The 144,179-nt window shown below is 39.5% G+C and overlaps 2 protein-coding genes across 5 annotated transcripts; one reads left to right on the forward strand and one right to left on the reverse strand.

Moving 5' to 3' along the window:
- Positions 1-1,380: 1,380 nt before the first annotated feature.
- PDHX (pyruvate dehydrogenase complex component X) lies at positions 1,381-74,439 on the reverse strand. 2 transcript variants are annotated; one of them, XM_044929268.1, is made up of 11 exons: positions 74,305-74,439; positions 53,950-54,030; positions 38,658-38,758; positions 27,915-28,114; positions 26,287-26,385; positions 18,165-18,339; positions 16,443-16,590; positions 11,652-11,710; positions 10,152-10,310; positions 5,041-5,105; positions 1,381-2,444 (listed from the first exon to the last, which is right to left on the reverse strand). In XM_044929268.1, exons 2-11 carry the CDS (start codon positions 54,008-54,010, stop codon positions 2,186-2,188), a joined length of 1,326 nt encoding a protein of 441 aa, XP_044785203.1. In that variant the 5' UTR covers positions 54,011-54,030; positions 74,305-74,439; the 3' UTR covers positions 1,381-2,185. The 2 variants fall into 2 exon arrangements, with proteins under 2 accessions (XP_044785203.1, XP_006062433.2); XM_006062371.3 differs by lacking the exon at positions 74,305-74,439 and adding an exon at positions 74,002-74,211.
- Positions 74,435-100,409, forward strand: LOC102407564 (APAF1 interacting protein). 3 transcript variants are annotated; one of them, XM_006062373.4, is made up of 7 exons: positions 74,435-74,569; positions 86,381-86,481; positions 92,014-92,062; positions 94,767-94,884; positions 96,560-96,695; positions 99,383-99,550; positions 100,106-100,409. In XM_006062373.4, the coding sequence occupies exons 1-7, from the start codon at positions 74,513-74,515 to the stop codon at positions 100,203-100,205; spliced, it is 729 nt and encodes a 242-aa protein (XP_006062435.2). In that variant the 5' UTR covers positions 74,435-74,512; the 3' UTR covers positions 100,206-100,409. The 3 variants fall into 3 exon arrangements, with proteins under 3 accessions (XP_006062435.2, XP_006062436.2, XP_006062437.2); XM_006062374.4 differs by having other exon boundaries at positions 96,563-96,695; XM_006062375.4 differs by having other exon boundaries at positions 96,623-96,695.
- The last annotated feature ends 43,770 nt before the right edge of the window (positions 100,410-144,179 follow it).

The raw sequence follows: 144,179 nt of genomic DNA on the forward strand, positions 1-144,179 counted from the left end.
TTCCAGGCAAGAGTACTGGAGTGGGGTGCCACTGCCTTCTCTGCAAGGACACCATACCTCTTTCTCAAATCAGTGCTATTTCTCTGACCCTTCCATACACCTAGGCAGTATACATATATTAGGGAAAACACTGTTAGTCAGAATGAACGAGCATCTGTATCAACAGCTGAGAACTCAAGCCATGAGAAGCCAAGTGATTACAGGAAAAGCTTGGCTGTGATGTCCATGAAGAATTAAAATGTCTTGAATTAATGGAGCATCTCTCCTGTGGAAGGCAGGACAGCTCTGAAAGGCAGGCGGGGCCAAGTATCATCACCCACTTCACCTACCAGGAAACAGATGTGACTACAGATCAGTGTAGTGACTACTGATCAGACGTGCCTACAGAAGAGTGTTAGTCCATTGCAAAGCAAAACTCCAGGCCAAGGGTGACTTATGGCTGCTTTGTGCTCTATTCCTCAGATATAAAAATTAGAAGAAAAAAAATTTTTTTCAGTTAAAATAAACTGAAAATAATGTGACTTATGAAAGTTATTTTGAAAATGGCATTTGGTTACAATTTTTAGTATAACTGTTAACATGACAAAAGTTTTGAAGACTATTTTTAAGGAATGGCTGAGTAACTGGATTAAGCATCTTAGCAATTGATACACCGGGGCTCTAATTATTTTAGAAAGCTCTTTTGTTATAGCATAAGTAGTTCATCACGTCATAGCATACAACTTATACCACAAGTAACTGGTAGTCACTGGTAAATTAAATCCATCCAATTCCAGTTATAGTTAATCTGTCAACTGTAGCAGAGTTGTTAAAAGAAGTTCTTCTAACCTTTACAAGTAGTCAAACTTTCGTATTACCAATGGAATAAAAAGGATAGTTCTCACCTGCTTGACAGGTCTTCTCTTCTACTCCTTCTGAAGTTTTACATTCTACATCCATTATTTTCCTAATGTCATATTACAGGTGACCTCGGAACAACATGAGTTTGAACTGTGCACGTCCACTTAACACATGGAATTTTTTCATTAAGTACCTACTATAACCCAATCCCCATTTGGTTGAATTCCCGGATGCAGAATCAGGGATATGAGGATCGACTGTAAACTTAAACACAGATTTTCAACTACATGGGCCACCATTACCTACCTTGAGTTGTTCAAGGGTTAACTGTAATCTTAAATTCCTTCTCTCCTTCTGTAGGATCTCATTGAAGCTGTTCCAGGGAAATTACTAATCTATTTCAAGGTACTAAACTTCTGTGCCCTAATGTTTAAAATACAATAGAAATTTTTATATTTTCTTATAGTTTATTGCACAATATAAACTTGATTAAAATGTATTAACAATACATTGTGTTCAAATCAACACTAAATTAAGATGTTTGGCAGGAAATTGCATGATTTATTTTAATATATTCCAACTCAGTATGAAGGTAAGCGAGCAGTTTATTTCTAAAGTTTTAGATATTTTAACTATAATTCATTATCAAAACAAATATTTTGGTCTCTTTTTTCTTCTTTAATTTTTTTAAAAATTCTTCTTCTTTAAGTTCACAGTGTCATGGAAGTGTAAAATAAGACTGATAAAAACCACTTTAAAACATATGGCTTTATATACATAAAAAATTCAATAATGTTGCCACAACCCCTAATGCAGTGTGATTCTTATTTATTTACTAGTATCCAGAATAAACTTCTGTACATATTAAACTGTTCAAGTATATCTAGAGCAGTGCTTGTAAAAGTGAGGTCCCACTGCTACAATAACGGGTATCTCTTTGAAGACCACTTCTAATTCCAACACAATTAAGGTAGAGTTCTAAAATTTTTTGATTTTACAGTTTATCATACATCCTCGAATATCCTAAAATACTCCACTGAGTCAAACATCTAATTTAATTTACATCTAGTTTAACATCCTTTAGTACAGCACCAGTGGTTAAACTAAAAATGCATCTGACTAACCAAACGTTTTCATTCTTCTATTAGCTACAGTTTATTATCTACTTCCACAACATCAAACCCAAATGAAAAGGAAGACAACTCAGGTCAAACTCTTTCACCTTAAATAAATACACATTTCACCCACTTCATACTTAAATACCTAATTGTTCTCCTATAGTGTATGTTTCTCAGTAACAGCAATACAATTAACTAATCAAAGACCAACTTCTTATCTTTGAGGATCAGGCAAGTCGGAGAGGATTCTCCAGGTTTGCTTTAAAACTTTCCAGAAACCTGGTGGCCAGTTCATCGTCTACCACCCGGCTGTCACTGGACATGGTGACCGTTATGAGCTGACGCTGCTGCAGCTGGGCATTCCCCTCTTCATCCTGAGTGAGCTTCAGCACAGGTCGGAATCTCCCTACCGCCAAAATGCAGGCCTGAGGAGGGTTGATCACGGCAGTAAATTCATCGATGCCAAACATCCCCAAGTTGGAAATACTAGGGGAAAACAAAAAGCTCTGTAGGTGGTATGTCTTTAACCAAAGAACCCTTTCCCTGAGTCATACATTTTTACTTTACTGAAAAACTGTGCCTAGTTACTCAAAGACCAAAGACAAAGAATACCATTTACTATAGAATCAAAAAGAAACCAAGTAACAACACACAAATATTGTATCTAATATAAACATATATTCAGCATTGAACTGTAAACCCCAGGCAGAGAAATATGGCAAGAAAAAGAAACAGAAAAAAAAAAAAGAACTAGAAGAGTATAAGGGTTAGAAAAAAGAAATAAAACTTTGTTTGAACATGAACTGACTGTGTACAAAGAAAATTTAAGCATCTACAGATAAACAAGTAACATAAGTGAATTTAGCTAAACCATTAGATAAGTCAATGTAAAAATGTGTATCTATATACAAGTTGCTTTCATTAGAAAAAATTAAAATAATACCATTTATAATAGTATAAAAAAATCTAAATCTAATAAAACTTATTATCTGATCCCTAAACAAAAAATTACAAAATACAGCTGAAAGAAATCAGAGAACTAAGTAAACACTGGTTTATACCATGTTCATTCACTAGAAGACTCAATGCTATAAGGATGTCAATTCTCCTTAACCTTAAATCAATCAAACAATTCAATGTAATCCCAACAAAAATCCCAGCAAGATCACTGCATGTGTGTATGAAAAAGACAAGCTGATTTAAAATTTTATTTGGAAATACAAAGCCAGGAAAGACAAGCTTGATGGTGAACAAAACTGGAAGACTTTCACTGTCACAGATCGAAAATTACAGTTAGCTTGTATTAAGCAAGCAAAGGACAAACAGACCAACTGAAAAGGAGAGAGAAATCAGAAAAGAACCAAACATGGTTACCTTCTCAATGCTACAGAGTAGTAATGGTTTCAATAACTGACATTTTGTCAATTAATTATCCACAAGGGCAAAAAAAGAGAACTTTGACCTTTACCTCCATATCACAGACAAAATCTGATTTCAGATAGATAGTAATCTAAATGCGAGAAATTATAAAGCTCACATAGAAGAATAAAACTTCATGACTCTGGGATAGACAATAATTCCTAGCAGGGAAAAAAAAAAAAAAAAAAAAAAAGAGTACTAACAACAAAGAAAAATACTGATAAACAGGATTTTATTAACTCAGAACTTGTGTTCATTAAAAAACTCCATCAGGAAAGTTTCAAAGGCAAGGTACAAAGTGGGAAAAGTATTTGAAATAATATATATCCTAAAAAGTCTGTGTATCGGGAAAAAGAAACTCCTATAAAACATTTTAAAAAACAGACACAAACTTTAGCAGGCGTTTTACCTGATAAGTAACCAGATACCCAAATGGCTGACAGATAAATGAAGACAGTATTCAACATCATTAATTTTCATTTCCCTTGGGCTTCCCAGGTGGTATCAGTGGTAAAGAACTTGCCTGCCAAAGCAGATGTATGAGACACAGGTTTGATCCCTGGGTCGAGAAGATTCCCTGGAGGAGGGCATGGCAACCCACTCCAGTATTCTTGCCTGGAGAATGCCTTGGACAGAGGAGCCTGGTGAGCTACAACCCCAAGACTCACTAAAACCTAATAATACCAAGAGTTAACAAGACTATGAAGCAACAGAAATTCTCATACACTGTTGATGGAAGCAAAAAATGGTAGAACCATTTTGAAAAGCTATCTGGCAGAATCTATTAAAGATATAAACCCAGCAATTCTACTTTCAGGTTTATACAAAAAAAATACATACATATAGTCACCATAAGGCACTGACAAGAATGTTCATGGCATCAGCATTTGTAAGAGCACTAATTGTAAACAACACAAATGCCCACCAATAGTGAAATGGACACTAGCATATTTATACAGAATACTACAAAATGCTACAGTGCAATAATAAATGACTTTCACACAACATAGTTCATCTCACAGACATTAATGCTGAATGACAGAAGTCAGACACTGAAGAATATGTATTTATATAAAGATCAAAGTTGGCAAAACAAAAACGTTGGTAATAACTTTCAGAATTGTGGTTACCCTCTAGGGGGTCAGAATTAGGAGGGATAAAGGGAGGCTTATGACATGGAGGTAATGTTCATAATCTTGCTTTGGTCGGTTATACAGATTTCTTCACTTTGTAAAACATTCCAGCTACATTCAGTATACTTTACTGTATGTAAGTTACACTTAAACAAGAATAGAGCTGATGATAACTCAAGAGTCAGTGTTAATATTTTACCCCAAGGGACCTAACCCCAAGGAACCTTAAAATAAATCACAAGTAGAAAAAAAATAGTTGAGATTTATAAACCTACTTACTATATGTCAGAACCCGAATGTCATTCTATGAACATCTGAATGGGCTAACCAGCTAACCCTAATGGCTTTCTACTAGCTTTGATACGAAAGCCTAACTAGTCTGAAGAACATTTGCACACATTCTCTTGCCTAAAGTAAGATATTTAGCTTAAATTTTAAAACAAAGTTTCAGAAAATAAAACAGGTTGACAAGTACATTATAAATCTTATGTCTGTTTCATGCTACCAATAATTAAGAGTTTAAATTTTACCTAAAAGATCCTCCTTGATATTCTTCAGGTAACAATTTTCCATCTCTGGCTTTCTTTGATAGAGCCTGAGAAAAATATAAACAGAGCGTGATAACCAACATTACATTATATAGCTGATTTTGTCACTTTAAATATTTTTATAGGGTACACTCTCATCTTTGATAGGCCTTGACTTTATAAGAGAGTATACATACATATGCATGTACATATACATTTTAAAATTATATATATAATTTTCTCTAACACACTTAAAAATGAGTAAGTTAGAACACAGTTAATCCAAGAAGCTATAAATCTGTGAATCAAAACTCTAGAAAAACCATTTCCCTTTAAAAACTGTTCAAATATTGGAATTATCTTATATACTATGCAGAATGTTTCAGTGTTTTTTATATATACAATGCAATTTTCTGCTTTGCCTATAAACTTTTTTTCTTGCAAGACAAAGTATGAGAAGAGCCCTTTTTGTTAATCAAGTACCTTTTAAATAAATTATTCAATGGCAACAATCTCACAACCAGCACATCAATTTTCATCTTTCAGCATTTGCTTCTCTTACCCATAACAGACTAATTTCAAATAGTTGTTAAAAAAAACAAAATTTTATATTTACTTCACAATATTATAAGCAGCTTCAGTGTAGTCACTCTTTATAACTGATTTTTTTAATGTCTGTTTAACATTCTAAAGATTGCATCTGCCACAATTCAGTCATTTTCCTAGTGGTGTACTTTGGTTAATTTGTTTCTTTTGAATTATTTCACATGATTTCTCAGAAGTGGAATTACAAAGCCCTAGAAAATGGACTTTTTGTTGTTGTTTTTGATCCTATAGCTAAAGCATTTCCTGAATGAGCTAGTCTACGCTGCTACAAGGGATGTAAAAATGTAGTCATTTCATATCACCCTAAAGCTGACGTCTAAAAACTTACAGAGGGAAAGACAGATAATAGTCTGAAAGCGAAAAGCAGTTGAATTTTTCTCTACTTGTACTTGCAATTAACCATACTTCTCTTAATTTTTATTTTTCAATGCTTCAAAAGCAAGGGAACAGAGATTGAATCATTACATATGAATAATAAAGAATTATTTTAGAGAGTAGGGATAAATGAAGCTATTGTCATTGGGTAGATGATACAAATCTAAGACTTATTCAATATGATGTGTTATATAGATAATAAAGATACATTTACAATTACCACTGGTAGCTATTTAATTTTAAATCATAGATGATTCAATTTTTGAAAAATAAAACATTCTTTAAAAATCTAAAAATGATCTCAACACATCATTGTGATTTACTGCCAAATGCATCAATTACAGATTTATATTATTAGTATACAGTTACTTAAAAAACTATATAGATCTGGAATGAAAAATTAAGAGATGAATTTAGACTTGTACTTGGAATATCACGCATAGAACAATCAACAAATGCATTTTTTTCCTGCCTTAAGCAATATAACTTCACATGATCTGAACAACAAGCACATATCATATGAACTTTAAAAGCTTTTCTCTAAAGGCAGATGATCACAACACATCCTGCTAAGTTACCAGGCTAAAAGAAATAAAAAACATTTATTATTAAAAAAAAAAAACCAACAGACTGCAAGCATACATAATATACTTTTTAAAAATCTCTATAAATCCAAAACATATCAGTAGGATATTCACGTCAATGAACTCAAGAGAGCATAGAGTAAGGATAGATTTTGATGAGTATCACTGCTTCTAAAAGTAACTAATCCTCATTGGTATTTCCTGGTAATGTGAACTTAAAAATCAAAGCACGTGTTCCTTGAACCATCCAGTTGACAGGACGTAATACAAGCTAACTAGCAACTATTTCTAAAATTACCTCGTGCGCGCATGCTAATTTGCTTCAGTCATGTCCGATTCTTTGTGACCCTATGGATCGTAGACCACCAGGCTCCTCTGTCCATGCGGATTCTCCTGGCAAGCATACTGGAATGGGTTGCCATGCCCTCCTTCAGGGGATCTTCCCAACTCAGGGATTGAGCCCGTGTCTCCTGCATTGCAGGTGGATTCTTTACTGCTAAGCCACCAGGGAAGCCCAAAATATATCACATGCCTTACTAATTCATTCAAAAAATTTACTGGCTATTAATGAGGTAAACTTTGCTTCAGTCTCTTAAAACCTACTGTAATTAATGAAGAATAGCATGGAATTTAAAGCTTGTTACTGTATTACTTTATTTAGGAAATATAAACCTGAACTTTGCTGAGGCACGCCTTTAGTCCCACACACTGACAACCTTGTGATTCTTAAGCGTCAAGAAGTACTCAGAGCAGGCGTTCTTAACTTGGAGTCCATGGATAGATAGTCACAGTCTAACAAATTCCTTGAAAAACTACTTCCAACAGAATAGTTTTTATTGAAACCTTTCTTTTAAATAAATTCAACTATTTGAATATAGTTTAATTAAATAAATTCAACTAGTTGAATATATAAATTCAACTATTCAACTGAGCAACTATTATCTTCTAAGCACCATCCAGAATTAGATATATGGCAATGAACAAGACAGTCAACATCAGAGTGTCAGAAACATAGAGGGGTCGACAAATAAATAAACAAGGTAAATTCAAAGATTTATAAACCATACGAAGACAATAAACAGGGTAATTGTTTATTCAGGAACTACTTTAGCTATGGAAGCCACAGAAGGCCTAAGAAAGTGGCATTTGAACTGAGAAATGCCTGGGTTTAAACAAACAACTTCTAGTGCTTTCTAGATGCAACACTGTGGCAAATTTCTTAAAAGTGCTAAATCTCAGTTTCTTCAATTTGAAGTTAAGGTTCCAACTATGATATAAAGCTATTAAGATTGAGTGAAGCGCTTAGCCTACTGCCTGGTACATTATAAGATAAGATAAGGAAGCGAAAGTCGCTCAGTTGTGTCCAACTCTTAGAGACCCCACAGACTATACAGTCCATGGAATTCTCCAGGCCAGAATACTGGAGTGGGTAGCCTATCCCTTCTCCAGGGGATATTCCCAACCCAGGTATCAAACCAGGGTCTCCTGCACTGCAGGCGTATTCTTTACCAACGGAGCTATGAGAGAAGCCCTGCTGCTGCTGCTGCTATGTCGCTTCAGTCGTGTCCGACTCTGTACGACCCCATAGACGGCAGCCCTGCTGCTGCTGCTGCTATGTCGCTTCAGTCCTGTCCGACTCTGTGCGACCCCATAGACGGCAGCCCTAGTGGAATGTTAATCACCAATCTTGAAGCGCGAGAGAGGCAGGCAGAATGGGAAGCTCAGACAAGTAGCCAGAGCGAACAGACCCAGGAGCTGCTGGGAGTTACAGGAAATGCTCAAGGACCACCAGAGGCCCTGGGACATTACCAAGGGCTGGGAGGGCCCTTCCCACTGCTGGCAGGCGGGTGACACTGCTTCCTCACCACCTCAACTTAGGTTCTTTTAGGATAAGGAACAGCGAATGCTGACATAGCTGCCTTAAGAATCATATTATAGGACTAAAATGGATAAACTGGTTAGAATCAAAGAAATCTCCCTGTAACAGTTAATTTTTACCTCTATAGTTAAAGGAAATTCTAGCGCTACTGTTTAATCTAATCTCATATGAATGTCATAAAAACACTAAAATTACATGCATTTTTCACTGCTGCTGAAAACTGTTCATGAAAAAAAGGTGTGCAGCATCTGAGTAATCCAACCTTTATTACTTTAACTTTTGAATACCACCCTTCAATTTTAAAAAAAGCTCCTTTTTTATATATAAAAACACTCTGCAAACCTTTCCAAAGAGGAGGGAAGAAAGATCTACGTACGCAAATTCCACTAAGGTCACTTTAATTATATTTAACTCTAAGATCCAAGACTATGCATTTTAAATTAAATTACCTTCCATTCACTGGAGCTTCACTGGTAGCTCAACTGGTCAAGAATCCACCTGCAATGCAGGAGACCCTCGTTCAAGTCCTGGGTTGGGACGATCTTCTAGAGACGGGATAGGCTACCCACTCCAGTATTCTTGGGCTTCCCTGGTGGCTCAGCTGGTAAAGAATCTGTCTGCAGTGCAGGAGACCTGGGTTCCATCCCTGGGTTGGGAAGATCCCCTGGATAAGGGAAAGGCTACCCACTCTGGCCTGTATTCTGGCCTGGAGAATTCCATGGACTGTATAGTCCATGGGGTTGCAAAGAGTTGGACATGACTGAGCAACTTACACTTTCCATTCATTTATTTATCTGGGGTAAGTAGGTCTACATATTTATACAGCTCCATAAAGAAGTCTTATATTCTACTTTTTAATCCCCCTTATAACTTGTTTTACACACACACAGAGACACACACACACACATATATATATATGTATCTCAGGTCATTGATAAATGGAAAAAGAATCACTTATCTAAATGAATCTGAAATTTTCAAAGGTAACACTTCAAAACCTGGGATACTTCTGCCAAAAATTACCCTTGGATATTAATCGAGGCTGTCAAAGCTGACCTATTGTGTATGTTCCTTGCCTATTCAATGCAGTAATTTTGGTGAGAGCTGATTCTTCCATATTAGAGCCCAGGGTAAAAAACAAAAATTTTGCTTCTGGAATACTAAGGACTTTCAGTGGTCTCAACCCTAGAGAAGAAATGAATAAACTTTTAACAATAAAGTCCTGTGAAAAGTGAGCACTTTAATAAAAATATAGTTTCAGCTTTAACTTTAAAATCTGTCTAAAATATTATATTTAGGGTCAAATTATGGACTTTGGGAAATAAAGGAGTCATCTGTAGCTTGAATGCAGCTAGCCCTAAATATGCATGTTATTTCTGAAAGTTTGAATGCAAAATAATCTTAGAATGGGTTGTATCTGGATCAAAACGTAAAACTATGTATACATAATTGATAATCATTTCAAAATACCAAAAATCTCTCTCTTTCTCTCTCTCTCTCTCTCTCTCTCACACACACACACACACACACACACATCTATCTCACAGTGTGACTGGATCATGTCAAGTCTCCACACACACATCTATCTCACAGTGTGACCAGATCATGTCAACTCTTTCCCAGAAAGTAAATTTCAACATTTTGCAAGTATAGTATTGCTTAAGACCTACCTTAACAGAGTCAGCAATCTCCTGCAGACCCTTAGCAGCAGCATCTTTTATGACTGGTGTAATTAGACCTCTATCTGTTGCCACAGCCACTGAAATGTCAATAGAGGGCAGTTGCTTTGCACCCTCTCCGTCCCAGCTTGCATTAACATTAGGCATTTGCTAGAAAGCACAAGTAGAAAAAAACATGTTATTAGAGAAGGAGCTTTAGACTAAGGTTATTAGAGAAAAATAATTAATGTCATGCATTTTTGAAAGTGAATATAGCTAGAATAAAGGAAAGAAAAATTTGATTTGAAAAAAGTGGTTTGTACCTCTATATTAAATAACTTTTATGTTTGGGAAGAATAAACACACTATCTTTTTTGAAGCAAGCTTAAGGAAATTCTGATGATACATACATGTTTTGATCTCTTTATATCATGGTTAAGAAAAAGGCTTTTTTTCTTAAATCTAATTGCTAGGGAATATTTAATGTTTGTGAGCCTTCTTGCCTCATATGATGACTGACATGACTTTGAGGAGAAGAGAAGAGAAGAGGGTAGAGGGGTATTGACATTCAACCACATTATTCCTGTGGCATAAGGGAACCTGACTTCTTAGTGTAGCCCCTGGGAGATATTAGCAGACCCTTAATAAATGACTTCCCTATTTAAGAGAGATTTCCTAGGCTTCATTAACATACGCTATATACTATATATGGGGCTTCGCTGGTGGCTCAGTGGTAAAGAATCTGCTTGCTAATGCAGGAGACATGGGTTTGATCCCTGGGTTGGGAAGATCCCCTGGAGAAGGAAATGGTAATGTGGCAACCCACTCCAGAATTCTTGCCTGGGAAATCCCATGGACAGAGGAGTCTGGCAGGCTACAGTCCATTGGGTCGCAAAGAGCCAGACATGACTTAGCAACTAAAACAGCAACATATACTACATATGAGCATGTACATATTTAATATACATACAACTACACTGAGGATGAAAAAAATGGAAGAAATTACCAAATGCCTGGAAACAGTGTGTATTGATAATGTTGTCAACTATCACAAGAGAAAATGATGCTGAAAAATGGAAATCAACAACTAATTTCTTTTCAAAAAATTCATTGCTTTCTGCCAAGTTAGATCCAGGCCTCCTAGCATGTCATTTAAGCACAGCAATCCACAATTTGATTCCACCCAATCTCTCTAATTTTACTCCTGACCACTCTCTTAAGATGAATTTTCACTTAGGTTTCTCACAGTTATGCTACACTGATTTCCATTTCATCACTGTTCAACTACTCATTTCACTTCTCCATCTTTCAAGGCTCAACTCTTTTATTCAATGATGCCACTATGTCCAAATAATAAAGCCCCAACCTCCAGAGGATTTTAAATTCTTCATAGATAATAATGAAATGAAAGAAGAAAATAAATCAAAACAAATCCTCACAAATGAAGAATGTCTGGCCCAAAAAATTAGAGACTACTTTAGAAGCCAAAATTATCTGGGCTTTACTACTTACTTTAAGTGTAACAGCTGCTGCCTTGATGATAAAATCGTTTACTGATACTTTAATGTCTTCTGAAAGAAAAATAAGCATATGATGGTTAATATTCAAAATAAAATTTTAAAATGAACAATTATGATTTCAAATTTAAACTATGAACTGTACTGAAAACAATGGTAAAAAAAATATACAGGTTTTTGTTTTCTTAGTCATAAGATTTCCTTGAGTAGAAAAATTTGCGTTATATGAGGTCTTGGATAAATAATATTAACCGTGAATGTAAATGTTTACTCCTAGTCCTGATTACAATTTTTTTAAATTGCTCAGATATCATACACAAGTACTTGAAAGATACATGACAACCATAATCAGAAAAAAAAAAGAATCAAGTCCTGTGTCTCTAAAAAGACAAATGGTCTGTCCACAGCATGTATAGTCAGGAAGTTTACAAGACGATTCATTTTCTTCCAAATCCTTTTCAAGTCCATATCCTGTGTACTCTTTATAATACACTGATTATATTAGAACAATCACCTTAAAAAAACAAGCATATATATACATACTCATATACACACACACAAACACACGTGGGCGGGGGGGGGGGGGGGGGCAGGATTTTCAGAAATTTCTTTTTACTAACAAGGCATGCAATGAAAAAATTTTAAATTACTACATTAAATATGAGCTGGTTTTTAATTTAACCAAACAGGATATAGTAAATGCCAAAGATGAAGCAATGTTGGCATGGATCCTAATGCAATGAATGATATGAGGTCTCTCACTAGTTTTATGGAGAATTCATTTAAATCAATGTTCTTCCAGTATTCATAATGATTTTAAGATAAAGCTGGGGTCCCCTCCCTTCCCAAAGGGCTGATCATAACAAAAGCATTGGGTTTATACCTCTGCTTTACCAGTGCATATGAAAGTGTTGGAAAATGGAAACTATATTTGATTCTTTATTGCATGGGCTTCTAGAAAAAAGACTTTAAGATCAATATCTAGTCATGGTATGTGGAGGATACACAAATTCAGTTACTATAGTCTCATGGAATTTTACAGGAACAACAGTTCATTCCAAAGGCATGCTAAGATTGCAGAAAGGGATTAAATGTATTACCATAAACCGAAATACTGCCAAACGGTCACAATAACTGTCAGCTGCTTTTCTAATACACAGCTCTTATAATTCAGATTTCCAGAAAAACAGACATCTTTGTTTAAAACTCCTTTAGGAGCAGAAAAATAAATGGATTTCCAGTGCCGAGAGACTTTTATCAACTCACTGTGCTTATCTCTCATGTATCTATCTCAGCATCCTTCTCACTTTACCTACTATTCATAGGTGTCCCCGGAGAAGGCAGTGGCACCTCACTCCAGTACTTTTGCCTGGAAAATCCTATGGACGGAGGAGCCTGGTAGGCTGCAGTCCATGGGGTCGCGAAGAGTCAGACATGACAGAGCAACTTCACTTTCACTTTTCACTTTCATGCATTGGAGAAGGAAATGGCAACCCACTCCAGTATTCTTGCCTGGAGAATCCCAGGGACAGGGGAGCCTAGTGGGCTGCTGTCTATGGGGTCGCAGAGTCGGACACAACTGAAGCGACTTAGCAGCAGCAGCAGCAGCATAGGTGTCCTGAGTGAAGACTTCCCAAATCACCTACCAGCTGATGATTTCCAAATCGAGGGCCCTAGTGGGCAGTCCTCACCTGATTTCCACCATCATCATACTCCTACATTTGACTACTTTCTTCATCTTGAAACACATTCTCTTTCTGCTATCTGTGTTACAGACTCTCCTCGTTTTATTCCACAATCTGCTCACTCTTTCAGTCAGATACCATTTATATGACAATGATTCCTTCAAATTCTATCTTAAATTCTTCTGTATCTGGAGTTTCAGTCTCAAACACACACTTTCTCACATGACATTTTCACTTATATTTCTGATAGGCATCCCAAATCTATGTGGAAAGAAGATGTTTTCCCCAAATTCCTTTCAAACATATAGAAAGGATACCATTGCTAACATTTTATTAAGAACAGAGTAGGACCTAACTGTGGAAAATTCTTAGAGAGATGGGAATATCACACCACCTGACCTGCCTCTTGAGAAATCTGTACGCAGGTCAAGAAACAACAGTTAGAACTGGACATGGAACAACAGACTGGTTCCAAATTGGGAAAGGAGTATGTCAATGCTGTATACTGTCACCCAGCTTATTTAACTTGTTTGCTGAGTACATCATGTGAAATGCCAGATGTTTGAAACAAAATGGAATCAAGATTGCCAGGAGAAATATCAATAACCTCAGATATGCAGATGACACCACCCTTAGGGCAGAAAGTGAAGAACTAAAGAGCCTCTTGATGAAAGTGCAAGAAGAGAGTGAAAAAGTTGGCTTAAAACTCAACATTCAGAAAACGAAGATCATGGAATCTGGTCCCATCACTTCATGGCAAATAGATAAGGCAAAAATGGAAACAGCGAGAGACTTCATTTTGGGGGGGCTCCAAAATCACTGCAGACGGTGACTGCAGCCATGAAATTAAGACACTTGCTTCTTGGAAGAAAAGCTATGACCAACCTAAACAGCATATTAAAAAGCAGAGCCATTACTTTGCCAATAAACATCCGTCTAGTCAAAGCTATGGTTTTTCCAGTAATCATCTATGGATGTGAGAGTTGGACTATAAAGAAAGCTGAGCACCAAAGAAATGATGCTTTTGAACTGCAGTGTTGGAGAAGACTCTTGAGAGTCCCTTGGACTGCGAGGAGATCGAACCAGTCCATTCTACAAGAAATCAGTCCTGAATATTCATTGGAAGGACTGATGCTGAAGCTGAAACTCCAATACTTTGGCCACCTGATGTGAAGAACTGACACATTGGAAAAGACCCTGATGCTGGGAAAGACTGAAGGCAGGAGAAGGGGAAGACAGAGGATGAGATGGTTGGATGGCATCACCGACTCAATGAACATGAGTTTGCGTAAACTCCGGGAGGTGGTGATGGACAGGGAAGCCTGACGTGCTGTGGTTCATGGGGTCACAAAGAGTCGGATCCTACTGAGCAACTGAACTGAACTGAACTGAGTAGGACATACACTGTGCTGCTAAGTCACTTCAGTCGTGTCCGACTCTGTGCGACCCCATAGACGGCAGCCCACTAGGCTCCTCTGTCCCTGGGATTCTCCAGGCAAGAATACTGGAGTGGATTGCCATTTCCTTCTCCAATGCATGAAAGTGAAAAGTGAAAGTGAAGACGCTCAGTCGTGTCCGACTCTTAGCGACCCCATGGACTGGAGCCTACCAGGCTCCTCCGTCCATGGGATTTTCCAGGCAAGAGTACTGGAGTGGGGTGCCATTGCTTTCTCCGAGGACATACACTGTGAGGGAATATCAAATACTCTCATTTGCATACTGTTAACAAAACAAAGTGTGAAACTTGCTTACAGAATGTTATAGATTATAACCTCATATAAGAAAGAGGAGTGGAGATGCATGGATAATGTGGGCTCTTTGAAGACTTAACAGAAAATCCCTAATTAAAAGGACAAGCCAAATCTGGGCAATGCAGATGCTATATGAATCCATACCTCCACTGAAACAGTACTGCTTCCTGTCTCATGAGAGGAAGGAACTAGGAAAATTATTTCCAGAATAACCTCTACGTCATACAAAACTAAGCAAGTTTGATTTGAGACCAAGGGGAGCTTCCAGGGTTAACTTTCTGACTATTGATCACTCTGTCTAAAATACCTTTCCATTTGGTTCCTTGGACTGTTAGAATCTGTCAGGTTTGAAAGTCTATACCTAAACATATTTACCAGGCCTGCTTTCCTTTAGGATGGAGAAAGCTGTGCCTATCTGAATAGGGTGAGAGGAAAAGCAAGATAAACTATAAAATCTCAACTTTCTTGAGCCCATTAATGAACTGAGGTTATATCTAAGCTTTAGAATTATGTCTAATATTTATAATTAGAGCTCAAAGGAGAAAAAAATACAACGCAGAAGATATAGTTATAAATAAGTGTATCTAGAAGTTTTCAAAATTAATTAAAGACACAAATCACAAAACAGATAAGCTAAGAGAAACCCAGACAGGATAAATGCAAAAGGTCAAAAAACAAAAAGGGAAATAAAAAGCTTTAAGCACATAACAGTCATACTGCTAAAACATCATAGGAGAACAAAGAAAAAGAATGGCAGCCAATATTCTGTAAGTCAGAAGATAATGGAATGATACCTTTAAAATTACTGAAAAAACAAAATTAAAAAAAAAAACCATACCTGTTTACTTAAAATTTCTACACCAAGCAAAAATATCTTTCAAAAAGAAGAAGATACACCCATGAGAATGACTGCTATCAAAAACACAGAAAATAACATTAGTTTATACTAAAAAGTTTATGTCTTTCAGCAACCTTAGTTTTAGTTGATTGGGGAGAGGAACGATACAAATTTAATACCATGAAAGTACATTTTAAATATGAACTAATAATTAACATGTATAAAGAAGAGTGATATCTTAAGATATCTTTAAAATATTAAATCAGTTTTGGATATTTTTATGTTCTAAAATGTTAAGAATTGCTTCTTCAGATATCGTTCCAAAAAGTATGATGTATTCAATACTATGGAATCAATTTATTTCTTATAGGAAAAGAGAATTCTTTTCTAATACTAAAATACGCCCAGATGATGAAACTGAACTAAGAAGATACACAATGTACATTTTATAAACAAAGGATACCGTAACCGTTTAGCATGTGTATGACATTAAATGAACTCAGTTCACTCACCTCTGACCAGATCCTGTCTAGCCGTTAGGACAGCTCCAAGGTCACAGTCAGTAGTCGCGTACGCATGAGGTATGGTGCTTTTAGATTCGGTCAATCTCTTGGCAATAACCCTTCTAATATTGCTAGCTGGGATTTCAGTGAATGTGCCCTGCAAAGAATGATAACGTGTCCATTAAATCATAAACAGAACTGAAAAAAACAAGCAAATAAACTGTATAACTGAAATCCGGTCTCAATGACCTCACTTAAGAAAATAAAGTTTAATACAGGAAAGCCGGTGCGCCACAACAGAGAGCCCTTGAGCTGCGGTGAAGTCACAGCACAGCCAAAAGTGGCTGTCAGGAATAAAGGCCACACTTTCTTACAAAAAAAAAAAAAAGGAAACATACCAAATCATAAATAATCCCCTAATGGGTGTGTTTACTGAGATATTACCTATAAGTCTGTAAGTAGCTTTTGTTACAAACGTCACTTCTTAAAACTCAACGCAATCAACACACATATCAACAACACAACTACAGGGAATTCTTACTTATTAAAATGGCATACATGAGAAAAAGATAATCCAAAATACTAGATAATCTCCCAAATTATTTCTATTTTGGTTTGTAATTAAGAATAAAACAAATCACATGAGATCTTATTTTCATAAACTCATAAAGTATGAATGAGATAAGAAGGTCTTCCTTTAACTTTACTGTTACTTTTCAATTCTGTTCCTTGAACCTCTAATGAAAACAGGATGGACCCTAAATTATGGCTAATTCCTTTTTTGTCCTTCATTCAGGGGCAGGATTACAATCACTTAGAATAATAAAAAAAAGTCAAAAAGTATAGCTGACTTTTTTTTACAAATGCTTTCTAAGAGAATCAAACATTTTATGCTAGCAAAACACTTGATAAAATAAATGATGTTTATATACTGAAAGAATTTTAAAGTTTATCTGCCAAATTTGAATAACTTATTTTTTAAAGAAATAAGATCTGATTACTCATAAACTGTTTTGTATGTAGACATGAATCATTAACATACATTTCAAAAATCTGTTTCTCATGAAACTTGTAATGTTTTTAATTTTTTCACAATATATTGTGAAATATATTCCTCTTTGAATATGTTTCTCCATCAGAAAAGACACTGTAGCTTTATTTTTTTTAGTGCCCATTCAACTTTAAACAAACATGATTATCCTGCATTTCTTCTGATGGGAAGCAAATGACATAAAAAGTACTAAGAAAGGGAGACAGAGAGGTAAAACGGAGTAATTTGAAAACAAAAAAGGGCATGTATCCAAGAGGGAGAGAATGATTAGCTATACAATCCCTACAGGTTTTTCACTGAAAGACTATCAACACTGTTAGTCAAAAATAAAACATATCCACAAAAGGGAGCTGGTGTCAGCTATTAATAACTAGTAGCACACCCAAGGAAAAAAGACATGGAAAGTATCATTATTATAGGGCAGATACATGGCACGTACACTGTGGAACCTGTGGCAAATTTAAATTGAATCATAATTCTATTTGGAAGTTAGCACTATATAAACAAATTTTGTTTGCTGAAATGTGCAAAACAGAGTATTTCTGTCTTGATCACTGAGCTACCACTAGCAGCTCATAATGGACTAGTAAAAGAGCCCATAAAACCTAAGAGTGATGCTTCTGTTTTTTTCTCTCAGTTAAATCTGAAAAATAAAAATCGGTTCAGATGACAGACATTACCTCTACATTAGGTTGTCCGGGAGTGGATACAGGAGGGATCATTGGCCTGGGATAAGATGGTGTGGCTGCAGCCTGTGGGGGCAAAGGTGCTGCGGGGGTGGTTGGCAGGGCTGGGGTAGGTCTGGGTTCAGTGATCTTGCCCGTCTGTTTCAACTGGACCAGTTTGAGAGCATCCCTGGAGATAAGGGAGTCAGATAACCATGATTAGCAACCAGGAATCCAAGAAAGTTCAGAAAATGGAGGCTACATGTGAAGGGAAGATAAAGGAAATGAGTATTTTTTTCAGGAGGGAGGTGTCTTTTGGCAGATAAGCAATTCATAAAGTAAGCCATACCCTCGTTCTTAGTACTTGTGAAATAATTTTCACATAGCATTCACAGAGTGTTAAGCTTACTGTACATATGACTTTCATTAGGATATTTACTAAAGCACTGGAGCAAATTTGACTGTTTACGGCCAGGAAATCATACCACTTAAAATTATGCCCAAATGTTATCAGCACAATCTAATGTAATAAGCCTAACCCATACAAGCATTTAGAATGAAAAATAACTAAACAAGTAACAGACTTGCTTTTGCATTATTCTGCAAAACAAAGGTGTCTTTGTTTATTAAAAGGATATATAATTAGACTACCATGTCAAGCTCTCAATCCATTCTAAATTATAGTGGCATAAAGTCATGTACTTCCTTATACAAAACAGCTTTTTTGAAAATTTTAATCTGACAATTCAATAGTACTTAAAAATGTCTTACATTAAAAATGTTTTAAACCTAATTTTTTTAAATAAAAAAGATTTTACATAATCTAAAAATGACTTCAGGGTGACACAAATCCAAAGGCAAACTGTATTTCTGAAATTTCTTAAATGCAGTTAGTGATCTGGTATTATCACATGGTAGGAAGAGTGTTAACTCTGAGACAGCCCAATATTGCTGTTCCTGGTGTATACACCCCACATCATCTCTGAGTGTAGCTGGGCCTGTGAACATGATGGATGTCACTCCCATGATTAGGCTGCCTTTGAGGACAAAGTGATGGATTTTGTAGACATATCCATTAAGGCCCTAAATCAGTGACACTGAGTTAATCAAAAGGCAACCTATCCACGGTTCAGACATTATCAGGTAAATTCTTTAAAAGGAAGAGAAAATTCCTAAAAGAAGAAATCTGAATGGAGAAAAATTCTTTTACTTGCCTTGGAGAAACAAATAGGCATTTTAGGAACTGTCTATGGAGATGACCACATGGAAAAGATCTAAAGCAGGCCTCCAAGAGGTGAGAGCAGTCTCTGGATGAGAGCTAGCAAATAAACAAGGGTAAGAGTTCTACTACTCAAGGACCTGAATCCTGCTAACCATGTGAGCCTGGAAGAGGGCTCCAACCTGCAGATGAGACCCTACGCCTGGCTGACACCTTGATTTCAGTCTTGTGAGACCATGGGTCGGAACTCCAGTCATGCTGGGCCAGGATTTCTGATCCATAGCACCGTAAGACAGTAAGTGGGTGTTGTTTTAAACAGCTATTAAGTTTGTTGCAATCTGTCATGCAGCAATAGAAAAGTGACACAGACAGGAATGCTCCAGCCTGGGGGACATCACGGAAGGGATCTCCCAAAGTGTACACGCACATTTTTAAGGAAGGAGAATCCATGCTTTTTATATCAGGTCCAGAAAGGGGTACATGAACTTAATATTAAGTGCAAGTAACTTACTTGCTTCAAAGTTAAAGAGTTGACATTTAAGATAAGAGGTCAGACTGATAAAGAAGTTTCAAATCATCCTCGACCTTTAGGTTAGGAAAGAGGGAATCAAAGTGGAAAAATGAGACTCCTGTGTACATATTGTGGTTATGTTAATTACGTAATCTTACACCACCCATGTGAGAGGATATTACTCCCTCCCTTATTTATAAATAAGTAAGTAGGTTCAAAGAGAACAGGGAACTCTACTGTAATGGACTACGTGGGAGAGGAGTCTCAACAAGATTAGATATATGTATATGTCTAACTGATTCACCCTGCTGCACACCCGAAACTAACACAACGTTGTAAATCCACTATACTCCAATAAAAGCTAAAATAAAAGAACAAACAGGTTCCATTCCATTTCTAAGTTAGTACTTGTCAAGCACCTACTATTATCCTAGGTGTTGAAAATACATGGACACGTCCCATCAAGGAGTGTTATTCTATAGGAGAGTCAGCACATTAATCAAGTAAACAAACGAACAGATAGCAAGTGAAGAAAATAAAGCAGAGTAATGAGGTTGAAAGTCATGGGTGAGAAGAGATGTTATTTTAAAACAGGGTGGTCAGGGAAGGCCTGAAGACATATTATTTCTGTGAAGGACGTGAAGGAAGTCTCAAGAAGAGCTGGGAAAAGCATGTTACGAGGCAGAGAACAGCCAAGTGCAAAGGCAGGGAAATTAGGGCAGAAGAACAAAGCCCAGTGTAGAAGGAGTGCAACGGACACAGCAGAGAGGCTTTACAGATGAAGCTGAAGAGGCAGGCAGCTAGAAGCTGCCAGGGCTGGGACCAAACCTTGGTTTGACCAACTCCAAAGCCTCCGTATTTTCTACTACTTTTCTAATACCTATGCAGAGTATGTCAACTAAACTAAGGCAGAGTCAGAACAAATTCTTCTCATAAGAAAAGACTAGAATTAAATGAAATAAGCCTACCTCAGACTGACAGCAATTCTGGAACTGAGGAGCCTGCGGGCTACAGACCATAGGGTCGTAAACAGTCAGACACGACTGAGTGAGCATGCATGTGTGCTGGGACTGAATGAAGAAATGTTTTATCTACCTCATCTGTATATGGAGCTAAAAGTAGGACCTCCTGACAAAGGCCCTCATCCGTCACACAAAATTAACAGGAACATAACTGAAGGCAATGCTGCTGCTCCGAGGCTGAGCCACACCATGGTGGTGATGACAGAAAGACTGAGTGTCCCAGGGAATGAGCTTATGCTATGTACTCTTAGGGCTTTTGACCACAAGCTTACTCCTGTTTAGAAGTTAACTGTTCATTTACCCTGATAGTTCAGTTGGTAAAGAATCCGCCTGCAATGCAGGAGACTCTGGGTCAGGAAGATCCACTGGAGAAGGGATAGGCTACCCACTCTAGTATTCTTGGGCTGCCCTCATGGCTCAGCTGGTAAAGAATCTGCCTGCAATGTGGGAGACCTGGGATCCATCCCTGGGTTGGGAAGATCCCCTGGAGAAAGAAACAGCTACCCACTCCAGTATTCTGGCCTGGAAAATTCCACAGACTGTATAGTCCATGGGGTCGCAAAGAGTCGGATACGACTAAACGACTTTCACTCATTTTAACTTACTTATGGTATTTATAACCGGAAGTGCCATTTTTCCAGTTAATTGTGACAATTTATATATGAAATAAATGACTGCCCTATATTCGCTAGGGATATGTCGTGAGTCAAAACTTTGGCCACATAGATACAAGTGTGGGCACTGATATAAAATAAGACCTTTTATTGATTTAAAAAAATGCCTTTAACAAAAGATATTTTGCTTTTAAGAGTTCTTACAAGTCACAGTCTAACATTACTAGTCCCCTTTCATCACCTAAGGTAATTAAATATGTCTAACAAAATCTATTAATCTGGGTATTAAACTAAAGTTCAGCATCAGAACAGCACATACAAAACACGTTGATTTTCTCGTTCACGGATCACTAGTGCACCCTCGGTAATCGGTTAAAAACAAACAAAGCAACAACAACAACAACAACAACAAAAATGAATACTCGAGGAAACAAAAAAAAATCTAAAATAACGCCTAAATACATCTACTTAAAAAAAAAAGTTGGTCAGACTAAATAGACATATTTTTATTTCACTATCGGCATAACTATTACTATTTTCATCAAGAAAAGGCAGTTTAGGTTCATCTCTAAGAGTCATTAATCATAAACAAGTAGCAGAAAATCAATTCTGGCCACAGGCTCACAGTAAACTTTTGTTGCTAAGTTTATACTTATATACCTCATAAAGTATGAATGTTAATCATTGGTTAATAACAGCCAATAATTCAGTTTCTGCCATGCAGAGAATTACTTTAATGCTTTCTGTCCATTAAATAATCAGTCTAAGCTTGAAGAATTAGGTGGACATTAAAAAAATTAAGAGAAAAACTGATACATCACCCACTTCTGCAGAAAGGCAGAGGAAGCTATGGGCATTCACTTAGGGTAGAACCTTCTCTACCAGATCCCTTCATTCATCTGGGTGTGCTAAGAATTAGTTCTAAAAAGAAATATTACTGAAACCATACGACATGACTGTCATGCCTACTATACTGTATGTGTGACACTGTGACATGAATACAAGCATTAGCTACAACTATGATTTAAGACACAGATACACCAAAGAAGCTAGGCTGCAGGCCAAGAATGTACGTGTGTTCTGCCTCCAACAGCGTCCTTGGCACTTGTTTTGTTAAAATGATGGTACACGAACAGGCAAAGTCAAGTCTATGTGCTTGTGCACAATATATATTCCGAGCAATATGTCTGCTTAATGCAACATTAAAATAGCAACCATGACACTTTGATTTTCTTCATAAACACAATGGATCAGAAGTAACTCCCTCTTTTCTCTTCTACTTGAATTTTTAGTTGACAACGTAAGGAGAAGGGATGAGCCTCACTATTTCAACAATGTGTACTATGGTATTTGGGGGCAGCTTATGCCAAAGCCTGCAATTTCTCAGTCTTACCAGAAGTAAACCTTTCTGTAGATGACATGAAGACAAAATTTTTTCCAAAGCTCACCTCAGTGTTTAACTCAAAACATAGGCATCGTTAGTGGTATACAAGCATGCTTTAAGGATCCATTTTTCTCATAAAATCTTTTGTAATATGTCACAGTTTGAAGACTGAAGGTTTTGACTCTCTTATGGTAGAGATTTAAAGAATAAGGGCAGGGAAAGGATCAGGTAACAAGACAAAGATGGCAAAAATATCAAAAACATAACTCTGTAATAGTGCTTCCTCTAGGGTACCCAATAAGATAACACCATTCTTTCCTCCTTAGGAAATGTCAGACCTACTATGATGACTTTCAACTTGGGTTTAAAAAAGATCTTTATTCATCATTTATGTATTAAGCACATATGGAGAGAAGGGAAAGAGGAAGAAAATTCGAATTCTTTATCCCATTGCTCTCACACCACTGATCTGCCCTCTAAAAGGTCACTAATCACCAACTTCAAGAGCCTTTTTTCAGATCCCTTCCTCCTTGACTCACATACATCTCCTAGGTATCCTCCAACACAGAAATTTGTGCCTTTTAAAATGTTTCCCTATTTATTATCTCGGTTATAACTTTATCACTTTATTATCAAACTTACATCTCTAGTTCTGAACTGTCTCCCGAGACACATCCTCACCTCAATGACCCTGATATCTGCAATCTGGCTTGTCGGCACTGACAATAAGCTTCAAACCAAACACATTATTCATCAGTTAACCCATCAAGACAAGTGGTTCCGCCAATCCCTTATTTCAATTTATGGGGCCAAGACATCACCTGGCCCAGGATCCTAAGCACACACCTTGAGCCGCTGCTCTCCTGCTCCATTCTCAACAGATTTCTGGCTTTTCTCCTTATAATGCTGTCTCCATCATTTACATTCTCATCCGTGTTCAGGTACTCATTCTCTCCTACCTGGACTACTTCATGAGCCTCTTAACTTTTCTCCTTACCTCAAATCTCCATCTGCTTCAATGTATCTTTTACAAACTTGCAAAATCGATTTTTCTATGGTACACCTATTATTATTTGGCATTTCATCAAATCTTCAACAATTAATGAATTACATATAGACTCTTTATCTTCTTCAGATATACAAGTAAGTGTATCATGTTATAAAGAAAGCTGTTTTGACCCATTTTTACAGAGACTTTTTACTAAGGTACAGGTTGGTAGAAGATTAACAAAATTAACATACAAGTAGTTGATATTAAATAAGGATTGATGTGGGCAAAAACCTAGGCTTAACTACCTATCAGGATTCTTTATTTTAATTTTTAATGGTTAAGTGAAACTTGTAAGTTGTTTAACTACTGATTGACTGTTGCCTTTCAGCCGGGGTCAGAATAGCTGATTTCCAACTCATGTGAGTATGGCACAAACTTCACATTATGTGCTTAAGAAACAAGTCAGTAAGGCTGAAGTACAGATAACAGGATATCTGAAAATTAAAGCTATACTGCTTTCATTAAAAGAAATATTCATCAATAAACCAACACTTTAATGAAGAGTAAAATAATCCAATGAAAAGAAAGAAAAGTCACCTGGTCAGGCATTGCCACTTAATAATGTAATACCTTTGCTCTATCTCAACTTGTAAAAATTTTAGCCAACATTACTGATCACGTCTTATCAACATTAGATAAACTGGGAAGAGTTTATTGCTTCAAAATGCTAACTCAATTTGAAAATTTAACATTACTCTAATAGGAATGTGCATACACTACTACAGCAATTTCACATTAGTTCATATGCCTATTTGATTAATCTCTGTCTGCCTCACTAGACTAACTTTTGGTAGAGCAGGTGCCATCTATTTTAATATGTTCTTGAAAGACACAAAACTTAAAATTAATTTAAAATATGATATAGTCCCAATAAAAATATCATAGTCTTCCTGCCTAACCCCACCAGTGGGGCTAGATAAATTATTTAAAAACCATTTGGAAGAAAAAAAAACAAGAAAACTGGTTTATTGAAAAGTAAGAGAAAAGATAGCGCTATCAGATTTTATTTAACTTATATGCAGAGTACATCATGTGAAATGCTGTGCTGGATGAAGCACAAGCTGGAATCAAGACTGCCGGGAGAAATATTAATAATCTCAGATATGCAGATGACACCACCCTTATGGCAGAAAGTGAAGAAGAACTAAAGAGCCTCTTGATGAAAGTGAAAGAGTGAAAAAGTTGGCTTAAAACTTAACATTCAGAAAATGAAGATCATGGCATCCGGTCCCATCACTTCATGGCAAACAGAATGGGGAAACAATGGAAACAGTGAAAGACTTTATTTTGGGGGGCTCCAAAATCACTGCATACATATGGTGACTACAGCCATGAAATTAAAAAGACACTTGCTCCTTGGGAAAAAAGCTATGACCAACCTAGATAGCATATTAAAAAGCAGACATGACGTTACCAACAAAGGTGTGTCTAGTCAAAGTTATGGTTTTTCTAGTAGTCATGTATGGATGTGAGAGTTCGACTATAAAGAAAGCTGGATGCCAAAGAATTGATGCTTTTGAACCATGGTGCTGGAGAAGACTCTTGAGAGTCCCTTGGACAGCAAGGAGATCCAACCAGTCCATCCTAAAGGAAATCAGTCCTGAATATTCATCGGAAGGACTGATGCTGAAGCTGAAACTCCAATACTTTGGCTACCTGATGCAAAGAACTGACTCCTTGGAAAAGATCTCGAAGCTAGGAAAGATTGAAGGCAGGAGGAGAAGGGGACGACAGAGGATGAGATGGTTGGATGGCTTCACCGACTCAATGGACATGAGTTTGAGCAAGCTCCAGGAGTTGGTAATGGACAGGGAAGCCTGGTGTGCTGCAGTCCTTGGGGTCACAAAGAGTCAGAGACAACTGAACTGATCAGATTTTAAAGCTTACTGTAAAATATTTCTTATTAGGAGTGTGATTAAAAAAAATATATGAGGTACTAATTCATGGATAGACTGATTGATGGAATAGAAAAGAAAACCTAAAATGAGATGGAAATTGCTTTGATCATACACATGTGATTGCATCATTAGCTCATATGAACTTAAAACAATGCAAAGATTCACCACTCTGCACACTAATTTTATCCATTTATCATCATTTCTAAGGTTCTGGCTTAGTTATCAAATTAGAACTGTTCTTCAGTAATGCTGCAATTATTCAAAAAACAACCCTTGCATAAAATACAATTTTATGCTGACAAAAGCAATTAAAAGTACAAAAGAGCAGTGAATTTCCTTTTAAATCTTACACTGAATAAGTCCTTCTTTTAAACACTTTCAGAAATAGATGGTCGTGATAAACACTGGATCTGGGTATTACAAAAAGCACACACATACTCTTTAGTGAATATCCCCCGAGGGCCAGTGGCTGTGCCCTGGTTAGCATCCAGCGCGTGCTTTTCCAGAATATTGCGGGCAGCTGGACTTAAACGGAACCTAAGAAGGAAATATAAAATTAAAGAAACCAATTAACACTTACATTTGATTCTAAATGTCAACAATTTTGCTGATAATTAGAAAAATAAAAATGTATAATGAAGCTAAAACAACTCCTACAGATAGTGACAGTCAAATAAGTTAATCTGTACTAATCTGGTTTATTTTACTAAGACATTTTCATACAAATTTAATTACTATTCTAAAATATTATACGAAACTATATTGTTCCTTCATGTAGTTTTTATTACAGTAAGATATGTGTAAAATTTACCATTTGAAGCATTTTTAGGCGTTTTTATTGAGTGGATTAAGTACAGTAACAACACTCTGCAGCCATCACCACCATCCACCTCCAGAACTTCATCATCCTCCCAAAATGAAACTCCACACCAATTAATAACTCTCCATTCCTTCCTCCCACCAGCCCCTGGCAACCATCACGTTACTCTCTGTCTTTACTAATTTGACTACTCTAGGTAACTTGTAAGTGAAATCATTCATTATTTGTCTTTTTGTGATTGGTTTATTTTACCTACATATCTTCAAGATTCATCCATATTATGTGTCATATTATGTTTCTTCCCTTGTTAAGACTAACATTCCATTGTGTGTATATATATGTGTGTACTATATATATACACATATATATTGTATATCGAGCTCTAATACTTGTCAGAAACTCAAATACAGGGTAGTTAGAAATGTGTGTTAAAATTCTAATTCCATTTTATATCAGTTATACATTTGAAATTGGAATTCACATTACAGTTATTAGGATTCCATAAATAGGAACACAATATGAAGTTTGGTACACTGAATTCCATTCTGGAATCTTAAAACCTAACAGGAATTCAATGCAGACACTAAATATTTGCTTTGCTCTCCACAGGATGTATAGGGCCTTCACAGTACTTGGAATATTAAGGTATTCAATACTATTTGTCTGTGGAATAAACGATGATGGTAAAATAATCATTCCTAGACTTCAGTTTCCTAAGAGAAGAAAGGGAAGGTCAACAACTTCTTACTTAATCCACAAAGATGTTTTAAATAGGATAATGGTTAAAATATTCCAAAAGTTGCACAGTCTTTAAAAAAAAAACCAAACACAAACATTATTCAAATAAGTGTCCCTTGTGGCTCAGATGGTAAAAAATCTACCTGCAATGTAGGAGACCTGGGTTCAATCCCTGAGTCAGGAAGATTCCGTGGAGAAGGAAATGGCTACTCACTCCAGTATTCTTACCTGGAGAATTCCATAGACAGAGTAGCCTGGTGGGCTACAGTCCAGGTGTCACAGAGTCAGACACGACTGAGCAACTAATACTTACCATGTTCACATTTAGATCCGAAAATAGATTTAAGAATGTGCCATTTTGGAGAAGGGCATGGCAACCCACTCCAGTATTCTTGCCTGGAGAATTCCATGGACAGAGGAGCATGGCAGGCTACAGTCTACGGGGTCTCAAAGAGTTGGACACGACTGAGTGAATTTCACTGTCAATTATTCAGATAAACATACTCACTGCACTTTTCCTGGTGGGTGTTCCTTCTTGACAGGGGTAGCAATCTGTGGTTCTGCTGAGGGGGGAGGCACTGATGGTTTTGCAGCTGGTGGTGGAGGACCTGTATCTTTAGGAATTTCAACATGTTTCCAATCTTCTCCTTCTTCAACTAGCAAACCAATCAGTGAACCCAACCGTATATTTTTAGATCCTTCTGCCACCTATATTTAAAACAGAAAATAATTGCAGAGAAAGATTCATGATTTCGTGAAGTAGTTTATTCTTTGGATAATTCTGTACCTGTTAGAAATCTCTCTTAAAATGAGCTAAAATCTACATCTGAGCTAGCCTACCTCCTCCCTTCCACTCACCATGTTCCTTGCCTAAGTTCCCTCACTTATCCCTTCCTTCACCACTCTCCTCCTTCGTTACTAATGCTAACTCCTGAAATTAAAAAAAAGAGAATCTCTCCTCTTTCTGACAGGCTTCAAATACGTAAGAGCTACCATTACCATCTTCCTTTTGATGTCATTCAGTACAAATCTAAAATAAGAGTTGTAGTACATATCTTAACTATTTGTCCTTCCCAGATAGTTTCCACAATGGCTTAGGAATTCCAACACCTCATAAGGGATTAACTCCTTCAAGTAAGTCATATGCAGTAAAATTAAAGTAAAATCTTTTCAGTAAACTTAGTCTCTGGAAAAAATGTCCCATTGCATGGATGGAATTGGTTAATTACTTTGGTTAACAATAAGTGTGTGTGTGTGTGTGTGTGTGTGTGTGCGTGCGTGCGTGTGCGCTTAGTCTCTCAGTTGAGCCCAAGTCTCTGCGACCCCGTGGACTGTAGCCCATCAGGCTTCTCTGTCCATGGGATTCTCCAGGCCAGAATACTGGAGTGGGTAGCCATTCCCTCTCCAGCGGATCTTCCCAACCCAGGGATCGAACCTAGGTCTCCTGCATTGCAGGCAGATTCTTTATCATCTGAGCCACCAGGGAAGTCCATAGTAAGTGTCCTTTCCACATTTCTTTTTCCCTTGTATGTATAATTACAAAATCTAAGACATAAAGTAAAACCTCATGAATTTTCTGTCAGTATATGAGAAACATGGTAGTGTCTTAGCTAACCATTCTTTTACAGATAATGTCAATTAAATGCATAAAGGCAAGATGATTTTTTAATGCAAATATATTTTAAGCATTTTGGCAGGGTTAATTTACAAAGAAAAGGTTGATCTTATTTAATTATTAAAAGAAGTCCCTGGAGAACCTTCAGATGATATTATAAGTTCAGTACTGGAAGAAAATGTCATTCCTTTAAAATTTTCTATTATTCTCTTTCAATTACTTTAAATAAGGTTCATTAGAGACATACTTTAATGAATAATATACTGTAGGATGTTCACTAATTCAGTAATTATAAGTAAAAGTGTGACAGAATGGGGTTGACATTTCTAAGTAACACTAATTTTCATGCTTATTAGTATGTGCACTATTAAAATAATAAGTTTTGAGAGTTAGGAAGCTTTCTAAATTTACTAACTACTGATGGAGCAAAATACATATAAAAAACTGGTATATAAAACTAAATAAAGATGTTTAATGAATAGCAGCTGAGGAAAAACGACAAACAATCCAAGAACAATTTGTCTGTCGCTTACTAAAAAAGTTTTACTTCTTTGGACTGCTCATTTTTTTTTAACTATGTCAAAAAGATGAGTTAAGATTATTAATAGGTTAACATTTTTTTCTTCTTTTAAAATGTCTGTTTGCTTGCTTATGAACTGCTAACTCAAAATCACAAAGTAAAATGACCAATTTTCTTAAAAAATTGATAGAAGAAAGTATTAAGTGATATGAAGTCCATTCGACATTAATTCCTATCAAAACTGAACCAGAAACAGGATCAATATCCAAGTTCAAAGAACAGCACTCAAATAAAAAGCATGTTTAAAAAAAAGGAAGGTTTATCCTAGAGATATCAACAGGTTTCTGAAATCAGATATTATACTGAATCTGAAACTGACACCTCACCTTCTGTTTCATTTATTGCAATAAATCGTATAAATGATTCCGTATATACCCTACCTATTGATATCTTCAGAAGTAGGCAATAATGAGCATTTAGTATCATTTTCCTTTTCACCATATCTAAGTATTAAGTAAATTTTATTTTTAACTATTCATATTTCTCCATTAAAAAAATGACACGATGGAACATGAAACCCAAATGCAATGAACAGTGGTATACTACCACACAACTTGAATATATTAATGGAAAATAAAATAAAACAATGTCCATTATAGTTCCATTTAAAGCCACACTAAAGTCACTATACAAACTTAAAGATCACTTCTCTTTTTCTATTCCCTTAGTGCCGTAAGAGATGTTTTAAGGTGTGCTGGTTTCCTGTAGGTATTTGCTTATGTTGTAGTCAGCAAATATTTAACATTGATGAAGACTTAGTAACAACAGAATAAATTATGCTCTTTTCAAAGCTGTGTTGAGAAACCAAACGGGCCTCTGTTACTGCTCCGAGTTAGGACTGTGAATGCGCTCTGCTCTGTGACAGTATCTGGAGCTTAACGACACCTCAGAGGCCCAGGTCTTTTCCCAGGCACTTGACTTACTTGATCAAAACTCTCCTTCTCTTGTGTCACTGATTTCTTAATACTAAAAGAAAGAGTTTTACACTTAGTTCTGCTAAAACAGCTCAATAATGCTCAAACATTGGATCTAGACTCTGTCATTTAAATTAACAGGCTCCCCTCCCAATTTTTTACAGGGTCTTTGGGTTTCGGTGCAGGCTCTGCTACTGACTAGTTATGTGACCTTGGTGAGGTTTATCTCACCCTGCCTGCTTCTTCATCTGTAAAATGGAAATAATAATAGTAACTACTTCATGGAGTTATTATATGAAATAAATGAGTTATAAGACACTTAGAATAGTACCAGACATCTAGGAAATGCTACATAGATGGGAAAGATGCTATCATTATGATTACAGTGGTGTCTTTCTCCAAGTTATTATTTTTTTTGTATGACATATATATACATATGTATTTATTTAAATTCATACCTTATGTACATATAGATGGACGTATTTATTTATTTCTCTCCTTCATTTTTTTTTTTCAACTTTTTGCCCTCAAGGTCTATCCGTGTTGTTACAAATGGCAAGATTTCATTCTTAGTATTCCACTGTGTATTTATACTCCAAGTGTCTTTATCCATTCACTCACTGATGGACACTTGGGTAGTTTCTGTATCTTGGCTGTTGTAAATACTCCTGGAGTAAACATGGGAGTGCAGATACCTTTTTGAGTTAGTGTTTCCTTTTTCTTTGGGTAAATATCAGAAGTGGAATTGCTGGATCATATGGGAACCTCCATACTGCTTCCCACAGTGGCTGCACCACCAACAGCTTACATTCCCACCAAGAGTATACAGGAGTTCTCTTTTCTCCACATCCTCACCAACACTTGCTTCTTATCTTTTTGGTAACAGCTATTCTAACAGTTGTGAGGTAATACCTCATTGTGGTTAGGTTTGCATTTCTCTGATGATTAATGATGTTGAGCATCTTTTCATGTAACTGTTGGCCATCTGCATGTCTTCTCTGGAAAAATGTCTATCCAGATCTTCTGCCCATTTTTAAATTGGATTGCTTTTTTTTTTTTTTTCTATTGAGTTGTATGACTTTTTTATGTATTTTGGATATCAGCCCCTTATCAGATATATGACTTACATATATTTTCTCCCATTCTGTAGGTTGCCTTTGCATTTTGCTGATGGTTTCCTTTGCTGTAGAGACCTTTTCTGTTTGATGAAGTCCCACTTGTTTATTTTTGTGTCAAAAAATCATAGCTGAGACTTATATTAAGGACCTTACCAAGTTAGGGTTAGGATTAGGGTTATTTTTAAAACAAAAAATATACTCAACGTGGATCAAGCAGGAACGACAAGGAAGTGCCCCTCATTGCTAAAGGTTGACAATTCATACAAAAAGGCCCAGCCACGAGGCTGGCAGCACTAGAGTGTAAATAGCAGCATGCGAGACACTGAGGTGGTGCGGCCTACGACAAACTATTTCTTGATATACACATACACACAGAGTCTGACTTCTATCCGTAGGCCCAGACCCTTAGTATTAGTTCTCTTTACCAGAGACATCCCCACAAGCTGAAATATATTATCTGCAAAAGTGCTAAAAGACAGCCCCTCTAATAAGCTCACCAGTCTACCCAAGGATATGAGATACTGAAGACACGAAATGTCTACAGCAGTACTTCCTAGGAGAGAAACTGTTTGAGGGGGTTCATTCCATTAAAGGTGCTCATAAATACTGTCTGTTTTGATTCTGACATTAAAAAATAATCAGTAAGTTAAGAAATTATTTAAATAGTTTTCTTCTTTAAAACAGAACAGCTTGCGAGTTGCTAAGTGAGGACTGAAGGAGCACACACAATGGTTAGTGGCAATGAGCTGAGTCACACGACTGACTTAAAAGCTGGTTCAAAACCAGTCCAGATTTTCCGATCATAGTTTGAAATTTTTGTTCTTTAATGTATATATATTTAACTTATATGCACATGGAAAAGTGGTTTAAAAGGAAGATACGTAAGAAGCAATGAAGCAGAAAACAAATCAAGGACAAGCTAAAATGCAAAGGGGAGAAGAAACACTTAGGTCCTTGAATACCGGTTTGCCTTCCACTCAAGTGCTGGGCACTGTTCCTGCACAGTATTAACTCATTTAATTCTCTTAAAAACCTTTTGAAGTGCTATTATTATTCCCACATATAGAAAAGGAAACTGAGGCTGAGAAGGAAAGGCTAAATAACTTGCTCAAAATCACAGGGCTAGTAAGTCAGGAGTCAAACGCAGTGTGACACTAGAGACAACATTCAGCATCATCAGTACTGTGTCCGTAAATTATATTGACATGATCAAAACGATCACACAGCACCTCAAGACACTGCTATTTTTACAAGGAAGCTTAAAAAGGAAGAGCAGATGATAAATGATTTAGTTTTTAGTTCATGGGAAACACAGACTCATTTACTACTTTAATGTCATTTATCTATTTCAGTATTAAAAAATTTAGAACTGAGACTATTTCCCACTTAGTAGAATTTGCTCTGAGCTTTGAGAGGATATTTTCTCAATTAAAAATACTGTCTATGAAGAAGAATCAACTGCAAGGTTTCACAACTTCAAATTTCAACCGATGATTTTCAAACTACAAAAGGTAATTTTGAAGAAGACTGCAAGCAATTTAATGAAAAATAAGGGAGGGTAAGAGGGAACCTAACAATAAAATAAAACCACAGTGAAAAAATCCATTCTTTAGAAAACACCAGTGACACAGTACTGGAGTGAGATATAGTGCAGTAATTGATTGAATCAGAGGAACACTACCAAAAATAATTATGATCTGTTGCTTTTGTAATAGGTTTCTCAGGTGGTTCGAGTGTAAAGAATCCACCTGCCAATGCAGGAGATGCAAGAGACACAGGTTCAGTCTCTGGGTCGGGAAGATCCCCTGCAGCAGGAAATGGCAACCTGCTCCAGTACTCTTGCCTGGGAAATGCCAAGGACAAGAGAAGCCTGGCAGGCCACACAGTCCATAGGGCCACAGAGAGTTGGACATGACTGAGCACTACTTTTTGCAATATTCAGATGATCAATAAAGGAATTTTTAAAATCTGTTTTAATATATATAGATGTTAAAATTTAGAAAAACTTCTATTTTTGAAAATTGTTTTGAAGAGTAACAGCCTACCCCAAAATAAAAATCAATGACTGTATTGCCAGTCAATAAACTAAAATTTTAAAAAATTATGTTTAAATATATCCTAACAGCTTACATTCTCTTCACCCTCAAAAGCATCCTGACTTGTATGACAAATTATATAGTAACCCTAAATATATTTGAAGCCAATCTTAAACTCTTCAGAAAAAGTCATCTTAATATTCTATTTTATTCTTATTTAATCATTAAGTCATGTTCAACTCTTCGCGACCCCATAGACTGTAGCCCTCCAGGCTCCTCTGTCCATGGGATTTCCTAGGCAAGAATACTGGAGTGGGTTGCCATTTCCTTCTCCAGGGAAACTTTCCAACCCAGGGATCGAACCTGTGTCTCCTGCATTAGCAGGCAGATTCTTTACCAATGAGCCACCAGGGAATCCCCTCCATTTTATTACCTTATCACTTAAAACATGCTGGAGAAGGAAATAGCAACCCACTCCAGTACTCCATTTCCTTCTCCAGGATGTTTTAAGTGGTAAGGTAATAAAATGGAGGGGATTCCCTGGTGGCTCATTGGTCTTGCTTGGAAAATCCCATGGACGGAGGAGCCTGGTGGGCTACAGTCCATGGGATCGCAAAGAGTCGGACACGACGGAGCGACTTCACTTCACTTAAAACATCTGCTATCTAATTTGCTGAATAATAAATTTAAGACTAAACTTATGAACTGATACATGTGTAACAGTTTAATGTTTTTACATGACAATTTACTAGTGTGATTAAATGAGACTTTAACAACTCTCCCATTAACTTAATTGGAAATAAATCATAAAATTATCTATACTGGCAGCAGTTATTCTTTATTAATATTATTAAGAATGTCTAAGCTTTTTTTCTGGTTCTAAATGAGCCACCAGGACTTCCCTGGTGTCTCAGACAGTAAAGCATCTGCTTACAATGCAGGAGACCTGGGTTCAATCCCTGGGTTGGGAAGATCTCCTGGAGAAGGAAATGGCAACCCATTTCCCATCAAGAATAAGAACCCAGTATTCTTGCCTGGAAAATCCCATGGACGAAGGAGCCTAGTAGGCTACAGTCCATGGGGTTGCAAAGAGTTGGACACAACTGAGCAACTTCACTTTTCAAGTTTTTTTCCTGCCTCTAAATGAAATACAATAATTAATATTTTATATTTAAAATGGAACTCAGATGTAAAAATTATGATTACTAAGAAAGGAATAAAATCAGGGTGGGGGAGAAAATAAAATAAACTCTATAAGACTATGGAAATAAATCCCTATGAAGAGCAAAACAGGTTATAATTCTTAATCTTTCAAACATGGGCAAACTAAAAACTGGAGTTTTATATCATCACCTACCTTTTAATAAGCTCAATTAACCAACTCCTTGATTCTGAGAGTAAGATTCTCTTACATGTATTCCTATAAAAATCATTTTATTATGGGTGTTAATATGAGAATTATTCCAGAATGAAAGACAAAGGTGTAACTTGCGAATGGGAAGGTTAAGAATGGAGGAGGGGTAAAAGGCTTTAAAAATATCAGTGAGTGAGTGAGTGAAGTAGCTCAGTCGTGTCCAACTCATTGCGACCCCATGGACTGTAGCCTACAAGGCTCCTCTGTCCATGGAATTTTCCAGGCAAGAGTACTGGAGTGGGTTGCCATTTCCTTCTCCAGGGGATCTTCCAGACCCAGGGATCGAACCCAAGTCTCCCACATTGCAGGCAGACGCTCCTTAATCTCCCCTCCATTTTCCCCCTATAAAATTGCACACACTGTGATATGAATATACTCCCATTCCTATTATCCAAAATGCATGTGGAATAATAATAAAGCCACAGGGCTCTAAAGCACATACATACAGCCTTTGGCAAGGAAATAGCTATTTGTACAACTAAAGCTGTTATCAATCATACCACCTCACACCACCTTTTCAGAGCTTTGGGGCCCAGATGAATAGGTACTCCTGACCTAAGACATCATTATTAATTTGAAATGTATTACCAAGCACCTGAGTGAAAAATGCTATCAATTCTGGAAGACTTTCATAGCCAAACAATCCAGAACTGAGGCCAAAGACACAGCCTGCCAAAAGCACACACAGTGGGCTTATTACATGTGCTAATTCAAACAACGTTTCTCCTTTTCAAAATGCTGCATAAATTAGTAAAAGAAACTATTTTTGGTAAGAACATTTACTTTTTTCTAGTTATAAAGGTACAGAACTTTTAGTCTTCCATTCATATTTCCTCCTAGGAAGTATTTTCAACAATGTGTTTTAACATGGCTATCAATAGGGAAGATGACAATTGAAAGGAATTTTGACAAATTAGAATGCAAAAAATAAAATATTAAGTATGACATTCCAAAGTACAGTCTCTGGATAGAATGTACAAAAGAAGGCATTATATCCATGGTCAAAGTGGAGGTGAGCTGGTGGCTCAGGAGTGAGACCACATCAAGTGACTACTAAGAGATGTGCAGCATGTCTGTACAAATCACGCTACAGAGGCCTGAATGGACACTTAATGTCTAGTCACAAAAACCAACACAAATTACGAGATAAATATGCAGGCTGAAATAGGGGTATGGTCACCAAGACTGAATGAATAAGTGTAATAATAATGGGAACAGTGATGTTTACCAACACTTGGTGGGTGATAGACCTTGTAATGAGCATATATGCATTATCTCAATCTCTACTATTACCCCATAACCTAGGGTATTACAGCTACCTCCACTTTACTAGGAACACTGAAGAATTTGCCAATCATGGCATAACTAATAACTGGCAGAATTGATCATCTATATGAATCAGGTAACAGTGTGATTCCAGAGCCTACAATCTTAGCTGCTATACCACATTATCCAATAACTGTCCTAGAAGGTAAGAAACAAACACACTCTATCAGTGAGTATACCATGTAACGGCAGACAGGCTTCATGCATTTTATTTCACTTACTTTTCATATAAACTCTAATATTCCATTATAAAAAAATGCCTATTATAGAAAATTAAGAATATAGAGAAAAACAGAAAAAAAGAGCAGAATCATTTAGTTCTACTACCCAAAGACAAACCTCAAATTTTTATAACACTTCATTCTAATCTTGTCTATATTTATATTTTTATTTAAAGTTCTGTAAGACTGTAATCCGGAGAAGGCGATGGCACCCCACTCCAGTACTTTTGCCTAGAAAATCCCATGGACGGAGGAGCCTGGTAGGCTGCAGTCCATGGGGTCGCTAGAGTCAGACACGACTGAGCAACTTCATTTTCACTTTTCACTTTCATGCATTGGAGAAGGAAATGGCAACCCACTCCAGTGTTCTTGCCTGGAGAATGCCAGGGATGGGGAAGCCTGGTGGGCTGCTGTCTATGGGGTCGGACATGACTGGAGCTACTTAGCAAGACTGTAATCACCATCTATATATAATTATAAAAGCGTTTTCCTAAATTTTTTGAATTTTTGTTAACTTATAATGAAATCACATTTTTTCCTAGGAATTACTTTTTATTGGCTACATGATATTTCCTTCTGTTAATTAAGTAACCTCTCTTGTATTGCTACACATTTTTGTTGAAGGGTTACACTAACTTCAGCATATAATAATACAACTAAAGTTTTCCAAGTAACAGCTTCATATTTTTAATTAGTTATAAAGCAAAGACTGTTGAGAGAAGTTTTCAAAACTACTACAGTATATTAAAACTTAGATCTAAAAGGAAATGACTTTGGTTTTACTAGACCCACAGCATATTTTCTTTTGCTCATGTAACAGAAAAATATGCTATCAAAAGATATGACTGTCAACAACATGCAAGAATGTGAAATATTCCACATAAATATCTTTTTAGGGCTTCCCAGGTAGCGCAGTGGTAAAGAATCTACCTGCCCATGCAGGAGAGACATGGGTTTGATCCCTAGGTCAGGGAAATCCCCTGGAAGAGGAAATGCCAACCCATTCCAGTATTCTTGCCTGGGAAATCCCATGGACAGAGGAGCCTGGCAGATTATAGTCCATGGGGTCACAAAGAGTCAGACACGACTGAGCACATAATCACAGATACATTTTTATGCAATTATATTTTAAATAATTGTAAAAATATAAAGGATGAATAAAACTGTAAGGATGAGGAAGTATCAGGAAACTTAGTGTAGCTATGAAACCCACATGCAAGACTCTGCACAGGACAACTTCAAATAATCTTGTCTACTGAAAGGAGGTGAGCTGACTTTATACACCTTTCAGGCCTGGGAGTCCTGAGGATAGATGAAGATAAGATTTCTCGTTTTCATGAGATTACAGTGAAACATTTCTTTAAAAAAAAAATTTACCAACTACAAACTTGGAAACTGCAAGCTCAAGCTTTAACTATTGTTCTCTTTGTCTTTAAATTTCACATTGAATACTTTTCTCCTCCCTCAATTCAGAATGCTCCTCATTTTCCACTGCTGCTGCTGCTACCTCGCTTCAGTTGTGTCCGACTCTGTGCAACCCCATAGACGGCAGCCCACCAGACTTCCCCGTCCCTGGGATTCTCCAGGCAAGAACACTGGAGTGGGCTGCCATTTCCTTCTCCAATGCATGAAAGTGAAAAGTGAAAGGGAAGTCGCTCAGTCGTGTCCGACTCTTAGCGACCCCATGGACTGCAGCCTACCAGGCTCCTCCATCCATGGGATTTTCCAGGCGAGAGTACTAGAGTGGGTTGCCACTGCCTTCTCTGCATTTTCCACTAGAGAACCCAAAATACTGAGCATCTTTATCATAGTTGAAATAGTTCTATGTTGTCTGATCATCACTGATTATTATTAGACCTAACACTGAAATATTTTAAACATCTGAATTTAAAATGTATTATGTAGATATAATACAATACACAACCACAACAACACAAAGAGGTACAAATAAACACTAACTCAATTTTAAAGAACTTGACAGTTAAGAAACCTTCATCCTGTTGAAGATAATCAAAATAAAAACTTACCACTATTTTGGCCAAGATGCCATCATCACTCGCATCTAAGGTAACCACAGCTTTGTCAGTCTCTATTTCACATAAGGCATCTCCAGCACTCACAGCTTCACCTACAAAACAAGACTGGGTTTGTTTTGTTTTTTAAATATGAATATTAGTTATGTGAGTTGGTGGGTATAAAGTGTTTAAACATGATATTAAGTATCAAAATACTCAACAGCTGTTTCTGGGCTGTGGAATGACAAGTAATTCTCATACTGTGTGTATGTTTCTGTGTGTTTCTGTTTATGTGTATATGTATGCTTTGTCACATTTTCCAAAAGCCCAATAATGACATAAGTTATATCTCTTATAATAAAGAAGTGATTACAGAAATTGTTGAGCAAATATTAAATCACATTTTATGGAGAATAGTAGGGGATGCATATCCTCCTCTGAACAAATCAATTCCAGACTCCACAGTCCTTTCTTTTGAATATATTTTGACTATTATTCCTTAAGAAAACAGTTTTACAATAAATACCACCTCTTTAACATCTTAAGCGAGTTCAGAAACCCTGCTGGCACAGAGCAAAAATGAATAAAAACATATGAAGCATGATGAGAGAAAATCAAAGACACAGCTAAGGTCAAATAAGAAATGTTTCTGTGCAACAGAAATGGTATGGATATTCAAAAATGCAGAGCAGAACCTGACCTGCTGGCTTCTGGATCTAAAAGCAGGTGGTACACAGGAAGGGTGATGCATAGTGGTTTTCTCTGGCGCAAAGGGAACTAAAAGCAGGGAACTACTCACATCGATTAAGGTTAGGGCTGGATCATGGCTCTACTTATAACAGGAGACTGATAAAATAAGGAACCCAAACCTCTGACTAGGACTATGACTTTAAATCAGAAGTGTGGGTGTAATAAGGTACTAATAAGGGAACAAAAACTACCTGAAGACCAGGAACAGAGCCAAGCCACCCTCTGGTTCCATTAGTGCATCTGCCAGTATACCAAGTATCAACAAGCTCTAGCAACATCCCTAGACTGAGGGGCGGGGAAGGGGAGACTCAGGAACAGGTGGGAAGACATTGAAACTAAAACAAAAACATTCCCCTCAAAAGTAAATGGCAAAACAAAGTTCCAAAACATTAAGAAATTTAATGCCAAGAAAGAAAACCACAGAAATCAGGAATCGACTCAGAAATTCATTTCAGATGCAACTTGTTTAATGCAACCCACCAAAGATTTTAAAATAAGTATCTTAAGGATGTTCAGGAACAAACAAAGATAAAAGATCCATCACAAGAACAAGAGATTGAAAAAGAAAAATAATGTACAGAAACAAAACATTATCAAGTTGAAAGGGAAAAAAAAAACTAAACTGGAAATTTTAGAAATGAAAAATACAGTGAATGAAATTTTATAAAAAAAAAAGTCAATGGATATGTTCTACAGGTGAGGTAGTGAAAGAATGATTTAGTAAATTAAAGATAGCTTCAGTGAACTACCTGGAACTTAATATGAGCAGACAAAAAGTTAAGTAGAAAAGAGCAGCTAGGACATAAATTGAGGCTGCAACATTTGTCCAAAGGAGTTCCAAGGGAAGAGATGGGAGAGAATAGTGGAGAAACAGTAACTGAAGAGATAATTGCTGAGAATTTCCTAGAGCTGAAAAGAGATATGTATCTTCAAAATGAAAGAGTACTAAATGAGTTTACAGTGTGGTGATCTATGATGTATCGACTAGGAGGGGATATAGGGAGTCTTGGAACTTGCTGGAAATATTCTGCATTGTGACATGGTGTTAGTAACCTGGATACATGTGCATATAAAAATTAACTGAGCTTACACTTTGTGCAGGTAATATCTTGATAAAAAGAATTACTGCATACACGTGACTCCACATTGTAGATACACCGTATAGAAGTTGCATACAGTCAACAACAGAAACACAATCTTAAAAGCTATCAGAGGGAAAAAAAATAGATTACCTCACTGGAATGACAGACTGAGAGCACACTTCTCAGCAGCTGCAATAGAGTCAGAAGACAATGCAGTAGTATCTTCAAAAAGCTGGGGAAAAATAACTGTCTAGAATTTTATATGCAGCCAAACCACCATTCAAGAATGAAGGAAAAGTATTCTTTAAATACATAAAAGCTAAGAAAATGTACCACTTATTGATGAGCTACTACAAAATGCAGTTTATTAAACAGAAAAGCAGACAGAGGGGCCACATGGCCGACGCAACACAAGCTAGCACAGGAAACAAGGACGCGCTAACTAGTGATCATTTACAAGGAAATGTCCGAGGGGCTAAAAAAGTTTACAACACAAACACTAAAAAAATAGCAAGATGGGCAAAGTTATTTTTGGCTTGATAAAACATACAGAACTTTGATATAGACAGGAGAAAAAAAATACTGGATACTTCTACATTCCACTGGCAAAATATAATTAAATATGTATCCTAAAAACTTAATGGTATATGCCAAAAAATATAAAAATGGAAATACAACCTACAGCATTCATAAAAGCAGGAAATATAGAAAATAACAAAATGTATTATCTAATTAAAGGCAGATGCATGAAAAGAAAAAAGCAAAGAATAAAAATAGAAAACACAAAAATGGCAGAAGTTCAAACATACCAGTAACTGCAATTAATATAAATGGATTAAAACCACCTACTATAAGAGATTATCAAAACAAATAAAAAAAATAAAATCTGGGTAAATGTTGCTTATAAGAAACAGACCTAAAACAAAGTAGAATAAAAAGAGAAAGAAAAATACAAAACACAGAAACACACCCCCTTGCATACCCACCAAAAATAGCTGGCATAGCAATATGAATAGACATACTCAATAAAAGAACATACAGGAAAATCTAAAACGCAGAAATAACAAATATGCTCTAGAAGTTCACTGTACTAAAACTCCTTCACTGAATACCAAGATTTTCACATAGATGGCTATAATATACCTCAGTTAAAATAGTTCAGAACAACCAATACAAACTATTTTAATGAAATAAAGTATCTGTTAGATATTTACTGAACACCTAATAGGCTCTCTCTGTCTAACCCCAGAGAGATTTTCCTACTTAACCAATATTTATTGAAAATATATTATGGCACTGAGTATTCAACAGTGAGGGAAAAACAAAAAACAAAACAGTTAAGATTTCTGACCTTATGAAACTTCATTACTATCTTGTGACAAATTAAGTGGAAATTACAGTGGGATTAGGTGAAATCAGGATGCTATGGCAACATTCAAGAGGGGCATCTAATTCAGTTTTTGGTAGATGAGAGAAGGCTTTCTTAAAAAAAAGAAAAATCTGAACCTGAAAAGATGAGGAGGAGGCAATCTAGTAAAGGGGCAAGTGATCCAGGCAGAAAGCACAGCATACCCAAAGCCCCCCGAGGCAAAAGAGGAACAGGGACCTTCAAAGGATCTGGCCAATAGTACCTGAGAGAAGCTATGAGAGATTAGGCTAGTGAAGTAAGCACGAATCAGACCCAAAAAGGAATCCTGTCTGTCACTCAGAGAAAGCTGCTGTGCCAGAGTACACAATCTCACATTACTTCTTTATCTGACACATTTCAGGGTAGTTAGGACAGGCTACATTACAAATGGAAAGGAATCACATCCTAATACGTTTCTGTTGTAACCGTGGAAAAAATAACTGAAAGAGGCAACCTGGCACTTAAATCCTTCTTTTAGACACCCAGGAAAGAAATTCTGCCCAAAGGAAAACTGTAAAATAGTGTTTTGTCATTTGTGCTTGCCTGTTTCAAATTCCAAACACCCTTTGAAAATCGTTCACAAATTGTATCTCAGCCATAGATCAACCTAGATCATTTTGCTCCTATTCCTAAATCCCTAGAGTAGTTGTAATTAATCACAAGTTGCACTATGAAATGTTACACTCCTGCTATTAATTATTTTTTAAAAATGGGTTTTCCTCTATTTACCAAACTATGAACTTCACAATAGGAATAGGACGCACCTCAGGTGTTTCATACTATGCCTCATTCCCCAGGACTCCAGGCAGTGCCTCATACATAATGAGTGTGAGATGAAAACATTTCAGGGAAAAACTGAAGTAATATCACAACTCCTCATTTCCTTATAAGGTATACATCAAACTGTCCTTTAAACAAAGCTGAACCGTTTCTTTCAGTTCTACATTTGATTTGTAGCATGTTTCTGACATTTAAAAACTCATGTATCCTGTCTCCTTTTTATTTTAATTAAATGTACACCCATTCACAAAAAACAGACATATATATTAGCTATATGAGAGTCCTGAGAGGGAGATAAAATGTAAAGAAACAGAGAGAGGCGTCTAATTATGTGGTGAACTTTCCCCAGGAACCACAGCAAGGTTTAAAACATTGTATTATTATGTAAGGCACATTACCCCTAATATCACACAACTAAGGTTCTACATACACATCAATAATCAAAGATAAAGTGAACGCCAAAGAAGAATTTTGAGCCATGAGGATTCCAAATATACTCAGTTTCAGCCTTGGTCTACAATTTAGCGCTATAACTTGGAGAGCCTGCAAGGCACAGGAGTTACAAAGAGCTCTTCCAACACAGACACAGGTTTATTCCAAGCCCTGACACTTACTGGTTGGTAATTTTGACCAAGTTACTTATTAATCTCTCTCTAACTCTAAGGAAGATTTTGAATGTACAGCCATTAGGAAAAAAAAAGTCATGAAACTGCCAATGTTAACTCTTCACATACCTCTTCAAAAAGCACAACATCTTTAGATTAAGAAGTTAGATATGTTATGAATGACCATTGAGAACCAAGATTCATTCTAGTTCCCTACTGCGTGCGTACTCATCATTTCAGACAGATCATTCAACACTCGTTTAGTACATAAGGCATTCATCAGTAAGCACGGGTGTAGACCCAACAGTAAGATGTGGCTCTGTGCACAACGAGTTCAGTCTAGAGGAGAAGCCCGAGAGGCTGGTACAGAGCACCAGGGCCGGCGCGAGGCGACAGACGGCTCCTCCGCGGCCGCGAGGAGGAGGGCTGACTGGCTGTAGAAGGAGCCGGCGGCCTCGCCGTGTTCCTGCGCCATCGCCTCGCGGTGCGGGTCAGCAGCCGAGGTGGAGCGGGCCCGGAGCGAGAGTGCGGGCCCCAGGAGGGGCCAGAGCAGAGGCCCGCCCGGGGGCCGCTCCCCAGCACCGAAGCCAGCATCGTCATCATGCTGAGCCTTTGTCCCGGTGGGCGGCTGAGGACTGGAGTACGCGCAGGCAGGCGTCCCTTTCTCTTTCAGATTCTGGGTGTGTCCAGACCAGACAGTTAGTGGTGATCTGTATCAACTAAGCACATTCTATGACTTTGGCAAAATAATTCTGTTCTGCCGAATGTGAAGAATCCAAGTCTTTACTTAAAAGGTGTGTGTGGTGGTAGCGGCGGGAGACCAAGCAAGTCACCTCTACATGAACATTAAAGAAAACACCTCGTCTTAGTGTTAAATTGAACCATGATGACAACTATGATGAGAGACAAAAATAACTGTTTATCAACACAAATATTTACTAGCTGCCCCTATGTGAATGACACTGCGCAAGGCCCGATGGTAAATAATAATAAAATAGACCTGCTTCAAGAAGTTTCTAGTCTGACTGAGGAAGAAGACTAACAAGCAGGCCAAGAAGTCCCATCCAGTCAGTGCCCAGGCAGCCGTAGGATAGAGAAGGGGCCCCTAGTCAGGATTTGCCAACTCTTTCCACCACACATGAAAAGATACCATTTGTACGCCCCATGGCCCCGGCAACTCAACTCCTAGGCCATCTGAAGTCCTACTCTGAGGGCTGAAGGCATGAGTAGTTGTTTGAGAAGGAAGCTGCTAGGCAAAGTTAACCTCCCTACATCCCTCTGCTCTTACATTTTATTACTGCAATGCCCATCACACGTGTGGCTAATGCCTATTACACTGGACACTGCAGACACAGAACACTTCCATCACCACAGAAAGCTCTGCTGAATAACATAATCTGTAATTCCACTCACCAACTCTAGAATCCTGACATAATACAAATATTAACAATAAATCTGAAATGCTATTCATAGTGATGAAATGTGATTCAGCAATAAAAGGAATGAATTGCTGATACATTCTACAACATGGATGAACTGCAAGATCACGCTAAATCAAAGAAGCCAGTCACAAAAGGCTTCATAAAACATGATTCTATTTACATTAAATGCCCAGAGAAGGCAAATTTTTAGAGACAAAAGCAGATCAAGATAGTGATAAGAGAAAGAAGTGACTGTTATCAAGCATTAGGGATTTTTTGGAGGGTGATAGAAATGTTCTAAAACTGGATTTTGATGACGGTTTCAGAACTCTATATATTCACTAAAAAATCACTGAATTGTGCATTTAAAATAGGTGAAGACTACAGTGTGTATATTATACCTCAAAAGCTGTTAAAATAGTAGTATACTGAAACAACATTGAAGTTATGTGTGAAACACACATTTAAAAATTTTTCCATTTTAGCATCCAAACATGTATACAAATCCCCAGAAAAAAACAGTAACCGAAGCCACCTACAATAAAAGCCAGAGACCCATTTAACTTTCCAGTAGCACCTGGTTATAACAATTCAGTGATCAACTCATCCAAGACAGTTTTATTTCTGAATTCTATACACTATATTAGTTAGGTATAGTCTAAGGTTTGCTCAAAAATTGTTTGAAATATTCAAGATTCCCAGTCACATGACAGAAGCAAAGCCCACATGCAATGACAGTTTCTGACAGATAAAAAACACCAAGCGCGGCAGCAGTAACATGGCTGTAAAGCAAGTTCTACGTGGGTTCCAGATGTGGCCAAGTATCACACAAAACTGTTAGTATCTCAGCCTAGACTTGTTCCAGTGTTTCAGGATATGCTCTTAAATAGTTCAAGAAAGAAAACAATGTTTTTCATACTCTTAAATATGCTCTCACAATACGAGGGAACAAAAATATTTTCTTCCTTTTTGTTGTTTTAACAGATTTGACCTTCCAGTTTAGTTCCATTCAGTCACTCAGTCATGTCCAACTCTTTGCGACCCCATGATTTGACCTTTAAATTGATGAAAAAATAATCTATATACACTTTAAATAAAAATATCTGATGCACACTTCCCCCATCAAATAACAAACTTGAAATAAAAATGTGGAATTGCAGTACAATTCACCTTTCAACAGATTTGGAAATTGTACATTTTTGAACTGTTTCCTCTACTAACTTAATGATGCATATTCTTTACTTAATCCTCAGACTGAAATTAAGTATCATAATATTCATTATGAAACTACTTTTCTAACACTCATTAGATCAACAAAGATGGGAATAATTTATATGCGGTATCATTACATGTTTCCATGTGATGATAATGGTTATCAGGAGGCTGTGACCACTTGGCTGTACAAGAGCGAATGGAAGTCCCTCACCCACTCCCTGTCTGTGAAATGTGCACTCTGTTTGCCTTCCCAGCCCTAGAAGCTGTCCATGAACATAGCCATGAGATAGAATTCTGGTGCTGAGATCACCTGGACAGTGTATGTGACTGAGCCCAGTGTAGGCCTCTGTATACTTTTAAGATTCTTGCTGGTGGTGTGCGGTTCAACCCAGCCTGTGGCCTCTCATGAAAGTCCCCTTGCTTATTAAACTTGGCACGTTATCAAACTGGAGCCTCCTTCTTCCATTTCTCCCTACCCTCCATGAATGAGGCAGATTTCATATGACACTCATGAGACTCCTGAGGAGGTTATGAAACACTATGACTTCAAAAAAGAGAAGGAAACTGAGTTATCACAGAATTCTGAAGTCAAGGATTTATCTTATATATCATCTAGTTAAACTCACTTCCAGATATTTCATGGCAGAGTGGGAACCCCAAAGGACAAATCCAGGCCAGAGTTTTTTACACAGCACTCTTAGTGCCTTGGCTTACCACACACACACGTAACAGTTGTGAATTACAGTCTCCCATTTTCAAGAAATGTTAGTTTGTAAGACCCAACCGCCATCCACCATCAGATCATTAGCCTTAGCTTAAAAATAAATTAGATTCAAAATTAGACACATTATTCTTTTTCATGAAAAAAATTTCAATCCTCTTAAATGTCTGAAAGTTTAAACTCAGTGTTTTAAACAGTAACCATACAATAAAGATCTCAAGATAAAAATTTTTTTAAAATGTAGCTAGTGAGATAAAAATTATATAAAAAGTTTTCTTACAGAATATAAATGTTTTTAACACATAATGATAGAACCAAGTTGTGTATCAAGCACTAAACACACTAAGCCATATATAATCCTACCCATGTGTACAATACATAAAGAACTAAATTATGCTCACACACACCAAAAAAAATTCATAAAGGTGATGAACTTAAAAAAAGAAGCCAGTGAATTATGGAGAATCAAGGATTTAGACTTCTCTCTATTACTTATGTGTACTGGTAAACATTTCTCCTCAGCTGGTAGAACACAGAATTTTAAAAGCAACCATCAAGGAAACAGCCTCCAAGGGCTTCAAGTACATCCTGGCTTGTCCTATATGAAAACAGCACATGTAATCAAAATTAAAAAAGAACAGAATAATGAAACCATTTGTCTCCTGGCTCTTCATCATACTCACCATATTCTAATGGCTGTGAATAACTTATCAGACTGCCAGTGAGCTGAAAGATCAAGAGATAAATGTGGTCCAAAGAACCCTCTTATCTATTAATACTTGCCCCTCAGGTCTCAAAGTGTGAAGAAATTTAACCTTTTTATAATAATCTTAAAAGGCTGGTCTGTGTCTGAATCATTATTTAATGACACCAACACTCTGTCATGCTGAATATGGAAACAGCCAAAGCTCTGTAATTCATCAGGAAAAAAGAAACTTAAAAATAGATTCCAACTGACTGCATTATTAATAAAGGTGGAACTTTCTTAGATACTGATAATTACTTTAAAAGGTGGCAGCAACCCTGCAGAGCCAATGGCTCAAAATGCTTCCTAATGAAGCACTGTTTCTTTCATTTACATGACATTTGTCTTTCTCAAATTCTAGAAAAGTCTCTGTCAGGTTTTTTTTTTTGGTTATTACCTCTTCCTCATTCTCTCTTTTTGTCCTTGTGGAATTCTTCCTATTGGGTTAGTAGAGGATTCTCATTCTATTCTCCATGTCTCAGCTTCTCTTTTATATTTTCTACTGCTTTATCTCACTGCTGCATGCAGACTAATCTCAGGTTGGACTTCACAAAAACTTTGTCAGTCACGTCTACACTTTAACCCAAACCTGAGTTTTACATTTTCTAATTTTGGAGACAATATTTTTCATTCCTAGAAGTTCTACTTGTCCTTTTCAAATCTGTCTGGATTGTGTTTGTCTTTTTTCATAGTTTCAATTCCTTCTCTTACAAGTTTTATCATTTCAAACATATGTTTTGATATATGCAGTAATTCCAATTAACTGAAGTTTTTGGAGGTCTAATTCTGCTGCTTGTTATGTCTAATGACTTTGGCTCCTAAAAGGGAGCTTCTATGTCAATTACTAAATTTGGAATTGTGAATTTGTGGTTAAAGTGGGACTTTATCTGGGAATCTTGTGTGAACTGGCTTAGAGACTATGTTTTCCAGAACAATGGCATCTGCCAAGTAATCCAGGAAGATTATCAGCCCAGGACTGCTTCACCTCTACTTGTGGGTTTCCAGAAAAGGCAACTACTACAAATCTGAACCCCCAAAGCCTCATGAGAAGAGGCCTATGAGAGAACATTTTCAACAGAGTAGGCATTTTAAATTCCAAGTCAAACAAATATATTTGTCTGTTAGCATATGGCTTTAGAGAGCTCCCCAGGTGGCTCGGTGGTAAGGATTTTGCCTGCAATGCAGGAGACCTGGGTTCTATTGCTGGGCTGGGAAGATGCCCTCAAGAAGGAACTGGCAATCCACTCCAGTAGGCTTGCATGGGAAATCTCACAGACAGTGGAGCCTAGCAGGCTACAGTCCACGGGGTCACAAAAGAGCCTTCTTGTGTCATTCCTCTCATCTCCTGTACTGGCCCAGCCCACAGATCCAAACTCCCGCTGCAAGGCCCATTCTATCATTTGTCTCATTGCCTTTCGAGCACCCCAGTCCTGCCCCTTACCCACAAGAACTGGGCACTTTTCTCTCATACTTCCAAGCTTGTACTTCCACTTGCAGCCTTCTTCCCAGCCCCAACACTTTTGTCACTGCCATGAATGGCTCATTTCCTAGAACCACAGCACAGCCCCGTCATACTCTGAACTCCTGCCCACTGCCTAAACCCTCTCTATACCACTTCATAAGCACTAGAGTGGACCATTCAATACCAGCATTTGTCTGGATGACATCTGTGCCCACTGAATCACACAGAGACCCCAGAAGTCCTTTCAGGGCTACCCGCTGGGGTCAGTCCTCCCAGACCATGTCCTTCATTCTCAGCTCACTCTTTCCTCTTCCCTTTACATGCTTAATGCCTGGTTTATCATTTCTCAATCTGAGGCATAATAATGGCTACGGGGAACTCATATGGTCAATATCGCTATACATCTGTTCAACAAACCCTAATGGAAATTCAACTGTCCAAAAGTTTAATATGTTGTAGGAGGAGTAAAGTACAGGGAGATGGCTAAAGAAGCCATCCCACAGCCAATACCTGGTACATGGCAATGACAACAGAAACAAAAGAGGAAAAGAAACCAGCTGCCAGAAAAATAAAACGTCTCCTTCTCCAGCTTCCTCCACAGTAATTTTTCCTCTGTTCTTTTGTACCATGAGCACTGTAGCATCCTCATCTCTTTGGCCTCCATATACTTAGTCTTATTTTTTTAAGCACCATACTAAGTATTTAAAATCTGGCAAAATAATTATTTACAAGAATTACTGTAATACTTAAGTTGTATAAAAACAACTTATGTGATCATCAACAGATAAATGGATAATGATGTGAAATATATACATAAATACATTATTTAATGGAATACTACTCAGTCATAAAAAAGATGAAAATTTTGCCATTTGCAACAGCATGGATGGACCTTGAGGGTATTATGCTAAATGAAATAATGCAAAGAAAGATAAATATGATTTCACTCATACAAAGAATATAACAAACAAAACAAATAAATCAAACAAACACAGAGCCACAGACAACAGAATAGTGGTTACCTAGTAATCAGGGGAAAGGGGAGGGGAAGGCAGAGAGGACAAAATGGGTAAAGAGGATCAGCCACATGGTGATAGATGGAGACTTAAGGTTTTGGTGGTGAGCATACTGCAGCATAGAGAGAAGAAATATGAGTCTGTACACATAAAATACACAATGCTATAAACCAATGTTACTTCAGTAAACACATTCTAAAAAATCTGGTAAAATGGTTTCTATATAAGTAAGAGACTAATACAGCTTAGGTACTATTATAACAAATATTCTCTTACTAACAAGATTCAAAATTCACATTGAGCTTATAAAAAGCTGAGGAAAGAGTAGTTTCTCACTCCAAGTTATATCCCAAAGGCTACAGACTGTACAACTTTAGAAAAGATTAGCAGAAAAATCTCAGAAGTGATGAAGAGAGTTAATAAACCAACTCAGAAACTTTTACAACTGTCAGCTGACTCATGAACAACTTTGCTCATCCTCCCACCAGAGGTATTTTGAAGTTTATGCCAGACATACTGTCATTTCATACGTAAGTATTTCAACTCATATCTCTTAGAGATAAAATTTTTAAAATGATTATCACAGTACCATTAAACCTCTAAAATGATTAATGCCTTAATCTCATTAAACATGTAATTTTCAAATGTGCCCAAATGTTTTAGTTACTTGAATCATAAACAAAATAAGGTCCCTACACTGGAACTGGATTATGCTGATATACTCCTCATGGTGTCACTGAATACATCCTCTATATCTCCTGGAAACTGGTGTTAGAACTATAAGCTTGACCACATTTGGCTCAAGTTTCTGGCAAGACAATCTTATAGCTGGTGGGGTGTGCTAGCTGGTTTTCTCTCTTTTTGTGATAATAGCACACCACTGATGATCACTGGCAATATCCCCTAATTCATCAGCGTCTGCAAAATTGCGACACAGTGCCATTCCATCATTCCTCCATCTTTTACGAACTGGGAAATATGCCACTAATTAGAAATTTCTTTGCACGTGGTTATTCTGAGCTACAATTCGTAGAAGAAAGGCAAGGACAATACTTGAGTCTTTCCACTTATCGTCAGTTTTCAAAATGAGTTACTTTACTGACATTCCCTAAAGGAGAATTTTTGAAAGCTCTGAATTCAAATATATTTAATGTGTTTCAAAATACACCATAGATACCACTCTTACTGATCCTCAAATTGGCCCATTTTTGAGTCCTGAGTCCATTAAGATGCCCTCAGGAGTTTTGGGGGAACTTAGCTTGAAAGGTTTTTCCAGTGGCTCAGACAGTAAAGAGTCTGTCTGCAGTGTAGGAGAACCAGGTTCGATCCCTGGTCGGGAAGATCCTCTGAAGAAGGAAATTGCAACCCACTCCAGTATTCTTCCCTGAAAATCCCATGGACAGAGGAGCCTGGTAGGTTACAGTCCATGGGGTCGCAAAGAGTCAGAGACGACTGAGTGACTTCACTTTCAGGAGTTTTTGATAACTGCTTTGCTTTCTAAATTGACAATATGTTCAAGCAGGAAACCCCAGTTCGATTCCTGGGTAGGGAAGATTCACTGGAGAAGGGATAGGCTACCCACTCCAGCATTCCTAGGCTTTCCTGGTAGCTCAGCTGGTAAAGAATCTGTCTGCCACGCGGGAGACCTGGGTTCAATTCCTGGGTTGGGAAGATCCCCTGGAAAACAGAACTCTAGTATTCTGGCCTGGAGAATTCCATGGACTGTACAGTCCATGGGGGTCACAAGAGTCAGATATGACTGAGCGACTTTCACGTTCCATCTTGTACACTGCCTGCCACAGACCTGGAAGCAGCTATTTTCCAAGAAGCTCTGGTTAACTTCAGCAGGAAATGGCATTTAGCGAGTATAGTCTCATTGTTAGGGGTGCTCATCGCTAGCAGGCTTGGCGTTTTTCCAGGCCCTGCCACGGAAAAGAGCTAGAAAATTAATCAGCACAGGATCTTTCCTTAACCGTAGCCATCTTTCATATGTTTTCCTTTAAAACACACCCAAAGGCTGGGTTCCCAATAATATCAGCTTAATCACTCATCTGCTTTATCCCATAAAACACATTTTAAAAAAATCTTAGAGTAACAAAGACAACCAACATAACCACTATAATACAATTACTCTAAACAGTTTATATTTTTAGAGATGTCACTGTCTTTCAGTTACAATTTAGCAGGTATATACAGTCAAGTTTACTGACATTTGAAATAGCCCCTCTCTGCATGGTTGTTGTATCAGTTAGTCAGCATACAATTAGGCCCTTCTGCTTCATCTGGTTTCCACGGTTAGGAGTCTTTTAAAATTAAATTGTGTTAAAATTATGCAAAATATGTGTATGTTCTAAAGTTAAGGAGACAAACAAGATACATTCAGAGAAATCTAGCGTCTACTCTCTCCACTCACCACACTGTTTCCTCAACTGCACTACAGATAACCACTTTTTTTTGTTAATTTTTTTTGTTTTAAAATTTCCATATATTAGTACTCCTATCTCTTTTTTTCGTGAATGATACATACTGTATCTACCAGTTTCCACCTTGGTTTTCTGCCCTGAAGGTCACGCTACAATAGTATACAGTTACTCTTCATTCCTTTTATAGCTGTGGGTATAGTCTATGCTATTCATCAAACTCTGCTGACCACAGCTGGACTGTTTCTACCTTTTGCTATTACAAACACTGCTGTAATAAATAGCCTCACATGTGTATCTTTTCTTATTTTTGCCTTGAGATAGGATCCCTAGAAATAGAACTGCCTGGCCAAAGGGTAAATATAAATGTAATTTTTCTAGGTATTGACAAATTTTCTTCCCTAGCATCATCGACTTAATGGACATGAGTTTGAGCAAACTCCAGGAGACACAGAAGGACAGGAAAGCCTGGTGTGCTGCAGTCCATGGGGGTTGCAAAGAGTCAGATATGACTGAGCAACTGAACAAGGGCTTACACCATTTTGCATTTCCCCCAGCAGTGTTTGAGAGTGCCTGTTTCCTCCCATTCCCTCTAGTCTCATCAACAGGATAACTTATCAAACTTTTAAATTTCTATTAAAGTGATTGGTAAGAAATAATAAATCAGTGTAGTATTAGTTTGTGTATTTATTAGTACAAAATATTACTTTTCATGTGTTTAAAGGCAATTTGTAGTTCTTTTTCTGCAAATCTTCTACTCCTATATCTTGCCCAGCTGATAGTTTTCTTATTCTGTACTTTTTAGAAATATTAACCCTCTGTGGTTAAAAACTGCAACACCCTTCTCCAATTTGTCACTTTTTTACTCTATTTATTATGTTTTCAGCTATACTCAAGTTATTATTTTTACTATCAAATTATCTGTAGCTCCTTTATTGCATCTGGAGTTTGAGTTGTAGTTAGGGTAATTATCTACTTCCAGAGGAATTCACCAGCTTTTTTTCCCTAGTACTTGTCCGGTTTCATTTTTGTACATTACGTGACTGAGTCATTTGTAATTTATCCCTGGCACAGCACAAGGACTAAATCTAGTATCATCTTCCTTCACTATTTAAACTCTAAATAATGGTGTGCATCTGTGTCTATTTCCTTATTTTCTACTCAGTTCTAGTAGTATGTCTTTCTATGCACCAATACCACAGTTTTAATTACAAAGGCTTAATAACATGTTTCAACATCTTAGTAACATGTTTCTACAACTCTCCTTCGCTGCTCTTCTATAAGTTTTTTTAGTATTTTTTTATGTGTTCTTTCCAGTGAAGTTTATAATCAGATTGCCTAGTTACAGGAAAACACACATACACAGAGTCATTATAAAGTAACAAACTAACTTTAGGGAATTGACAGTTTTATGATGCTGAAACTAAAGGAAGTGTTAAGAACTAAAACTTGCAAAAAAACCTTAAAATAGCTGATCATTCTCTGCTTGTGAAAGCAGAGATACAGGCTAACCCCATAAAACCTTTGCTACATTACCACAAGAAATTTTTATTTAAACAATAAAGGTTAACAAGCATAAGAACCGATCACTTCATGTATATCATGTATTGTGTAAACCAGCAGATTAGGAAAAAACAAAAATGATCAAATAACACAGGTGTTAGTAATGCACTACTCACCCTCCTTTTTCAGCCATTTCACAATGTTCCCTTCTTCCATTGTAGGAGACAGTGATGGCATTAGTATCTTAATAGGATCAGCTGAAATTGGAAAAAGGCAAGATTAAACACAATAAGTAATACACCTCACGAGGCATCAACAAAAAGTTCAAGTAAATTAATATGAAATTCAATCTGAGGAAAAAAATATTCCAGTCTGAAAGACAGCCAACTGGTCAAACTAAGTGTTCAGTAATCTTTTCCAGAATATTTTCAATTCCTTTTTCATCATTCCCCCAAGTCCTCTATGCATATTTTCAAGCCAGGTGCTTACAAGATTAAAAAAAAAAAAAAAAAAAGTTGACTTATGTTTCATCTTTTTCTCCTTCCCCTTTTGTCACTAGAAAAAAAATATTTACAGGTAAAACAACCAAAGGAAAAGGCAAATAAAAAGAAAATAAACTGGTTTCTGATAACCTACAACACAATAATTAAGATTAGATTTACAACAGAATAATCAAGATTAAACCTCAAGAAACTGGTTGTGTTTTTACTTTCATCTAATATTACATACTATTCAAGAATCATGGGTTCTTGCTGCTAAGTGTGAAAAGGAGAGGTCTGCCTTGTTGCGGATGATCTGGCAAGAGAACTTATGTAATTAAATTAATCTGAGATTGTGTTCCATACCAGAATTCGATTAAGGATCCAAAAAGACAGACTCAAGTCAGCGTGACCTCTCAATAAAGCAGGGCTACTTTTCCGTCAAGTATCAAAAAAGAAGACACTTCATATATTTGCCAGATGTGCTTCCAAGAGTTCCACCTTCCAGGACCAGAGCACACAGTTGTTACATTACAATCTACAGGAAGGTTATACTAATAAATATTAGCCACTCCGGTGCTGCTTTAGCAGCAGCCACAGTAACAAACTACATTCCCTGAAATCCTCTACAAAACTTATTCTCTTCTTAGATTATTCAACTCTCTGACATAAAAAAGCAAAACATATCACATCTAGCATATTTCAAATGTGGAAAAGAGTAGAACAGGACTTTTTTTCCCCATTGATGTTTTGGGGTTGGAAATAAGGAAATTTAATACTAATGTTAAATAAAGTTAAACATTTCCTTTGGGAAACAAATAATTTTTATGTAATTTCAAATGGGGAGTTCCTATGGCTTCATGGTAAAGAAGTTCCATCTCTGAAATACCTGGAAGGAAGCTTCTGTCCTCCCTGCACTTTTCATTCACTCCCCTCTAAAGGACTGGGAAAAGGACCCGAACAAATACACCTGCCTCAGTCTTCTCCTCATTGTAAGACCTGTCTGCCTATAGGGAGCCTGCATTTTCTCTTCCCTTCTTCTATGCAGTAGGCATAAATGGACCTGCCCTTCACAGCAGAGAGCAAGTCCAACTCTCTCTGTTCCTGCCAGCAGGCCCCAGTGGGTGCTGGGAAGTTACTCAGGATGTGTAGTTTATATACACAAACTCTCTCTCTCAAACAAAAGGCCAAAGTCTACATAGGGGTTGTACTCAGGAGTCCAACTGTAGAAGGCCACAGACTTAAGTCACATTTTCCAACTGAACAAAATCATCAGCGTTAAAACTGTTACTCTGATTTCTACCCAACTAACTTTTTGCCTCTTTCTCAACTGGTACTAAACTATAAGGATACAAATGTAGAATCATCACTCTCAATAATACCCCAACAATGATAGAGCCCAAGCCAAATTCTAAGTCAACACACCCATTTCATATATGAGAAAAATATAGCCCCTGATCGAGGGATCTGAATTCTGCCTAACTCCCAAGGCTGTACTCTCCTACACTCTATTACCACTCATCAATAATTGATAATCCTTACCAATATGGACCATCAATTAATTAGTCATTGGTTATTTATAACCTATTCACTCAGAAATTCAAATGTGAGTATTCTTCATGTGTCTAATCAAATAGCCTAACAATCCCTCTCTATTAATAAAGTTCAAGCCTGACATTATGAGATGGAATACTTCACAACCACGTACGTAGAGTTTCAATACAAGGAGGCAAACTAAATGAGCAGCAATGATTCTACGTCCAGATTCTGATGTATGACAAACACAGATTCGATTTTCTCAAAACAAAGTCTCTCTTCAATATTTTTATACCTTGGATCTAGGTGCCATGATACAACTAATATTTATTTTATGATTCTCTCCTATTATAATCTTTCACCTATGAGACTATCACATTTTCCATTATTTCTGACATTAAGTACTTTATTATGAAAATTTCACATTATTTTATGAATTCCCACATCAAGAACCACAAAAATTTTCATATTTTAAAAATAAAAACGTCATTCCTCATATAGCCACCCTTCATGGGTGAACTGGAATTGCTTCTCTGAATAATGACAATAAAACATAAAAATTCTGTAATAGATCATTATCCTTCTTTGAAATGAAGGTGACAAAAAAACAAAGACGTTCTGGACATTTCCATTATTCAGTACTATCTCCTGACTGATTATACTGACTTATGGAGAGTAAAATGTGGAATGTGTTTTCTGATTAATCTGACCAATCTATCCTCAGACTCTCATGCTAGAAAATCATTTTTAAAAGGAAGTATTAATTTATTAATGAAAATGAATATTTCATTCTAGTATATCCTCATTCTCCCTGAATACTATACACATCTTTTCCAAATATATTTTTTTCAGTGGGAAGGTAATTACATAATCATAATACCAGTTTTGAATGAAGGGCTGCACATAACTAATATCTGATGGCTGCCATCAATTCTTTTGAAGATAGTATGGGCTTTTCTAGACTCCTTGAATTTTAACCTGTACATAACACTGCTTAATTCCATTAGAAGTTATATAGCACTTCCCTTCTCATTTCAATAAGCAGTACATTCTATCTTTCTCCTAGCAAACTGAGGAGGCCTTGAAATGGGCACCAACTATAGTTCCGATTCATATTCATATCACTATAATAAAGGAAATGTGGTTTTTTATTCCCCCAGTCATACAGGTTATTTCATTTAGTACTCAAAAATACCCCATACTGTGTTAAGACTTTAACCCTCTTGTAGTCATTTTAGTGTTTCTTTTTATCAAGCTAAAAAGTATATCTATTGGCTGATAAGTCTGTCCTGCTGTAGCAGTTAAAGACAATATTTAAAATATTTTAAGGTAACTAAAGTAATGTACATTTCCAGCTTACATTTAAATATACTGATTTTAGAGTCTCATCAATCCATCACAACTGTTTTAACCTCATTTTCTGCCTCAACAGAATGGCACTGTCATTTTTTAGTATATATTTTATATTTTTAGAACACGTTTTTCCTTAGTGTATTGCTGCTTTACCTTCTTCATCAGTCATTTGAGCATATGAGCAATCAATCACTCACTGAATCTATAGCAGTTTTTCTAAACAATTCCTAATTTCTTCACATCTGATGTTCCGATCTTTCTAAAGCATAATTCAGTTTTCAACTGCAAATATAGTGCATTAATCTAATTTCTTATTCTCTAAAGCATGTCTTTAATTTTAAAACACTCATAGATCAGCAAAACCTATTAAAAAAGTTTTAAATTGAAGATCTACACAACAATTCTAAAAGGTCTCTAGATTTTTTTTTTTTTTTTAAAGATTAATATAAGCAAACTCTTAAAATACAAAGGCAGAACAAGTAGCTTGGTGGCTAATATGAAGCAGATCTAAGCTCCATTACTCTAACAATTAAGGACATTCCACAATTTACATAGGGTCATGCTCTGTTCCATAATGCGACTATAATCCAAACACAGAAATCATGAAGTGAGGATAGACAAATCGAAGAAATAAATTACCCAGAACTTTTATTAGCACAGCTCTCTGTTCTTTAATTTGCTTATTTCCTAATAGAGAGAAAGCTTTTCATTTAATCACTTCTCTTTCTAACACAAGAACTCATTAAATAAAATTGACCTTTAAAATTTCTGCTTAGATAAAGCAATTCTGCCACCTGCAGGCTGGATGAAAAAAGGCCATATGAAGTACAAGGAATTTCAAAATCAGTACCAGGGCACAAAGTAATATTAACACTGCAGTACTGAATAAAGAAAGGTAAAGATGTCACACCGGTCTTTGTTCAAATACTTATTTTGATATAAGAATAGATTGAAAATGTCAATGAGCAACAACAGAAAACATGCATAATAGTTTGTCTGAATATAGTATTTAAAGTAACAAACATCATGAAAGATGTCCCTCAAACAGTATACATGACCTAAGTAAAGGACAGGGAAGCAGCGTGGCAGCCCATGGGGTTGCAAAGAGTCGGACACAACTTAGCGCCGCGCACACACACACCCACACCCACACGGCATAATCCAATTTCTACCTATTTAGCTTGTATGTACACAAAGACCAAATGGATTTACTCCAAAATGACAACAGTACCTGTCTCTAGTTGATGGCTTTATTATATATGCTTTTTGTTTCCTGTTACTTTTAGACATAAACTCACAAGAACAGGGAGAGAAGAAAGAACAATAGAACAACACTTCTGGAAGCAGAAAAGTGAATAACGTAGATAGTAAGACAAATGATTGACTAAGAAAGTCTAAGAAAGCTGAATGCTAAACCAGAAGTGGAAAAACCTGAGATAATCAATCTGGTTTATTTGAGAATTTCCCAAAGGTCCAAGAACTGGCAGTACTGAGACCTTTGGAAATACTGGCCCTTTGAAGACTTGGGTGAATGCTATTTAAGTGCTGAGTAACACCACCATCCTTCAACAGAAGACTGGAGGTTGTCTCCTCTGTAGAGGTAAAAGACAAGACCTTTGGGAGACAGGTTGAACCTACACATCTAGAGAAATACAGAGACTACAAAAGTACATTAACTGAGAAATCGGCTGATGTGACTGACAATACCAGAAACTGTGCTAAGTAAGTATTAGATGGTGTGGGACAAATAGGCAAGTTAAAAACAAAAACTAAAGAAAAAAGTTTAAAGGGAAAGATATTTTAAAAAAGCAGAAAAGCTCAGCTCAGTTCAGTAGCTCAGTAGTGTCCAACTCTTTGTGACCCCATGGAATGCAGCACGCCAGGCCTCCCTGTCCATCACCAACTCCCAGAGCTCACGCAAACTCATATCCATCGAGTTAGTGATGCCATCTAACCATCTCATCCTCTATTGTCCCCTTCTCTTCCTGCCTTCAATCTTTCCCAGCATCAAGGTCTTTTCAAATGAGTCAGTTCTTCGCATCAGGTGGCCAAAGTATTGGAGTTTCAGCTTCAGCATCAACCCTTCCAATGAATATTCAGGACTGACTTCCTTTAGGATTGACTGGTTGGATCTCCTTGCAGTCCAAGGGACTCTCAAGAGTCTCTCCAACACCACAGTTCAAAAGCATCAATTCTTCAGTGTTCAGCTTTCTTTATAGTCCAATTCTCACATCCACACATGACTACTGGAAAAACCACAGCTTTGACTAGACAGACCTTTGTCAGCAAAGTAATGTCTCTGCTTTTTAATATGCTGTCTAGGTTGGTCATAGCTTTTCTTCCAAGGAACAAGGATCTTTAAGTTTCAGGGCTGCAGTCACCATCTGCAGTGATTTTGGAGCCCAAGAAAGTAAAATCTCTCACTATTTCCACTGTTACCCCATCTATTTCCCATGAAGTGATGGGACTGGATGCCATGATCTTAGTTTTCTGAATATTGAGTTTTAAGCCAACTTTTTCACTCTCCTCTTTCACATTCATCAAGAGGTTCTTTAGTTCCTCTTCACTTTCTGCCATAAGGGTGGTGTCATCTACATATCTGAGGTTATTGATATTTCTCCCAGCAACCTTGATTCCAGCTTGTGCTTTATCCGGCCCAGCATTTTGCATGATGTACTCTGCATATAAGTTAAATAAGCAGGGTGACAATATACAGCCTTTATGTACTCCTTCCCTGATTTGGAACCAGTCTGTTCTTCCATGTCCAGTTCTAGCTGTTGTTTCTGGACCTGCATACAAATTTCTCAGGAGGCAGGTCAGGTGGTCTAGTATTCCCATCTCTTTAAGAATTTTCCAGTTTGTTGTGATCCACTCAGCCAAAGGCTTTGGCATAGTCAATAAACCAGAAGTAGATGTTTTTCTGGAACTCTTGCTTTTTCAATGACCCAAGGGATGTTGGGAATTTGATCTCTGGTTCCCCTGCCTTTTCTAAATCCAGCTTGAACATCTGGAAGGTCACAGTTCATGTACTGTTGAAGCCTGGCTTGGAGAATTTTGAGCATTACTTTGCTAGCTCAATAGCTTTGAAACAGCTCAATAGCTATTGAATAGCATTGCAATAACTCCAACCAGGAATGCAAGAAGCTGAAGTTGAACAGTTCTATGAACACCTACAAGACCTTCTAGAACTAACACCCAAAAAAGATGCCCTTTTCATTATAGGGGAGTCAAATGCAAAAGCAGGAGGTCAAAAGATACCTGGAGTAACAGGTAAATCTGGCCTTGGAGTACAAAACGAAGCAGCTCGAAGGCTAACAGTTTTGCCAAGAGAACGCACTGGTCATAGCAAACACCTTCTTCCAACAACACAAGAGAAGTCTCCATACATGGACATCACCAGATGGTCAATACTGAAATCAGAGTGATTATATTCTGTGCAGCCAAAGATGGTGAAGATCTATATAGTGAGCAAAAACAAGACTGGGAGCTGACTGTGGCTCAGATCATGAACTCCGTATTGCCAAATTCAGACTTATATTGAACAAAGTAGGGAAAACCACTAGACCATTCAGGTATGACCTAAATCAAATCCCTATGATTATACAGTGGAAATGGCAAATAGATTCAAGGGATTAGATCTGACAGACAAGAGTGCCTGAAGAACTATGGAAGGAGGAGTTTCATGACATTGTACAAGAGGCAGTGATCAAGAACAACCCCAAGAAAAAGAAATGCAAAAAGGCAAACCGGTCTGAGGAGACCTTACAAATAGCTGAGAAAAGAAGAGAAGCTAAAGGCAAAGGAGAAAAGGAAAGATACACCCATTTGAAAGGAGAGTTCCAAAGAATAGCAAGGAGAGATAAGAAAGCCTTCCTCAGAGATCAAGGCAAAGAAATAGAGGAAAACCAATAGAATGGGAAAGACTAGAGATCTCTTCAAGAAAATTAGAGATACCAAGGGAACATTTCATGCACAGAGGGGCACAATAAAGGACAGAAATGGTATGGACCTAACAAAAGTAGAAGATATTAAGAAGAGGTGGCAAGAATACACAGAAGAACTATACAAAAAAGATCTTCATGACCCAGATAACCACGATGATGTGATCACTCACCTAGAGCCAGACATCCTGGAATGCGAAGCCAAGTGGGCCTTGGGAAGCATCACTACAAACAAAGTTAGTGGCGGTGATGGAATTCCAGTTGAGCTATTTCAAATCCTAAAAGATGATGCTGTGAAAGTGCTGTACTCAATATGGAAGCAAATTTGGAAAACTCAGCAGTGATCACAGGGCTGGAAAAGGTTAGTTTTCATTCCAATCCCAAAGAAAAGCAATGCCAAAGAATGGTCAAACTACCACACAATTGCACTCATCTCACACGCTAGCCAAGTAAGAAAGGTAACAGTCATAATATGGGCTGATACATGACAATTCTCAGTTAAGCATACTTGGTTTGTGTCAACACTAAATATAGATTTAATTAAGAATTGAAAAATAACTACACTGGGAGAACAGGAGAGAGAAAACAGGGGGATGACTGATCAGAAGTCATCCATAGATAATATATAACATAGAGAGATGAGCAAATGCCACAGGACAGTTAGGAGACAAAACCTGTTGCTTCTGAGGAGGAAGATGGCTGCGAGAGTAGGAAAAGATGGGTCAGAGATCCACTGTGTTGCCATAAGCCTTTTAGTACCATTTGCCTATTTAAACTATACACATGCACTACTGTGTTAAAATAAGCTATTATTTAATAAAATAGGTCTAAATGAGGTTACACATGTCAACTCACTACAGTGAGGCCTGGCAAAAAGTTAAGTCTCAAAAAATGTTAGCAGTTAATAGGCAGCACAGAGATGGTTAAGAGGATGAACTCTGAAGGCATGCAGTTGGCTAGATATATGATGATGTCCTGGGCTTCATAGTTGGTTAGTGGTAAAGAATCTGCCTGCCAATGCAGAGACACAAGAGCCATGGGTTTGATCTCTGGGTTGGGAAGATCCTCTGGAGGAGGGCATGGCAATCCACTCCAGTATTCTTGCCTGGAGAGTCCCATGGACAGAGGAGCCTGGTGGTCTACAGTCCATAGGGTCGTAAAGAGTTGGACATTGACTGAAGTGACCCCCGCCCACCCACACACACATGACAATATCTTACTTCACAATTCAGGTAAGGAGAGACAGATTCACAGGTTCCTCTCACCTTCCCAACCTAAACTTGAAGGTTCCCTTTCTACTCTTTACTTTAGCCAGCCTTGTCCTCATTGCTAAAGTACACTAACTCAAACTCTTTAATTGTACTGCACATTTGAAAACCTAATTCTCATTAATGCCACTGGTAAATGTTGTGCCTCCTGTGGTGCTGTCATAATGCTGCTGCTGCTCAGTCGCTTCAGTCGTGTCCGACTCTGTGCGACCCCACAGACGGCAGCCCCCCAGGCTCCCCTGTCCCTGGGATTCTCCAGGCAAGAACACTGGAGTGGGTTGCCATTTCCTTCTCCAATGCATGAAAGTGAAAAGTCAAAGTGAAGTTGCCCAGTCATGCCCGACTCTTAGTGACCTCATGGACTGCAGCCCACCAGGCTCCTCCGTCCATGGGATTTTCCAGGCAAGAGTACTGGAGTGGGTGCCATTGCCTTCTCCCATAGTAGCCTGTCATAATACTGCCTACTAAAGCGAAAGGACAAACGAGGCACTCAACAAACGCTTACAGAGCTCCTGCTGTCCTAGCCCTCAACCCATAGACCAGAATACTAACCTCAAAGGATTATAGTTTAAATGGGATGTCAAGACAAACATGCAAGCGCTAGAGGGTAGTAGGTAACCGTGCTGTCAGAATGCCAAAGGGCTGAGACGAGACTCTAGCTGATCAGGAAAGGAAATCTTGATTTGTGTGCTAGTACCGCTTCCTCTTCATTAAAATGGCTATTATCAAAAACGCAGAAAACAAGTGTTGGCAAGATGTGGAGAAATTAAGAGCCCTTGTGCACTACCGGAGGGAAAGCAAAACAAGTAAAACAATGCAGCTTCTGTGTAAACACCACCCAATGATTCCTCAAAGCATTAAACATTGAATGATCATTTATTTGATGAGGCAATCTCACTTCTGGCGATATACCCAAAAGCAAGGGAGGACTATTTTCCTGGTTCATCAGAGAAGCCTTCCTCTGACAAAGTGAGCAGAACTGAATGGAGGAAGCCATGCAAATCTCTGATGGAAGGGCCTTCTGAACAGAGGAAAGCGCAAGCACGAGAATGAGCTGAGAGCATACTTGGTATGTTCAGAGTTCACCAAGGGAGCCGGGGTGCTAGAGTGGACTCAGTGTGAGGAGAGGCACGGTCAGAGCTCAAGTCATAGAGGTGGAGGGTTTGTATCATACTGGGCCTTGTAAGCCACAGTCAGGACTTCAGATTTTCTTCTGAGATTAATGAGAAGCTCTTGGAGGGTTTTCAGCAGAAGAGTAACATGATCTGGTTTATAATTTAAAAGTGACACTCTGAAAGCTGCAGGGAGAACAGTCTGTACCGGGCCAAGGGTGTGGAAGGGACATCTACTGGGACGCCCCTGCAATAAACTGGAATAGAGGTGGTGGTAGCCTGGCCAGGCTCGTTGGTAGAACAAGTGGTGAGGACTGGGCAGATTACATTTAAAAGGTGGAGCCAATGAGAATTTCTGGTAGTTGAGATGTGGCATGGGAAAGTCAGGAATCAAGGATGACTTGATTTAGGAGTACCAGTTTAAAAGCAAAACAAAACAGAAATCCAAATTAAATGCCTCTGCTCCAAAAACAACATTCTTCTTCCTATAAAAAGTGCCCTAAAAGCCTACATAGCCTTGATTCCTATTCAGCTATTCAAATGTAGACAGAAAAATCCTATTAAAAATCAGGTCAGTTATGAAGAGCCTGTGCTTGCTTTTGGCAAAGCATTGGCCCAGCGATACAGGTCCAAGGAAACCTCGTTTGGTTCTTCCAAGTGTAAAATCTACACTCACTCTCTTCCCCTCTTAGCATGAGAACTGCCATACACATACACATGAGCCAGTACTTGATGGCATCAGTGTTAAACCTGAGGTGTAAAGCGTAATGACTAACGGGTTAAGTCAGGTGGGCCTGCAAGGTGCCTCCCATCTGCCCTTACAGATCTACTCGTCAACCCTCCCCAACACTACTAAACAGGCTACACTAACAGGCTTCCTTGCTTTGGCCTCCAGTTGGGTTCCACCAATAGGCAGCATAAAGACACTGAAAAGGAGAGAGGAGAGTGAGGTCAGGTTATTTCCTCAGCTCCCTCCTTGTGGGGTTGCCTGACCTGGCTGGATCCTTTAACTGAAAGGCACAGCTCCATCAGAGATCACAAAGGCTCCCCACTTCCCAGTTCAGGAAGTGCTCCTTTGTCCATGCCTCTTCAAGCCGAGGGTGATCACAGCACCTTACTCAAAAAGCCCTTTAGTACCGTGCCATCTCTATACCCTAAGTTCACAAAAATGGTCACTTATTAAACTCCACTCAAATTACCCATTTTTGGAGTGTCATCCATTCCCTGACAGGACTGTATAAGAAGCTTTAGGAGGGTGGGGCATTAAGTAACAAGAAAAATTTCAAACCACAGGCAGGTCACTCCATTTGAACGAACAGTATGAGCAGAGAGGGGCTTTCCTGGTAGCTCAGCTGGTAAAGAATCTGCCTGCAATGCAGGAGACCGCGGTTTGATTCCTGGATTGGGAAGATGCCCCGGAGAAGGGATAGGCTACCCACTCCAATGTTCTTGGGTTTCCATGGGGGCTCAGTCAGTAAATAATCAGCATGCAATGCCGGGGACCTGGGTTCCATCACTGGGTCATGAAGATGTCCAGGAGGAGGGCATGGCAACCAACTCCAATATTCTTGCCTGCCACCTTTCTTGTTCTCAGATATGGCAAATACCCTTGCAAAGCAGCACAATTATTTTCTATAGGAAATAACCAAAATGTTCATGGTAACAGGTTGGAGACCAGGTGGCATTATAGATAAATTACAGGGAGATCTACAAGTTCCCTGGAATCACATACAAAATTTTGCATTTTTCTGAAGAAGTGATAAGAGTTTTTCAGTTTTCAAATAGATTTATGCCCCTCTAAAAAAATCAATGCCAACAGATTCCCAAGGAAATGCTCCTGAATTATAAATTCACCAACCTTAATTCTTCCCTAGAAATGTTTTGCTAATACAAGAAAGACCGTGATTTCAGGAAAATATCCAATAGACCACCAGCCACAGTAAATGGACTGCTTACCAAGTACAAAAAATAAAGAGGCATGATACATTCCACTTTGTTTACAGAACCTGTTGATTCCTTCATACACTTAGTACCCACCCAATGATTTGAAGGTATGTCAGCATGGCTGAAGAACCATTTCCTGAGTGAAATAAACCAAACACTTCAGAAGAGGTTTCAGCTTGCAGCACTGGTCTCCTGGTATTAAACTAGAAAATTTAAATTCTACATGAATCCTAGTTAATTTTCAATCTTGGAACAAAGGCAAAAAGAAATCACCACTCCAGAGTGTAGTGGAAGAATGAACATATGACTAATAATTCGGGAATTTACACATTTTGTCATAAAGGCAAATTGATGCTCAAGACAACAATAAGGTATATATTCAACAGTGCGTCATCTTCGAAACTTACAGAGAGGACACTGACATATACTTTTTAACTCTTGAATGGTCCTAATATCCTTTATACACAGTCTAGAATGTTAGTATCTTAAGTTATTTAAAATAACTTAAGACATCACAACTGTTGCTGATATAACATTTCACAATGTAGATACTACTCAAATGCCTCACGTATAAAAAAAAAAAAGCAGGTGTTCGCTAAAACATAGAGTGAACAAAACTTCAGCATGTTGACACTGTTCTGCTGACATCTACAGTCATTACTTGGCACTGAAGAAGGCTGTGGTTAGCGAAAGAACCAGCTTCGGTGTCAGGCAGCCTGTGTTGAAACTAGATTTCTATCACCAGAGCACAGCATTAGCTGTCATAAGTACTGAGTGAATTCACATAAAGGGCTGAGAAAGGGGAATGGTACATGGAAAGAACAGACTGGTTCCAAATAGGAAAAGGAGTATGTCAAGGCTATATACTGTCACCCTGCTTATTTAACTTAGATGCAGAGTACATCATGAGAAACACTGGGCTGGAAGAAGCACAAGCTGGAATCAAGATTGCCAGGATAAATATCAAGAACCTCAGATATGCAGATGACACCACCCTTATGGCAGAAAGTGCTGTTGCTGCTGCTAAGTCGCTTCAGTCGTGTCCGACTCTGTGCGACCCCATAGACAGCAGCCCACCAGGCTTCCCCGTCCCTGGGATTCTCCAGGCAAGAACACTGGAGTGGGTTGCCATTTCCTTCTCCAATGCATGAAAGTGAAAAGTCAAAGTGAAGTTGCTCAGTCGTGTCCGACTCTTGGCGACCCCATGGACTGTAGCCCACCAGGCTCCTCCATCCATGGGATTTTCCAGGCAAGAGTACTGGAGTGGGGTGCCATTGCCTTCTCTGATGGCAGAAAGTGAAGAGGAACTAAAAAGCCTCTTGATGAAGGTGAAAGAGGAGAGTGAAAAAGTTGGCTTAAAACTCAACATTCAGAAAACGAAGATCATGGCATCTGGTCCCATCACTTCATAGGAAATAGATGGGGAAACAGTGGAAACAGTGTCAGACTTTAATTTTTTGGGCTCCAAAATCACTGCAGATGGTGACTGCAGCCATGAAATTAGAAGACGCTTACTCCTTGGAAGTAAAGTTATAACCAACCTAGATAGCATATTCAAAAGCAGAGACATTACTTTGCCAACAAAGGTCCGTCTAGTCAAGGCTATGGTTTTTCCAGTAGTCATGTATGGATGTGAGAGTTGGACTGTAAAGAAAGCTGAGTGCCGAAGAATTGATGCTTTTGAACTGTGGTGTTGGAGGAGATGCTTGAGAGTCCCTTGGACTGCAAGGAGAGCCAACCAGTTCATTCTAAAGGAGATCAGTCCTGGGTGTTCTTTGGAAGGAATGATGCTGAAGCTGAAACTCCAATACTTTGGCCACCTCATGTGAAGTTGAATCAGTGGAAAAGACTCTGATGCTGGGAGGGGTTGGGGGCAGGAGGAGAAGGGGACAACAGAGGATGAGATGGCTGGATAGCATCACCATGTGTTTGAGTGAACTCCGGGAGTTAGTGATGGACAGGGAGGCCTGGCGTGCTGTAATTTATGGGGTTGCAAAGAGTCGGACACGACTAAGCGACTGAACTGAACTGAATTGAAGCTCTCGATAAATGCTACGTATTATTCCCAAACCCACTTTTCCAACTCTTTTCTGGCTGGCAGAGACCCGATTCTGTTCAACTGTAACCCTTTCTTATGAACACATGCCCTGAGTTGATGAGCCCACTGCCCTGTGCCCTAGTCCATTCGGACTGCTATGAGAAAATACCTGAGGCTGGTGGCTTATAAACAACATTTATTTCTCACGATTCTGGAGACTCCAAGATCATGATGCTGGCCATTTTGGTATGGTGGCTGATGAGGACCCACTTTCTGGTTCACAGAGAGCATCTTCTTGTGGTGTCTTCACATGGTGGAAGGGGTGAGGCAGCTCTTTGGAGTCTCTTTGATAAGGGCACTAAATCCCATTCATGAGGGCTCCTCTCACTTTGACCCAGGCCCCTGCCAAAGGCCCCCACCTCCTAATACCCTCTCATTGCCCATTAGGTTACAATGTATGAATTTGGGGAAGACACAAATATTCAGTTCCCAACTTCATGATTAGTCAGTCTACTCCAAGATATCCAAAAGCAAGGACCTCTTTTCTTCCTCTGTATATTATCACGTGCATAGTTCCAAAGCAGTCATTCACTTACTAACCTTGGACAAACCACTAAACCTCACGGACTATCTCTTCACCCATAAAACACAACTAACCTTTGCATGGGTCGGTAAAGAATCTTTTTTTTTTTCAGGCCGCACTGTGTGGCCTGTAGGATCCTAGTTCTCCAACCAGGGATCGAACCTGTGCTCCCTGCATTGGTGTGCAGAGTGTTAACCACCAAACCACCAGGGAAGTTCGAAAGAGTCTAAAATGAAGCCCGGCAAATAGTGCATGTTCAGTATGTAATGGCTCCTTGGAATATCCCACTTTAATATCGTGAATTGAAAGTTTTAAAGCAATGCGTACTAAGTACTTTCTGATAATCCAAATCTTACCAGATTCTCCTGCTGCTGCCTCTACTAAGATCTCATTCATCCCCTTTCTATTTCCCTTAGATGACCACAGATCTCAACTACTGAGTAGCCTATTCTGCCTTGTTTAATTGATCATCCATTTTCTCTAGTCAATACTTAACCCCAAAACAATTAAAATGAAGGACTTCACTACTCTACTCTAATCACGTGGTCAGAATAACAGACATCACTGATTCCCAACTCACACTTCCCATTTAAAGGAAATGTCCGAACTGCAGTCTTTGATGGAATCAACCCTGTGTTCTATACTACAACTGACCTACATTGGGTCATCAGCTTCTCTGCCCAGGGAATCTGGAATTAGATCACAAAAATGGTGGTGTGTGCTTGAACTAAACTGAAAGAGCAACGGATGTAAGGAGCTGCATCAGCATTAAGGCAAGGCAAGCTGACATGCTAGAATAAGAAAAACCACAAGTAAGTAGATTGGGAACTCTGAGGAGAAAACCAACGTAAATCAGAGAAAGAGAGCAGACAATGGGAGCCCTACAAGAAACGGATATGGCCCAGCCACTCTGGTGGTGTACCCTTCTAAGAAATCCTATCTTTATTTCAGCAAGTTTGTATGTGTCTGTTTCCATGCTTAAAGAACTCAAAGAACAGTAACAGTCTCATCAATATCAGTGCAGAAAGATTTCATTAGAGCCAGGCCTAAAACAGTATTTATGCTTTGGCAAAAATAACTGTAAAAATTAATAAACAGAAACTTCAGTGAAATAGAGCTGGGAGACCAGAAGGGGGACGTCTCACACCCTGTGATAACTGCAAAGCCCAAAAGGAAGAAGACTGATTCCTCTTCTTTCCTGGCAAGGACTCAGCCAATTAAAAGCCGTGGACTCTTTGCTTACTGTAGCCTCCCACCTTCCTCTGCCCCTCTGTATTAAGTGTTCTTCTTCCTGAGCTTGTGGGGATTAGCATGTGGCTCCCCATGGTTGCAGACTCCAAACTGCTCTTCTCCGCAGATCCCAAATAAACCCATCTTTGCTCAAGAAATGTCTGGTAGTCTATTATAGGTCAACATGCCACACCACTGACTCTTAACAAAGAAGTCCTCTCCTTGTTATAGAACCACCATCAAAAACTCAGATGCTTAGAGGAAACAGAAGAAAGAAGTGGGTTATCAGTACCTTGGGCTTCCCTCAGCTCAGTTGGTAAAGAATCTGCCTGCAACGCAGGAGACCCGGGTTCGATTCCTGGGTTGGGAAGATCCCCTGGAGAAGGAAATGGCAACCCATTCCAGTATTCATGCCTGGAGAATCCCACGGACAGAGGAGCCTGGCAGGCTACAGTCCACGGGGTCGCAAGAGTCGGACACGACTTGGCCACTAAACTACTACTAGCTTTTTCAGCTCCAGTCATGCTTCATTTTCATATTAAATCTATAATAAATTTCCTTCTTTATACACATCCACACACACACTGCTCTCTCCCATTTTCCTAACCTCTCTCTCGTTCTCTGCTTTCCATAGAGATAAGAGTACAAGAAAAGAACAACAACTGGAGGTGATGACAAATTTCAAAGGACATTCAGTCTTGCCGGCTGAGAGGTAACGGAGAAGAGAAAATGGTCAACTAGAAAGTATGCAATTTCCTACCTGAAGAGGACAGTCATTACTCAGTCTCAACCGTCTGTCACCATATAGGTCCTAACTTTAAATTTTCAAAGGAAGACAAAAATTTAGAATGTTTATCTGAAGTTCCTAGTTTTTAAATGTTGTCAATAAATTTAATTTTCTCCTAAAATGACACGGACTGGTTCACTAGCTGCAAATGTGCAATACGGTAGAGCCGGTTTTTTTTTAATATAACTTCCGAGATTTTTAGCTTCCCCAGGTATGTCTATTTAACATCTATATATGCAAGGCCTATAGTCAGATATTGGGCAAAGCACTACAAAGACTGAAGCTCATTTATTTTCCTCCTCTCATGTTATTTTACATTCAACATATTATTCCTCAGAGACAACTTAAAACCAACAATATTAACATCTTATTATTAATTAATTCCAAACTAAGCCATTTTCTCTGAAAGGGCAGCAATGGAAACTCTTCAAAGTTAAATGCCTAGGGTGTGATGAAAAATGGTTTACAAATGCTTTGCCATGTCTGTAAATATCACAGCTAGCCTTTGGGCCTTTATGTCTGCTACTCTTTCAGCCTGGAAGGGCTGACACCTCCAGGAAGCCTTCTTATGTTCTCCCTTATCATCCTGAACTTTAGCCCCTCTACGCTCACTACACACACTTCTGAAACCATGCCGCTGTTGTTTACCTCCCCATACTTTAAGGATAAAGCCTATACAGAACACAGGATTCCATCTCCAGAAGCATGACTAGATGGGCCATGTGCCTGAATACACAGAAGCTGTTCCTTCAGCAGGGCAACTACTTTCTTAGCAGCTACCTTGCAACTAGGGCTCATTTCTGCACTCAATAATAGTATGGTGAGTAAGTCTCTGCCCTCTCAGTACACACTGCAGTTCAGAGAATGAAACAGTTAAGGATTTGTTAAACACAGAGTAAAAAAATACATGGCTCCTTTTCAGGTCATCACCAGTACAGGTGCGTGGCTTTGGGAGTACCACTGAATTTCTCTGAGCCTTAGTCTCTTCTGCCCAATAAAAATGCAAATAATGCCAACTTTACTAGGTGGTTGTGAGAAGTGAATAAGGAATTCTAAGAAGGGCTAAGCACACCGCATATGCTATAGTTCATAAATATGCTACCAACAAACACCTTTTAAAGAAACCAAAACTCCAAGTGACTTCGCAACCAACTGATTTTTAAATCCTTGACAGTTAAGTGAAAGAGGAAATAATTCAATAATTGCTATACAGACTACCAAATAGTCGTTTAGTTTTACGAAACTATAATTTCTACCAAGCTCGAGAAAAACCAACAAACACCTCATAATCCATGTTCTGTAAAACAAATAGTTCAAGGATTGTCATGTATATTTATCGTGGCAAAACAAAAACCTGTATGTGAAAAGTCAGGAGACAAATTCTGACTTAGCATTAGGAAAAAAAATCTAAGATTTCCAAATAACCTACAGCTATCCAATAACATACAGTAATCAGCTTTCGTGTAGACAGACTAATGCCTGTGCCCCACCACCCCCAAGACGTCCTAACCCCAGAACCTGTGAATATGTTATGTTACATGGCAAGTGGGAATTAAGGTTGAAAAAGAGACTAGAATTGCTAAACAGCTGACCTTTTTTCAAAAAAATTTAAATGACTTTGGCCTATTTTTTTATTCATTTTTTGGCCACACTACACAGCATGTGGGATCTTAGTTCCCTGACCAGGGATCGAACCCACACCCAGTGCAGTGGAAGCATGGTCTAAACCACTGGTGAGTGTGCGTGTGTGGATGCTAAGTTGCTTCAGTCGTGTCCAACTCTTTGTGACCCTATGGACTGTAGCCCACTAGGCTCCTCTATCCATGGGATTCTCCAGGCAAGAATACTGGAATGGGTTGCCATGACCTCTTCCAGAGGATCTTCCAGACCCAGGGATCGAATCTGTCTTCTGCAGCTCCTGCACTGCAGGTGGATTCTTTACCGCTGAGCCATGGGGAAGTCCTTTAGCCACTGGCTCAGCAGGTGAACACCTAAGGACCACCACTGAACAGCTGATCTTGAAATAGGGAAAGAATCCTAGATCACTGAGGTGGGCCCTGTATACATCAAAGAGGGAGGCACAAGGAAGCTAACACAGCTTTCCTAGGATTCTTTACAGATGAAGTTCAAGTAGATAGACAAGTTGTTTGCAGTGTGTTTCGGGGTAGGTAAAATGTCATGATGCCTCAGATAAGGACTGTCAAGTTGGGTCTAAGCAAAATCCCTGAAACGGCATGCACATTTTTGAGTATGCAACACTTGCCCCCTTTCTCAGTAGAGAGTTTAAAATGTTCAAAGATTCTCAAAAGGATCTGTTTAATAAGAACATTCTCAGTTATTTCCTAACAGTGAGCTTTTAACGTTCCACGGTTTTCTAAGAGAGCAAATCTCAAAGTGTAGCCCATCAAACACCAAACGTTGATGTTTTGTACATGAAAATTCACCAAAGGTTGTTTGTAAAATGTAGATTGCTGACTTCCACCCCAGAAAGAATCTCTGGCAGCTGTAGGAAAGTTCATTATTTAAAAAACTGGAGGGAGAGAAGACAGGGAATGCTAAAACACAGTTTAAAAAAGCCACTGCTACAAGAGGGATTTTATGAAACACTAAGCTGAAGTTTAATTGTTCCCTTAAATCTTAAAGTCTCAGTACACTCACGATGCCATTAACTTCATGTAACATTTTTTTTTTTTTTTTTTCTGGGCCTCAAGTAGCTCAGAATATGCAGGCAAATGCCTACGCCAAATTTTTTATATTACAATTCATGGTATGGAGGGACTGAATGATCGGCAGGTAATAATCATACATCAGGCTCAATATGCACTAGCCCCTTTTGTAAAGAAAAATAATGCCTGGCACACTACATTGCAAACTATTAAATACCAGGAGAATTGTGTTTTGTTTAATGACAACTTTCTATAATAAATTTAAGGAATTTCAACGACTACCCAGTTCCACAAGGGTTAATTCACAACTCACTGCAGTTGCCCAGCAACAGTGAGACCTGAGAGGAATTCAAGATGAAGCACTCTGCTTTGGATAAACAGGCTCTAGGATAGTTCAAAGCACATCTCAGGAAGAATTTAAATAATCCTAGATTCTTACATCTCCCCATCCATAGAAAAACACTAAGATAATAAATATTAAAATCATTAACATGACATATCTGTTATGATCGGCAGTAATCTTTGCTAAGCTATACGCTTGACTGCATGCATTTCCTAGCCAAAAAAATTAATATGCAATCTGGCTTACCCGCCTCCCGCGCCCCCCCCTCCTCCCCCCCCCCCCCCCCCCCCCCCCCCCCCCCTGCAGAGTAGTTCCTCAGAGCTGAGTGGCTGTCTCCCGGGCTATAAAACTCAGTAAGACCTCGAATAAAACTTAAACTCACAACTCTTACGTTCTGTCTTTAAGTCGACACCTTCGTAAGATTCCCCTCCTAAATTTTCACTCTTTCTAGCTCAGGTTTTGCTTAAAACATTCTTCCGGACCTATGTCTGATGATGTCTAGACATTTACAAACAGCGTCCTTCACCAGTGCTGGCGTAGAGCAATCCCAGGGGCCTCGAAGGTCTCCTAACTGAGACGGGTCAGGAGAATGAATAAAGGCAGCTAACGATGACGTCTGAATGTCAGCAAACTTGGGCAATTAGCCAACTCTAAAGACACCTGAAATATGACTGGGAAGGGGCCTGAGTCAGGCCTCAGAACCCAAATTCCAAGGCAAGGTCACGAAGAAGCCAGGCGGCCAGGGATGGAGTCAAGTTCTCCTAGCTTCCAAAAAAGCCCTTTGCGGCATGCACTAGACCACGTCAGCAGACCCTCTCCCAGAAAAAAGGATTAGGGAACGGTGAGCTCCGGGTGCCTCCACACCCAGTGCAGGCCCTCGATCAAAAAGCCACTGCCCCAGGCCCACTGCTCAGGTACAGAGAAGCTGAGCAAGCCCCGGCCACTCACCCCGCAGCCACTGCGTACTGTGAAACCATCTCCAACTAGCTCCACGGCCGACAGACCACCTAGCAGCCCCCTTAACCAGCTCTGGGCTTCTGCGACTGCCAAAGCCCAGAAGGCAACGCAGCAGCCGCGGGTCACAGCCTAGCCTCCAGGAGGCCGCCATCTTCCCGGCCTTCTCCTGGGCTGCCCTCAGCACAGCCTGATCGCCCAGTCATCAAGGCCCGCCCATGCCCCGCCTCCCACCCGGGGACACGACCCCCCAGAGGCCAGCGCGCCTCTGAGTCGAGCTCTAGCCCCGCCTCCAACCTGGTTGGCCCCCGCCTCCCGGCAAGGCGGCTGCGCGGTTGGGCCAGAGAGGCCCTCTCAGACCTGCCTTTCATCTTGTCCGCCCCGCCCCCAGGCTGCCCTCAGAGCCGCCTGATTTTAGTTTGGGCCTCGTTGCGTTGGCCCAGGCGAAGCGCCAGGAGCAGAGCCGTGCGAAGGTGGCGAGGCGCGGGTACTGCTAGTCCCGGCCATGTCTGGCTCTCACGCTCCAGAGGGAGACTGTTGCTTACGGCAGTGCCGCGCGCAGGTAGGGGCGGGGCCGTCGGTGCCCTCTATTCCCAGGAGGCGAGGCGGCGGCGGAAGCGAGGCGCCGGGCGGGTGGGGCTTTGCGCCGGACCGGACGCGACCACCGTGTGCCGCCGCCTGCTCCCCGCGTGTGGACTTGAGGCCCCGGCCTACGCGGCGAGCTGTGCTTTTAGCCCTGGGATTTTTCGGCCGCGAGGGCTGGGCACCAAACGTTGAAAAGGGAAAAATAACTGAGGGGGAGCATTGGGCGTCTTTAATGTGTGTCTCAAAACCATTTAACATAAAGACAGACCTTCGGGGAAACTCGAAGCTCTGGAGTGGAATGGGAGCTAAGACTGTGCTCTGCAGCTGTTTTCCTGCGCCCTTCGTTTGCCGCTCAGCAGGCAGTGGGAAAACGTCCGCAGAGCCATCTCTTCGGACTGTTGCCAGCACTTTTACTCTGCGCAGTTGCTCTTTGACTACCTCGGTTTAGATTGATTATGGAATGATCTTAAAAAGGATTTTTCCTTAAGCAGAAGAGGAAAATCCACCCTTAGGCTGCGCATACCTTTTCATTCTGGAACACCCACGTGCTCAGGGTGATGATTAAGGGCTAGGCCTTGGGTATGGAGGAAATCTAGAGGAATAAACAATTAAAACGTGAGAAGCCTTGCTTAATTAAGAGGCAGGGAGGGAAAGCGCTCCCCCCCCGCACCCCGAAACTCGCTCCTTTATTTCTCCTGTTATTATCTCTTGGGGCTGAAGGTCCCAATTAAAAAGTAGTAACGTGGGTCACAGCCTAGCAGGTTTTATTGGTAAATTCTTGGCAACCACTATTCTTGTGTGAATAAGTAACTAACACAGATTAGCAAAATCTCTTATTTGTTTTCTTCTTCCCACGTACTACAGTTTGTTTATTCTTCATTTCACTGCCATTTAAAAAGTCCACTGTCTGCTTCTACAAGGGTTAGGTCAGTACCTGCTGGAGTTAACTGACTTTCAACACACCCTGAAAGGAGTAGAGAAAGGAGATCAGGAATGAGATACTGTAGGAAAACCTGGCAGAGCAGGCTGTCAGACAGTTGTTTTCAAGAGAGCATTTTATAAGTATTAATTTCTTGCATTTTTATCTTATCTAGAAAAGCACTAAAATAATTGAGACATCTGTTCCTCGTGACTAGCGTCAACCTTCTGGTGATTAACATCAACCCTTGGCCAAAATGTGGGCTTGATTCCGTGTAACTCCCCTTCACTAAAATAATCTTTCAACTGACCTCCCTTCTCACCACTTTGGATCAGTTCCTCAGAACTGAGAGGCTGTCTCCCTGCCTATAGTCCTCATTTTACCCCCAATTAAACTTAACTTTATGCTAAGCTGGGAAGGATTGAGGGCAGGAGGAGAAGGGGACGACAGAGGATGAGATGGTTGGTGGATGGCATCACCGACTCAATGGACATGGGTTTGGGTAGACTCCGGCAGTTGGTGATGGATAGGGAGGTCTGGTGTGCTACGGTTCATGGGGTTGCAGACAGGACTGAGTGGCTGAACTGAACTGAAACTTAACTTGGAGGTTGTACCTTTTTTTTTTTTTTTTTTTCAGCCAATATAGCTTTTTAAAAACTATCCCCTGGAGTATAAATTCCATTAATGCAGAGACTCTGTTTTGTTCAGGGCTGAATTCCCAGAAGTGCTACCTGTGTGGTACTTAAGGAACACTTAAAACTGGTATTACTATCCACTTAGCAACTTGGCCAACTGAAAACTTAGACTTCCTTGAAGCCTTTTTTTTTTTAGGTTTTCTTACCCAAAGCCTATCCTTTTTAACTTCTTTATCTTCCGAATCCATCTCCACCATCACACATTAAAATTTCTTTTTGAAACTATTTCGCACAGCCTTCTGGTCTGGTCTGGTCTTTTGCTTCCTTGGTCATCCTTCAGCCTTTCTTCTGTACTACCCCTATAGAAATGTTTCAAAAACAAGATGTGATCCAATCATCTTCTACTTAAAATGACTCAGCAGCTATCAGCCATCTGTAACATAAAGTCCAAACCCCAGTGCATGGCATGAAAGATCCTTACAGTCTTTATCCCTACCTGCCTCCATCCCACAGAACCTAATTCTGGTTGCAGGTGCTTAAGAGTTCTCTCTGACTGAAATGCTCTTTCTCCTCTTCACATACCTGCATACTCCGCCACATCCTTTATTAAAACCTAGCTCAGCATCCCTTCCTCTCTGGTCTTTCCCAACTCCTGCTTCCTCCCAGAAGTAGCTTCTACTCTGATAATGCCCTGGACCATCTTGTTTTATATGTTGTTTTGTGATTTTACAACTTTTACTAGAGTTTGAGCCCTCAAGGGTAAGGATTTCATCTTACTCATATTTATTTCTTTGGGGCCTTCAGTAAAGTTTTGTTAAGTAAATGAATGAGAGGGCTACTCAATAGGTACACAAAAAAGGTACAAAGGGCAATTGCCATGACACAGAGTTTGAGGAAGGATCACTTCTGCCTGAGAAGATGAGAGAAGGAATCATAGGGGAAGTGGGTATGAAGGCTGATAAGAATTTGACAGCTAGAGTTGGGATAATTGGAGATCCAGCATGAGCAATAACAGTGCAAAGAGAAAACGATGTATTCTTGGCTGTCAAGATAATGTGTCTTAAGTCATCTATTGCTGCATAGCAATTATCCCAAAACTTAGGCGTAACACACAATCATTGTCTCACACAGTTTCTGACAATTAGGAATACAAGAGAATTTAGCTCAGTGTTCTGGCTTAAAGTTTCTCATGAGATGGCAGTCAAGTTGTCAGCTAGAGCTACAGGCGTTCAAACCTTGGCTGCAGCCGGGATGTGCTTCCAGGCTCACAAAGTTACTGGCAGGCCTCTGTTCCCCCCATTTTATTGGACCAAGCATCAGTTCTTCCCTGTATGGTCTTCTGCATAGGTAGTACCCTATAACATGGCAGCTGCTGATCCAAAGGAGAGCACAGAAGACAGAAGCTGTAGTCTTCAGTAACCTGATATCAGAAGTGACAGACTATCACTTCTCAGTCGGTCTTCACACAGACCAGCCCCATACAATTTGGGATGGAACTCTACACCAGGAAGTGGAAACCAGGGAACTGGGATCATCATTAAGGGCCACCCTGGAGGTTGATTACTATGTAGGTGGACTAGAACTGAGAGATTTATGTAAAAAAAAAAAAAAAATGAAAACATTTGAAAGTTAAATTGGAGCAAGAAAGCAGAAGGACTTAAATAACAGACCTAAGACATGGTATCTGATCATTAAATGATTTGAGGAAGGGAGTTTAAGTGATCAAAGTAGTGTATTATATTAGTACTAAAAATAGAGTGAAGGGTAACCTGGAGGGAAATGGAGAAGTTGTAGGCAAAGAGGCCGAATAAGAAAAAATAACCTTCATCCTGGCCAAATATGAGTCCATGAGAGCTTTACACTCTAGTATTTTAAAGTAAGAAAAGCTAAGATGATGTGAAAGTGAATTCCACAAAATTAACTGCATTCAATTTAAAGGACTAGCTTTTATTCTGACATTATCCTTCCTACTCTTTTTATGTTAAACATGCACTTTCTTTTTTGAAGAATGTGATAATGATTAAATATAACTAACGTTGTAACTTGACAATCTTAGGTCAGTCCCTGAAATTTAAAGAACAACAGCAACGAAAGCTATTGGTTTTGAAATTCAGAAGTCTAGGAATCACTCATCCAGATTATTAATATAAGGAACTCGATACCCAGAGAGAGTCACTGACTTACATAGGGCACTCAGCTAGTGGATATCAGAGTTAAAGCCGGGCTCCTTGTGTTAGCATGTTCAAGCTCACTCTGTTCGCTGCACAATAGGCCATTGAATTGAGAGACAAGGTGTTGAGGCAAAGAAGAGACTTTAATTCGGGAGCCGGCAGCCTGAGAAGATAGCATGCTAGTATCTCAAAATAACCATCTTATTGGGGTCTGGATGCCAGGTTCTTTTATAGTTTAGAGAGAAACAAGGAGAAACTAAGGTCCTAAAGTCAAAAGGCAGAATGGAGAGGGAGATGCAGTGGGGAAGTAAAGTGAACGGGTCTTCAGTCTTGGAAAAATCTCCAGGGGAATGTCCAGCCTTCAGAAGGAGTGTGTTAATCTCTTCAATGAGACGCTTCAACAGTAAGCGAACTGATAACTTCCGGATGTTCAAGCTGGATTTAGAAAAGGCAGAGGAACGCGAGATCAAATTGCCAACATCTGTTGGATGGTGAAAAAGGCAAGAGAGTTCCAGAAAAGCATCTACTTCTTTATTGAATATGTCAAAGCATTTGACTGTGTGGATCACAACAAACTGCAGAAAATTCTTCAAGAGATGGAAATACCAGACAGCCTTACCTGCCTCCTGAGAAATCTGTATGCAAGTCAAGAAGCAACAGTTAGAACCAGACATGAAACAGTGGACTGGCTTCAAATTGGGAAAGGAGTAGGTCAAGGCTATATATTGTCACCTTGCTTATTTAACTTATACTTAGAGTACATCATGCAAAATGCCAGGCTGGATGAAGCACAAGCTGGAATCAAGATTGCCAGGAGAAATATCAATAACCTCAGATATGCATATGATACCACCCTTATGGCAGAAAGTGAAGAGGAACTAAAGAACCTCTTGATGAAAGTGAAAGAGAGTGAAAAAGTTGGCTTAAAACTCAGTATTCAGAAAACGAAGATCATGGCATCCAGTCCCATCACTTCATGGGAAATAGATAGGGAAACAGTGGAAACAGTGTCAGACTTTATTTTTGGGGCTCCAGAATCACTGCAGATGGTGACTGCAGCCATGAAATTAAAAGACGCTTGCTCCTTGGAAGAAAAGTTATGACCAACCTAGACAGCATATTAAAAAGCAGAGACATTACTTTGCTGACAAAGATCCATCTGGTCAGCACTATGGTTTTTCCAGTGGTCGTGTATGGATGTAAGAGCTGGACCATAAAGAAGGCTGACCACTGAAGAATTGATACTTTTGAACTGTGGTGTTGGAGAAGACTCTTGAGAGTCCCTTGGACTGCAAGGAGATCCAACCAGTCCATCCTGAAGGAAATCAGTCCTGAATATTCATTGGAAGGACTGATGCTGAAGCTGAAACTCCAATACTTTGGCCACGATGTGAAGAACTGACTCATTTGAAAAGACCCTGATGCTGGGAAAGATTGAAGGCGGGAGGAGAAGGGGATGATAGAGGATGAGATGGTTGGATGGCATCACCAGCTCAATGGACGTGAGTTTGAGTAAGCTCTAGGAGTTGGTGATGGACAGGGAGGCCTGGCATGCTGCAGTCCATGGGGTCGCAAAGAGTAGGACACAACTGAGCGACTGAACTGAACTGATAGATATTCAACTTATTGCTGTAGTGGATATTGTCCAGTTTCTCTTTATTATTTATTTGTAAATCCAGGATTCCTGTTTATTTTCAGGTGTATGTGTTTTGAATTCTCTTTGGTACACACAGTTGTACCATCTTTTTGATTCCCTCATTAGTTGATGGGCTAAAATGCGTTTGACAGGTGTTCGTTTTATGATTGTAGGAGAGTCCCTCCCAGGAAAACCTCTGAGAAATACATGCCTCTGTTATGCTTAAATTGAAAGAAAAGGTGGAGGAGAGTAGAGCCACGGCTGGCTGTGAGCAGGTACCTCAATGACATTCGAGGCTGAATCCTTAAAGTAACCGTCATGGTCCGAGCTCGGGTTGGAAAAGAATTTCCAGACATGAGACAACATGAGAGCTAAATAAAGTTTATTAGAGTGGGAGACACTCTTAGAACAGCGGGCCAGCTCAAGGGAGAACCGATGTTGAACAAGGTCCTTAGTCCACTTTTATACCCAGGGTACAAGGAGTGGGATAGGGGACTTGTGGGTCATTTGCTGGTTGGATGAGGCACTTATACTGGGTGGGGTGAAAAGTAAGGCAAATACCTTCTTCCTATGGGGTTGGGGGGGACAGGTTATACTGCTCAGGAGGACCTGAAATCCATTAACAGGGGAGGGAAGGATGATAAGGATCTGGCTTTTCTGTTCCTGCATTCCAAGACCCTCCATGGTTTTATCTGCTCTTTAGTTCTTGGGTCACAACAATAACTAGATTTAAAAATTGGGGATATGAAATATTGATTCAAAAACTGTTTAGGCCTTAGTTTTTAATATATATAAAACAACCCAGATGGATGGGGTGGGGAGGGAGGTGAGAGGGGAGTTTAGGACTGGGGGACACATGTATACCCATGGCTGATTCATACAATATGGAAAAAACCACCACAATATTGTAAAATAATTAGCCTCCAATTAAATAAATTAATTTAAAACATATATATATACACTAAATACTGTTAAATGTTGCCCCGTAACTGTATGGAACCTCTACTATAAGAAGTTGATTGCAACCTATCTTTAGATATAGCTTTTAAAACCCTTATTCTAAGTGAAAAATCAGACTTAATAACAAACAAGATACTATTGACATTCAGGGGAAAGCTAAATACTAACTAAATCTTTTCTTTCTTATCAATTCTTATTAAAATATGTATTCTGATTTTTCTTTTCTCACCATTCTGCGGAACTTAAATGACTGCATTTTTTAGTAAATATACCTCTCTTGGTTCCTGCTGCTAAGTGATTATTTTTTTGAAATTGTAATTTTGTGGATTTGAATGAAACCTTACTAACAACAGCTGCTGTATCATTGTTAAACTCCTGTAGCAGGAAGCTGGCTAATGGTTCTAATACCTCAGTACTGGAAAGACAAAAGGGAAACGGGGTAGGGGGTGAGGGTGCGGGGAGCGGGGCTTAAGAACAGTCTATTTCCTATAATGTTTGCAACTTGCTGTGCAAATTGATGGTTTTAAGGATTGAAAACTGCAGGAGTCTTCTCATTGGCTGCATTTTAATATGTAATTAAAATATCATTTATATTCCTAAAAAAGGAAATAGCAAATTATACAAGGCATCAGTAATTTTGGCTAGATTTAAAAAGGAAAAAATAAGAAAAACCAACATAGCTTTATTATTCATTTTAATTCAGAAATTTTTCATTGATTAAAGTGGAAAGGAAATGAACATCGTAACATACATTGTGCTGCCTGCTTTATGTCTATTATCAGTTCAGTTCAGTTCAGTCAGTCAGTCGTGTCCAACACTTTGCGACCCCATGGACTGCTGCATGCCAGGCCTCCCTGTCCATCACCCACTCCCGGAGTTCACTCACACTCATGTCCATAGAGTCGGTGATGACATCCAGCCACCTCATCCTCTGTTGTCCCCTTCTCCTCCTGCCCCCAATCCCTCCCAGCATCAGGGTCTTTTCCAATAAGTCAACTCTTCGCATGAGGTGGCCAAAGTATTAGTGTTTCAGCTTCAACATCAGTCCTTCCAAAGAACACCCAGGACTGATCTCCTTTAGGATGGACTGGTTGAATCTCCTTGCAGTCCAAGGGACTCTCAAGAGTCTTCTCCAACACCACAGTTCAAAAGCATCAATTTTCAGCGCTCAGCTTTCTTCACAGTCCAACTCTCACATCCATACATGACTACTGAAAAAATCATAGCTTTGATAGCTTATGGTGAATGATGTCGGATTCGTGATCTCTGAAGTCGGATTCGTGATCTCTGAAGAAGATTTAGCTATGGGACTAGGGACCAGGCTTGATCACTCAATAGCTTTTGTGTAGCAGAGTTTTATTAAAGTAAGAAAAGGGTCTGAGAAAGCTTCTGACATAGACATCAGAAGGGGGACGGAGAGTGCCCCCCTCGCTAGTGTTAGTGAGAGAATTATATACTTTGATGAGTTGTTACAATATATCAAAAGAATGTCTCAAGGTTGTAAAGATCTTACTAGACCCACTTCCATAATTTGCATTTTAAGATAGCAGGATTAGCCAGAAGGTTTTCAGGAAGGAGAAACTGTCCTCAAGCAGGATACACTGTGGTTATATAATCCCTAGTACAGAGTTTAAACTGAGTTGTGTAATCATCAGTTCCGGGCTTAAAGAAAAAAAAAATTTTTTTATGTGACTAAGACTAAGGAATGTAGAGAGGGGGAAAAAAAACACAAAGTTTGTCCTTTCCTCCTCCTTGAGAATTCCAGACCCCTCTCTCTTTGGGGACCCCTGGATCTTATCAATCTGCCTAGGAATTGACTCTCTCAGTTTTGACCAGACGGACCTTTGTTGGCAAAGTAATGTCTCTGCTTTTTAATATGCTGTCTAGGTTGGTCATAACTTTTCTTCCAAGGACCAAGTGTCTGCTAATTTCATGGCTGCAGTCACCATCTGCAGTGATTTTGGAGCCCAAGAAAATAAAATCTCTCACTGTTGCCATTGTTTCCCCATCTGTTTGCCATGAAGTGATGGGACTGGATGCCATGATCTTCATTTTTGAATGTTGAGTTTTAAGCCAACTTTTTCACTCTTCTCTTTCACCTTTGTCAAGAGGCTTTTAGTTCCTCTTCACTTTCTGCCATAAGGGTGGTGTCATCTGCATATCTGAGGTTATTGATATTTCTCCTGGCAATCTTGAATCCAGCTTGTGCTTCACCCAGCCCAACATTTTGCATGATATAGTCTGCATATAAGTTAAATAAGCAGGATGACAGTATACAGCCTTGATGTACTCCTTTCCCTTTTTGGAACCAGTCTGTTCTTCCATGTCCAGTTCTAGCTGTTGCTTCTTGACCTGCATACAGATTTCTCAAGAGGCAGGTCAAGTGGTCGGATATTCCCATCTCTTTAAGAATTTTCCATAGTTAGTTGTGATCTACTCAGGACTTCCCTGGTGGCTCAGAGGTTAAAGCGTCTGCCTGGAATGCGGGAGACCTGGGTTTGATCCCTGGGTTGGGAAGATCCCCTGGAGAAGGAGATGGCAACCCACTCCAGTACTCTTGCCTGGAGAATCCCATGGAGGGAGGAGCCTGGTAGGCTACAGTCCATGGTGTCGCAAAGAGTCGGACACGAATGAGCGACTTCACTCACTCACTCAGTCAAAGGCTTTGGCGTAGTCAATAAAGCAGAAGTAGATGTTTTTCTGGAACTCTTTTGCTTTTTCTATGATCCAACGGATGTTGGCAATTTGATCTTGTGTTCCTCTGGCTTTTCTGAATCCCGCTTGAACATGTGGAAGTTCACAGGTCACATACTGTTGAAGCCTGGTTTGGAGAATTTTGAGCATTACTGTGCTAGCGTGTGAGATGAGTGCAATTGTGTGGTAGTTTGAACATTCTTTGGCACTGTCTTTTTTTGGGATTGGATATATCCATTATATGTCATTTTAATCCTCAGCATGTTCTTATTTAATGGATGAGTAAACTGAGGCCTGGGCTTCCCTGGTGGCTCAGTGGTAAAGAATCCATTTGCCAATGCAGGAGACACCAGTTCGATCTCTGGGTAGGGAAGATCCCCTGGAGAAGGAAATGGCAACCTACTCCAGTATTCTCGCCTGGAGAATCCCATGGACAGAGGAGCCTGGGGGGCTACAGTGCATGGGGTCACCAAAGAGCCAGACATGACTGAGCAACTAAACAACAACAAAACTGAGGCCCCAGGTCATGTAAGCAATTAACCCCGAAGCCTGTGCTGAGTCAGAACTTTAAAAAATTTCAGCTTTCCCATATCCTTAATTTTATATTCTTAAGTCTGCTCCATCAAATTATCACTAGCAATACTTATCTAAAATAAAATAATATGTATAATATTAACAATGAATATGGGAAAATACCATAATTCCCAATACCCATATAAGTAGCTAAAAATGTAGTCTGTTCAATAATAACCCCTCTTTGGACTCAAAGATGTTTTTTCTCCTTTACCCAGTGCTGAGATTTCTACAGGCAGATTTGCTAACTGTGCTTTGCTGCACGGTGCATCTATTTCTTGTTCACTTTAATCTGGAGAGTATAGTCCCTTGGGATCCCCTGTGTGTGTAGGGATTTTCTATTGGATGCCCCGTTTGGAGCATACCTTAGGTTTTATCTTGTGCTTCTAGTGACTTGCACAGCTATCAAAACTGAAGCACTAGGTCACCAGTTTTTTTCAGATGCCTTCAAGGAAGTTATAGGAGCTCACTTCCCTCCCAGGTAGACTCACTCTTTTCTGTAATGGCCCCCGTGAAACCTTATTTTCCAGCCAGCTAAGCAATATATTTTGAAATGTTTTTTAAAATAATTCAGCTGTTTTAGTTGTTTTCAAGGTAAGAGTTGTAAATCATTACTGCCAAAATGGAATTCATGGTATTTCTTTATTATTGTTTTTGTTTGCATTCATTTTAGCTTTAGCAAAAGGGGGGAAATGCTTTATTTTCTTTTTCTAAACAAATAATCACCAGACATATGTAAAAGTGGGGCTTTTATTTCAGCTAGATTTATTGTACCGATAATTTCACCATCTATATGAATGTGGAATCATCATGTTGTACATCTGAAACATAATGTTATATGTCAATTATATCTCATATATTACTTATATAACATCTTAAACAGTAAGATGTTATCCCAACATATATCTTCATAGAATGGGGCCTGCTGCTGCTGCTGCTAAGTCGCTTCAGTCTTGTCCGACTCTGTGCGACCCCATAGATGGCAGCCCACCAGGCTCCCCCTTCCCTGGGATTCTCCAGGCAAGAACACTGGAGTGGGTTGCCATTTTCTTCTCCAATGCATGAAAGTGAAAAGTGAAAGGGAAGTCGCTCAGTCGTGTCTGACCCTCAGCGACCCCATGGACTCCAGCCTTCCCGGCTCCTCCATCCATGGGATTTTCCAGGCAAGAGTACTGGAGTGGGGTGCCATTGCCTTCTCTGAGAATGGGGCCTAGAAAATATTAATTATGATTCCTTCTGAGTGCTTTTTATGTCATTTTCTTGACTTATATTCCATAATGAGTATACACTGATTTTGTAATAATAGAAAACAGTATAATTACTATGGAAAAAGGACTTTTTTTTAGAAAAAAAAATTGAACCAACACAGAGAAGATGAAAAAATAACTATCATAGTATATATCATGTACATCATGCCTTAATGAGGTGTTTTGAAAAAGTTGTTTTGTTTAAAGAAATCTTCTGGGTAGACTGAAGTGTGTCTCTTTCAGCACTAGATTCTATTTTATTTCAACCATTTCATTAAGACACTTTGCAATATAATCTGGCATTTCCCCACCTCATTGTTATAACTTGTTCCATAGTATTGGACTGTGTGGCCCTTAACTGAATGATTCTAGGTTGCCAAACAATATGGCAGATCTACTTTCCAAACATTAAAAACAAAGTATATTTTGTAATAATTTTCTCTCTCACAGTATCCTCTCTATGGTAGATTTTCTTAAACTTCCTTAAATTGGTTTTTTACTAGAGATATCTAGTATATATTGTCAGAGAAGGCAATGGCACCCCACTCCAGTACTCTTGCCTGGAAAATCCCATGGACGGAGGAACCTGGTGGGCTGCAGTCCATGGGGTCATTAAGAGTTGGACACGACTGAGCGACTTCACTTTCACTTTTCACTTTCATGCATTGGAGAAGGAAATGGCAACCCACTCCAGTGTTCTTGCCTGGAGAATCCCAGGGACAGGGGAGCCTGGTGGGCTGCCGTCTATGGGGTCGTGCAGAGTCGGACACGACTGAAGTGACTTAGCAGTAGCAGCAGCAGTATATACTACAATAAGTATATATTATATAGTATGTATTATAGTAAGTATATAAGTATATATTATATATATTTTAGTAAGATATCAAGTAACTTACTATAATAGTTACTTGATAAAATAATGTCTATTTAGAAATCATTATCTTCTTTTTAAGGACAAGGAACATCCAAGATACCTGATCCCAGAGCTGTGCAAGCAGTTCTACCATTTGGGCTGGGTCACTGGGACTGGAGGAGGAATTAGCTTGAAGCATGGGTAAGTTTCTGGCTGATTCTCCATATAAGTAGACCACCAAGAGCCTAACATGTATTATGTCAAAGAACAGCTGATGATCAGTTTCTATTTACTCAAGGTAGTTAGTTTCTAAATAGAGAAATAGGTATTTGCATAACCCAATGGAGTAAGTGTGCTCTAGATGTTGCATATATAATAAATACCTGTGGACTTAAGAACCACAATTTGTAATCCAAATAATTTGGTCCCAGTCTTTGGAGTACCAAAGTTAACTAACATGCTGCTGGATATGTTCGTGTCTGAAACTATAAAGGATCCCCTCTGGGTAGACAGGATTTGTTTCAAAGGTTCAGATTCATATTTCAGAGTCACTTAGATACAGATTGTTTACCATCCAAAAATCCTAAAAATTACATTTTGAGTAAAAAAGGCAATATGCGTTTCTAACTACATGTATCGTTATTAATGAACTTAATACCTGCGGGTCCATGTTGCTCACAGGACAAAACAAGAGGTATTTGACTTGAAGTAGAAGGAATAAATAGTATTTAATTGTTCATTAGATTTATTCAGTGTCATTCCTTTAAGAGAATGAAAAAATAAGTAACCTACTTATAATGAAAATAAAGGTTGTAGAATCTCATTCCCTTAAGTGTTTCTGGAACAGGATTAATATTTTTCTGACTGAAATGTTTTAGGAATATTAATTGTCTGGAGGCTGAATATTAAATTGAGTAACTTGATTTATTTCTTTATCCTAATTCACTTTCTTTAACAAAATTGGACTACTGCAATATTTATGTGATATTGAATATATAGAGTAACACCTCCAAGGAGGCTGCATTGTTTACAAAGAATAGAATGTAAAATGTAATCAGTAAACTTTTTTTTTTTTTTTTGGCCTTGCAACATGCAGTTATCTTAGTTCCCCAACTAGGAATTGAACTTTTGCGCCTTGCATTGGAAGCATGGCTTCTTAATCACTGAACCACCAGGGGAGTTTCTATAATCAGAACATTTTGGACTAAAGGGACTTTGTGGCATACCACAAAATGATGCCACTGAAACTTCATCTGCTTCAAATTACCAAGAAACTCATGAGATATAATTAAACTGTGGGAAACGGCAGGAGAGGCCTTATTCAACAGCTGTCAGAGTTCATATGTAGGGAGGCTCTTGGTCTGCAAAGGTCCTGTTCCTCATAGTACGTGGTACCTCCATTATGTGGGTCCTCTTACCATCAACCCAGTGCTAATGTGTCAATCAGTATTTCACAGGTTTTCAGAGCATTTTGCCAAAACTTTCAAGTTGACCTGTTCACAACAAAGTCCTATAACAGTTGTTGTTATTATAGTTGTTTCATTTTTTCATTTAGGAGTTGAGTCCTAGTAATTTTGTTTTTGAGCTGTATTATTTATAATAAATCATGTTCTAAACCTTGCCTTTAGTAACCTGCTTTTTAATTGCATTGTCAGAAATACTAGTTTGTACATGTACGAACAAGGGCTTCCCAGGTGGCACAGTGGTGAAGAATCCACTTGCCAATGCATGAAACTCAGGTTCAATCCCTGGGTCGAGAAGATCCCCTGGAGTAGGAAATGGCAACCCACTCCAGTATTTCTTCCCTGAAGATTCCATAGACAGAAAAGCCTGGCAGATTGCAGTCCACAAATTCCATGGACAGAGGAACCTGGCAGCCTACAGTCCATGGGGCCACAAAGAGTTGGATACAACTGAGCACACACACACACACACACAGGCAGTGCAGTGGTAAAAAAAATCCGCCTGCCAATTCAGGAGACACAGTAGATATGGGTTAGATCCCTGGGTCAGGAAGATCCCCACTAATAGGAAATGGCAACCCACTCCAGTATTCTTTCCTGGAAAATTTCATGGACAGAGGAACTTGGTGGGCTACAGTCCATGGGGTCACAGAGTCGGACACAACACACACACACACACACACATGTACATATGTAAGAAACAGAGCTTTCTACCAAACTGAATTAAAATAACTTTTTCCAGTTGGCTCTTTAAAAAAAAAATAGCAAAATTAAAAACAGAATGTAAGCAAGGAGCCATTGCAGATCTCAAGAAGAAATTTTTTTTTAAAATAAAGATATAAAAGACTGTAATTAAAATGTAGAACCATTCACTAAAATTGTGTGTGGTTATGCTAAAGCCCTGAGGGGCGCATTTTAAAATTAATTGACTTTGTAGCATTACAGTCAGTTTGTAGGGAAGTTGCCTTGTATTTGTAAAATACCTGTTATTAGATTCTTAATTGGTGAGGAGCGCCGCCTGGAGGTCACAGGTGAAAACAGCCACGATTGTATGTCACTGCATTTGGGATCTTACTAAATTTGTGCTTCATAGAGTAAAATGGGTAATTTGTAGTAAAATGTTGAATTTTCTCCCTAATATTTAAATGACTTTATAGACCCATATCAATAATTTCATCAATGATATTAATATTCTCATGTTACTGAAAGTTTTTTCTGATGCTTCAGAGCAGATATATTTGGAATGAAGCACAAACCCAATAGATTATGTTTCCATAGTAAGTGTGGCAGTAAGCCCTTTGGAGAAAATGAAATTATTTACGTTTCCAAGGTTTGGCTGCTATCAGTCCAGTTTATTTGCTCCTGATGTGTGGTGCCAAACAAGAAAAGACAGCTTAGGACACAGATGAGTGTTAAATCGAAGGAAGAAATGGAGGACCAAGAAAATAACAATAGTCAAGGCTATTCCAGGATACTTAGCAGCCATTGTGTTTAGGTTGGGCTCCTACCTTTCACATTTAACATTTCCTATTTTCACAGCATAATGTTTTTATGTGTCAGAAACACTAATCCTGTTGTATGCTACTAGAATTAAAATTAATAAACCCATATTATAGACAAGATAATTGAAGCATAGTAAGATTTAAAGGATTTTTTTAAGTAAGAGTAGAAGCAGTACATGTACATGTATTATGAACTCCTGTGGTTTCTCCCCCTGCTCACCAGAGTGAAAGAGCAGGGAGTGTGGAGAAAACAAATTCCCAAATGTAATACCTTGAAACTCAGCATGCTTTCTTTTGTGGCTTACAGTCCCAAGAAATGCTTTACTTTTAGTCTTTAGCATTTGTCCTTCCCAAAATAAAAGCTCTATCATCTCCGTATTTTTATCTGGATATCTCCTTCCTTGTAAGTGTAAATATATTTTTTTTCTAAAATCTATTTAGCTAATCGTTTAATCAAAATTAACCAAAATCTAAACTGATTTCTATTTTACAAAAGTAGTAATAAAACCCGATTTAGTACCAGGGAATTCCCTGGCGGTCCAGTGGTTAGGACTCCATGCTTTCACTACTGAGGGCTTATTTACAGCAGACTGTTGGGAACTTTGGGTCTTTTCCCGGGGCTGCATAAATATCTTCCCGCGTGAGAAGACCTACAAGTCCACCTCCCAGCAGAGGTGATTGGACTATGTACCACACATGATTCCAGAATCTCTTTCATGTTCTTCATGTTACATGAAGACAGAAGATTTGGATCTCTGGTATTTATAAGGGGTCCTTTTTGACAGTATGATCCCTATGCATTGCCACTGGTTCCAGAGGAATGCCATTCTATGATTTTCTTAGGCAACAAAGTTCTAAAGCAGTAACTACTTTGTGAAAATGAATGCTTGAACAAAACTTCCTGTACTTTGTATTTCACTGTCTTTATCAGGCATCCTGGGCTTCCCTGGTGACTCAGATAGTGAAGAGTTAGCCTGCAATGCTGAAGACCTGGGTTTGATCCCTGGGTTGAGAAGATTCCCCTGGAGAAGGGAATGGCTACCCACTCCAGTATTCTTGTCTGGAGAATTACATGGACAGAGGAGCCTGGTGGACTACAGTTTCGTGGGATCACAAAGAGTCGGACACAACTGATCAACTAACACTTTCACTTTCATACCCGGCATTTATTTTCTAGACCTTAATTTATGAGTAGACCTTAAAGGAACTTCCTTACATTTTGTCAGTTCTAAGTCTATAGGTTTATTTGTAACCCCAACTTCGGCAGCTTGATGCAGTATAGCCAGTCATCCTCATTTTCTGTGGGAAACAGTTGATTTTTTTTTTTAACTCTTTATATTGGAGTATAGACAATTGGCAATGTTGTAATAGTTTTAGGTGGACAGCAGATAGACTCATCCATACATGTACATGTATCCATTCTCCTTCAAACTCCCCTCCCATCCAGGCTGCCACATAGTATTGAGCAGAGTTCCATGTGGTATACAGTAGGTTCTTGTTGGTTATCCATTTCAAATACAGTAGTGTGTACATGACCAAACTCCCTAAATATCCTTTCCCCTATCCACCATAAGTTCGTTCTCTAAGTCTGTGAGTCTCTTTTGTGTGTTCATGCTCAGTTGCTTCAGTCCTGTCCGATCCTTTGCAACCCTGTGGGCTGTAGCCCGCCAGGCTCCTCTATCCATGGGATTCTGTAGGTAAGAATACTGGAGTGGATTGCCATGCCCTCCTCCAGGGGATCTTCCCTACCCAGGGGTTGAACCCATGTCTCATATATCGGCAGGCGGGGTCTTTACCACTAGCATCACCTAGGAAGCCCTGGGAGTCTCCTTCAGAAACAGTTAATATTGATTTAGTGTCCCTAGTCCATGCCTCAGTGGCAGAAGCTGGAGCATGCAGGTGCTGATATTTCCTTCATTTGCATTATGTGGCAGCTCTTTAACACCCTCTGGCAGCAACTGAAAGTGGTACATGAGCCAGAGGATCTTTGTTGAGGGTGGAGAGAATTTAGAGAAGATTTTGAAATTAATTTCCAAATCAAATTTGAAAGCACCTTGTGGTAATGCTGTAGCATCCTCCCTTAGCACAAGTGCTGTATAACAGAGATCTCCAGATGTAACCATGCCTTTTACATTTTTAACTTTCTGCAGTTGTTTTAGCTTTGTTACCATGTAGTTTGACAAGATAGAAGTGGTTTTTCAACTAGGAAGCATACTGTTCACCCAAAAAAGTAGCCCAGGGTTAAAGCTGCAATTTAACCAGCCATCCAGCAGAGGTCTCTGAACTTCATGTTTTGTAATAGCATTTCAAACAACAAAATGAAACCCCATTCATTTTGACTTTGGGTAGCATATTTTCCTGATTAGATTTTAGAATTACTGTGTTCCATGTCTAGCAAGTCAGCTCTGCTTATTGATGCTTAAAGATGCTAAAGACTTGTGCTTTCAGATTTGTATTTATCCTAACTAGATGAAAGCCTGGTTGCCATTAATTTTGCACCATAAAAAGAATTAAAGAACTTTATGTGAAAATGTAGAAGACAGAAGCAACTATCAGCATGTTACTGTGTCACCAGCGTTATAAAGACATTAAAGCAGCTTGCTGTTCGTTCTGTACAGCCTGTTCTCTTAATTGAATAAAGCTGCTATTTGTATGATTTGATTTATAAACATGAGTAATGATAGGACTGCAAGGATACACTTTTCTTTTTTGCAAAAGCAGGACAATGGAGTTAAATAAATACCAATTTCTATATTTTGTATCACCAGCAATGAAATCTACATTGCTCCTTCAGGAGTGCAAAAGGAACGGATTCAGGTATGATAAAGGGATCCTTGTCTCATCTTCTCTACCTGATTATTGTTTTGTGAAATGGAATTAATATTAAAAGAAATGTTAGTTTTGAAGGGAAATTATATTGTGATAATTTAAATAACTAATCAGCAAACATTTGTTATGCTATGCTAAGTCACTTCAGTCGTGTCCGACTCTGTGTGACACGATAGACGGCAGCCACCAGCCTCCCCCGTCCCCGGGATTCTCCAGGCAAGAACACTGGAGTGGGTTGCCATTTCCTTCTCCAGTGCATGAAAGTGAAAAGTGAAAGCGAAGTCGCTCAGTCGTGTCTGACTCTTAGCAACCCCATGGACTGCAGCCCACCAGGCTCCTCCATCCATGGGATTTTCCAGGCAAAAGTACTGGAGTGGGGTGCCATTGCCTTCTCCGAAACATTTGTTAAGTAACTACTAAATTTTTTTAAGGTGGTAATGGTCCTGCATGTCACCAGGAGTTCTAAATCTTCTTTCAGCCTCTACAGGGCAAAAGTGAATAGTACAGTCTTAAATCATAATAAAAGATTATTGTAACTGCAGCATTGTAACACCATATTTATCTGCTGCTGCTGCTGCTAAATCGCTTCAGTGGTGTCTGACTCTGTGCAACCCCATGGACTGCAGCCTACCAGGCTTCTCCGTCCATGGGATTCTCCATGCAAGAACACTGGAGTGGGTTGCCATTTCCTTCTCCAATGCATGAAAGTGAAAAGTGAAAGTGAAGTCGCTCAGTCGTGTCTGACTCTTAGCAACCCCATGGACTGCAGCCTACCAGGCTCCTCCATCCATGGGATTTTCCGGGCATCAGTACTGGAGTGGGGTGCCATTGCCTTCTCCCCATCTTTATCAGGCTAATAGGTTAATCAGATTGGACCAAATGGACCAAATCAACTCATATTTAATAATGGCAAAGCTCTTCCAAAGTTATAAAACTTTGTTTCAAAATTTTGAGAGGACCCCTTCTGTATTAATGCTAGAATAATACCCAGAATAGAGTTAAAACAAGTACATAATACTTAATTCTCTCTAAGGCATAATGCTTCATTAATAAAGAATTTATATGGTAGTTTATAGTAAACCCTGGCAAATGAAAGTTACAAGTCAGAAATATGCATGTATTACAAGGAAAAACCTGTGGATCTACATAATTCCTTAGAACTTAAAAAATAATGTGCCTCATCAAGATTAGCATTTCTGAGTACCAGGTAAGATTCTCAAGGAATAAGAAAATTTTATTCTCTATTTTTCCTCTTATATTATGAAATATTGAAAAAAAGTTATGATACCCATCCTAAAATAGTGATTATATAGTCTCTCTGAAATATAGTTGTGAAATTACATGGCAAAACTGAGAAATTAAATCAACGAAATGACAACCTCATACTTGCATATTAAATTTTCCATAACAATTTTTTTCTTCAAATTCTAAAGGTGGATTTTTTTTTTAACTCTTTTGAGATTATTTTGGTTAGTAGAAAACATATTTTTATTTCTCAAAATGGCTACATATTTTTGAGTGAGACTATAATTATATAAATATTTAAATCTGAAATTTTGAAAGAGATGAGAATACCAGACCATCTGACCTGCCTCTTGAGAAACCTGTATGCAGGTCAGGAAGCAACAGTTAGAACTGGACATGGAACAACAGACTGGTTCCAAATAGGAAAAGGAGCACGTCAAGGCTGTATATTGTCACCCTGCTTATTTAACTTAGATGCAGAGTACATCATGAGAAACGCTGGGCTGGAAGAAGCACAAGCTGGAATCAAGATTGCCGGGAGAAATAGCAATAACCTCAGATATGCAGATGACACCACCCTTATGGCAGAAAATGAAGAGGAACTAAAAAGCCTCTTGATAAAAGTGAAAGAGGAGAGTGAAAAAGTTGGCTTAAAACTCAGCATTCAGAAAACGAAGATCATGGCATCTGGTCCCATCACTTCATGGGAAATAGATGGGGAAACAGTGGAAACAGTGTCAGACTTTATTATTTTGGGCTCCAAAATCACTGCAGATGGTGATTACAGCTATGAAATTAAAAGACGCTTACTCCTTGGAAGGAAGGTTATGACCAACCTAGATAGCATATTCAAAAGCAGAGACATTACTTTGCCGACAAAGGTCTGTCTAGTCAAGGCTATGATTTTTCCAGTGGTCATATATGGATGTGAGAGTTGGACTGTGAAGAAAGCTGAGCATCGAAGAATTGATGCTTTTGAACTGTGGTGTTGGAGAAGACTCTTGAGAGTCCCTTGGACTGCAAGGAGATCCAACCAGTCCATCCTAAAGGAGATCAGTCCTGGGTGTTCATTGGAAGGACTGATGCTAAAGCTGAATCTCCAATACTTTGGCCACCTCATGTGAAGAGTTGACTCATTGGAAAAGACCCTGATGCTGGGAGGGATTGGGAGCAGGAGGAGAAGGGGATGACAGAGAATGAGATGGCTGGATGGCATCACTGACTCAATGGACATGAGTTTGAGTGAACTCCGGGAGTTGGTGATGGACAGGGAGGCCCGGCGTGCTGCAATTCATGGGGTTGCAAAGAGTCAGACATGACTGAGCGACTGAACTGAGCTAAACAAATATATTCATGCTATATATATACACTATAGACAAACAAGAAAGAAGACATTTCTCATTGATATTTTATGAACCTTTTCTTTTCTTTTTCCTTCTCTAAATAGCCTGAAGACATGTTTGTTTGTGACATCAATGAAAAGGACATAAGTGGACCTCCGCCATCTAAGAATCTTAAAAAAAGCCAGTGTACTCCTCTTTTTATGAATGCTTACACAATGAGAGGTTGGTAGAAAATGTACTCAACATAATGAATATTTGCAGAGTAGGCTCCCCTAAATGGGCTCTCCTGTTTGGCACAGTGATAAAGAATCCTCCTGCTTATGCAGGAGATACAAGTTCAATCTGTGGGTCGGGAAGATCCCCTGGAGAGGGAAATGGCAACCCACTCCAGTATTCTTCCCTGGAAAATCCCATGGACTATAGTCTGGGCAGGCTATACTCCATGGGACTGTAAAGGAGTCAGACATGACTTAGCAACTAAACAATAAAAACTCCCCCCTAAATAATGGCAATTATTGTTGTAATTCAAATTTCTTAAATACCTGCTGTGTGCAATTCTAAACATGTTAACTGATTCAGTCCTCACATCAGCCTCTGGAAGGTCCATTAATAACTTCATTTTATACATGAGAGGACAGAGGCTGTGGCAAGATTTTCCCAAAATAAACAGCTAGTGAGTATTGGGGCCAGAATTCCAATCTAGATGAGTATGACTCCACTAGATTGTCAAATTAACCAACTATTATATATACAATCCAATTCCTACTCTTAGTTTAGAGTTATACCTCTGCGAACTTGTAGTAGAAATTAATCAAACTACAAAGGAGGGAAAATCATGGTCTTTCTTCACTTAAGTGGGAGTGGTCCTCTCTTTTTTGAAAAATTTACTGTATGACAAAAGTATGACTAATTTTATTAGTAATTCCCAGAAATTGTGGTAGAAAACTAACCTAGAAAGGTTGAACCTAAAGGACAATGTAAAAATAAGAAAGTATAACTGAAGTACTGACTTAGCCATTGCAATGAAGTCATAAAGACCATGCTTTAGTATAGCCCCTGAATGAAATCAGTATACAGGGAATAATCGTGCTATGTTCTGTTCCCAGACATTACCAGCTACTATTGACAGGATGAAACTTCAGCAGCAGATTCTGCCAGCCTGAAGAATCTTTCCTAGCAAAAACGCTAAATAAACTTCCAGTTGCAAAAATAGCCATTACCGAGTTTTATAGTGTACAAATTCTTTTTTAGGTAAACCCATTGCATCTATATCTTAAAATCCCAATCATCCCTCATGTCACCAAGATGTGGCCTACACTATAAAGCCTATTTTGATCAAGGGTCAGGCTGACCTGGGTTCAAATCCCAAGTTTTCAACTACTGTCTAAAGTTGGACAGTGTAGTTAAATAACCGTAGATAAGTTATTTAACAATCTCTGAGCCTTGACCATTAAATGGGAGAGATGGTTGTTGTGATAATACAAAGAGAAAACATCTTTAAAGGAGATGTAGGAATCCCTAATTGAGTGGTCATAGTATTATGATAATGATCTCCATTATTATAATAGCTGTACTTCAGACCATCTAAAAAATGTTTTTGAACGTGTATAAAGTATTGCACGCCTTGTCCGCTTGCTGGATAAAGTTTAATGTTTCTTCTTTTCGCTTTCTGACTCTTCTCTTTCCTACCTCCCTTCCTCCTCTCCTACCCACTGCCAACTTATTATTCCATGCCAAAAAAAACAAGTCCATAACCATATATAAATATGTGTGTATATGTGTGTATGTATATATATATATATATATATATATATATATATATATAAACTCTTTGAAAAGGGTAATTTGCTTTTCACTGAGCATGTGACTATATTCTTCCCTACCACCCCCACCCCAGAAGCAGGTGCTGTGATCCATACCCATTCTAAAGCTGCTGTCATGGCCACCCTTGTCTTCCCAGGAAAGGAGTTTAAAATTACACATCAAGAGATGATCAAAGGAATAAAGAAATGTACCTCAGGAGGGTATTACAGGTATTTGCACCGCCGCCGCCCCCCCCCCCACCACTTTTTTTTGTGCTTAAATAATTTGAACAGTATTTCTCCTTCTTGTGATAAATGGGATCCTGATATTTTTATGTATTTAATGCGATGTTATATATCTGTGTTAGTTAATACTCCACTTAATATTATACTTCCAGATCTATTCTCAGTGACACAAATTGTATGCCTCCCTTCCTTCTCCCCATTCCCAACCCAGCCTTGGTAAATTATTGCCAACATGAGTAATGAAATGTTTGTTGGAGTAAAAAGAAAAGGACTGGGCTGAGATTTCTGTAGAGCTGGAAGGACTGTGTTCCTCTGTTGAAACAACCCAAGAATAAGCACTCCTCACCTTCACTTTGTCTTCAGGAAGTTTAAGCTCTGACTAAAGTTTATGCTTCGTTTGGATTTCATGTAGTATTTCTGTAAAATTTTCATTAAAAAAATTTATAATTATTTTAATTTAGATCTCTATATGCTTATAATTTTCAGTGTGGAAAGGGGCATAGATAATATAGAACAGAGGTCCTTTAGACAAAAATCAGCTAAATCTACCAGCCCACAAAAATGTGGCCATTATTCATCAATCTAGAATATAGTGACACGAAGAAACGTGTTCCTGGGACTCAGGGACAGGCTCAGCATTTCATCTAAATGTTTGGGCATTCTTGTTCCTGAACATTCACCCTTCTTAATTTCCTAAAGGGGCTGAATCCACTTTGGCTTGTTGAGAGGAAAAGGGTGTCAGTTTCACTAAAGTGTTCTTAAGGCAGTATGTTACTGCTACTGCACGTAATAGACAGTGCGTGTTTAAACTAGAGCGCTGAGAAGTTCAGTTGACTTGATTTTAGTTAATATTTATTGTGTACCTAAAGCATTCCTCAGCAGTGGGAAACACCTACTTACAGAAGTTAAATATTTAAATTTTGAAAGCATACATACTAAAGCATAGCCGCATACTACCTTTTCCTCGTCTGGGTCTTGAAGGAGAGGCATTTGTGTGTTACCAATTTCACTGGCATTTGATTGCTTCAGTGAAGAAATAAAAATAGGTCAGAACATGTGAAACGGTGGGTATAGGAGCAGAGCCCAGCAGAGAGTCTTTGGAATTTGTGGAAAAAAGAATGACGCGAATGCGAAGATACCATTTGTTATGCATCACAGTGTATATACTTTTTATATATTATGTTGAATGTTTTGGAACTTAAGGAGGACAAAGTTTTTTGAGATGTTTTTGCAATTCTGTTTGAGCCTGGCTGGGAAATCAATAACAGGGTCATTATCACAGCTCCTGGGCAGTGGTACTTAATCAGGTTTTAGGTAGAATCCTAAGTATCCAGTCAAAAGAAGGGGCAAAAAAAGCTGGATGAAGTAGGAAAAAGGATGGAGTTTTTACATTTTCCACTCTACTTTTTAAAAATTTTAAGTGCATCTTAAAAATAATGATAACTTTCAAATGCCTAATTCTTCTTGGGGAGGTAACCATGTTAAACTAACTGTCCTCCCTTTTGAAGGCGAATGCCTATGGAAGGGTGAAAAGAACGCTGTTTAGTTGGAGGACTACCCCTGGCTCTGCTTCTGTAAAAGGAGTAGATCGGACTGGATTAGCTTTCAGGTCTTCTTTACTGTGGAATTATTTTGCACCTGGAGCTATTTCTGACTGTTTGGTGTATGGTAGAGGAAAATATAAGTTTGTGGTTTTCATGGCCAATACTAGGAAAGACTTGGGATTAGCAATTTTTCCCTCCATGTTTAAGGATATTTTATAATTACCTCTGTTTTACTTAAGTGAAATAATGGGCAACCTCATTCTGTTAATGATAATGATTGGCCAAGTTCTTTATCACATGACCGCTATTTATTCTGTACCTTCCCTAAAGTAGTAATTTCTGATAGTTTATTGATAGAACTTATTTTAGTTAAATGTGGCCATTACAGAGGGGGTGAAAAAGCAGATGATACATTAACAAGGCAAGAGAAGTTCATGTTACAAGGAAAATATGTGAGTTTTGATTGGTTGTATATGACCTCAGAAATAGTTTTAACTTTACCAGTGACAGATTATTTGCTTGAGTATTATTACAGAAACAAAAAATGAAAAATCCGTATTTTGATTTCATCACATGTACTTGCTAAAAATAAGGTAAAAACAAGTTCTAACATCATAGATTTGAGAACGTTTTAAAAATGTTATCATACCCTTAATGGTTCACTCAAAAGGTTTTTGCTGTCCCAGGACCATAAACCACACATGTATTTATTTGCCTATCCAAGACACTTTCAGGTCCTGCAGAGATAGAATAAAATGATTTCGTACTGTTGGGAAATTCCTGCTTTAAGTAGTTCAATTGTTAATCCTTCCTGTGTTCAAAACACTATGATTCTCTATGCTTCATGGAAATACTGGTATGATCTTGATAATTTCTGTGTTAGCTTTTGGTGTCCTGTACAAATTTCTGCCACTTCTACTTAGGATTAGAACAATGCCTGCCAGATTCCCAAGGTGTCTTTTGATATAGTTGTTCCTGCAGGATACACAGACTGACATGCAACATCTTGTTCATAATTTGGAGTGGCTTCTTGGATATAAAGAGAATGTCTAGCTTATTATTTGAAAAAGTGATCAGTTTTATATATGAATTCTTTTGTTTTAAAAAGGAGCATGTTTTGTCTTACAGGTACAATGATATGTTAGTAGTGCCTATTATTGAGAACACACCTGAGGAGAAAGACCTCAAAGAGCGCATGGCTCGGGCAATGAATGATTACCCAGACTCCTGTGCAGTGCTAGTCAGACGCCATGGAGTCTACGTCTGGGGAGAGACGTGGGAGAAGGCTAAAACCATGTAAGTGTAAACCAAGGAACATCAAGGCCAGTCACCACACTTTAAAAGAAGGATGATTTTTTTTGGTGTGTCACTGGTCAAATTGGTTTAATCTGAATTTAAACCAAATTCATAGTTTATTATTTCTAGATATTTTATTTGTATTATATATTCTTTTGTTAAGAAATAATTTTCAGGTCAGCTGTTGTTTGGCAAGTTACTGTGCTCTTTGATATAAAGAAGGAGCAACAGCTCTTGTTCTCTCAGTTGAGGGCTAGGATGATTTGCTACATTTATTTACAAAAATGGCACATAATAAAAAATTTAAATTTAGGTAAGTAGTATACTTTAAACTCTTTTATTTCCTGAGAAGTATATAGTATGTGGCATGATATGGTATGATTCCTTTTTTAAATAATATTAGAGACAAAATAAGAAACCCTTTGCATAGAATTGAGGGGGGGAAAATTACTAGGAACAGGGTTCACTTGATGCAGAGGAAAAATGTAATTGTTAGAAGTGGAGAACTCTGACTAAACACTTCTAATGCTTTTTGCTTTTTATTTTTTTAAACAGGTGTGAGTGTTACGACTATTTGTTTGATGTTGCTGTATCAATGAAGCAAGTAGGGCTGGACCCAGCACAGCTTCCCGCTGGAGAAAATGGAATTGTATAAGTCAGTGGAAGTTTACTATATAGAGAGATAAAGCTTATCTTAATTATTACATAAATGACATGACCTTTTTTAAATGAATTGAAAATGTCTGTGAAACTATTGATTTGTCACTAAACAAGGCAGATCTTCTGACACTGGGTGATATTTGCTTACATTCTTATAATTTTACATGACAATACAATGGAATAAAAATTTTATAATGAATGTGTTTTGGGTTTTTTGGCTGCGCTGTCCTGCATGTGGGGTTCACCAATCAGGGATCGAATCCATGCCCCCTAGAGTGGAAGCGAGAAATCTGAACCACACGAGAAGTCCCATGAATGTGTTTTATGTTTATTTCTAAACCCCTTAATGGCAAAATATTTCCCTTTGAATTAATCTTTTTTTGTATATACTCCCAGAGAATTCCTATTACTCTTCAAAGTTGTTGATGATAATAGAACCCATTGGAAAATTTCCACTAAGTTACAGAATGAGCATTTTCTTATTTTAATATTTGTAACATAAATTTACATGAAAAGTTAAGACCAGATGTGCCACTCAATGCTAATGTCAAATCAGTTTTATAGATTTCCTCTTTATGCTGTACAGATTTCCCCATATTGTGACATAGAGCAGTCATGTTATAGTGGGATCAGCTGTAAAGTTCAAATCAAGTGATATTCACTCAAACTCTCCTGATGAAATAAACAGTGACCAACCCAGAGATGTAATCAGAAAATGCTTTTTTTAATGTAGCCCAAAGCAGCAGCATCTTGATCATAAGGTTTTATTTGGTTAATACTATTGTTTAATTGGGAGAGAAAATAATGCACCATCTCCAAAATCATCATCTCATCCACTAGCCCCTCAGTTGATCATCTTCAAGCCATTCGAATTCATTTACCCCAGTTCTTTCTCTCCAGCAAGTTCTTTAGCCTCATCTAGACTTCCAGCCCCTTGATCCTACCATTTATCATTGTCCATGACTCCGTTCATATCCTTGCTTCCTTCCTTATGAAGCATAGATGATGGCATTTGCACCACACTATTGGAAACATCCTAACCCGTGTATCTTGTCCCCTCCATCATACCTGTCAAAACCCTCCGTCTTCGAGAGCCACTTTCTTGGCACCTGTACCAAAGCAGCAAGGCCTGATGGGAAGAAGTGCACAAGTATGTTGACCTCACTTCAGATTTTTGACCACACCTCTCAGGTGGGTACTTGTTGCTGCCAAACAAACCTTTAATTCCCTGGTGGTAGCTGAGTCATATTCAACTCTTTTGAGACCCCATAGACGGTAGCCCGTCAGACTCCTCTTTCCGTGGGATTTCCCAGGCAAGACTACTGGAGCCGGTTGCCATTTGCTACTCCAGGGATCGAACCCTCGTCTCCTTTGTCGCATTGCAGGCAGATACTTTTACTGCTAAACCACCTGGGATGCCCTGTAATTCCCTAGTAAGTTCACTTTCTCTCTCTCGTGACTATTTCTCACAGTGTTACTTATCTGACATCAAATACCCAACCTTCCCACATTACCTCTCAGATGATAACCTCCTCAGACTTTTAGAGATAAATAGATTCAAAGAACTAACTAATCTCCCCATTTCACATTTCTGCCAGCCTTCCTGCCTCCAACCTTCTTTGTCACTTTCCTTCTACTGAATTCTAAAGTCAGTTCTTCCACTTATGCCTTGGATCCCAGCACCTGCTGACCTCAAGGGCTTTGCCGCTGCAAAGATCCCCACATTTTACTCCATTTCTTTCTTGCATTGTCAATTTTTACCCTCTTTCATTGGTATAAAAGTGCGGTGTGATACCTTTCATCTCAAACAAACTGCCTTCAATCATTTGGCTAACTCCAGCACCTTTACTGGTAGCTCAGCTGGTAAAGAACCCGCCTGCAGTACATGAGACTCCAGTTCAATTCCTGGGTCGGGAAGATCCCCTGGAGAAGGGATAGGCTACCTACTGCAGTATTCTTGCCTGGAGAATCCTTAAGGACAAAGGAGCCTAGTGGGCTGCAGTGCATGGGGTTGCAAAGAGTTGGGACATGACTGAGCAACTAAGCACATGCACGGCACCTTTCCAACAGAGCTTTTTGAGACCATTATCCAATTTGCTGTCAACTGTTTTCTCACTTGCTCCTTGACCCACTTACTCCAATCCAGTTGCACCACAGCCACTGAAACAGCTTTATTTAGCAAGAGTAAGAAATCCCCCCAATACTCATCCTTTCGAAAGCTTCGTTTGCTTGTTTTGCTCTAAGTGAAACCTGTCTCTCCCCTGGGGACACAGTTTCCCCTGACGCTCTCAGTGACTGTTTTCACTTCCGCTCTTACCCCAGCATTGCAGGGAGTGAATTCCTTAAACGCTCAATGTCCTTCCCCTCCTCCTGTTCCACTATACTCTGCAATCCATCAAGCACAGTTCATTCTAGCTCTCTTCTGACTCCAGACCCATACTTGAGTGCCTTAATGTGGCTGAAGAAAACTGTGCCAAGGTCAAGTGGGCCCTTAATACTGCCCATGAGTTTTAATTTATTACAATGGTCTGTCTCTTCATTCCCCGCCTCCCCTTGACAACTGTTTCTCTCTTCACACTTGAAACACCTCCCTGCATATTGATTCTTGGTTGATGACTTTGATTGCTATTTCACTGGAAGAAAAAAAAATTAGAAACTACCAGGAGAGAACTTGCTTCCCCCTTCCCACAGGTACTTGGAATGAACTGTTTGTGCCTCCGTTAAGGCCAGCCTCTTCCTCTAAGCAGTAGATCTCCCAGTTCCAAAACCAAAATTTCCTGGTGTCTCCCCAACTCAATGGTAACTCCATCCTTCCAGTAACTCGGGCAGATAATTGTGGCATCTTGCTTGAGTCTATTTGCAGGCTTACATCCAGCTAATCAGCAAATCCCATCAGCTTTACCTTGAGAACGGTCTCTACACTTCTCACTGCATTCAGTTATTGATACCTCCTGGCCCAAGCCCCACTATTCCTCACTTGTGTGCTTAGTCTCTCAGTACGTCTGACTCTTTGCGACCCTATGGACTGTAACCCGCCAGGCTCCTCCGTCCATGGAATCTTCCAGGCAAGAATACTGGAGTGCATTGCCATTTCCTTCTCCAGGGGATCTTCCCGACCCGGGGATCGAACCCGTGTCTCCTGTGTCTCCTGCATTGCAGGCAGATTCTTTACCCACTGCTAAATTACAGCAATCGCCTCCTAACTAATTTCCTTGCTTTGGACTTTGCTCCCCACCTCTTCCTGGCCCCCATAGCGTCTGCTCAATATGGGAGCACCTGTGAGGTGCTCCTCAGCCCAAAACCCAGGCTTCCTGTCTCACAATGAAGGCTCCACTCCCCTCTTGCCCCATTCAGTCACCCTCTTCCTCACTTACTCTGCTGCAGCCGCTCTGGCCTCCTTCTGAGTAACGTTGCCAGGCACTTTCACACGTGTTCTTCCCTCTTTAAATGCTCTTCCTCCAGCCGCCTGCATCGCTCATTCCCCCGGCTCATTCAAGGTTTCAGCAGTCACCCCAGCACTGTTATTTTACTTTATTTTTCTTTCTCTCTTTAATCCCTGCCAGCTCTAGCCTCAGAGCCGCTGTCCTTCCTGCACCCTCTTCCTGGGATGCCCTTCCCATGTGCAGCTCCCGGCTATCTTCTGAAGGTCTTCTTTGTGTGCACTCCTCCTCCGACTGCCAGCAATGGACAACTAGGAGGGGTAGTTCTCCCAACACTATAGGGAAGATTCTATTTGCTAAGGCTGAATCTTCGAGTAGGGCTTCAGCAAGGTCTTTCATCCCAGTGTCCTTCATATCAGTTGAACAAGACTGAGTCGGGTTCAGAAGCAAAGAAAAGCTTCATTATTAATGGAATAATGGACAGGCTCCGGGTCTAGAGCCTGATTACTCTTATTTTAAATTGCAACCCTGCCCTCCACACCTGGAGCTCTCTCTCCTGCTATTCTTAGCTGTTGCTCAGTCACTAAGTCGTGCCCAACTCTTTGAGACTGAAAAAGCCCTACTTGGGCTTCCCTGGTAACTCAGCTGGTAAAGAATCCGCCTGCAATGCAGGAGACCCCAATTCGATTCTTAGGTGGGGAAGTTCCCCTGGAGAAAGGATAGACTGCTCACTCCAGTATTCTTGGGCTTCCGTGGTGGCTCAGATGATAAAGAATCCACTTGCAATGTGGGAGACCTGGGTTCACTCCCTGGTTTGGAAAGATCCTCTGGAGGAGGGCATGGCAACCCACTCCAGTATTATTGCCTGGAGAATGCCCATGGACAGAGGAGCCTGGTGGGCTATAGTCCACGGGGTCACAAAGAGACATGACTGTGCGACTAAGCACAGCTTATTTAGTTTTCTTTTAAGTACTCAGAATCAGCTAGCACACTATAATTTATCTTTTTTCCCCTCATAGATTGGGGATCCCATAAGGACAAGGATTTTCCCCTGTTTTGTTCACAGGTGTAGCCCTAGTCCCTTGAACAGTATCTAGTGTGGAGTTGGTACTCAATACGTATCTGCTCAATGAAAGACCACTTTTGTGCCAAAACTGGTGGTCAGTTATCTAAATTTTATTTGAATTTACAATAACTTCACTGGTGATGACTCCCTCCTTGAAACATTTTTCTCTAGGCTTCCATGACACCAGACTCATGTGATTTTCTACTTACCTCATTGGTCACTTCTGCGGTTCTTGAATATTTCTCTTCTGTCAGATGTCTAAATGCTGGAGGGCCTTGGGGTTCTCTGCCCTTAACAGTCTTCTCCACCTATCCTTTTTTCTCAGGAAATCTCATTCGGCACCGTAGCTTTGAAATATTACCTATAGGCTGATGACACAGTATTTTATCTCTAGCCCAGATGGTCTGCCTTACATTCCAGACGTATCTCTCCACTTCCTACACTGCACACCTTGGATGTCTAATAGGCCTCTTAAACCTTCCATGGCCCGAAGCGGTGCCATTGAATTTTTTTCTATGTCAGCCATTGTCCCACCCCCACCTCCAAACAGTTTCTGGATGGTTACACCAAAAGCTCTTTGAGACAGACCTGTCTTGTTCACTGCAACCAAGAAAAATGCCTGACCATTGTAAGCACTCCATATATATTTGTACTCTTGGTTCTTGGTGAAGATTCTTCCACTGGGGAAAAATAGTTTGGGTCACTTCTGTTTAACCTCATTTTCCTCATTCTTAAAATGGAGCTGAAGAGCAAGATGAAGTATGTGAAGGAACAAACTGCGGGGCTCAACTCATGGGAAAGGGTTGGCCAAAAAGTTCATTCAGGGTTTTCTGTAACATTGTATGGAAAATCTCAAATTAACTTTTTGGCCAATACCTATCACCCTCATTTAAAAAAATATTTATTTAATTGACTGCACTTGGTCTTAGTTGTGGCACGTGGCATCTTTAGTTGTGGCATGTGGGATCTGGTTTCCTGACCAGTGATCAAACCCAGATCCCTACATCGGGAACACAGAGTTTTAGCCACTAGACCACCAGGGAAGTCCCAAATTACCCTCCTCTCTATAAGAGGCTTCATCCTTAGAAGGAAAGCTATGACAAACCTAGACAGCATATTGAAAAGCAGAGACATCACTTTGTCAACAAATACCCTATAGATGTCCATGTGCAGATGTGAGAGTTGGACCATATAGAAGGCTGAGCGCCAAAGAATTGATGCTATTGAACTGTGGTACCGGAGAAGACTCTGGAGAGTCCCTTGGACAGAAAGGAAATCAAACCAGTCAATCCTAAAGGAAATCAACCCTGAATATTCATTGGAAGGACTGATGCTGAAGCTGAAGCTCCAACACTGGCCACCTAATTCAAAGAGCTGACTCATTGGGAAAGACTCTGTTGCTGTGAAAGATTGAGGGAAGGAGAAAAGGGCAAGAGGATGAGGCAGTTGCATGGCATCACCAACTCAATGGACATGAGTTTGAGCAAACTCTGGGAAATAGTGAAGGACAAGGAAGTCTGGCATGCTACAGTCCATGGAATCTCAAAGAATCAGATATTAGCCACTTACAACAACTATAGGTCTTATTTAATTCTCATGAGAAGATTTTGAAGTGTTACCCCATTTTTTTTAACTTGGCAAAATTGAGCTCAGATAGGAATAATAAATATGTAGAATTTAAGAGAAAAATATAAACTTCTTACGGCAATGCCCGTCATATACTAGGAATGCATTCAAACTATAAAGATGTTTTTCTAAACACCCCTCAGTTACCCTCAAGGCAATTGTAATGAAGTAAGTCATTTAAACTGTACTGTAGTATGGCACATCACTGATCATGTTTCCCTGCCACCTGGCCCCCCTCCACCCCAATATGCAGAAAAGATGCATAAAACTTCATTTGGAGGTCAGGGAATAGTGGGGCACAGGTAGCTGGTGGAAGTCTGTATCTCCTAGTTAGTTGTTTTTAGTACTGTTTTTAAAGAAGAATATGATCCCTGCAAAGTGATTGCAGGGGCTGAGGTCCGAAGGTGATACACATACAGTGAAGGAAGAGCTTATTCTCAGCACCTGGCATGTGGGTAACTCAGTGACTATTTGTGGAGGGGAGCAACAGGCTTTTTTCACATGCCCTTGTGACTGTTTTTCTCTCAATTATCCCCACTTCTTTAAATAAGGAGGGGAAAGTTGGGTTATGAATGAAAGATTAAACTGCTAAGAGATCTAGATCAAACACTTTTATTTCACTAAGTGCAGGACATTCCATTCACTCCCAGATTGAATAAGGGATTAATATTTTAGTCAAGAGTATATTATTTGTTTCTCAAATGATCTTAGAGCCTTATGGTTCCACCCAGCTCTCTTTTGTAAGAAGCAACTCAAAATACTATAGTTCCCCAGAGAATGCCTGAAACAATCATAATGGTAAAGTCATAACCTTAGAAAGAGTTTCATCTTATATTTCAACTGGCTCAAATGCTTCCCTTTTGATGAAGAAAACTGTCATGTTTCATCAGGAATTCCAATCAGGGTAGTCAGATATGGGACTTATAACACTGACATCACTTTCAAGAAGCAGTAAGAATTCTCCCACCAAAGTTCTTCAAAACAGGACTATAAGAGAAAGAGAATTTGGTTTTCATCTCACTGACCTGTAACCACTGAGTCATCATGCTTCTGATGATTATTGCTGAAATAAGTATCCTTTTGTGATTATAAGTTATAAGCAGTGTTCATCTCTTTATCTGTCAGAGTTGTCTCTAATCATGTAATTTTATTATTTGAAACTATATTTTCTGAAAATTACATAAACCTGACTAGTTTCCCAGATGGCGCTAGTGGTAAAGAACCTGCCTGCTGATGTAGGAGACATAAGAGATGCAGGTTCCATCCTTGGGTTGGGAAGATCCCCCTGGAAGAGAGCATGACAACCCACTCCAGTATTCTTGCCTGGAGAATCCCATGGACAGAGGAGGCTGGCAGGCTACGTACAGTTCACAGGGTCGCAAAGAGTTGAACATGACGGAAGCTATTGCAAAGAAAAAATATTGTTTTCCTCCATTTGTTTTCTCCTTGTTTAAAATTCTGTAACCTTTTATTATTGAAATTTTAGAAGCCAGAGAATAAGCAAGGTGATTAAATACTGTATTAATCTCTTATATGATTGTTCTTGAAACTTTATGATGTAGAAGTAAATGTCGTGGGGATAAAATTAATTTCTTCAAGTCATTAGAACACTGCAGTCCAAGCCAGTTGTAATAATCATAGCAGTCTTTCTGGAGCTCTAAAAAGTCACAGAGCTCCATTTTCTAGGAGCTCAAGCACCATGGTGCGTGCATGCTCAGTCGCTCAGTCATGTCCAGCTCTTTGCGACCCCATAGACTGTAGCCTGCCAGGCTCCCTTGTTCATGAGATTCTCCAGGGAAGAATACTGGAGAGGGTTGCCATGACCTCCTCCAGGGAGTCTTCCCCACCCAGGGATGGAACTCAAGTCTCCTGCGGCTCCTGCATTGCTGGCAGATTCTTTGCTGCTGAGCCACCAGGGAAGCCCCAAGCACTACGCTAAGGAACTTTAAATATACTAGCCCAATTCTTATAATAATCTTTGAAGGTATTACCCCCATTTAATAGGTGAACAGAGTTAAATTCAGAGGTTAAATTACCCACGTAAAAAAATTTACCAAGACCACACCACAAGCCCTTTGCACTTTCCCACATCAGATCAATTTTATCTCATTGATATGATACTAATTACTTATATGGGTGTAAAGAGAATTTTCCTGTTTAAACATAGGTGGTTTCTGAGATAGGCATTAGGGACTTAGGAAAAGAAGCATTTTTGTCTTACTGACCTAATAGTACCCAAAATTTCTTTGGGGACCATTTATTAATCATGCATTGGGTTTCCATTTACTATACAATTTGATGATTAAGTTTTATCCTTTAAAATATCAAGTTCTCTTTTCTATTATTTTACTTATACTTTTACTAAGTATATTTTGCTTTCATACTTGATATTATTTTTTATTTCAATGAGAGCTACATCTTTGCAAACAAAACCAAGAAATTCATGTTTTGGGTTTTGTTTTTTTGGTTTACTGAAGAGCTGCATGTATGGATGTGAGAGCTGGATTTTGAAGAAGGCTGAGCATCGAAGAATTGATGCTTTTGAACTGTGGTGTTGAAGACTCTTGAGAGTCCCTTGGACTGCAAGGAGATCCAACCAGTCCATTCTGAAGGAGATCAGCCCTGGGATTTCTTTGGAAGGAATGATGCTAAAGCTGAAACTCCAATACTTTGGCCACCTCATGCTAAGAGTTGACTCATTGGAAAAGACTCTGATGCTGGGAGGGATTGGGGGCAGGAGGAGAAGGGGACGACAGAGGAGGAGATGGCTGGATGGCATCACTGACTCGATGGATGTGAGTCTGGGTGAACTCTGGGAGTTGGTGATGGACAGGGAGGCCTGGCGTGCTGCGATTCATGGGGTCGCAAAGAGAGAGACACGACTGAGCGACTGAACTGAACTGAACTGAAGAGCTGCATATTAGGTTTGAAGGTCAATGAGTAAAGTGAAACTCTCCAACAGTCAAAATTACCTTAAAAAATCCTTTAAATCATCCGTATAGTCCTATACATGTGGTTTGTGCATGTAACACAGTTTCTTTCATTTTTTTCAATAATAAGTGCTTATCTATGGCCCTCAATCACACTTTTTTCCTTTCTTAAGAATATTGATCAAGCCATCACCAGCCATTTATCTACCACTCGAACAATGTGTCTTAAAATTACAAATGTTTCCATTGGTTTCACAAATATTCATTCTTGGTTTCAGGTTTCATTGCATCCATCACCTTTAATATAAGTAAGGAAAAGGGGGGATTGCCCTGGTATATGATCCCACTAAGTCAACTTTAACATGATTGAAAACCACTGTAACTGGAACTCACTAGCTAGCTTAGTTCTCTTCCCTTACACATGGTGAAACTTTCCCATTAATAAACTTTTCTTTCCCATATTCCAAATATAAAGATCTTATGCTCATTTAGGCTTGTATTATTTTATGAAAACTAGCGGAAAGCCAAAACACCCTACCCAAGGAAATACAATATATACAGTAGCAAGTATGCTCTTGAAGCAGGCAGTTGTGTTGGTGTCAAATATAAGCAGAAGCACTTATGACCATCTGTAAGCTTATCAGTTTGATGTAAATGATTTAAAAGAGGCCACAAAGAAGATACCATGGACAAGAGAATGCAATAGACATGCCCAGAGCACTGAATGCTCCCACCCAAATGGGAAACTGCTGCCTCTCAAATGATACTGCTGCAAACCTAGGATAGTAAGTAGATGTCAAGAGATACTGAATGAATGACTCTGGGCCTCCCAGCGATATTAAAGTAGATGGGAATTTGGAGTAAGATGAAATGTCTGTCTCATCTCCTCCTCCCAATTCCACAAGGAAAGAATTGAGCCTGGGAAGAATGAGTGTCATGTTAATCTTTTTTTTTTTAATTAATTAATTGATTATTTATTATTTTGGGCTGTGCTAGGTCTTTACTGCTGCACGAGGGCTTTCTCTAGTTGCAGTGAGTAGGGTCTACTCTTTGCTGCCGGACGTGGGCTTCTCATTGCAAGGGCTTCTTTTGATGTGGAGCATAGGCTCTAGGCTTGTGGGCTCAGTAGTTTTGGCTCATGGTCTTAGTTGCCCCAACACATGTCGAATCCTCTTTGACCAGTGATTGAACCCATGTCCCCTACCTTGGCAGGTGGATTCTTAACCACTGGGCCACCAGGGAAGCCCAGCCATGTTAGTTTTTATATCATGGACATAGTTGGTCATGGTGATTAATGGAGCAGGACTGGCAAAGTCTTAAATCCCTGTCTGGAACAAAATTGAAAGGGAGAGTTATAAATAAACGAATCAGTATTATTTTGTGTGCTGTGTGTTCTAAGTCGCTTCATTCATGTCCAATTCTTTACAACCCTATTGATTGTAGCCTGCCAGGCTCCTCTGTCCATGGGATTCTCCAGGCAAGAATACTGGAGTGGGTTGCCATTTCCTTCTCCAGAGGAATCTTCCTGACCCAGGGATCGAACCCACGTCTCTTATGTCTCCTACATTGGCAAGCAGGTTCTTTACCACTAATGCCCCCTGAGAAGACTATTATATTACATCGCAAAAGAAGAGGTTTGGAAGAATAGGATTATAAAATCTTGTGGAGGCAATAAAGCTTATCTAGTATTTCATTATTAAATGTCTAATTTTTATGAGCTTTCCCATCAGCAAACTATGAATCATTTTATTCATTAATAAAAATTGCATAAAATCTTATAGTTAAGCAAACACTTTCACTCTTCTTGTCATCTCAGCAATCCTGTGATTACAGCATTTTCACCATCTGCCAAAGAATACAAGCTTCTGGCCAACCACGGCCATGTCCTGTGGATCACTATTCCTGTGCCCACATGTATTAAGACAATCAAAAATGTTTGTTTCTTGAAGAATCCCCCCTATTGCAAATGAAAACACAGATTCCAAAAGGTTAACTTGTCCAAGCCCTGTGAGTGGTAGAGCTGGGAATTTGTCCTAGGCTTTGGCTCTAAATTCTGTGACATTTGCCCAAACTGGATGAACAAATATCTCTCAGCAAATGTAGATATATACATTTGATTCTTAAATTTTTTAATTGTTCAAGATAATGTACATAGGGACATTTTCAGATTGACTTCTCTGTTTTATTTTTTTTTAATCTTATTTAAAATTGGATAGCTATTTACAATGGAGGCTTCCCAAGTGGTACAGTGGTAAACAAAAACAATCTGCCTGCCCATGCAAGAGATGTGGATTCGATTCCTGAGCTGATAAGATCCCCTGGAGAGGGAAATGGCAGCCCACTTCAGTATTCTTGCCTGGAAAATCCCATGGACAGAGGAGCCTGGTGGACTACAGCCCATGGGGTCTCAAAGAGTTGGACACGACTGAGCAATTGAGCATGCAGTTGTTAATATTTACAATGTTGTGTTCGTTTCAAGTGTATAGCACTATAGTTCATTTAAATGTATATAGGATATCATTCAAACAGCAATTATGTCCCTATCTTCCTCTACAGTTCTTAAGAATGAACTTAGACTAGTTGATCAGATTTCATGTTTCTGCTCTTTTCATTTTTTTCTAGTAGTTCTTCATGGACATGAGGATCCCGATAATCTCTGTCTCACATAACCTAGATATGTGTTCATTTTTAAAATTTCAACCCTTAAGGCCTTGCAGCTAAATGACACTTTCCAATGATACTTTCAGAACCATTCGTTTTACAGAATGCCAGGTAGAATTCTGCCATTTCAGTTCCTTTTTTTTTTTTTTTTTTTTGGCAATTTTACAGTTAATTTAATTGCATGGCATCTGTAACTAGTGAGTGATCTTATCACAAAAGGAATGACTAAACTCATTTCAATTTATATTTAACAATGTCACATCAGCAATCATGTGTGCTTTTTATAGAAAGTCTCTGAAAAGACTTCTTTCCTCCATTTTCCTAAATTTCAGAACCTACCATAATTTCCTCCGCTGCCTCTTTTTATCTGGAATCCAAATTGAATTCTTACTTCAAGTGCTGATTTAAAAACTTTACCTTAAACCAAATCCATGACATATTAAAATATCTATTATCACTCATAATCTTTCTTAATGCTTTCACATCCTAGGACTGAGGTTTTCCTACTGGTTTTCTTGTTCTTCTGTTCCTCTTGCCCGTCCTTCTTAATGTGTGTGTTCATGCTAAGTTGCTTCAATTGTTGTGTTCGACTCTTTGTGACCCCATGGACCGCAGCTCACCAGGCTCCTCTGTCCATGGGATTCTCCAGTCAAGAATACTGGAGTGGGTTGCCATGCCCTCTTTCAGGGGATCTTCCCAACCCATGAATCAAACCCGACTCTCTTGCGTCTCCTGCATTGGCAGGCAGGTTCTTTACACCCTAGCACCACCTGAGAAAAACATCCTTCTTAATAGGGGAGATTTTATTCTTTATTACTTTTTTCCCCTTCTTGTCTTTTTCTTGTTTCTCTTCCTTTTCATTCTTTGAACATATATCTTTTCTTTGGTTCTTTTAACCTTCTGTCCTGACATATACTTCTTTCTTAACATCTATATTCTCAGCATATGTATTAGTGTTTTTAATATTTTTACACTGACTTTGAGAAGAATCACTTAGCTTTCTTCCATTATCTTGGCTGACATTTATTAGGGATCTTTTAACTCCTAATTTCAGCTGCTGCTGCTGCTAAGTCAATTCAGTCGTGTCCGACTGTGTGCGACCCCTTCCTTTTATACTCAGTACTTCTTCAGTGCTCAGGTGTTGGCACTCATGTAGTGGTAAGCTGTCACTTGAACTGTCTGCCCAGTTTCCTTGATTCATTGGACCCAGTTCCACGTCCTGGCCATTCCACGAAATTTTGGAATGACTTATCAGTCACAATGTCCTACCTGCCTTTGGCTATAGGCTTCAACACATGACCAGGTCTGGCCAGTCATTGGCACCATCCCCCTGCCCACAGTGGTGGTTTCAGCATGAGGTTCCTGACTCCAGGAATACTGCCAGGGTGCATCTTCCCTGCCTCAAAGAAGAAAGATATCTTTGATTGAAGAGAGTGAAACCAACGCACAAAGAGAAGCACTAAAAGCAGATATAGAAATGGAAAGTTCTAATGAAGAACTATCTACTGAAACCGTGAGTTTCATTACCTCATTTCAGCCCTGCCTTGGGATTCACCTCAACCTTTAAGTCAGAAGGAATGAGCAGATTTATTTTTTATTTAGTTTTTTAACCTGAGTTATTTTGAGATGAATTCTTTCTTAACAGAGTCTTAACAGATACAAAACCTAAGAGTAGATACTATGCAACTGTATGAAATGAAAAGACTAACTCACATTAATGTGAATGGGACCAGAGTTTTTCATGCACATTACTTTCTACAGAACTGGTAAACAGAGAAATGATGTTGGTATATTGCTATAACATGAAATTTGTGTTGGTTTGTACATAGCTTTTTTTTTTTTTTTTCCAGCACATTGTTTAAAGCAACCAGGGCAAGCTCTCATAATTAACGAGAAAACTTTCAAATTATATGAAAGCTTCAGGAGGAAAGCTGAAAATGGACACATGTTCATTCTTTATTGCAAAAAAAAGGCAGGGGGGAGCTGATTTAGTAGCTTCATAAGCCCTCGGTGTTTCTACCTGTTAAACTGTGTTTAACACTGTTAAACAGTGTTTTTTTTTTCTACCTCTATAAAAAAAATGGGTTAATGAAGAAGGCTTTAGACTGGATCGGATTTCTAAATTTGATGAAAATAGAGTCTTTCAGAAGCAAATGCTCTCTAAGGCCTACATCTCAAAGAAGAGCAACCCTATAGGATTATAAGGAAGTAAATAGTTAACTAACAGTGATGCTTGGTGCAAATACTGGGGAGCACTAACTGCCAGCATTTTTATTAGTAGCAGTGTTGGTTTTATTGGTGTTCTGGTTACATGGTATGATACATTTTAGTGATCTGCTTCAGCCTCGTTGATTCTATATGCTTTATTATAGTCAACACAACATAGAGCATAAATATGGTATTAGAACATTTATATTTCATTTATATATACCCACACTATTTCTGAAAAGGATTGAGGACCATATAAAATTTTACATAATAAGATGATTTGGAGGGACAGAAAAGGAAAGAAAGAAATAGAAACACAGGCATTATCATCAAAGGGCAATGTTAAGGCTAAAACAAAATGAAGTTGTAAGGCTGCATGTTATGTATACACTCTTTGGATTTTGTGTAAAATCAGTGGCAATTCCATAACCATTTATTACTATTCATCTCACATAACCCAAATGGCTATGTTGGTTTAGATTGAAAAGTAAGAATATAAACTTAGTAGAATTAAATATTTGTACCCACTTGATTCACTAGGGATATAGTAGATTTTTAGATCCATAAGAATAGGATTTTTGTTTGTATTTCACTCTTGGATCTCCAGGACTCTGGTGTGTAATGGGTATTCTATAAATATCTGCCAAGTGAAAGTAATTAAAAACAAACCATTTTATTTCCTTAATTAATTTAAGGAACTAATTTAATTTTCTGAATTAGTTCTTAATTTATTTTTTGTTTTAAAACTATTTTTATTCTAAAATTAGATATAGAAAATTAAATAAAAATATATAGCTTAATGAATTATTACAAGGTGAACACTCATGAAATCCTACCCAAGTCAAGAAATAGAACTTTACCAAGCACCTCAGATACAGTCCATGGAATTCTCCAGGCCAGAATACTGGAGTGGGTAGCCTTTTCCTTCCCCAGGGGATCGTCCCAACCCAGGGATTGAACCCAGGTGTCCTGCATTGCAGGCATATTCTCAGTATTCTTGGGCTTCCCTGGTGGCTCAGCTGGTAAAGAATCCACCTGCAGTGAAGGAGACCTGGGTTTGATCCTTGCATTGGGAAGACCCCCTGGAGAAGGGAACAGCTACCCACTCCAGTATTCTGGCCTGGAGAATTCCATGGACTGTATAGTCCATGGGGTCGCAAAGAGTCAGACATGACTGAGAGACTTTCACTTTCAAGCACCTCAGAAGTTTCTCCTGTGTCCCATCCCAGCTACAACATTTCCATCCCACCAAATGTAGCTGTTATCCTGACTTTTACAGTAATTGTTTCTCTGCATTTTAAAATAATATATGGCCCAGGTGTACACCTTAGACCCTAAAGTGTTCCCCATTTAAAAAAATTGTCATAGCCTTTAAATTTCCTTGAATCCAAAGGTTATTCCTTTTTCCATCCCTTATCTTTACAATTTGTCTGTTGAAGAACTGAGGCCATTTCCAAGATTGAATTTTGCTGCTTTCGTACTCATGATGCATGATCCTAAGACCTCAGTATTTCTTATAATCTTATTTTTATCTTTATTTATTTACTGATATTTTAACTCAAGTTCTTGTTTGTTTGCAATGTACATATACATTTACCATAATAGAAAAATTCAAACTATACAAAGGATTATCTCCGTAGAGCATTTCCTCTTCCCTCTTAGCTCTCATGGTCACCTATATCCTCTCTTTGGAGGCAACCATTGATACCATATTCTTCTGCAGTACTCCACAGATAGTCTGTGCAAATGGAAGAATGTATCTACATCCATCTGTATTAGACACAGGGATACAACACCTGGATCCCTTTTCATGGAAGGGTTTGTGACCCTAGAAGTGCTCCCAGCAGATAGCCCTTAGCTGTCAGCCTATCCAGAGGTTGCCACCCAAAGCCTTGCCCTCACCACAAAAGCCTATATCCAGTGTTTGAGGCAATAGGAATGTAAAGGTCTGGCCATTTCAGCCTGGTGCTGGTTACGTCTAAAGGGGCAATTCTTTCTCTTTCTGTTAGCTGAGGTCATCAGGCCTGGATTACAGCTTGGCTTCTCCCTTCATTCAACCCTGCTTCTGCCCTCTGTCTACCACAGATAGGGTCACCAACACTCCCAGTTTTCCAAGGACTGAGGGCAGTTCTCAGGATGCTGTATTTTCAGTGCTAAAACCAAAAATGTTCCAGGAAAACAAGGATGACTTGGTCACCTCAACCATGTGTGTTGATCCCAAAGATACCACCTAATAAGCATCCTATACACTAAACTTGGACTCAGAATCTGCTTCCTGGGGTACTCAGTGAGTGACAGCAGTTAGAGTGATCTGAGAAAATAGGTATAAGATGGAGTTTTAGAGCTGAATCTCTTACCACCAGGTTGGTATTGCAGACCCTATTGATGAGTAGGTGGAGAAAATACCCTCTGACACAAAGGGACAGTTCAATTGTGAACTTTCACCAGTGGTTAAGATTGTACACCAAGGAAGAGAAAACCCTGGCAGATACAATATATCAGGCATTTGAAAATTATGGAGGAAATGGTCACCATAGCAACAGTGGGATTGGGTGGCTACTGTGATTATTGAGTCAGTAAAAGATAACAAGAGCCTGACAGTGATTAACAGGCAATTGAAAGACAACAGTGAAAGCCAGAGGGTTTCCCTGGTAGCCAGGAGATGCTCCTCTCCTGCAGTAGCAAAGTAAAGAAAGCTGAAGAACAGGTCTGGGTTTTAATGATCAGAGTATCTGACATTCAAAGAATGTTCAATGTGAAAATAAGGCCAGTCTGCCATGACAAGATCAAGGGTCTTGCTAGGAAGGAATGGGACCATGACACAGTCAATGGAGTCATCAGTATTCGTGTTTCTGAAAATCTTTAATTTCCAGATTCCCTGAATTTTCTGAGCCTGCAGGAATGATTAGGAGTTGGCACCACTCCTTTGCCTTTCCCCACTCAAGGCAGCCTCCTGCAGGATCTGTTCATACTCCCCTCTTGGCCGCGAGGCACATAAGTTGGGTTAAGTCACAGAATAACCCAGTTGGAGTGTGTGTTAGGCCAGGAAAGAGAGGAAACAGACCCTCAAGGAGCTGCAACCTAGCTACAGATACTAGCAGAAGATAGGGGAGTTTTGTGGGAATGAATTCCAACAGTGCTTGACAAAGAAAGCTGGTATGTAAAACTGGTTATGGGAGACTTGGTTTATTTTTGGAGGGGAAAGGGGTCTTTTTAAATGCTTAACCACTGTTGGACACAGGGTCTGAAGTGACATTGGTAGCTGAAGACCCAAAGTATCATGGCCTCCCTGTTCCAGTGGGTTCAGAAGCAGCCAGGCTACAAACAGATTGTTGATCCGGTTCTGGCTGACTGTGGGCCCATTGTATATTTCCGATGTATGGTTGGAATAGACATCGTTGGGAGATGATGCAAACCTCACTTTGGATTTTTGGCCCGTGGAGTAAAAATTGTCTATCAATTTTTTGTAGAGGAGACCAAGAGAAGCCTTTAAAAGTGCTAATACCTCCATCCTGCTCCAAGGCAAGATACTAAATGAGAAACAAATTTGTATCCTCAGAGAGATGACAGAAATTAATGCCACCTTTAAGGATATAAAGGAGTTGGTTCAGTTCAGTTCAGTCACTCAGTCGTGTCTGACTCTTTGCAACCCCATGAATCACAGCACGCCAAGCCTCCCTGTCCATCACGAACTCCCGGAGTCTACTCAAACTCATGTCCATCGAGTCAGTGATGCCATCCAGCCATTTCATCCTCTGTCGTCCCCTTCTCCTTCTGTCTCCAATCCCTCCCAGCATCAGGGTCTTTTCTAAGGAGTCGACTCTTCGCATGAGGTCACCAAAGAATTGGAGTTTCAGCTTTGGCATCAGTCCTTCCAATGAACACCCAAGACTGATACCCTTTAGGATGGACTGGTTGGACCTCCTTGCAGTCAAAGGGACTCTCAAGAGTCTTCTCCAACACCACAGTTCAAAAGCATCAATTCTTTGGTGCTCAGCTTTCTTCACAGTCCAACTCTCACATCCATACATGACTCCTGGAAAAATCATAGCCTTGACTATACAGACCTTTTTTGGCAAAGTAATGTCTCTGCTTTTTAATATGCTATCTAGGTTGGTCATAACTTTCCTTCCAAGGAGTAAGCATCTTTTAATTTCATGGCTGCAATCACCATCTGCAGTGATTTTAGAGCCCCCAAAAATAAAGTCTGACAGTGTATCCACTGTTTCCCCATCTATTTGTCATGAAGTGATGGGACCAGATGCCATGATCTTCGTTTTCTGAATGTTGAGCTTTAAGCCAACTTTTTCACTCTCCACTTTCACTTTCATCAAGAGGCTTTTTAGTTCCTCTTCACTTTCTGCCATAAGGGTGGTGTCATCTGCATATCTGAGGTTATTGATATTTCTCCTGGCAATCTTGATTCCAGCTTGTGCTTCATCCAGGCCAGCGTTTCTCATGATGTACTCTGCATCTAAGTTAAATAAGCAGGGTGACAATATACAGCCTTGACATACTCCTTTTCCTATTTGGAACCAGTCTGTTGTTCCATGTCCAGTTCTAAATGTTGCTTCCTGATCTGCATATAGGTTTCTCAAGAGACAGGTCAGGTGGTCTGGTATTCTCATCTCTTTCAGAATTTTCCACAGTTTATTGTTGGTTCAGTTCAGTTCAGTTCAGTCACTCAGTCGTGTCCGACTCTTTGCGACCCCATGAATTGCAGCACGCCAGGCCTCCCTGTCCATCACCAACTCCCGGAGTTAACTCAAACTCATGTCCATCGAGTCAGCGATGCCATCCAGCCATCTCATCCTCTGTCATCCCCTTCTCCTCCTGCCCCCAATCCCTCCCAGCATCAGAGTCTTTTCCAATGAGTCAACTCTTCGCATGAGGTGGCCAAAATATTGTAGTTTCAGCTTCAGCTCAGTCCTTCCAATGAACACCCAGGACTGATCTCCTTTAGGATGGACTGGTTGGATCTCCTTGCAGTCCAAGGGATTCTCAAGTGTCTTTTCCAACACCACAGTTCAAAAGCATCAATTCTTCAGCACTCAGCTTTCTTTATGGCCCAACTCTCACATCCATACATGACCACTGGAAAAACCATAGCCTTGACTAGACGGACCTTTGTTGGCAAAGTAATGTCTCTGCTTTTGAATATGCTATCTATGTTGGTCATAACTTTCCTTCCAAGGAGTAAGCGTCTTTTAATTTCATGGCTGCAATCACCATCTGCAGTGATGGTAGAGATCCCCATTTCATCTCCATCTAATTTACCCACTGGGACCCCTGTAGAAATCAGTCAGATGTCCTGGAGAATGACAATAGACTACCATAAACCCAACTGCTGCCTCCATGACAGATGTGGCGTTTTTGCTAGAGAAGATTAACATGGCCTCAGATACATGTTGTAGAGCCAGCAATTTCTAGATCAGAAAAGAGGATCACAAACGTTCACCTTTATGTGACACAGGCAATAATTCCAGCACCCCCCCCCACCACCCAGGGCTGTGTTAGTGCTTTCTCAAAATAGTGTCCAAAGAGATTTGGACTTTCTGTTTATCTCATAGATGATTGTATTGGCCCACTGCATTGATGACATTATGCTAAATGAGCCAGGTGAGCAAGAACTAGCTAACATCTGCTCGAGCAGTATGAGATAAATCTTATGAAGATTCAGGAGCTTAACACATGAGGAAAAATGCGAAATATCTGATAGTCAAAGGCATGCTAGTATATTCCATCCAAAATGAAAGACAAATTGTTACATCTTAAATATCCCACTAGGAAGAAGGAAGCCCAATGCCTCATAGATTTCTTTGGGTTCTGGAGGCAAAATATTCCACACTTGGGAATACTGCTGCAACATATGCAGTGGTTGTCTTGGAAGGCTGCCACCTCTGAGAGACACCCAGTGCAGGAAAGAATTCTGTAGCAGTTACAGCTTGTGGTGGAAGCAGCCTTGCTACTTGGGGGCCATAGGACCCATAAGACCCTGCGATATTTGAGAATCAGTTGTGAGAAAAGCTATCATGTGTAGTTTACACCATCTCCCAGGGGAAGAATCACTATGCAGATCCCAGGCTTCTGAAATGAAGGATTATTTGCCTTTTGAAAAACCAATGTACCCCTGTGCCTATGAAACACCAAGGATGATGGTTAATTTATGTGGTAACTTGCTTAGGCTATGGTGCTGGTCAAACACCAGTCTAAATGTTGCTGTAAAGGTACTTTTAGATGTGATTAACATTTAAATCAGTAGACTTTGAGTAAAGCAGATTACCCTCCATAAAAGGGTGGGCCTCATCCGATCAGTTGAAGGCCTTAAGGGGAAAGACTGAAGTACTTTAAAGAGAAATTCTGCCTCCAGACAGCTTTGGATTGCAACACTGACTTTATCTGGTATTTCCAGCTGACTGGCATGCACCACAAAGATTTTGTTTTTCAAATTTTTAAAAATTTTTTTGGCCAAGTCACCCAGCATGTGGGATCTTAGTTCCCTGACAGTGGATAAAACCCACATCCCCTGCAGTGGAAGCATAAGAGTTTTAACAACTGGACCACCAGGGAACTCCCTGCACTGCAGGTTTTGGACTTGCCAGCTCTCACAATCATGTGAGCCAATTCCTTAAATAAATCTCTCTCCATCTTCAAATGTATGTGTGTATATATGTATGTGTGTGCATGTATACATCTGTGTGTGAATGTGTGTGTATAAATAAATATATATATACACACACACACGTATGTTCTGTTGGTTCTCTGTCTTTGGAGAATTCTAATACTCCAAATGACCATAATCCATAACATCCAACATCATCATGAGCTAGGTTTTGTCAGACCTACCACGTCATCACTTAGGTGGATCCACAATTCCTAAGATGGCAGTGGTCCCCTTGGAATCAAGCATGAGTTGGGCCAGAGGTCACAAAGCAGTTACAATAGCAGAGAGCTCAGGATTTTACCCATTTGCTGTTGCACAAGCACTTCTCCTTTATTTCATACGAATGGTCACATGGTGAGTTCCTTAATCAGCTGACAGAGGAGGAAAAGCCTGGGCTTGATTTATGGGTGGTTAACTCAGCATGTGCTTACAAGCCAGAAACTTGCCACAAACTAAACTATATCCCCACCCAGGGGTGATCTAGAAAAACAGTAGTGAGGCAAAATGCTTCCAGGGAGGTGAGTGTCAGGCGATGAATCTGGTCACCCACCTTGCATGGACCAAAGAAGTGGCTCAAGGTTAAAATATACATAGACTCACTGGCAATAGCAAATGACCAGGCTGGCTGCTCATGTGTCTGGAAGCAGAAAGATTGGAAAACTGGGATTGAATTGGTCTGAGGTAGAATCATGAGTAGAGACCTATGACAACAGCACAAAGTATGAAGCTCTTTGAATCACATGTTGATGCCAACCGCAGAGCATGTACTGTAGAACTGGCATGAGACAATGACGTGGACAGGCTGACTCAGTCAGTACATGCCATCCAGCCTCTAAGTCTCTCTGATAGCACCTCCCACAAGTCATCTGATTAATTATTTCAGACTAAACAAACCTGCAGTAGATCACATCCATCATAACTAAGGACAGCCACCAACTCTGGCACTCACAGCCAAGTTTTACTGTAATATTTGAGGACTTACAGAAGCAGGAACCAACCAAGGGTCAGATCTGGAGGCCCTGATAGGATGACTATTCATGGCTATGAGCTTATTGTTCTTCCATGCCTGGACTTGACCTGGCATTAAGTCTCCTTGGGCACTCAACACAAAGATGCATTTATCCATTGAGTGTAGTGTTATCCTTAAATGACTACCAGTGGCCTCTACCAGCAATCTTTCTCCATCCATGTCTACTTAGAAAGGACTCCACCCAGTAGCTGCCTTGGGGTCCTCCCAAAGGAGCCCAAACCCACATCATTGAAAGGAACAAGCTTCTATTCTCCTCTGCAGAAAGTCTATAATCCACTACGGTAATACAGCTGCCTCCAATGGTAAACCATGAGAGAATCCAACTGATGTGACTGCCCCAGAAAATTGTTAAAACCCTCAGTGATTCCACCAAACTCTTACTGCCATTTCATAGCAACTGCAGGAAACGGCCGAAAATATTCAGTAGGTAGCTGGAGATATGCATCTGAACATCGGGAAAGACAGTATCTGAGAATTTTCAGCAGATTAGTGAATTCTTACATCCATTCATCCATTCATTTATTCAATAGTATTTACTGAACATTTACTGTGTGTCAAGCACTCTGCAGTATGCTCAACATTTCCAGTGAATAAGACAGATCTAGCCTCTATTATACCTATATGTAGACTCTGATGGGATCCTGAAAGTATTCATTGAAGCCATGAGTATAGATGATCCTCCCAAGGGTGTGGAGAAATAGTTGACGACAGGGCACATTCTAGAGCGTAAAAGAGAAAAGAGAAGCTAGCAAAGGAAATAGAAAAAGAGGAAGTAGATAGAAAACCAGAAGAGCAAGCATTTTGTTTAAGATATGAGGATGGCAAAGGGAGAGAAAAGGTCAAATATCTCCTGCTAAAAAAGTGTAGATGGCATTTAAAACATGGACTCTAGTCTCGAAATATGTAACTTTGAGTCCTACCTCCACCATGTATTGGTGATATGACTTTGATTGGGAGATATGAGATCAGTTATGATGAGTGTCAAGTATACTACTTAACAAACAGAAGTTTGGTTTTTTATTTTGCTTTGGGGGGGGCACCTTTGAATTTCACAATAAGAAGAATTGGTGCATTCTAGGAAATTTGCCCAAAGTCCTTAAACTTCAAAATTCAGTACGCTCTCCCTCATAAACCCTTCCAGTGTCTATGTACTTCAGAGCATGAAGCTTCCACTATGGGCCCTTTTGATCAGACATAGGAAGAAGAGCAATAAAGAGGATACTTGTAATAACTATTTAGGGCCCCCATTCAGTGCTCAGATGCTTTTAACTTTGGGGATGTGCTCACACCACTGGAAATTTAAGCAAAGTATACCTCACAACTCAGAACTTGTGGCTGAATTGGACTCTCATAGTCAGTGTAGCATATGAATAAATCTAGCATCAGACTCACCTCAATTTATAAGGCTGCAAGACATTCTTCTTTTGCCCTTACTTGGACATTGGAAGCAGGGATAGTAACAGGGAATCAAAAAGAGAAATATCAGAGGCAAGTGTAGAAAGCACCAACAAACTGGGATCCAAAAGAGGAGATGGCCAAGCTTGGGGAAGACTGAGAAATAGAAGGCAGATGTCAGAGGATCAAGGAGAAGACCTTGGAAGCAGGCGTAGACCATTAATTGGAGAAGTTTGGTGGTGAAAAGACAGAGACGGAGAATTCTGGTTGTGCTGCTGTCAAATGCAACCTGAACTTAGGTCAACTACTTAAACCAAGTTCTGTTTGATGAGTTGGCTTCTCAAGCAAGCAATCTGTCTGTTTCCCAGGGCTTGGCTTTCTCATGTTCCAGAAACAGAGAGGATCATAATCTCTGCTGAGATGTCAGTGGAAAAACTCTACTTTCTAGTATGCCCAGCCTGCAGATAATGATCTTGACTAGAAGATTACAAGGCAGTTAAAAGTAGTTAAAGTGCCAGGTCAGAGTGTCCTCATCCCAACTGGGGAAAGATCATTCTTTTGATGTATTAGCTTAGGCAAATAAACAGTCACTAAAAGTCTCTGCAGTGGCACCAGATGTCATGTCAGGTCCTACTTTGGGATGCAGGTACAGCAGCATCTAGGTCATTGGTGTGGATTTGGCTCCTAAATCACTGACAGGCTGTGGATTAACTCTAGGATAAGATCATTTTCTTGAGGAAGGGAGAGTCAGTAATGGAGGATAAAGACTGTGGTTTGGCTCCCACCCCAAATCTATTCCAGAGCATCTTCCACTACCCAGAAATTGGTCCTAACTCTGACTTTAATGAACTGGCAGAGAATGGACGTTCCATTTCTGCTCCTCTCACTTCCAGCTCCTGCCCTTTTTTTGCTGGAGTGGCTACCAGCCTATGTCTCCATGGCCGGATTTACCAAAGGGTCTGCCTTTGACCTGCTGTGTGTGCATGTGTGCCAGTCAGGGTGGTGACAGGGGCTGCCAGAATATTCGCCCCGGTGCTCAGAAAGCATGGTGACCAAATGTTTATGATGCTGTCTGGCTGATGGGCTTTAAAACCCTTTAAGGCTTGAGATCCAAATTTTAATCTACACACTAGCCTCATGGCCATACAAAGAAACTTCAAGGGGTGTCCTTTCCAAGGCTGCCTTCTGAGTACATTGATTCCTGACATAGGTCATTGGCTGGCATGGGAAAAAGGAGCCTCTCAAAGGTATAAGGTAGGATCCTCCTACAGATTTCCACTGTTGGATTTAATTTTTTTGCAGATTATTAAGGTAATGTTTTATTTTATGGATAGTATTTTCTGCTCTGTATACAAACATATAGGGAAAGTATGTCTTTCAGAATTCACCAGTTTTGGTTTTTTGTTTGCTTGTTTTTTATTTTTAATTGGAGGATAATTGCTTTACAATATTGCATTGATTTCTGCCAAACAGCATTGCAAATCAGCCATAGTATATATATGTGTGTGTATATATATATATCTATCTATTAGTATATATATCCCCTTCCTCTCGATGCCCCCCTACTCCCTGCCCCCCATCCTGCCTCTCTAGGTCATCACAGAGTGCCAGGCTGGGCTCCGCATGTTACACGGCGCCTTCCTTCCAGCTCTCTGTTTTACACGTGGTGGTGTATGTATGTCAATGCTACTTTCTCCATTCGTCCCACCCTCTCCTTCCCCTTCTGTGTCCACAAGTCTGTTCCCGATGTCTGTGTCTCCATTCCTTTCCTACAAATAGGTTCATCTGTATTGTTTTCCATTTTCTAGATTCCATACATATACTTTAATATATTATGTTTGTTGTTCCCTTTCTGACTGACTTCACTCTGTGTAACAGTCTCTAGGTTCATCCACCTCACTACGACTGACTCAACTCCATTCATTTTTATGGCTGAATAATATAACATGGTATGCATATACTTCAATTTGTTGGATTAAATTTAAGTAAAACCATTCTAACATTAGGTTGTTGGATGATGAGGACAGGAATTAAGACAAAGAAGTATGGCTTTATTTTTGTTTACTCATTTTTCAATGTGTATTTGTTGAGAACCTTCTATGTGCTGGGCACTGTACTAAATGCTGGAGGTGCAGAATGAGCAAAACCAGTGAGGTTCCTACCCGCATGGAGCTGGAAGGAATTAGTTAGATCATAGCACCAGGAGACAGAAGAGTACAGTGCTTCTAAAGAGGGCTATGGTCTGTGAGAATACACGATAAAGAAGCTTGATCTGGTTTGGTGGCCATGATGGTAGAGGGAAGGAAGATCTTAAAATTTAAATGCCAAGAAAGAATACAGAGACCATTAATAGCTCATCACATGTGGTAGCCTTGGCCGAGTCTTAGGTATGAGGATTTTCCTCTCTTCAAGGTGTTTCATGTTTCTTTCTGGATGGAAAAGAAAAACTAGAAAATATCCACATAGGTTTAGGTGATGCCATTAGACAAAGAAGTAAATTCAATAAGAGAACATGATTTCTTGATGTACTAAATTCAAGGCAGACTAGGCTAGTTGCTACTTCCTAAATGAAAAGCCATCAAGTAGAATCTTAATAAGTTGACTAAATTCAGTCTTTTCTAACTATAAAAGCAGGAAATTTATATGAACTGGGTTAACTATATAGAGATTTCAGATAAGGAACTTCAATGTGCAACACTGAGGAACACACTGCCTTTAAACCACACAATGAGGAACTATGCCCATACATTATTTTTGTAGGACAAGAATCAGGAAACCTCTGTGAAAACAAAAAGATATGAAAGAAAGACCCCTAGGCTGAGTGTCACCAGACTTTGATTTTAACACCAGCAAGGCCATTGACATTTCTTCTGTGACTTGATATACATTGCTTTCTGTCTCTGAAGCAATTGTTCCTCATTTGTGAAAGTGTGGAGTTTGACCTGTGATATTTAAGGTCCCATCCCTTTAAGACTCTTCTTTTTCCTTGCTCCTGTAAGATGGCCAAACTCAGAATAACAAATTTCTATATTCCCCAGCTCAGCATACAGTTGTCTCCCATTTCTGATCCGTCTGCCCATTGCATGTGTTAGGTTCCACGTGGACCCAGACCAGAAGAGATTTACCTGTTTTTGTCACATGATTTGTGAGTTAAGAGCTCAGATCTGGATCTCAGTTAATTAGCACTAACCATTTACTACCCCTGTGACCTGGATAACTTATTTCAACTTTCTGAGACTCTATTTGCCCATCTGTAATATGGGGATGACAATCATCCCCTCTCAGAGTTGTCATGTGCCTGGCATAAAATAAATGGCGGTAGATAACTTTGTGGTTATGTGCTAAAATGCTAAACTCAGGACTTCAGGGTTCTAATTACACATCCACCACTTTCCAGCCTTGAGCACTTGCTCAGGTTACTTAACTGTCCCTGTATTTCACTTTCCAATCTATAAAATAGATTTAATAATCACAGTAGTGAGCATCAAACCAATAATCCAAGTATGCACATGGAACAGTACATGACTCTTAGAACTCAATACGAGTTAGCAATTACTATTAAGTGGTAGCTAATACTTTTTCTACTAGAGTGCATACTATATATCAAAAATGCAAACATCCAGCAGGAAATCATAAAACTGAGAGCATTACCCAAATAATCAGAAAAATAATTGACATCTCTACTAATTAACCCAAACACAAATTAATTACTGTGCATTTTGTTTTAACTCTTGATGAAAGTAGAGATAGTATGGCTTAGTCCTTAAACACTGAATCCAAAGGAATCAGAAAGGAAATGCTTTCTGAAGTCCACCTTGGCTGCTGGCACACCATCTCTGCCCCACTGATCAGCATGACCAAGAGCCAGAAGCCAAAGCCTCACAGCACTCAGTGGCTGGGCAAGTGATAACTACACAGGATTTATGTCTGTTGAGAGTGAGGTCGTGATTCAGGGGTTTGACTCTGTCAAACGGTGCTGACAAAGACATGCTGTTTTCCCTGAGAGTATAGAATCAGATTACTGCACATACAAGTGTTCCACACCTGGAAAAGATGAAATTACACTGAGCTTAATCCTCCGAAACCAGATCAACAAGAAGTCGCTTAAACATTTAGGAGATCAGTTGTCTCCTGGCAAAGAAAATAATGCAAGGCAGTTGGGCAGTCTTCACTAATTAGAAGGGCCTGGCCTTGTCAGTTGAAAAACCTCTCTGATCCTTTATTCTCTTTATTAATTATACCTTGAGACGTCTGAACACAGTCTCTGGGCACTTAGGTCTTGTGTACTCATTCGAGTTTGCTGAGGAAATCAGTCCTTTGGTGAGGTTACATAAGTGAAACAAAGCAGACTGATATCAGATACTTCACTAAAAATAGACAAATTCATCCCTTTCAGCAAAAGTAAGCTTTGCTCCAATTAAGGTCAGTGAAGATTATATCCATGCCCAATGTGTCAGTGAACACATATCCAGGGTTGTAACCAAAACTGAAGCCAGACAGGAGTTTCATAACCTTTGTCTCTGGGTTTAACTAACCAGAAAGCCAGGGTTTGGAAAGGTGTTTAAACCGAAGACTCCTAGTGAATTCCGGTGCACACCATCCCCCTCAACACCTCTAAACACCCGGGCTCTCCCTGTGGCCCCACCTGCAGGGCAGCTCTGTCCTCGCACCAAGTGGACAGAAAACAGCCACCTCCCCACGCTATCTTCAACCTGCAGCCCCACCTTACTGCAGCCAATTTCTCCCCTCTGTTCCCTCCCGCAAGGAGACAACGTAGTTTGGAGTTTTAATGAAAATTAAACTACGGAACATATATCTCAATCGATTGTCCTTCATTATGCAAAACAATGCAATGAGGAAGGATGAGAGTTGATCAACCAAAATTTTAAAATTTCATTTTAAAAACCAGATAATATATGCAAAAAACCCCACTGAAAACAAGAAACATATAACCAAAAAAATGCCAAAGACACCACAATTATACAAAAAAAGCAGGTGTTCATCTTTCCTCTCTCCCCAGCTACAGTTTCCTCTGGTGTTTTAGAATTGCTTTCAATTCTTCTGTAAGTATTTAATACATATTCAAGTCATATATATAGTCATATATATAGTAGGTACATATATATATAAAACCTTCAACATGCATGCACATACAAATAGTAAAAAACCTAACCCACTCCTCTGTACCTTATTTTGTTTTGTTTTTGTTTTATGCTGTATGTTGGAGATTCACATCAATACATACAGGACAGCCTCACTCTTTTTAAAGACATAATAGAATTCTATGGTATGGATGCATCATAATGGACTTAACCAGTTCCTTAGTGAAGGATATTTAGGTTTTTTCCTCCCAATCTTTTGCTTTTATAGACAATATGGTAAGATATGTGCCTTGTATGCACAACATCATATCCATGTGTAAATATACCTGCAGAAGAAATTCCTTGGAGTAGAACAGTCAGGTGAAAAAACACACATGTGTAATTTGGGTAGATGCTGACCAATTATCATCATAGAAGTTGAGAAATTGTGCCAATTTATCTTCCTACCAACAATGAATGAGACAGGCTATTTCCCCAAAACCTGGAAGGGCCATGTGTTAACAAATTTTTTGATTTTTGCCAAATCAAAGTGACGATTATATCTTACTCAACTTCATTTGCCTTTTTCTTATTACTGGACAGAGCACCTTTACAAATGTTTAGATGTCTTTTCCTGAAACTGTCTATTCATGTCCTTGTCTCTTGGGGCGTTGGTCTCTTTTTTCCTTATTTTTTTTCATTGAGGTATAATTGACACATAACATTATATTAGTTTCAGGTGTACAACATCATGACTCGATATTTGTGTATATTGCAAAATGATCACCACAATAAGTCTGGTTAACATCCATCACCACACATAGTTCCCTGATTCGTAAACACACTTAGTACATTAAGGAAAATTGGGCTATGCAGTACAAATATTTTATTCTAGTTTGTTGTTTGATTTTTTTACTTTGTGTCATCTTTTTCCCAAGCATATTTATTTTTTCTTCTTTTGCATAATTGAATTTATCAAGTTTTTCTTTCATTTTGAATGGGTGGAAGTGAGGAGAGGCCATCAATATTTAACTGACCAAAGTCAAAACTGACCAAAAGCCAGACTCCTCCAATAGCCTACACATCTGTGTTATCTTTATTTCCTTCTCAAGCCCCATCTCTATCGACTCTCCCCACACACATAAAGTTCCAGCCAAATAAGCTAATTGCATTTCCCAAAACAAGTCTTCACATTTGTTTGGTTTTTATATATATATATACACATATAGATGATGAATAGGCTCTTCTTTCTATTTGGAAAGCGTTTCTCAATCCTGTATTCCAAATTTATCTGATGGGCAAATTCCTGTTTCATACAAAGCAATTCAGATATCATCTCCTTTGTGAAGAATTCCCTGCCTGTTTCATCTTTCCTGTGTGTGATTAGTTATGTAGCATTTTCTACAAACCACTCTGGTACTGATCATATGGTTCGGTTCATATCCTAGACAGTTAACGTGGGCTCTGGAACCAGGCTGTCTGGGTTGGAATCCTGGTTTGGCTACTTATTTGATGTTTGCAACTGACCTTGAGCAAATTATTTCACTTCTCTGTGCTCTAATGTCTTCATCTGTAAAGTGGGGATAACAAAAATGCATCATAGAATTGCTTTAAGAATTAAAAAGTGCAGCATTTGTTTAAGTGTTAAACAGACCTGCGTTGAGAACAGTATCTGACACAAAGAAAATGATTATTATATAAATGAAAACATACTGAACCCAGTCCCAGTCTAAGCAACAGAGAGAAAACCTCCAGGAAGCCATTGTGCTATCATTTATCTGTTTCCCTGTCTTCTTTCCGGAGAAGGCAATGGCACCCCACTCCAGTACTCTTGCCTGGAAAATCCCATGGAAGGAGGAGCCTGGAAGGCTGCAGTCCATGGGGTCCCTGAGGGTCGGACACAACTGAGCGACTTCACTTTCACTTTTCACTTTCATGCATTGGAGAAGGAAATGGCAACCTACTCCAGTGTTCTTGCCTGGAGAATCCCAGGGACGGGGGAGCCTGGTGGGCTGCCGTCTATGGGGTCGCACAGAGTCGGACATGACTGAAGTGACTTAGCAGCAGCGGCAGTCTTCTTTGCTAGACTGATGCCTTGAAGGAAAGGGCCAGATATTGTTCTTTACACAAATTTGTCTCCCAAGCACCCAATATATGGTGGCCTCATTGAATGAATAACTGAATGAATACATATTTTCCTGTCCAAGTTTCTCACTTTAGTTGAAATATAACATCAATATGTAAAATAAATTTAAGAAAGCCCTCAAAATAAAAATAAAGATATAGAAGTTGTCTATAACACAAGTAAGTACAAAGTCCTTATACCTGTAATTGTTAAAGAAATAGTCAAAGAGACCAGTGGAGCTGAACAACAACAAAAAAATTCTTGAGGGTATCTTCTTTAAAGATTTAAATTCAAGAAAGAACAAGGATTGTTGAGACAATTGAAGGTATCCCACGCAGGGGAAATGACCCCTATACAGGGCCTCTTAAGGATCCTCTTAAGTCCTAGGCAGCTCCACACATATCTTATCAAACCTTCAAAGAGACCTATGTCTACCATAACTTGGGGGAAAAAAATTGAAAGATATTTTCCAATTTGGCTTTTGAAATTTGCTGTGAGTAGCTCCTTTGAGTCCCACTTGGTTGTGATTTCTCAGTCATCATTGGGTACCCATGAGAAATTTTAAGTCGTAAAATCTAATCCACATATTATTTTTCATTGTAATGGGATATTCATGAATATCAAATTTAATTATTGAAGCTGATACATAATTTTCAGTAATGTCACTAAACATTTTAAAATTTTGATTTCACAATTTCCATATTTTGGAAGCAAAACATTTCTTTCTTTCTTTTTTTTTTCTCCTGGTCTCAGGTATTTTAATCAGCTCTTGAAATGTTCTTGGGCCCCGGCCTAGGCTCTATGCCTATGGTGCCCAATGGGCAAAACGGCCCAGCTTGTTCAAAGGCCTGGAGGCAAGCGCAATCAAGTTTTATGCTGAATATGACAAACTTATTTTCTCTGTTGAAGCCAAGTATTTATATGGAGGATTAGTTAGATACATACTTCCTAAGGGAACCAGCTGTTTTTGTAAGTAAAGACCTGTTGCAAAAAGAACAGAAAACGTCTTTTGGCTGGGGGTGGGGGGTAAGCGGGACACATTGCTTTTCTCATCATCTGCCAAGAACACCATGCCCTCATTTCATGTCAAAGTCTATTAACACTCAGTACCAGATACAAGATCTGGAATTGAAATTATTATCTTCCATCACAGAGTCGATTCTTATGCCTTTTCCAGGACAAATTCCCATAGCTTTTTCAGGTTCTTTGGAGCAGTTTAGACCCTTTTCTTTTTTTTTTCATCCCCCTTGTGGCAGATGTTGTGTATCACATCCCTCAGTTTGGAGAAGAGGTCCCGTCTTTGAACGATGCACAGAAAAAGGTGAAAAATAGACTGAGGCTAAAAGCTTCCTTGAACCTGAACCAGGCTGTGGGGAAAGAACGCTGGGAAGGAATATCCAGCTGGAATGAACATCATTTTTACAGGTGGTGGTATGAATGACTCCATTATAAAGGAATCAGGGTTGGCATTTTGCACAACTCTAGGGGCAACTTGCACGTAGGGTCACAGTGTCCCCCCTGGAGTTGGGCGACTTTGTGGGTCTGAAAGCAATGGGTCATAGGCCTTTAATTTCCAGAGAAACAAGAAGCAAAATGGCCCAGGAGAAGAGAGAATATTCTACCAAGTTGCATGTATGTTTCAAACATTCCAGAGCTGCAGTTGATTTCATGCCCAACTCTTGCTACACCTAAGATTTGCATACAGTACTGGGGAGGTTTAGGGGGAAAACCAGGATTCCACCACTGAACCCAAGCCAAACCTTCAATGACTGGAACCTGGGAAAACTGCTCTTTTCAATTTTAATCTAGTTTCCCTTTCCCAATAGTATTTAAAGGACAAATGTGTTCTGTTGTGCAGCCCTGGAACTTACTATTCATGGTTAAGTCATTACCTGTGAGGACTTTTTAAGGGTTATTGGAAGTTTAGCTTTACAGTAAATGTACTATAATTTACACAGTAAAATGCAGTCCCTTGCTTAATTACTTACTTCACTGATTGGGAGTTTTTCTCATTTCTTAGGTCAAGGTTTTTACTGAGGGCCATAACTACAGAGTTGACATTGCTATGAAACACTTTTGAAACCCTCAGAATAAGACTTCTTGACAACACCTAAGAGCAACTCGCCAAAAACAATGAATGGTGTTTCACAATCTGAGTGGGTGTACTTCATCAACCTAATATGTAAATAAAGGAGTGGTGAGTTAACAGCTCAGTACTGGAGGGACTTCTCGAGAAAGCTCAGCTACTAGAAATCAAGGGCAACTTGACTCAGATCCTGTGACCCTATGGAATTCGGGCTCTGCAAGTTCAGTGGGCCTAGACTAAGGAGAGGATAAGAGGCCTCTTTCTATCTCTGGGGTTCACCCATGTCCATAGAGATGAGACACCAGGAGGTGGGCTCCACAGCTGATTCTGAATTGTCTGTTGTTTCTATTCCCCGGGACCAGTGATAAACTTCTGTCATGTCCTGTGGTTCACATCAGAGTGAAAGCCCCATAGACCAGCATGACCCAAAGGAGTAGAAGCCCCCAGGCCCAGCCAGACAAAGGAAAACAGGGACCATGGAAGAGGAAAAATAGTATTTGTAAGTACTGATGGAATCACTGTAGCAATTACAATTCAATCATCAGTAGCTAGCACTTGTCCACTCTTATTTAAACACAGAAACCCAGATTCAGGCAAATTCTGCCCACCTTTTAAGCTCTTCTGGAAGCCCCCAGGGGATGTTCCATAGGCATCTGCACACAGTTCTTGCTTTCCTTCCAGTCTCTCTGTTGATGTCCAGTTCCTAAGATTCCCTCCATAGGCTCCATGCAAACCTGACATCTGGGCGAAGGTTGTATCTCATGGCACTGCCAGAGTTGCTAACCTTAAAAGGGGCCAAATTGTTAGTATCTTTTTACCTGGGCAGCAAAGCATCCAAGGTGTCACATAGTCCCTGTGAAAACAGTTCCTTCTTGCCTCTTTCTGGGAGGGTTCAGATAAGAGACCCAAGGGATCAGACTGGTTCACTTGGGAACTGATACCTGAAACAGATGTACTTTTTTTCTCTCCACCTTTTCCTACCCTTTATCCGCCCCCCCAGCCCTCCCTCCCTCACTCTATTTCAGGGTATCATAATGAACCCCAATAATCTACAATTTAATGAGTCCCCATGGAGGCCAGATTCCACCTTCTGAGAAGCAACACCGTGTTTATTAAAAGGCTGTATAGCCTGGTGGCTGAAGCCATGAGTCACACTTAGATCTGAATACAGGCTCTACCACTTACTATGTCCTTAAACAAGTGGCTTAATGGTCTTTATGGCCCAGTCTCCTCAGTTACTAAGTGGAGATAATAATAAGACTTAGCTCATAGGGTTGTGGTTAGAATTCCACGAGATCATTCATTTATATCTTCCTTGTATAAATACTTTATTGAGGGACTATAATTTTTGAAGCAGTTTTAGATGTTGGAGATACAGCGGAGAACAAAATATCCAATCCTTTATTCTTATGGAGCTTAAATTCCATCTGGGGAAATAAACAATAAGCACAAATAATATAATGCTGGGCAGAGATAAATTCTATAAAGCATAAAGCCTGATTAAGGTATGGACAGTGACAGGGAAACTATTTGATATGGGACAGTCAGGAAAGGCTTCTCTGAGGAGGTGGCATATGAGTGAAGACCTAATTATAAATTATTTAGCATAACTCAAGCATAGAGTGTTTCATAAATGGAACCTTTAATAATATTACTTTCCAGGTTCTTATCTTCAAGCTCTTCATAGAATATATGCCTGAAAATGCAGTAGATACTTCATTTTATTTTTAAAAAATACATCTATGCAACAACATTAAAAAAAAAACTCATTTCACAAACAAAACCACACATTTTAATTATTGTATCTCATTCATTCTTAGTCTCTCATCCCTGGTTACCTTTCTACTGGGTACCAGAGCAAAGTCCAGAACTGAGTGCTTTGACCACTGGTACATTACCCATAAGGGCTTCCCAGGTGGTACAATGGTAAATAATCCACCTGCCAATGCAGGAGATGCTGGTTCAATCCCTGGGTCGGGAAGATGCCCTGGATTAGGAAATGGCAACCCACTCCAGTATTCTTGCCTGGAAAGTTGAACAGAGAAGCCTGGTGGGTTATAGTCCATGGGGTCACAAAGAGTCAGACATGACTTGCAACTGAGCACTCACGCACATTACCCCACAGATGTCTGTCAGTACCTGAGAGGAAAAGCAATACACTTTCTAGGATGGATCCACTGTTAGCTCTATGGAATCTGGACTACAGATGAGGAAGGAAGTATGGAAGGGGAGTGAAGCACATTTAGTAGACAACACTGTACATTACTCAAGAGTATCATTCTATTGATGGTGTGTAAGCCAGCATGAAAGGTATCCCTGGAAAATTATCTCAGACTACTTGGAAGCCATTGAAACCTGGTTTGGCTGTAGAACAGACTTTTTCAAAATGTGTTTCTGGAAACATCTGTCCTATGGAGTTTCATGTTCAAAATCTTTGGGAAACACTGCAAACCAAATTTCGCTCCTGGAGATTCACAAGATATATTAACAGATTAGATTAAAGCTCTTGTGGGGTTCTTCAGTAAAGATATCTTATTATCTCTAGTTGACCCAAAGTTCTCTGATCACAGAACCCCTTTTTCTCTTAATACTTATTAATTTTCACTTTTTAATACTTATTTTGGGCTTCCCTGATAGCTCAGTTGGTGAAAAATCCACCTGCAATGCAGGAGACCCTGGTTCAATTCCTGGGTTGGGAAGATCTACTGGAGAAGGAGGGATAGGCTACTCACTCCAATATTGTTAGGCGGCTCAGCTGGTAAAGAATTTGCCTATAACACAGGAGACCTGGGTTCGATCTCTGGGTTGGGGAGATCCCCTGGAGAAGGGAAGAGTTACCCACTCCAGTATTCTGGCCTGGAGAATTCTATGGACTGTAGAGCCCGTGGGGTCACAAAGAGTCAGACACGACTGAGCAACTTTCACTTGGGCGTCCCTCATAGCTCAGTTGGTAAAGAATCTGCCTGCAATGCAGGAGACCCAGGTTTGATTCCTAGGTTGGGAAGGTGCCCTGGAGTAGGAACTAGCAACCCACTCCAGTATTCTTGCCTGGAGAATCCCATGGGCAGAGGAGCCTGGCGGGCTATGGTCCATGGGGTTGTAAGAGTCGGACGTGACTTAGCGACTAAACCACCAATACTTATCAATCTGCACTTTTTGAACTGTTACTCCAAAGGCTAAATTTTAATCAGCTTATCACAGCTCAGACTTCCAGACTCTTAGAAATGGCACAGGAGTAAGCAATTGGTAAATATGGAGTGTGACTCCATATAGGTGTCACAATAGGTGAAGCTACTATCAAATGTACGTTCAACTTATAGTCAAATTTTTATGTACAAATGAGTGCTCTTACTTCAAGTATCAGAGAGGCTGCAATGTATTAATAGAAAGGTTTTGGAACTCTAGGTTTTTTTGGACTCATTTTCAGAATCTAAAAGTTTGGGGGTGGAAAATAATCTTTCCCTGCATTCCAATTTGGATTATTGAATGAGAGAGGGATGGAGTTACACAGTCAGCTTGCTGGGAATTGCACATAACCTGCAGCTTCTTTTATGGGTGCTGAGGGGCACACCCTTGAGAGTGTGTCATGCATGTAAATATTTTCTGTCAAGTCTGTTATCTGATGAAATAAGATGAAGAAATCCTGAACCAACATAAATCCCATATTTTACGTATGAGAACATGGAGGCCTGAGGGGCAAAATAACATGCCTGGATCACTCAGCTAGAAGAAAACTCAGTAGAACTAAGACCCAAGTGTCTTGTTTTCTGGCTCTGAACAGGTTGGCCTTATTTGAAGCATCTGTCTCATGTCATGTTCCCTGGAAGCAGAGCCTGAGATGGGAATTCTAGTAAAGAGATTCATTGGAAGAATGTTATAGACCCCACTCGATCAAGGATCCTTCTGTGTCAACCAATAAACAGACCAATTTTGGGGTAGAATATGCTTTCTCCTAAACCCAAAAAGGCCTATTCTTAATTGCATAAAACACAAAGTACAAACATTTGATTTTGATTTTAGATAGGATAATCCAGAATGCCCAGATCACTGGATCCCTAAAAACTTCACCATAGTAGCGAGTCACTGAATCTTTGTAGTGTTTATCTCTTACTTCCTTCTCCTTGAAGCACATGAATGTTGCCAAGGCATCCAGAGAATATGCCACCTCTCATCACTGATACGGCTTCCCAGGTGGCGCAGTGGTAAAGAATCTGCCTGCCAATGCAGGAGACTCAGGTTCAATCCCTGGATCACGGAGATCCTCTGGAGGAGGAAAGAGCAACCCACTCCAGTATTCTTGCCTGGAGAATCCCATGGACAGAGGAGCCTGGCAGGCTACAGTCCATGGAGTCACAAAAGTGTTGGACACGACTGAAGGACTAACACTTTCACTTTCATCACTGACAAAATGATATCATATGGTGGATCAAGTCCCAGTGTTGTTCTGCATAATTGTCAGATCGTTTCAGTCTCTTTGGACTACACTCAATAGAGAGGAGGGACATAGACATAGCCCTGCGTCTATAAATTCCTGCTGTCCTTGCCATTAGGTTCTGTGCTTGCCCTTCAGCTCTCTTTGCCTTCTGGGTGCAAAGAAGTACTGTCTCTAAGTGTCATCAAAGAGGACCTCAGCTTTAAGTCACTGATTAACACGTATGAGCCTTGCATTTTCTCTCTTCACTGAATCTACAGCACTTAGCAGCAGCCTCCCAAGTGCACAGTGTTTGATTTAGCTCCATACTCTCAAATGCCTGGGCCATTATTTCCTATACCCCCTGCTCACCAAAAGTGCAATTCTCAGCCACTGCACTGCTGTGGCAAGCCAGAAACTATCAATACCCCACCTACTGACAGGAGGGATCCTTGTTGCCCTGCGGTCTGTGATCAATACCCCACCTACTGACAGGAGGGATCCTCGTTGCCCTGCGGTCTGTGACTTATACACCTCCAAAATTCTTAGAGTCTATTTCCCACAGCTGTGATTGGTATCATCTTAGGTAGAATTCCCTAAAAGCGGAGCCTGAGGTGGGGATTTTTTCATTGAAAAAGTGCTCACAGGAGAAGGGAAGTGAGGGAAGCAGAGTGGGGCAAGAGGACAAAAGAGAAGTAAGGATATGTTCTCAGATGAAAACTAGCATCAGTCTGGCCCCACAGAAAGCTCTGAAGCAGGAATTCTACCACATTTTAAAGGTGATAATAATGCTCTATACAAAGAATTTCCTGTTTTCCTCTGTGCTTTATAAACTACTCTGCATTCAAGGTCCATAAAGGACTCCAAATACTTTATATCAAGTGGTATTATCATTAGAGTAAGAGTCTAAGTGACCACTCTGATGTTGACAACACTTACTTGGAGGCATAAACACAAGAATGTGTGAACGAAAATCAGGTTACGCTCATTATATAAAAATAGATTATGAAATGGACAATTTACACTAGAAGAAATACATATGGCCAAAAAAAGATTTTAAATGCCATTTGGCTTCCCTAGAGATTAAAAACACATCTAGTAAATCAAAGAGTTATCGTTCCTTTGCCTATCATGTGAGGATGAAGTGAGATAAATACTCTTCAAGTCTCTAGGGTGGAAGTGTGAATGAGCACAGGCTTTTTGGAAGATAATTTGACAATATGTATCAAAATTCTGGAAAAAAATATTGATATCTCCCTCCCCCAACCTAATAATTCCATGTCGAAGAACTGATTACAAGGAAATAATCAGTGAACTAAAATAAACTATGTTCAAAGACATTCAAATGGTATTGTTTTATGTTAGTGAAAAATTGAAAACAATTGAAAACTTAAATGTCCAAAAATTATGGAATAAGTACGCACATTCTGGAACATTTAGATGATGAACTATTGTATATCAGGATTGCCTGAGCTTGAATTCCAGTTCTTTCTTTTCCTAGCTCTATAACCCTGGGAGAGTTAATTAACATTAATTACTTTTCTTAAAAGGGAGATTATAACAGGTCCTATCTCAAAGGGTTGCTATGTGAAGTGCTTAAAACAGTGCCTGACTCACAGAAGAGCTATTATTATTGTTTAGGAGGTACAACATAAAGGTATATTAATGTCTTGTGTAAATATTTATATATTAGATAAGTGAAAAAGTGGGATACAAAGTACATATAATATGGTGCCAGCTTTTTTATGATTAGATATTCATAGGTCAAAGCCTGGAAAAAAAATAAACCATTAAACCACAAACATTTTGCTCTCAGGTCTCCTTTATCCTTTTGAAAATGATCACAAAGAACTTTTGCTTGCGTGAGTTATATCTATGGATAGTTACTACATTCAAAAATTAAAATGTGAAAATCTAAAAACATAGGTATGCAGCTGCACATAAACTTTTAGAGTGATGATGCACTCACATGTCCTGTAACTTCAGGAAAGCTCCACCGTACACCCAAGAGACAATAAGAGTAAACCACACTAACAAAGGTTTGGTATTAGTAATAAAAGAATTCTGGCTCTGTGGACCCCCTAAAAGAATTTCAGGGGAACTCAGAGGGTCTTTGGACCATGCTTTGAGAACATTGCATTAAATCAATGTCAGTACAAATCATTTTATACATTTTTCTTTGTCTTCTGCATTTTTCAGCCTTTCTACCATGAGCGTATATGATATTATAATCATAAAATGCAAGAATAATTTTTAAATGTATTTAGTTATGGTTATGCCAGGTGAATATACATTCAATTAGATCAGAGATTCTTCTGCCTAAATGATCATCCTGCATTTTCCTGAATTCCAAGAAGCGTGTTCCTCAATTTTACAAGACACCCAAGAACACAGGAATCAGTGGTTCTACCCAATTGAACTTATTTAGGATGCTTTTCTTAAATCCCAAATCTATTTAATAAAATGTTGAAACTCTCAGGAGGAAGCCAGGTCAGACTGGGAGAGTGACTGATGGCAAACTTTCTGCTTATGCACAGAATAGGGGTACTACCCCTTAGGAGCAGTTTAGCCACAGAGGCAAAGATGCCTGTTCCCAGTGTCTTCATGCATTGTGATCATGTGATCACAATTGATGGTCACTTTATCATATTCACTTTTGTGTCCTCAGGGCCTAGTATAGCATCTGATGCACAGCAGGCATTCAACATTTGTTAAATGAATCAATGTATGAGCAAAAGCTGCCAAGAAGCTGGCAAGAGGTGCTATAATAATGGTTTCCATGCCAAGCACTTTGCATATATGTTCTCATCTCAACCACCTATATCTTACTGATGCAGAACTTTTATCATCCCTGCTTTCCAGACAAGAATACAGAAGCTTACAGAGTTTTAGTCACTTGTTTGAGAATACCCATCCAGGAAACAGCAGAGCACAGGTTGGAACTCAGGTTTGTCTGAGGGCAGAGCCCATGTTCCTGACTCTATAGAGTACCACCTTTTTAACAGGCTGCTATGATTTCTGGGGTTTCTGAGGACTGTAGCCCACCAGGCTCCTCTGTCCATGGAATTCTTCAGGCAAGAATACTGGAGTGAGTAGCCATTACCTTCTCCAGGAGATCTTTTCAACCCAGGGATCGAACCATTGAACCTGGGTCTCCTGCATTGCAGGCAGATTCTTTACCATCTGAGCCACCAGGGAAGCCCTCTGAGAAGACCACTGGCCCAGAAAATGCTTGGAAAGATCACCTGTAACTCTGATAGTAAAATCCCACCCTTAGAAATTCCTGTTTCTACTGAAGCCTGCAACACTTAATTTTCTGAGTATAGGTTACAAGGTGTGTGGGGATGGGGAAGGCAGGAGGAGGGAGAGGAGACTGGAGTAAGTTGAGAAGGGGAACTGGAGAAGTTCAGAGGTGTGGAGAAGCCGTAGCAACACGAAGCTGGAGGGACTGAAGACACAAATAACTCTCTCTCCCTCCCAGGTGTCCTGGCAACTGAAATTGGGGGACCAATAGAAGGCAAATCTCTGTTAATGAGCTAAGCTGACACCAGAGCTCCCTGGAAACCATGTTTGAGAAGGATGGAGGAAGCAGATGGGCTCAGTCTTTCTAAAATCGGTCAAAGTCCCTGAAAAACCCTGCTCACTTAAGATGGCTGCTTTCATTCACCCAACATCTCAGCAGAAGCCCCCACTGTACAACATCCATTCAGCTTCCAAGGAGTGAAAACAAGACAGAGTCTCAGGAACATGACAAAAAATGTCTGCTGGTGAAAAGAAACATTTTCCATAAAGATCTAGGGAGGTGGGGAGGAGGTGAAAATATGAGCCAGGACAACAGCTGAAAAAGATAAGAAGAACCTGACCAACAAATCAACAGAGATTGGAAAGTTTTTTTCAGGTACTGCAGGAGGAAAATGGGTTTATCTGCTGCACAGTGTTTACTAAGTGTATATTAGATTGCTACACTAGAGCCAATACCTATAGGGCATATGCCTGGAATGTTATGTTGGCCCTACAGCCTGACCTTTGCATGTCCTATGCCCTCTGCCTGGAAAGCCTTTCCACTCTTCACCTGGCTACATCAAATTCACCATATGCTCAACTCTCAGCTGGAGTCCTCAGTGGTCACTGAAGTTGGGTGTGGGGAACCTGTTCCAGGACAGAGCTGAGGTGGGAGCTTCTCCTTCTGAGGTGGGCACACAGCAGGAAGGCTAATGAGAGGGGACTTCTGTCAAAAGGACCTACAGGTGGATAAGAGACTGTGGCAACCTTGAATAACAACAGGAGTGGCTGTAGGAGGCAGTCCCCGGGGTCAGGTTTACCTCCCCACTATCCTAAGTCCTCTCCCTCTCCAGCCTGGGAGAAAAACACAACACAACACTGGAAGTCAGCTTACAGGCCATGGAAGGGAAAAGCTGGGATGAGGAGGACAGCAGAAGGAGTTAGGGATCCAGGGGCCCATGGGTGTGGGGCTTCTGTGTGATTAGAAAGGGGTCCCAAAGAGAGAGGCTCCCTGTAGGGCAAGGAGAGGAGACACCCTTCAATTGGTGACTCAGTCAGAATCTATTCCTGGGCTCTGAGGGATCACAGTGGTCAACTTCAGATCAAAGGAAAGAGTACTTCTGTGTGTCCTGGACTCACCATTAATTATAAGTGAAATGTTGAAGTTAATGGTCTGCGCCTACTCCCCTTCCAATGTTAACAGCAAAATTGGGACATTTGGCAGAGACTCCGATATCTATTCTCTCCTTCTTCCTAAGCAGAAGACCGCTCTCCATATTTTAGCTGAACATGCAGCTACCCAGAACAAGACTATGTTTCCCAGACTCCCTTGCAGCTAAGGCTGGCCATGAAGTTAAGTTCTGGCCCATAGGATAGATGCAAAAGTCAATGTACAACTTCCATGAAACGTTCTTAAAAGTAGGGGGTGTGCCCTTCTCCTTGGCTTGGAATGTAGATGTGATGGTTGAGGCTGGAGCAGCCATATGGACTATGAGGTAAGAGCTTCATGTTGAAGATAAACGAGCAACAGCTAGAAGAATTCTAGGCCTGCAAACTCTGTAGTTGCCATACTAGGTGACAATGCATATCTTAAGGGGGAAATTAAAAAAAAAAAATTCTACCTCTTACTTTGGTTTTTTTGTCACAGTTGAGCTTAACTTTAACTGATACAAGGGCCTCCTCAATAGTTTCAAAAGCCAAAGTCTTCCATTTCCCTGGGAAAAAATACCATGCAGGTTAACGATATTGAGTAACATCTGTTGAGGGTTTACTATGTTTAGACTTTATCCTAAACACTTTGAGTGCCTTAGTTCATTTAATCCTCATAATAATCCCATGAAGTAAGTGCTTTGTTATTCTTGCTTTGTAGATGAGGAAACAGGAATGAGGCAAGTTAACTGACTTACTCAAGTTCACAGAGCAAGCAGAAGAACTGGTATCTGAACCCAGATACTGGGCTCAAATGCAGACTCTTAACCATTGTAGTAGCTAAAATTTAATCATCAGATCAGATCAGTTGCTCAGTCGTGTCCGACTCTTTGTGACCCATATCAGAGTCCAAATCAGCGTGCTTTTGGGGTTCCCTTTCTTGGTTTCTATCACCCAGAGTTCTTTCTGTCTTTCATTACTTTCAAAATGGAGAAATACATGCATTACCTCACACAGTAGTTTGGGAGGAGCTTTCTTGAAACATGGGCTTCCCTGGTAGCTCAGATGGTAAAGAGTTTGCCTGCAGTGTTGGAGACCCGGCTTTGATCCCTGGGTCAGGAAGATCCCCTGAAGAAGGAAATGGCAACCCAGTCCAGTATTCTTGCCTGGAAAATCCCTTAGACAGAGGAGCCTGGCGGGCTACAGTCCATGAGGTCACAAAGAGTCGGACACGACTGAGCGACTTCACTCACTTCTTGAAACATAGGACCCGTAACAGAAATGGAAGTGTAGAGGGAAACTGATAAAGATGGGTCATTTTGTCGACTGGGTACCTCTACTCTAAAGTGGTGGTGTTCAAACTTTCTGAGTGGTGTAACCCTATCAGTATAACACACAGTCTGGGGACACAGAATCCCTTAAGCATGAGTATATGTGTGTCTGTATGAAACTCACATGCCCTGCTGTATGATCAGATTCCTATAGTGGGTACTGGGGTGATCTGCCCAGAACCCCTCTTTAGAGCTTATTCCTCCAGCTTCTAGAAGTTCCTAGAAGAAGGCAGATCAGTTGCTGAAGGCTTACAGCTGCATTCCTCTCTGGAAACTGCCCTTGGCTGAAGGAAACTGCTCATCCAAGGTCATGCCCTTCCAGGGTGCAGCTGGCAGCCAGTGACTGAGAGGGTTGCAAAAACGCAACTCCTTTGCCTTAATTCAGAACCCCTCTGAGGGTCTCCCCAGCTCCAGAGCTCCCTGTACCATGGCTGCAGCCTCTGTCACACGTGCACTCAAGTCAGCTCCCCGGGGTGTATCACCTGAGACCACTCCCCAACAAACTTGCACACAGCTTTATATTTCATAGTCTATTTCCAGAGACTCAATCAAAGACAATTAAGCGCATTATCAGATAGACTTTCAAATTAAAACTCAAGCAAGGGTGAAGTGAAAGTAAATACAAAAAGCTGTAACATCTATTTACCCCCAGCAGTTGTCTTGTGCTATGTCTACACACTTTAGAGATAGTTTCCAAAGTTTATAATTTAACATATTATTCACATTAATCCCAGCCCAGGGATAGGAATAGAGGTCTGATAGGAAGACTGGGAGAAGATGGAAGAAGAAAAGGGAATCCTTCCCTCATTCTTCCCACCCAGTTCAGATTCTCCTGGCACAGATACTCATAGCCCCATTTTCTGCTCCTTTGGGATATTCATCACACTTGTGGAAACTTGTTTAACAGCTGTCTTCTCAGAAGACTAATGATCCACGAGGTCACGTTCTGTGTGTGTCTTGTTCATTGCTGTATATGTAATACCTAATAGTTCCTGATATTCATAGATGCTCAATAAATACTTGTCTATTGGGAGGGAAAAGGCAAGAGAAAAAGGGAGAGGCAGAATAAGAGAGGGGGTCAGGCACAGGGAGAGGCTTAATCAGGATCTGTTCACCCCTCATTCTCAGCGATCAGTGCTACATACAGGCTTTCCCAGCTGTTTCAGTGCACAGGTCCTAAGGACTGCCTTGCACTTGAAGGGCCCTTCACTGGGAATATGGAAGGAGTATGTATCCATTAGTTCATCCAATAGATCTCATTAGAACCTACTGTGTATCAGGTCACCTGCTCTGCTTTGGGGATGAAAAGGTGAGTGAGCCTAGAC

This window comes from Bubalus bubalis, chromosome 16, assembly GCF_019923935.1.
Source record: "Bubalus bubalis isolate 160015118507 breed Murrah chromosome 16, NDDB_SH_1, whole genome shotgun sequence".
NCBI classification, from domain to species: Eukaryota; Metazoa; Chordata; class Mammalia; order Artiodactyla; family Bovidae; genus Bubalus; species Bubalus bubalis.

Excerpts from the sequence above, each read along its gene's own strand:
- PDHX (XM_006062371.3), bottom strand. The coding sequence starts at position 74,161 with ATGGCGGCCTCCTGGAGGCTAGGCTGTGACCCGCGGCTGCTGCGTTGC. Across the intron at positions 16,591-18,164 it reads CCGGACAACCTAATGTAGAG|GGCACATTCACTGAAATCCC; the intron begins GTAATGTCTGTC and ends CATTCTTTGCAG. Across the intron at positions 10,311-11,651 it reads CAGCAGCTGTTACACTTAAA|CAAATGCCTAATGTTAATGC; the intron begins GTAAGTAGTAAA and ends TGTGCTTTCTAG.
- LOC102407564 (XM_006062373.4), top strand. The coding sequence starts at position 74,513 with ATGTCTGGCTCTCACGCTCCAGAGGGAGACTGTTGCTTACGGCAGTGC. Across the intron at positions 86,482-92,013 it reads GGAATTAGCTTGAAGCATGG|CAATGAAATCTACATTGCTC; the intron begins GTAAGTTTCTGG and ends TTGTATCACCAG. Across the intron at positions 96,696-99,382 it reads ACCTCAGGAGGGTATTACAG|GTACAATGATATGTTAGTAG; the intron begins GTATTTGCACCG and ends TTTGTCTTACAG.